This window comes from Balaenoptera physalus, assembly GCF_965194825.1.
Source record: "Balaenoptera physalus genome assembly, chromosome: 14".
Classification (NCBI taxonomy): domain Eukaryota; kingdom Metazoa; phylum Chordata; class Mammalia; order Artiodactyla; family Balaenopteridae; genus Balaenoptera; species Balaenoptera physalus.
The window spans coordinates 31,899,392-32,035,352 of NC_138893.1; the positions used below are offsets into that span (position 1 = coordinate 31,899,392).

At 43.9% G+C, this 135,961-nt stretch overlaps 2 protein-coding genes and 1 pseudogene across 13 annotated transcripts; all 3 read right to left on the reverse strand.

The window, feature by feature from the left end:
* Positions 1-6,889: 6,889 nt before the first annotated feature.
* PLEKHA1 (pleckstrin homology domain containing A1) lies at positions 6,890-64,885 on the reverse strand. 11 transcript variants are annotated; one of them, XM_082425030.1, is made up of 13 exons: positions 63,661-63,967; positions 49,362-49,522; positions 37,363-37,419; positions 35,085-35,130; positions 28,828-28,925; positions 22,848-22,973; positions 18,005-18,148; positions 16,379-16,447; positions 12,483-12,547; positions 11,793-11,856; positions 10,028-10,117; positions 8,712-8,782; positions 6,890-7,410 (listed from the first exon to the last, which is right to left on the reverse strand). In XM_082425030.1, exons 2-13 carry the CDS (start codon positions 49,500-49,502, stop codon positions 7,200-7,202), a joined length of 1,182 nt encoding a protein of 393 aa, XP_082281156.1. In that variant the 5' UTR covers positions 49,503-49,522; positions 63,661-63,967; the 3' UTR covers positions 6,890-7,199. The 11 variants fall into 11 exon arrangements, with proteins under 11 accessions (XP_082281156.1, XP_082281157.1, XP_082281152.1 ...); XM_082425031.1 differs by having other exon boundaries at positions 8,742-8,782; positions 63,661-63,963; XM_082425028.1 differs by lacking the exon at positions 6,890-7,410 and adding an exon at positions 7,465-7,486 and having other exon boundaries at positions 63,661-63,966.
* A 1,304-nt stretch (positions 64,886-66,189) lies between these two features.
* On the reverse strand, positions 66,190-78,014 carry LOC309642819 (large ribosomal subunit protein uL22 pseudogene; annotated as a pseudogene). Its single transcript has one exon. The product of its transcript is annotated as a large ribosomal subunit protein uL22 pseudogene (transcript).
* Positions 78,015-91,878: 13,864 nt separating this feature from the next.
* BTBD16 (BTB domain containing 16) lies at positions 91,879-135,020 on the reverse strand. The gene is made up of 14 exons (XM_082424791.1): positions 134,867-135,020; positions 128,675-128,748; positions 126,594-126,737; positions 123,186-123,275; positions 122,001-122,115; positions 117,109-117,178; positions 116,186-116,316; positions 108,847-108,966; positions 98,922-99,013; positions 97,969-98,051; positions 96,248-96,325; positions 95,020-95,118; positions 93,122-93,310; positions 91,879-92,024 (listed from the first exon to the last, which is right to left on the reverse strand). The coding sequence occupies exons 1-14, from the start codon at positions 134,917-134,919 to the stop codon at positions 91,956-91,958; spliced, it is 1,407 nt and encodes a 468-aa protein (XP_082280917.1). The 5' UTR covers positions 134,920-135,020; the 3' UTR covers positions 91,879-91,955.
* Positions 135,021-135,961: the final 941 nt, after the last annotated feature.

The window sequence follows — 135,961 nt, forward strand, 5'->3', positions numbered from 1 at the left end:
AGCACCACTTTATTCTGGTGCCCATGTTTGCGTTTGTAATCACCTTGGTGCCAAGTAAAAATCAAATGATATCACAACTTGCCATATAAACAAAGTGTTCATGTTAGCTCGAGTTGAAGACAAAGTGAGTTCTCACACTGTGTGTTTTTCTCAGCTCCATGCAAATACATTTGAAAACTTAGAATGTATACTTTTCTAGGAATATAATTTATTAAAACTGATTCCAGGGACTTCCCGAGTGGTGCAGTGGTTAAGAATCCTCCTGCCAATGCACGGGACACAGGTTCAAGCCCTGGTCCGGGAAGATCCCACATGCCACGGAGTAACTAAGGCCATGCGCCACAACTACTGAGCCCACACACCACAACTACTGAAGCCCATGCACCTAGAGCCCGTGCTCTGCAACAAGAGAAGCCACCGCAATGAGAAGCCCACGCACCGCAACGAAGAGTAGCCCCCACTCGCTGCAACTAGAGAGAAAGCCCACGCGCAGCAACGAAGACCCAACGCAGTCAAAAATAAATAAATGAATAAATAAATATATACATACGTAAATAAGTAAATAATTTTTAAAAATTAAAAAAAAAAACTGAGTCCAGAAAAGATAGAAAACCTAAGTGCATCAATTTTCATAGAGGACATGAGGAAGCTGTCAAATGTAGCCCCGCAATACAGGTCCAACAGGTTTCACAGGGAAAGTTCACCAACTCTTTAGAGGAATAATTCCAAGTCTTTTTCAGCTGTTCCAATACAGCTTAAAAGAAGAAAATCTTCCAAGTTCTTTCCACAAAGCTAGGTATAACACCACAAAGTCTACAAAGACTAGATCCACACAGAAGAAAAATACAAACCAGTGTCACTTGTATTTATGCAAAAACACCCAAATAAAGTTATAGCAAACAGAATCAAGCAGTACATTTTGAAATAATGCATCCTGACCAAATGGTACTTATTCCTGAAATGTAATGATAGATATTAGGAAATGGATTAATGTTATTCACCAAATTAATTGATCTAAGGAGGGAAACAAGATTATTTCCATAGATATTGAAGATATTTGATAAAATTCAACTACCCTTCTTCATTTAAAAAAAACTCAATAAAATATGAATAGTTGAATACTTCTTTAATCTGATAAAATATTCCCACCTCAGCCCAAAAGCCAGCACCATGCCCTTCAATGGGAACCACTAGAGGCCTTTCCACTAAAGTCAGGAGCATGACAAAAATGACTGCAATTGCCTGTTATTTAAGATGGTAATTCATGACCACAGAGCTCAAGTGGGCTCTCAGTGTTGCCAGGATGTCCTCTATTTCTGTAGTCCGTTCCTTTTCCACAGTCCGAGACAATTCACACCTTCTACTCTCTCCTCAATCAAACCTCTAATACCGTCTTCCCCATTTCACCGTTGAGGATTGTTTCCTAAGCTGCTGAGACTGAGGCAAGCAGAATTTCAGAGACTCCTTCCTTCCACATGCACCTACTTACTCTGTCCTCCCACCACAGAAGAACACCGACACATTGAATAAAGCCAAGCTCTCTATTGGTGCGCTAGATTCCATCTCATCTCCTCCAGGACTTGGTTCCAACAAGTCTCCCCACCTCCTACATCATCAATCCTCCTTTTGCTATCGGGTCATCCCATCAACGAAAGGCCACTATTTCTTCTATCTTAAAAAAACAAAAAAATCTTGACTCCGCTTTGGCTACCAGCAACCATCCCATTTCTCTGCTCCTGTTACAGCAAAACTCACAATAGTTCTGTTTGGTCCACTCCACCAAAACTGCTCCTATTAAGATTTCCAATGGCCTCCACACTGCCAAACCCAACAGTCGTTTCTCAGTCGGCCTCTTACTAGACCTGTGAGCATCATTTGACACATCTGAGCCCCTCCTCCTTGACTCATTTTCTGCCCTTGGCTTCCAATTGACTTGTAGTCACAACTTCTCATTTTCCACTGCCAGTTCCTCTTCTGAGCTCTTAATGTGGGAGCTCCCTGTCCATTCCTTGGTCCTCTTTTCTCCTTTCTTCACCTCTCTAATCCAGCCTCATAGCTTTGAATAGCACCTAGTATGTTGAAGGCTCCCCAATTTTTATCTCCAATAAAGATTTCTCTCAATTCCAAATTTGTATATCCAACTGCCTTCCTGACCTTTCTCCTTGGTATCTAACAGGCATCTCAAACCATCACACTCAATACTGCAATCGCAACCTTTGCCCTCAAACCTGCTTTACCTGCAACCTTTGCCACCTCAGCTCAAGGGCTCTCTGTTCTTCCAGTTGTCCAGGCCAAAAAACTTGCCGTTATCCTTAAAGCATCACTTCCCTTCACTAGCCATTTCTAATCCATTAGGAAATCTTCCACTTTGGAAATACAGACAGGCAAAAGGAGAGTGAGAAGAAAGGATAACACGAGTGATAACATGAACCTTGACAAGGAGCACGGTGCATATGAAAGTCACAAAGGAAAAGATGTCACTGGGACCAATGGTCTCTACTTGGAAATAATAAGGTTCCACAGGGAAGAGATTAAGTCCACATCGTGAAGGTACCAAAGCCAGACAAAAGTGAGTTTTGATGTGGTTAAGTTCCTAAATCATGGAAAGTTCCCCACATTTCCCACCGACTCATTCTCTCCTGCCCCAACGCCAACCAATGCTGAAGAAAACCAGTATGACAGGTAAAAAGTACTGTCATTTCGAAGGGAGAAAGAGGCAATGAACCTTCAAGAGAACAATTTAAATTTTATGCACGAATTTGGATACTTCAAATTCCAAATCATTTCCAAATTTATTGTCACGTCACATAGTTTTTACTTATAAGGCCCTTTTTCTCTTCTGGGACCTTTCCCAATCCCCTCCATCACTGTGCTTCTCCTATTACCCACTCCACCATTACCATCTCAGTCTCTGGATGTGTAGTTTTCCATGACTGACTTGATCACATATTACACGTCATAGTTCTTTTAGCAAACTCCTTGTGGGCGTCATCTTTTTCTTAGGTTTCCTGTGCACGGCACATTGTACACTGAAGACACCCGTTTGACCCAAGACCTCATCAGAAGGTCAAAAGTTTCTTCACATGGAAAAACACCTCACTCTTACCCTATACCCAGTGGCTATAACCAGTTTCTGCAACTCCTTCCAATGCCAGAATCTGGCACCCTAAAATAAAGCTATTTTAAAATCCTTATTCTGATAACCTTATTAATTTACATGTCAAACGTCAGGGCTAAAAATCTCTCAGGGAGGTTGTGATCAGGATATTTATCTACTATCGATTCTCGAATGTTAAATTTAAATGCATGTATAAAGAATCTATCATTTAAAATATTATGGTTCTGAAAAATATTGAAAATAGATTGAATGGAAATTCAACTCATTTAGTAATTTGGAGATAGTACAATATAAACAAAGAATGATTTTCAAGACTTCTACTGAGGCAGCAGTACCATAATGGTTAAGAGCCCAGACCTTGGAATAAAAAAGATTGGATTGTAAACCTAGTGTGATTTTAGACAAGTGACTTTTATTTCCAAACCTGTAAAGTGGGAGGTAAATGTGATTATAAAAGGGCCACAATGAGAGACCCTTGTGATGATGGAATTGTTGTTTCCTGACCATATCGGTATCAATATCCTGGTTATATTATTTCACTATAGTTTTTCAATGTTATCATTGGGTAAAACTGAGTAAAGGGTATACAAGAGCCCTGTATTATTTCTTACAATTACACGGGAATCTACAGTTATCTCCAAATAAAAGGTTTATTAAAGAAGTCATTCACAAATGTTGATTTAAGTTTTATATTAATTTCCAAACTATCCTAGGCAATTACATATCTTCTCTAATTTTCTGTGAGTGAAATAAAGTGAGATTTCAAAATTAACAATGATGTAACCAGAAGATGGCACTATTACTTCATGAATATAACATAGTAAGGCACTATTCACGTTATGTCATAAAAATAAAACGCTAGGATTTTGTCAGTCAAAATTGTAAATGTTAACTCCAATTCAGCACTATTTTCAATACATGTCTTATGTGAGGTTTGACAAAAATACAATTTTCGTTAAGTCATTAAAAAATAAACAACATATACAAATAACCAATTCTGGATCTGCTTAACAGGGAAGTTTGCAAATGGAAAATACGAACCCATCTAAGTGTATTTTTCGCTGCGTCATATGTGGACTGTCAAACCTCCCATGACAAGGAAGATTCTTACCAAGTCTGGGACTAAGCTGGTATGTCATTCCATTTTTATACAAACATTTCCTGCCTCACCAACTGTTAGAACTTCTGATAGAGACACAGCACTACTTTAACTAGAAGTAAAAAAATGGCTGAGAAAGGGATTTTTTTTTTTTTGGTGAAAGCAACAAAGTTTACAACTTCCACATTTTTTTAAAAACATAAAAACATTTAAAATACTTTTCAGGGAAAGAAAATTAAGTTGCACCAGTTAATAAAAACTACCAAGACAGATATCCTTTACCCAGTTGCATTATTACTAGATGCTGGATACACAGCAAGTGTGAACTATTTGTTACTAATAGTGGGTTTGCAAGAAGTAGCCTGTAATACTTAACAGGGCATTTTTATGAGTGCAGGTCTACAGCTCACCTGGGGATCAGTATGTCCTCTGCACTCATCCTTAGTCGTGTCACACCGATCTAACCAATAACCAAACACCGCAAAAGCAGCCTGGACGATTCAAACGATGCTTTGAAGCCAGCATAACTGATCTTGCTTCTGAGAACATGCTTTCTAATTAAGCAAAATAAGCTCTTTTCCCCCAAAAGACTCATGTTTCCTTGTGCAATTTCATATCAAGTTACACCCTTCCAAGTCTACCAAATAATGTCTGTCCTTAAATTCAAGTCAATTAACCAAACACATTTTGTACTTGTTCTATTTACTTGTTCACACAAGAACTGAACCAGACCAAATGAGAAATAAGTTAGAATTAATTTTGAGCAGTTTATTCTCAAGTCATTACAGTGTTCAACCAGTTTGATGTATAAAGATATCAGACATAAAAGTAAACAATGGGAAGCACACATATATTCTCATTCTGAAAGAAGACATGTTATATATACAGAAAAAAATGCAGCAAATATTAAGGTATTCAAAGTAATTCTTTGACAATTCAGATGGGACATATTTACAGGAAAAGTATAAGTTTTAAAATAATTAAATAATTTTCATAGAATTATAAAAGTATTGAGATAAATATTAGGAGACTCTGACAATCACAAGGCCATTTCCCTATGCTATTCTATACAAGGGTAGTTCTACAAAAAGTCCCAAAATAGAGCTAATATTTTGCCACTATGGAATATATCAAATTACCAATACCAAAATATTAAAATGAACATGCAATGTAGAAGCTGTACCAAAGAAAACAGCATTAGGCTCCTGAAATAGCCAACTGTCTACACAAGATTTCTTAGGTGTGTTCATGAAAAAAGAGCTTTCTAAAAGAGCTGCTGTAATGGATATATCTGCAGAGAAAGTGATAACTACTTAAAACCTTTTCATTCTATCATTCTCAAATGTAGCTGCAAAAAAGGAAAAACCTAAATATAACTTCTAAAAATATTAGCTTATGAATAAAAATGTTGAGTGGTGCATTCTTGATGCATTCGGATTTTTAAAGTGATGCTATGATAATTCTAGTATAATAGATGGTAACCTCTGGACCCCACCACTGTAATAAGAAATCCACCCTCCCCTCTCTTTCTCAAACAAGAAGTCATCTTAGAAAATGAAAAGGAGAAACAGTTGACATTTATGAATTCAAAACGAAACAGTACTGTAATATGGCAAAATATCATAAAAATAGCAGCATGTGAAATTCAAGACTATTTTCTTAAAGCAAATGTTTAAGACTGAACCGTAAAAACAGTACTTGGTCAAACTGGTCTATTACTCAACACCTGAAACTAATGATATTTTAGAGAGGTGCTTATATTTATGATATCCCCATGATTAAATGTAAAGTCAAATATGTGTTTTAAAACATATTGCACAGATAGTAGAACAACAACATTCTGGTATCTCTAACACAAAATGGTATGTTATTTAGCACATTAACCTATGCTACTGAAAATTAATTTTATCCTAATTGTTTAAAACCAATCATGTAGGAGTTTTGAGCACATTAATCTCAAAATATTCCTAAACAAGATGAAAAAACACAGGCACTTGAATACAGGTTATTAGTGACAAAACACAGAGGTTACAATCGCATGACTAAGGGCAGTATGTCTTTACACATAAACTTGAGGTCTTTCACTGATCCAAATATAGAAATAAGAACTATTTTACAAAACTCTGACAAGAAAATCAGATCTCCAAGAAATTTCATATCTAATAATTTTCACTGAATAAAGCAATGACTGCTGCACGTCTTGATTAAGCTTTTACAAATAAATGTCCGAGATAGGCTGTCTGAATTATAATTCTCCCCTTTTCCCCACCCCAGTACAACACACGGCCCTCACTAACAGTCCAATAATATCCTCTATGCAAAACTCACCGCTCACCTTGAGATCCAGAGCATCAAAAATGGCTATCATTTCAACACTGTCCACACTGTACTATAAATTTTACAGCACCACAGACGTCATGAGTTTAGATATTTTTGTCTGGCAATATTTCATTCAATAATATTAACTGGTAAGAATGTGTAGAGATTGAACATTTAATTGGAAGTCACTGTAGCATTTTTAAAACAAAATAATTAATAAGCATTTTTCATCTTTTAAATTGTGAAACATTTAAATTGTCAAATTCACTTGGAAAAAATATCACACACACACTTTTATCATCCCAATGAGAACAAAGCTTCAGACAGCTGATACTGAGATACTTAGGGCTTTCTTCTTTTTCTTTTTTTTTTTTTAAAGAAACTGCATTTAGTTTGGCCATGCCCTAGCTTCTTGGCTTACCAGCTTATAAAGAGAACACCGATGAGGCAGTACACTATACGCATTAAAGCCCCTTTCCCCTTTATCATCTTTGGCGAGAAGCCTCTTGAAAGGACACTGAGGGCAGATGAGGCGGGTCAGGCTCCACGTGCTTCCGTCTCACACATCACTGACTGGAAGGCTTGCGTCATCCAAGTCCACGGGGTCACAATCTTGTTCCTGAGGGCCATTTTTACTTCGAGGTTTTAGCAGAGCTTGTTCAGTCACTTTGGTAGCTGGTTCTCTTGGAGAGACAGTCTGGACCTTGAAGTTCCCTGGCTTGACCTTGGCAAGAGATTCGTAAAATCCTCGCTTCTCCATGGTAAAGCTTGAGACCAGAGAGTCGCTGCGAGAGGCTGTGGGTCGCGGGGTGGCTGCTGTGGCGCTGGCAGAGAGGAGCGCGTGTCTGGGTTCGGAAGGACAGCGGGAACGCTCCTGCAAAGAGGGGTGCTGGTCAGACACGGGCAATCATTAACGGCAAGGCTAGTAACTCAGTGTGAGACTTTATTCTCTGAAAAACAAACAGAGCGAAACACACACACACAGAGCAGAAGCATGAGCCATGCAGCATACAGGCGCAAGTTCCTCCCCAAAGCAATGCATTTTTAGGAGTGAGGGTAGAGCGAGGACAGCCAGCAGCCATTCCCACTAAGAAACCAGCTCTGCCACCAAAGCCAAACTCGGGAGCTCTGGCACTGTGAAGACTCAGTCAGCCTAAACGGGAATGCAGTGTGCCAACTGCAACTGAACTGTGTTTAACAGGGGGCCTACCAGCTTTACCATTTTATTTAACAGTTTATTCTCAATAAACACTAGGAATTATCCCACACATTTTAGAAAGATTAAAAAATGAAAATGCAGAATATAAAAATAAAAGGCCATTATCTCTTTAATAAGCAGAACTCAACATTTTTCAAACTTATTATTTTGTCTGGCAGCCTCACGAACTTAAGTTTTTGGTTCCCTGAATTTCACTGCAACCAATAATATCATAGTCTTTCCACTTCTTATTTAATTGCATTTATTTATTTTTGCATATGGCATACATTCATATGGCTTAAGATGTTAAAGGCAGGGAAGGGTACATATTTAAGCATTTATTAAAACTGTGGTGAAATAATTTCAGTTGTGAATATTAATTTCAATACGCTTCTAACTAAATCAAATCTGAAGATAGCCTGAAATATGACCATTCCAAATGCATTGCCATATAGTTCCTAATATATTGTGTTCACTTGTGACATTAGTGGCTCTGAAAACAAAGTGCTACAAACCACTAAAACACTCTAGATTCCCATTAGATGGCTAAATTTCACCTGAGATTTAATATACCATGCACACTATACTAATGTAGAGTTTATCCAATGCATGTGCACCCGTGAGTTTGAGCAAACTGTTAGCACAAAGGTGCATTTTAAGTGGTGTAGTATAAAAAATTTCAAAATACACGAAATACAGAAATTGAAACTCTTGTGGCAATTCAGTAAATTAAGCTTTAGTAGATATGACTTTTTAAATTAGTAAAGTTGTCTTTTTTTTCATTATTTATTTATTTTTTAATATCTGTATCCAACCTGATGACTGTAGTGAAATAGTTTGCGTTAGTGCTGACACAGTCAGTTATGATAACTGCAGAAGGCAGTTTGGTTAACTCAACTTTCCAGAATCAGTTGTTAAGTAGTGAGTAAGTCCGGGCCCTGTAGTAAGAAGGCACGTTTGCGTGAGAGCCCACATACGTGCTGCATTCCCCAGTTCTGGACGTATACCTCTGTATACAAGGATTCGACAGCCTTCTGGCCTGCCGCATCTGGAACACAGTGCAAAGCTAAGATTAGAGTTAACCTGTACTGGAGGGGGGGAAGAGAAAGTTCCGCTGATAGTTACAGCTTAGAGAGTCCAATCTGCCCCCACCACAAAGCACAAAACACAAACGCCCTTCTCCAACTTTTCCTCTTCCCAACAGACATTGTTTTTGCAGAGAGTCTCATACTTGACTGCTGAAAAGGTCACATAAAACACAGGCAGTTACAAAATTAACACCTATGAAAATAATTTCTGAGACATTCCAAACAGGATATAAGAAGGATAACTTTAAAAGTGAGAAAAATGGATTTGTATTTACTGATCTCGAGTCATTTCTAACAAGAAACGATTAAAAGACGATATTACTGCAATAGTAGGAATGCAGGAAAATACTGGAAGTGCAGATTATCAGCATCAGTGAGTCTAGATAATAGCGGCTGTCATGCTCCACATTAGACCGCCTTCTGCAGACCAATGTGCTGCATTTCAAGACGCTTGAAGGTTTTTCATTCCTTAGTAGAATTTGTATTTTCAGATCAGAGATCAGTGACCAAAGTATTCCAAAGCTAAATCTTATTCCTATGATGAACTTGTACATGACAAATTAAAAAGTAAAGACATTTTCCTTACTATCTGAGAATGTTTAGCTGTTTTAATTTTATTATTATACTACCAAAAAGATAATTAAGATAGTAAAAAGCAGCCTTTTAAATTAACCTAGTAAAAAATGAGAATGAAATGGAATATACTGACTGAGAACACTAGATTATATTTAAGGTTCAAGCTGCTCAACTGTCTTACAGCACTATTAAGGCAAAAAACCTAAACTGAAATTATAGGAAGTAAAAAGGAAATTGAGACCTTCACAAAATTGTGTAATGCTACAACTAAAGGTGCCTTACATGATTAGGCCAAATACCATACTAAGAATTGGTAAAATTATACCAAATCTGGACCTACTGACAAGTAAGAACTCCTAAAACAAAACAAGGAAATGTTCATTCTTTAGTTGCCCTGCTTGTGCATTTAAGACAATACAATGCACAGAAAGTTATATATACATAACACTACAGGAAGCATTAAATTAGAAATGCATTATTTTTTTGCAAGTCCAATTGGTATGAAAGTCAACATGCAGATAAATCTCAAAACAGAAAGAAACTGAAAGGATTAGGGGGAGAGGAAGAAAAATAACTTGACAGGATCAGGGGACCCAAGGGAGTATCACCCCAGAGAACAGGAAACATACAGAAGACGCTGATCTGCCAGGTCCCCGCTGTGCTACAATGGCACCAGAGACTGCTTTAATCCAACTGTGCATCTCTTCAGGGCTATCAGCCTAAGGGGAAGGAAGGATTCATTCAATTTTTCCTCAAAATCAGCTCCTATGTCTATAAATCCAATGTATTCATTTTGGTAATTAACAGTGTCAACAACAAAATCATTCTAAGGCAATGGTTTCCAAAAACTTTTAGAAATCACTTTTTTAAACCAGGTTTTGCTGGGTAACTTACAGAGATGTAAGTTGGGCATGTAATGTTTTAAGATGAGACACATCAAAAAGTGTCAATATGAATAATTCTGGAGAGAAAACAAGAAGAGGAAGAAGTTAAAGAAAGACCTTCTCATTTCTACTGCTATATTGTCTGAATTTTCAAGATGAATATTTATGTAATTGTGCAGTTAAAAAAACCACGGTGACATCATTTTATATGTTATTTTCCTAAAAATAATTTCTAACAGTGCCCTAAGTCGTCATATTCCAAAGCATCATCTTCCTTGATAGGACCATGACTTCCAATGTGAATTAAAAACCTTACTATGACTTTAATCCAATTAAACAAGGCCCTCAGAGGGGTGGAGAGGTACTGCCCTTTACTTCTGGATTCTACTATCTAGTAGTTTAAAATTTTTAAAGATACAAGTAATATTTTTGAACCAATGATATTAACAAAGAGTTTTTAAAAGGAAAAACTCGAAGTAGGCAAAGATAGAGTATACTTTCATTCACTACAAACAGGAGCACCAGTCTAGAAGTCAATTTGGCAAAATAAAGAGGTTTAAAAAAGTTCATGCTCTGATAGTTATACTTGATCTAGAAACTCGATCTAGTATTGTAAAGAAGTAAGAAATTCAGGCAAATTTATGCACAAAATGTTCACTACCACATTAAATCACAGTAAATGTACAAAAACTCTGTAAATGAGTGATCAGTAACAGTACAGTAGAGAAAGTTTAATTGTGAAACATTCATATAAGAGAGCATAGTTCTAAAAGGTTTTCAGAGAATTTTTGATGTAGAAAATAATGACTATAATATAGTAAACAAATAGGATATAACACTATATTGATATCATATAATCCCATTTGTTATAAAAAGATATGCTCTAATAAAGGAAAAAAAAAGAAAAAAATGGTTGCCTGAATGTGGAATTCTATATGTTTTATAAAACACTTTTTTCTTCATATTTCTCTGTATTTTCTAAAGTTTCTGCAATAAGCATATGTAATAACTTTTATAAAACAAAACCAAATGTTCTTTTAAAAAACTTCTAATCTAAATAAACGTGTTAAGTAAAAAGTGTATTTTAAACTTAAACATAGGATACTATATACCATTAGTGAAATGATAAGATACACTGTGCACTTTTATTATGGATATTTGAGCCCCCCTTCTTATAAAATTACCAAAAGGTGATATAATTAAAATTCCAAAATATGTGCAAAAATAATCCAAATTGAAAGTACACACTTAGCATCTAACTTAAATAGCATTTCCCTTCCTCCAAATAAAACTTAATTCCATTTGACTTACAGCAAAGAATACCCCTATTTGCTGAACATACGACCTGCCAATAATGTTATATATAACATTTTTTATTAAATTGGCAATTATAGTTGTCATATTTTTTGCTTATTTTTATGAGCAACACACATTTATTTATGTTTATTTCACCTCTAAAATTATTAATTTCTTGTTAGGAGGATCTATAATCTCCAAAGAAGTATCCTACCTGCACATAGAAAGTTCGAGACGATGTTACAATTTCAAAGAGGTTGTCTCTCATCATTATGTCACTGTTAACAAAAAAAATTTTCCAATTGTACTTAAATAGCAGTTGTTTGATAGTTTTCCTTTCACTTGTTTACCCAGTACCAAATATGTGTCAATGAGAAAATAAATATTAGAGATAAAATACTGATTTAATTGAGAAATACTAAGTGATCGTTTTCTAATTTATTTTTGCATTAAATTTTACATATTTTATATAGTTGTATGTACTTTTAGAAAGGTTCATAAAACAACTTTAAAATTCAAAGTTTTCAACTGTGAAGAAATCAGTTTGCTCAAAGAAACAATGGCACAGTTAACATTCTTATAAAGCTCTATTCTGCAGCAACCCTGAAATACTAGAATTAATAATACATCAAAAAAAAAATACATCAATTTGTCAAATATGATAGCTGTTCACATTAAATTTTGTCCTTTCCATTAATAAGCTTAAGAACTGTTTCCTAATTTGTAGTTTTCAAACAAAAAAAATCTCAATACTCTATTTAATCTGAAGGTTTTGAAAGTTTTAGCATAACCCACTAGCAATAACACAGAAAAATATCATCTGTAAGTACATCAATTAAACTAAGGAACTATATATCGTGTAATAATAAGTTGTGCCAGGCACCAAGTCAGAGGTGGTGCTTACCTTTGCTTACATTCCTGGACTTTATGAACCTCTTTAAGTGGTATTACACGGAGAGGTTCCTTTTCCTGTCAAAAAAAGCAAATAAACAGATACATGACATATATTCTTAAAATCCTTTTAAGCATTAGTTGTTTTATTTAGAGGTCTATGCAAAAATCATGCTTCTTTCCTGAAGCACATCTAAGACATAAGTCTACCTTCTTGAACCATCCAGCATCAGAATAGCTCAAATACTATAACCTGATACACACTGTGATCTGAAACAAGGAAACTGGCATATAACCCATGTTCACATTATTTATGTGCTAAATGACAGTGTAGCTTATTAAAAACCATTAACCATCAGACTTTTCCTCGATGAACCCCTATATACCCAGTAAGTGGAGTACTTCCTATTTTGGAATGTTATTTTCATACAGAGGGTACCAGAGTAGTGAATACCCAGCTTCTCTGAGTTAAATTTGTCATTTTAGGAATATCACTTTTATATGAATACATCATTTTAACAAGCACAATTTATTAAACATTTACTAAGTGCCAGGACATCTGCTATGTTTTAAATGTGTTATCTCACTTTCCACAACCCTGGAAAACATGCACTATTACTCACCTGAGGAAACAGGATTAGACATATTAAGTACCTCACCTAAGGTTACAAAACTAGATATAAGATTCACATATAAGATATAACTAGCTTCCTAGTTAGCACAGTACTTACGGTAAACATTTCATGAAATACTATATACTGTATTTCACTGAAAACGACACCATGAGTTTAAGACATACCATTATTTTATGCAGTACTAAGAAAATAATTAAACCATGGCTGAGCACTTTTTTAAAACCAAAATCTTTTTTTTAAGTTTTAGAAAACAACTCATTTTAAGGTAACCTCTAGGACGGCCTCTTCGCTCTGCTTGGGCTCCGACTGCCCACACGGGGCTACGCTGGACACTCCTGCTCCTGCACCACTACCATGGACACCTACACTGATTTGCCTCGCCTAAAAAATTAACATCTGAATTGTTTGGAACTGATGGGAGGAAAAGAGGGAAAACAGGGTGACGAAGGATCCCCCCAATTTTTAAGGTTCTTTACATATTACAGATATTAATGTTTTATCTGTGATACATGTTATTAAATATTTTCTCCAGTTTTTCTTGTCTGCTGAAATCTTTTATACCTACTGAAAGAAACTTTTAAATTCTTATCTTTCAGAGAAACATACAAAAATATTTACAGATGAAATGATATGCCTAATATTTGCTTCAAAACAGGAAGGGGGAAGTAGGTGGTGGTACAGAAGAAACAAAACTAGTCATGCGTTGATAATTATGAGATCTGGGTGATGGCTATATAGGGGTTCAGAATACTATTCTATTTACTTTATGTTCAAACTTTTCCATGATCAAAAGGTTTTGTAAAAGAGCCCTTTTATACTTTAAACATCAACTTTTATCATATATTATCCTTGAGCATATATAAAAATATATAGGCAAAATAAATGGGTTAAGGTTTTTTAAAACCTCACATTCAGATCCCAGCTCACTTTCTGACTAGGAACCATCAATGTCAGTGTTTTTCACTCCATACTATTCTCTGGGCCAGAAAGAGCACTGGTGATAATACAGCATTTCCTAAGAATCTCCCACTGTGTCCCTGAGATTTTCTTCCAACTGCCAGCAGCACCCTTTTCTGCAGGTTTTGATGCTGGTGTCTTCTGATCTTACCCAAAGGTGCTGTGCACACACAGGCAATGACAACTACAGCACAGCTGCTGCCTGGCTCCCTCACCTTCAGCAACTCTAAGAGACCTGAAGATTTCAGAAATGTTAAAATGGGGGGAGGGGATGTGCATCTTAGTAACTGATAAAGGTCAATAATTATATTTAAAGTGTTCAGGACTTCCCTGGTGGCGCAGTGGTTAAGAATCCGCCTGCCAATGCAGGGGACACGGGTTCGAGCCCTGGTCCGGGAAGATTCCACATACTGCAGAGCAACTAAGCCCGTGCACCACAACTACTGAGCCTGTGCTCTAGAGCCCGCGAGCCACAACTACTGAGCCCATGTGCCACAACTACTGAAGCCCGTGCACCTAGAGCCCGTGCTCCACAACAAGAGAAGCCACTGCAATGAGAAGCCCGTGTGCCGCAATGAAGAGTAACCCTTGCTCGCCACAACTAGAGAAAGCCCGCGCGCAGCAACAAAGACACAATGCAGCCAAAAATAAATAAATAAATTAATTAAAGTGTTCAGCTTTATCTGTGTTTGCTAAATACTTAACATATTCCTGAACACACATAATATAATTTCCCTACCTCCTATGATAGGTTCAAGTATTCTTTCATCTCAAACTTTACAGCATAATATCCACATGCAGGTTTTCAAATTATAGTAAATATTTCTGTAATAGCTCTTGTCTCATTATAACTACTGCAGATGGCGAGGGGACATGTCAATTTCTCTGGTAAAACTGAACTCCTGAAGGCCAGAACATCACTGACGGCCCTCTTATTCTCAGCTCCCAGGGCACCAGGGCCGTGGAGAGCTCAGTGAATGTCTGGTGCAGGAAGGACTCCTCCCAAGAGGACTGGCATTAACTGAAAGCAACGAATCAACCTGCCAACCAAGCACAAGGGTAGCTTCTGAGACACCACGGCTGGTACTTTTTGAACCAAGAAACTACTGCTTCCAACTGAGGCTCTTAGGTTTTGAAGTCTAAGAAAGGGTCCCATGCTAAAATGGCTATTCTTGTTATGCTATGTCATTTTTTTATTCATTCAAAAACACTTATTGATTATTTTCTAAGTACCAGGTGCTGTGTTCATGAAAGGGTACAAAAGAGAATCTTTGCTCTCAAGAAGCTCATGCAATTAACTGGTAAAGACAAGTATGCAAACAATTACAAAACACAGTGGGAAGTATTATGACAGAAGTGGGCATCAGGTTCCATGTATGTAAAGAGAAGCCACTAAATTCAGAGTCCAAAAGCTTTCCAGAAGAACAGACACCTGAGATGAATCTTAAAATATTCCCTTCCTATTCTCCAGTGCTCTGTTGTCCAATAGAGTAGCCACTAGCTATGTGTAACTATTTGAATTTATATTAATGAATACTAAATACAACCGGTTTTAATTTTAAAATTAAATACGGTCAGGTTCCTCAGTCACACTAGCCATATTTCCAGTGCTCAACAGCCGCATGTAACCAGTAGACCTGGCCAACGCAGATAATGGAACATTTCCATCAGTGCAGAGTACAGCTGGACAGTGCTGTTCTGGTACCGTCCTTCAAATACAATGTATGGTTCCCCCCTCAAATGTCCCATAAAAAGAAGAGGTAGAATCGCACTCAATTTATCCAACAATCTATTGCAGAACTCAGGTCACATGACAAGAGTATTTTAAATAAGGATGTTACTCAAACAAGTGAAAGACGGACCTTCAATCTTTGATTCTACCTTCAGATAGGACAAAAATATCTTATATGAAGAAACTTAAAAGTCAATCTGAAATAGGAAAAGAAAATATCAAGAGAGGGCAGGGAAGAGAAGGCAGAAATACAGAGGGTCAAATGTTGACTTTCAGAGACTTAATTCTTTCTACCACCTCCTCCAATGCCCATTTAGAGGAAATCTGTACACTAAGGGGTTCTGATATTTTTAATTCTTTCAAGGTAGAATGCCTTTGAAGATACACTCTTTTTATTTAAGATGTATTTAGCAAAAATACCATTAACCAAAAGCATCACAACAAAATAAACTGAACTGTATATACCTCTCAAAACCAGAATTTAATTATTTTAAAAATAGAAAACAGGACAAGAAATTATATAATCACCACAGCGTAACACTCGTAAAACATTTTTAAAGCAACATTTATGACACAGCAACATACCAGTTCAGATTTGAAGTAGCCTATTGTGTTTTCATCCAATTGAAAATATCTTCTCTTCCAGTTTTTCATCTATCAGAGATGAACACAGATATAAAACTTCTGTTTCTAAGAATGTCAAATGTTAGTAACAACTTAATTATTCTGATATGAACCCAAAATCAGAAATGTCAAGCACTGGAAAACCTTACTACCCTCCCTTAGTGAGGAGATACAGGAAATTTCATCTCTTTTGCTACTCAGGCCTTGAACTCCTAATTCAACTCTGGTGGCTGGCTTTCAGCTCTTACTGTATGATTTTATAACACGGTCTTATATTTTTCATGCTCTAAAAGTTAAAAAAAAAAAAAAAAGCACTTCCCCATCCCCCACAAAGTAAATGCTACCAAGAGTTCAACAGCAAGCACAGGAAACGTTATTAAACCACATCAAACTTCTCATCTGTAAAATGTATGAATCCTTCTATAGGTACTTTGTAATACTAAGAACGAAAGCAACACATATTTAATAAAGTGAATCTGCTTTGTACAAATATTTTCTGTCAGTGAAGTATAGTTTTTGTGAAAGTACTTCAATATCTCTAAGGGTTAGTTAGTATTTTGGATTTAAGAGTAAAACAAAAAGAAAGGAATGTCTCTTTAAAAGCCCTAATTAACACTCGACCTGATGAGAATTCTGATTTTACCCGTAGACATGCTAGAATGAAAAACCTTCAGCCCTTACCTTCATTTCCCTTAGCCTAAAGAAGATCAAACAATTAGAGCTGAAAGAACCTTCCTCTGGTTGACCTAAGCTAATTAGACTTGCCAGGAGTGATGTGAGGTCAAGCAGAACTGCCAGTAGACATTTAAGTACTTCTTTACTCACAGAAATTTTTAAAATTTATTTTTAAACTTTGAAGTTTATTTTCTCATGAAAGTCTATAGATTTGGTTCACATTTTAGAAAGGTATTCTGGATTCATAAATACTGGTAAATTTACTTGCTCTTCCCATAATTCATCATTATGGATCTGGTTGTGTGAGAATATCTGGGCCAAGACGTAATAGCTCTTACTAAGGACCAGGTGCCATGCTAAGTGCTTTCTATTTACATCTTTCAAAAAAAACCTCTGGATGGTAGGTTTTACAATATAATTTTCCATAAAAAGAAACTGAGAGCCTGAGAGGTTAAGTAAGTAGCCCAAAGTCTCAGTGTTTTCAACTGGGGTCGGCCCAACCCTGTATCAAGTAAGTGATCCTTCCACACCCTGCTCCCCTGGTCTCCCCTTTCCTGCCAATCTCCCTACTAAAGCTCCCTTTCCCTGACTCATTCCCAAGGGGGTAAAAAAATCAACAGAGAAACTTTCTGGAATAAATTTAAGCTGTTAGGAAGCTCATTTAAAATTGAAGGTTAGTGGTAATAAGCATTAACTTATCCAGCCACCCACAGACCAAGAAAATAACAGCACTGACTTTTGAACACAGAATAACCCGTATTCTATCCGATGACTCCTGGTCAGTAAGCTGGTCTTTCACTTTGGATCTGTCACAAAACAAAGCAAACCCTAACCCTAACCCTAACCCATGTTGAGAGTTTGCTAATATGTACTCATTTTTCATTACTTCACATATTTTGTTAAACTACTCACCACTGCTCCTTGTTTTACACAATATCCAGCTTTGATAACTGCACTATCTGAAGACGGTTTAGGAGTAAAGTAAGGAAGATGGCTTTGTGACCGCTTCAAATTATTTCTGTCAATACTTTCACCACCTTCATTTACTTCTTCTTTCTAAAATGAAGCAAAATAAAGATATTCTTTTTTTGCTTGTTTACCTTCAAAGCATACTTGTAGTTCACGGTGTCATTCTAGTAGAAAAATCTTAAAATCTATCTTAGTTCAGTTAGAAACACGGATCTTGGAGTAAAGAGTTTTCTAATTAATTTGAGATACTTAATCATAACTTTCAATACCACTGATTAAACCACAGATTTCTATTTCTCTTTTTCTGCAAAAGTCCTGCCACCAGTGTTTTTTGGTTTTTGTTTTGCTGGGGGAGGTGTTGGATGGGGGGGTATAACTTTTAATTTTGAAATAATTATAAAGATTCACAGAAAGTTGTAAAAAACAATGTACAGGAGGTCCTATGTACCCTTCAACCGGTTTCCCCCAACAGGGAAACTGTATAACTATAGCACATTATCAAAACTGACACTGAAACGTTTTGCAGACCTTATTCATATCTCACCCGTTTTACATGCATTCATTTGTCTCTGTATATATCATTCTATGCAATTTTATTGCCAGATCTGTGTAACCACCACCAGCGCCAATGTACAGAGTGTTCACGATAGGCTTCCCTGGGCTACCCCTTTAGAGCTTCTATCCCCAGTTCCTTGGCAGCCGCTAATTTGTTCTCCATCTTTATTATTTTGACATTTAGAGAGTTTAATATAAATGGAATCATACAGTACGTGAGCTTCTGAGATGGTCTTTTTTCACTCTGCATTCACTCTGGAGATTCATCAGGTTGGTCCTTGTACCAACCGTTTGACCCTTCTCATTGAGAGTAGCATTCACGGTTTGGACGTACCGCTGGCTAATTCACCCACTTAAATGGCACTTGGGTTGTTACCACATTTGGGCTATTAGGAATAAAGCTGCTGTGAACATTCACACTGTTTCTGTGTGAACATTCACGCTGTTTCCGTGTGAACATAAGTCTTCATTTCTTTAGGATAAATGTCTAGGAGTGCAAATCCTAGGTTAATATACTGATTGCAAGTTTACTTTTATAAAAAACTGCTAAATTCTTTTCAGAGTGGCTGTACAATTTTACATTCCCACCAGTTATGTATGAGTGATTCAGTTTCTCCTCATCTTTGTCAGCATTTGTGTTATCATTAATTTTTAGTTGAGTCATTCTGATAGGTACATGGTGGTATCTCATTGTGGTCTTAATTTGCATTTCCTTACTGGCTAATGATGGTGAACATCCTTCCTAGCACTTATTTGCCACCTGTGTACCTTTTATCTTTTGATGAAATCTCTGTTCATGAATTTTGCCCATTTTCTAATTGGACTGTTTGGTATTTTTACTATTGAGTTTTGATAGTTCTTTGTACATTCTAGATACAAGTGCTTTGTTGTATATGCGGTTTTGCAAATATTTTCTCCCAGCATGGTGCTTTTCTTTTAATCCTCAACAGACAAAACATTTTTAATTTTGATAAGGTTCAATTTATCAATTTTTTCCTTTTATATAGATTGTGCTTTTGATGTCAAGTCTAAAAACTCTTCACCTAGTCCTAGATCCTCAAGATTTTCTCCTTTGTTATTTTCTGAAAGTTTTGCAGTTTTAATTTTTTTTTTAATAGTTAAGTGCAGTGCTTTTAAAAAACTAACTATACTCAGGTTTTCATGTTCCCCAAAGCATTAGCTTCCTGTTTATTTATAACGTACAACACAGGTGATAATCTATTCTACAAATCAACCAAAGGTGTATTTTCAAGAACTCCTAAATCTCGAGAGAAAAACTAAGTACTCAAGTCATATCTTAGGGAATTTTCAATCTGTTCTACATTTAGACAGGTCAACAGCACTAATTATGTACTTAACTTTGTAATCCTAGCACTTAATCTGCTAAACCAATAGTTACTGAATAAATTAATCATGCAAATGAGATGTCACTTTGTTAATGTTATCTGAATGCTTTTATAATGAGTAAATACTACTTTAAATAAACTATATTGTAAAATGATAAAGCAATATAATTCTTTGGGATCTTTTTAATATTGCACCTGCCATACACTCTTAGAACCTACTGAATAATCGATACCAAAATTAAAACACAAATCTTAATTCTATACAAAATTAAGACAGCCACAGATACAAACAACTACAATATCTTAATACAACTAAAGACAAATTCTCTTAGCTCTTCTATCAACACAAGACATAATACAGGTGAAAGCAGCTTAGTCTAGCTCTATCTTAACCAAAAGTCTTACAGGTTAAAATCATCACTTTTTTAAAAAAGTAAATACACGCACACACAAATTCCTAGTTTATTTTTTATCCAACTTTGGTGAAAAATGTAACCTCCCATTAGGGAAGGGAATTTTTGCTCATTAATACATATATCCTCCGCCTAGCATAAAGAAAGCACTCAATAATTAATTAACTAATAAGTCTTCTAAGTACAAAAAGGCACACAGGTAATGAAAATGCCTAACATTGGCAATATCAATTAATTGCCTTAAAATTCTTAGTTTCTCAACTGCTAGTAATTTAATTTGCATTACAAACTCATTCACTTAATAGCAACCCAAGAAATTTAAGTGCATACAAGTTTTAATTTCATCAAAAACTTTAAAATAAATTTATATTTTCCATAATACCCAAGAGTAAGAATTAACTCAGCATACCGGTACTTTGGGGATAGAACTGACTCAAAATTCCAGTCCTCTGTTTAGTTCATCTAGGCCAGGTTGTAGAAAAACAGGTTTAAAAAATTACACGTATTTACAAACACTTTGACTTGGCAATTTTCTCTCCAGGAGTTTATCCTTTAAAAAATATTATCTATGGCTCTAAAGTTTATGCTACAAGCATGTTCATCAAAGCATTTACGAGATAATGGAAAATATCTCGTTGCCCCCACCTGCCCCACCCTTCCTGGCACAGAGCTCCTAAAATCCTTGCAATTTCCTAAGTGACAAGAGCACTAGAAGCATCTTTTGTTCTAATATTTGGTCTTTGACCCTGCTTCCTGACAAAGAGTTCATAAATCCCTTGGAACTTCCTAGGTGACAGCATGTCTTTTGTTCTAATAAGGTGACTCTTGGTGGACTCCTGAATGGGGGATGGTCACCAAATAGACCAAGTCATGATTAAAGGCTTGGAATTTTCAGCCCCATTCCCTACTCTCTAGAGAGGGGAGAGGGGCTGGAAACAGAGTGGATGAACAATCATGCCTACGTGATGACGCCTCCATAAAAATCCCTACAATATGGAATTCAGAAAGCTTCTGCGTTAGTGAATTCATGGAGGTACTGGGAGAGCGGTGCACCCAAGGAAGGCATGGAAGCTCCACACCCCGTCCCACATACCTTGCCCTACACACCTCTTCTATCTGGATGTTCATCTGTATCCTTTATCATATCCTTTTACAATAAACAGGTATACAGTAATTAAACTGTTTTCCTAAGTTCTGTGAGCTGCTTTAGCAAACTAATTGAACCCAATACGGGGGCCACAGGAACCTCGAATTTCTAGCCCATCAGTCAGAAGCACAGGCGACAACGTGGACTTACGACTGACACTGAAGGGGGTGGAGGGGCAGTCTTGGGGGACTGAGCCCTTCACCTGTGGGATCCAGATAGGCAGTGTCAGAATTGAGTTAAACTGTCGGACACCCAGCTGGTGTCACAGCATTGCTTGTGTAGGGGAAAAAACCCACTCATCTCGTGTCAGAAGTGTTGTGAGTGTAGCAGTGTGAGAGTACAGGAGAAACACAGGAGGAAGAGTGAGTTTTTCCTACTTATGTTAGGGGAGCCACTGACCAAAACCGCCCACCTTGGCCAGGCACGATAGTAACCACTTGCATGAGTTATCTTACAACAGGAGGTCCTGGTATGGAACATAGAACTAACAAGCTACCACCAACCAGAAGAATTCGGGAAATGTCAAAAGGAGAGAGGAGACGCCAGTCCGTATACCCTACCAACCTCCCAGAATCCTTCTCACTGGAATTCATCTTGGCTGAGCGATGCGCACACCACCAGGAAGAACCCTGAGTCAGAGTGATTGGCCAGAGACAACCCCGAAACTAACCCCATCACCATAAAACCCGAGACTGTGAGCCACATGGCAGAGCAGTTCTCCTGGGTTCCCTTACCCTGCCGCTCTCCGCCTGGGCGCCCCCTCCCAATAAAGTTTCTTGCTTTGTCAGCATGTGTGTCTCCTCAGACAATTCATTTCTGGGTGTTAGACAAGAGTCTACTCTTGGGCCCTGGAAGGGGTCCCCCTTGTCCCCCTTCCTACAACACTTACATTGTTTGTAAAAGAAAAAAGGAAAGACAAAGGAAAAAGAACTCTGTCCAACAACAGAGGGTTTGTAATTTATAATAAATTCATGGCAAAACTACTACACAGTCATGAAAAATGACATGAAATAATTTTTGATGACTTGGAAAATGTTTGAGACGTAAGTGAAAAAAGCTGTTTACAAAGTATCCCCATTTCTAGGGGCAAAAGTACACAGAAGAAAGGCTCAGAAGAAAACATGAAAAGTGTTGAATGTTGTTTATCTATGCTTTCCAGATATTTTACAATAAAAACATACTTCTGAAATAAGAAATAAATATAAAATTTTTGTATTAATTATTGCATTAATTCAGTAAAGATGTACTGTTTGACTTTTGATAGCAATACAAAAATCAATATGCAGTAGTTAAACCATCACACGATAGAAGAATTAATTTATTACCTGAGTTGGGGTAATAATGGGCACACCACCAACAATGTCAGTTCTGTAAGACACTTGCTTCTTCCCACATTCACCTTGGCGACTTGGGTTATCAGAATGAGGTTGTGAGTCTGACTGCTTTGGTACCTAAAATAATAAGTCAATGAATCATTTTGCAACAAGCATTATATATGAGACCCTTTTTATCACAGAATTTCCAACTGATCAATTTATATATAATTGGCATATATAAAAATTATTTTTAGTATATGTATATACCCCTTTAAGTTCTCATACTAATTTTTCTTTTACAGTATTACTTTATGACACAGCCATCATTTACTGAGTGCTTACTTGGGCAGGTACTATTTCATATATTTTCCCATTTAACCCTCCTGTCAACCCTATGCATAGGGGGAGCATTGCCACCGTAGCAGTAAGAAAACAGGCTCAGGGGCATTAGGGAACATAATTTTTTTTTTTATCAATTAATTTGGTTGCTCTGGGTCTTGGTTGCAGCAGGTGGGCTCCTTAGTTGCGACTTGCCGGCTCTTTAGTTGCAGCACATGGGCTCCTTAGTTGCAGCACGTGGGCTCCTTAGTTGTGGCATGCGAACTCTTATTTGTGGCATGCACGTGGGATCTAATTCCCTGACCAGGGATTGAACCCAGGCCCCCTGCATTGGGAGTACAGAGTGTCATCCACTGTGTCACCAGGGAAGTCCCAGGAACATTAAGTTTAGATCCTGGCTGTTCCACGTTCTAGCTAAGTTTGTGTAACTCTCTTCTACACTTAACCACTATACTACATCCCTAGTTTATCAGAGCACTTGACATTGCATTACATCTCTGTTACCTTTCCCTTTCCTCCATTCCTGCCCAAGATTTTGCAACATCCCGAGGACAGGGGATCCTGTCCCTTTAGATGCTTCCCCTAATGACTCTCTCCCCAGGCCTTAGGCCAACCCTCCTCCCTCTCCCCATATTTAAACTACAATACCAGTCGTGGGCAGAAACAAAAGAAAGGGGGGCTTCCCTCGTGGCACAGGGTTAAGAATCCGCCTGCCAATGCAGGGGACATGGGTTTGAGCCCTTGTCCGGGAAGATCCCACGTGCCGCAGAGCGACTAAGGCCGTGCACCACAACTACTGAGCCTGTACGCCTAGAGCCCGTGCTCTGCAACAAGAGAAGCCACCGCAATGAGAAGCCCGCGCACCACAACTAAGAGTAGCCCCCACTCACTGCAACTAGAGAAAGCCCATGTGCAGCAATGAAGACACAACGCAACCAAAAACAAATAAATAAAAATTTAAAAAAATTTTTTAAGTTTAAAAAAAAAAGTAACAAAAGAAAGAAGGAAACAAGAAAGGCAGAGAAGAGAAATGAATTCTGGAGGGGAAAGCCTGAATTCTTCTAAGAGTTTTTTTCTAAGAGGTTGCTCATTTTGGAGTGCTTTTTAAAGGCAATATGATAATGGACAGAATTTTACTTGACGAGATTTGCAAAAATACTTAAGAATGAAAGGGCTATAAAGTTCACTGCACCCAGAAACAATTTGCTAAGGAAGTCCCAGTGTTTTCTAATGAACAGTATCATGTATTTCAATTATTTTGACAATGTGGCCAAGTTATCCTTAAGAACAGAAAATAGCATTAAAAGAATTTGAAACCAGAGACAGAATTATCTATTCAACTTATGTATTAGCTGAAATGTGCTGTTAAAAGGTGACCCATATAAAAAGTGGCTATTCCCTCTCAAGAAGTTGAGGATTTAATCATACACGAGAATATCCTAAAAAATACCTTTAATATCACCCTAAAAATATACTAAAATTTACATTGGTTTTTCCATTTTTCTTCTAGAAATGACAGTATATTAAAAATCCTTGCCTATGCTGTTAAACCTACTGCTTCTGATTTGTCCTTATAATAAAATAAAATGCTAAGTATAGCGTAATTCCAATGCTACAGTTCAACAATTAACTTAGAATTGCATTTTATAATAAAAATTATCTAAATTGTAAACATTTTATTCCCTAAGAACAAGAAAAATATATGCAAAATACCCATGAATATAGTAACTCCTTTAAAAATTCTGAATGAAAAGTTAGTCTCAATACAGTCATTAAAATAAACATATTTTCAGGACCAAAAAAGCCAGTCAGGCAACTGTTTAATGAGAATCAGAAAAGTGACCTCCCTAGAAATATAGCAAATGTCAAAGGCACTGAACATGCTTGGTTTCATTGCCTATTGTCTTTTTTCCCTCTCCCTTGCTTCCCTATCCTTTATTGTTCTGGTTGTTGTTTTGTGAGAGATTTGAATGTATTTTTGGCAAGCATTTGCACATGATCCTAACAGTAGGAAATTCTAATAGCAGAAAAAGAAAAGGTAAAGATGACTAGAGAATAGATGAACAAAATGGAGAATAATGGCAGGGCTTAAAGACTGAAACCTAAAACATTCAAGAACAAACTCTTGGGTGTTAGGATCTTTCTGAGGGCTCTACCCATGACCTGCAGGCTGAAAACCACAATTATAAGGCCTTATACTTTGGGCCACATACTTCTGTTAAGACTAAAGTCCTGTATTCAGCTTATTCTGTCTACTCCCAGTTGTCAATTTAAAAAAAAGTGTAGAATTTTGGCCATAATTTTAAAACATTAATTTTTAGATTAAAATCTAATATTGAGGGCTTCCCTAGTGGCACAGTGATTAAGAATCCACCTGCCAATGCAGGGGTCACAGGTTCGAGCCCTGGTACAGGAAGATCCCACATGCCCTGGAGTAGTTAAGTCCCTGTGCCACAGCTACTGAGCCTGCGCTCTAGAGCCATGAGCTACAACTACTGAGCCTGCGAGCCACAACTACTGAAGCCTGCGTGCCTAGAGCCCGTGCTCTGCAACAAGAGAAGCCACCGCAATGAGGAGCCCGTGCACCGCAACGAAGAGTGGCCCCCCACTCGCCACAACTAGAGAAAGCCCACACGCAGCAACGAAGACCCAACGCAGCCAAAAATAAATAAAATAAATAAGTTTATAAAAAAAAAAAAAAAAAGATTTGATTTTCCAAACTCTAGTCATCAATACTTCCTTCAGGGTTCGTTCCTCTACTATTGTTCTTTCTCTCTTTTTTTTAAATAGGGGGAAAATTTTTTAATGGTAGCCACCAACACACACTCACAAAGACTTCATGAAAGTAAGGAAAGCCATAAACTATGGTGTTGGATGATGGTCCATTAAGACGGCAAGGTACTATAATTAGTAAGTAGATAAATAATCACCATTCCCTTACCCACTGCCCTCTAATGACCTCTATTCTGAAACCACATACCTCCAAAATCTAATTTTGGATTTCCAAAACTTTTGAGTTTATATATTACATTGTACTCAGCAGACTACTAAATTACTTAGGTTCACCAAAATGTCATTTGGAGTGACTCCACAGAAAGGTAAACTGCACATATATTAAAATGTAAACTTGAAATATTCAAAGAAATCTACATGTAAATCACCAGCAATTTCCATAGTAAAGTATGACAAATTAAAGATTCTGCACTTAAATGTGTAAAATGCATATGCAATTAAAACTGGTAAGATTTTTTAAAGAATAAAGTTAAAAATGTATCGTACTAAAGTAAAGCATGGGAAATTCTTTCATTGCTATTCTATGAGTTAATGTGTATCTATATAAAACTGATTTTTAGTAAGTGCTATCAATTCTATACTCACTTTAATATAGTTATAATCACTTTGTTAACTGGCTACGGATTTCTATATCTTAAATTTATATTTTCTAAATGTGAATTATAAAAACACAAATATCAACAGATTTATCTTAAAAACTATAAAAATTTCAACATGTAACAGCTGCAAGACCACAAAAGCTATTTAAAAGTCCACACACTTTGAAACATTACCCAATTCCTAATCAGTTTCTCTTGCATTTGAATAAGCCTAAAGTGTCACTTGTGTTAAGATGGTTTCATACCATTAATAAATTAGATACAGCAATTCAAGAGCCTCCCAATGGTAAAAAGCCTGAGACCATTCACTACTTTTTCTCTTAAAGCTCTAAGAAACCAGTGCTGCTTATCATTGCAAATGTAAAAAAACAGATTAATTCAGTAAAGCTACTACATATTGTCGTTCTAAAGAAATTTTCCAAATAGGGAATATTTATTTATTAAGAGTCAAAAACAATCAGTTAGAACCTTTTAAGAAAATGTACTTCTGAATCAGTTTAAAAAACTGCTTTCCTGAAACGGCATGAACCTAAAATAACTGCTGCCCCACGTACAGATGAGACGCAGCGCGTGGCCGTTTTCTGTCATGTGGTAACAAGCTGTTCTGGTGCAAGATAAAAAATCGACTTAACTCTGAGAACAGCTTTAATTATATTAACTCTTTATTGTGCTGTGTTATAAATACGGAATCATTTATTTGAATGGAAACGAACATATGCTGACTGTCAGGGCATATGTTTTTAAAGAGTAAGTCATTTAGGGTCAGTAAATAACCTCATTTTAGTAAAAATACACTTCAATTTACACAAATCTCACACCGGACCTCCTTGCCCACACTTCCCATGCGGGCCTGCTGTGTGTGTTTTCTCCACTAGTGTGTGAAGAGGAGAAAGGGAAGGAGAGGCTTCATGAGGGAACAGTTCTTGCCTACTTGCTCATCGGCAGCAGTAGTAAACTCTCCCCAAAGTTTGTTTTCTGCTTTAGGGTCAAAGAGTAAGGAAGGAGGCTCTTTTTTTCAGGAAGCAGTGAGGTGCTGCACTTCTGGGTTAGGTTCCAGAGTCAAGCAGATGGGGTGGCTCATGGCTCCACAACTTACCAGCCATTTAACCCATAAAAGTTACTCAATCCTTCTAAGTCTCACTTTTCCAGATACTTTATGTAGAACCTTCAGTGCAAGGCCTGGCACACTATAAATAATCAAAACATATTAATTTCATCAGAAAACCAAGAAGAGAAGCCCAGGTTGGAAGCAGGAAGCTACAGCACAGGAGAAAAGTGCCCGGGAACTGGAGGGAAAAAAGCGATGCCTGAGACAAACCCCTCAAGGACCACGCAGGCAGGACCCTCTGGTTGCCACAGCTCTCCAGATCAGTCCCTATCCCCATGTCATTTCTAAGCCCTTCGCCTGCCTTGTCCTGCTCCTATCTTCAACTCCTACCTACCTAACGCCAGTCCCAGTCACGGCTTAGAGGAGAGACGGAATGCCACTCCTATTCCCTGGGTAGGCGGCAGGAAGTCTCTTAATCTTCCCTGGGGGCAAAAACATATCCTCAGGGTAAAACTCTACATGCATTTTCCCCTAGAAACACTACTGTAAACAGTGGTTAAAATCTACAGTAAGGGACTTCCCTGGTGGTCCAGTGGTAAAGAATCTGCCTTCCAATGCAGGGGACACAGGTTCGATCCCTGGTCGGGGAACTAAGGTCCCACATGACGCGGGTTAACTAAGCCCAAGCGCCACAACTACTGAACTTGCGCGCCTCAACCAGAGAGCCTGCATGCCGCAAACTACAGAGCCCTCGTGCTCTGGAACCCTCACGCCACAACTAGAGAGAAAAAACCCTCACGCCACAATTAGATAGAAGCCCATGCGCTGCAAGGAAAGATCCCGCATGCCTAAATGAAGATCCGGTGTGCTGCAACTAAGACCTGACGCAGCCAAAAATAAATTTTTTTTTAAAGTTAAAAAAAATAATAATAAAAGTATCATAAATAATTTTTTTAAAAAATCTACAGTAATATAGACCCTTATTAGGTACACAATGGGTTAAAAAGGCATCTATGGGCTGATTTTAAGGGCCAATAGTTACCATGTACAAGAATATGCATTCACATTATAACCTGTCTTTTAAACAAACTTTGAGTAACTCTGGGACAAACTGTTGGTAAGCTGAAGACACTCAGTTGGTATCTTTACAAACTGTAAAGATCACATCCACACATTAAAATTTTTTCACACAAAAAGTACAAATACTTACTGTAATTTTTATAGCTTTGTTCAACACATTTACCCATTCTACTAGGTCCTGCTGATCATTGGCTTGTAGGAAATATTTCCTCATCCCTGCATTCATAACTGTTGAGAGACAAAACAAACTACAACACATGAAATTTTGCACTTGTTACCTCTAAATTTATGTCTGCAGCAGCTGAAAAACCTTGCTAGCTTCAGTATTGTGACTCTCTGGAATTTGACAAAATGTTAGAGCATATATGATACTGCTTTTATCACTCAATAACATAGGTAAAACTCTCATTTTTAATGGCCACGTTTTTCAGTAACTGTAAAAATACCACAATATATTTAGCCAATCTTCTATCGATGGACATTTAGGCTATTTCTGATTTTTGAAACTATATAAAATATCCCAATGAAACATATACATATACTTCTCCACACTTGGGATAGCATTAGCATAGGATAAATTTCTTAACATAGGCTTATTGGGTCAAAGAAAATTCACATTTAACATTTTTATAGATGTTAGTAAACTGTCTTCTCCAAAGGCTGAATCCATTTACATTCCTACCAGTAGTGTATCCAAAGGCCTATCTTGTCTAACAGTCCTCACCAGTACCTCTTGTTTTCAGCCCCAAGGCTCTGTGACATGACTGCCTAGACTTCCTTGCAAGCAGGGGCCATGTTGCCATGTTCTGCCGATGGGAGCTCCTGGCGGGAGACCGGAAGGTGGGAGGGAGGTGGCGGAGGGGACTCCCATGCAGCGTCCTGCCCTTGCTGGTCTCCCTCCAGCAGCAGCCAACACACAACAGCCACTGCTGCAGGCTCTTCTGGTGCTCGCTCCCTCCATCAGCCTTGCAGTCCCCTCACAAAGTCCTAGGAGCTGCTAAGACCATCTCTTCCCTTTCCTCTCTCCAGCCCTGGGCTCCCTCCCTCCATCAGCCTTGCAGTCCCCTCACAAAGTCCTAGGATCTGCTAAGACCATCTCTTCCCTTTCCTCTCTCCAGCCCTGGGCTCCCTCCCTCCATCAGCCTTGCAGTCCCCTCACAAAGTCCTAGGAGCTGCTAAGACCACCTCTTCCCTTTCCTATCTCCAGCCCTGGGGATGGCAGCTACTTCATGCAGGTTCTAATTTGTGGGTTACTTCAGCATTCCCTTTGTGCTCCTTCAGCCTTTCAACATCTGGTTATCCAATTCCCTGTAACAAATGCCCTGGGTTTGAAATGCCAAGTGTGGCGTGTTTTCCTGACTCTTTGTCAACCTAACTGGTGAAAACGTATACCTTGTTTAAATATGAATTTCTCTGATTGCTGAGACAAATTAGTTTTATATGTTTATTGGCCACCTGCATCTGTTTTGTGAGCTGTTTATTTTCTTTACCCATATTTCTCCCGAGTTGTTCATTTATTTTTTACTGATTTATAAGAACTTTTGTATTAATCCTTTCTGTTTTATCTCAAGTACTTTTCCCAGTCTATCATTTGTGTTTTCACTTAGTTCATGGTATCTCTGATCAATCAGAACCAGTCTATCAATCTTTTTCTTTTCCTTTTCCTTTAATGATTCTAGCTTTCACATCATATTAAGAAAGTCTCTCCAACTCAAGATTATAAAAATAAACAGCTTTATTTTTCCAGCACTTATGCATTTTATGTTTATAACCTTAATACATTTGAAACTTTTTATGCAATTTAATTTACATATAATCCTTTAGTGACTACCGACTTCTATAAAGCAAAGCACACTTGCATACAGTTGTTGACAAACTACTAGTCAATGTTCAAATTAAAGCTTATTAATTATACATCACACGATTTATTTTTAAAAACAAACATTATTCTAGGAGCTAAGGCATCTGAATAGCTACAGTGTTGCAATTTTTTTTTGGAAATATACAAATAACTTCCAAAAGTCTCCATCAAAATTTTAAATGGTATACTAACACTCAGTTGAATGTGACTAAGGGAAGGGAGTAATGAAAACCCTCAAGGGAAAAAAGCTTATTTCTCAAATACACAAGATTATGAAATTGAGACTGAGACCAAGACACTAAACAAGAGCTTCCTTGTATTGATATGAGAGTCTTATCTTGTGAAGTGCTATAAATCAATTAGTTTGGACCTAAAGAAATTTAACACACTATAAATCTGTTCTTTTATCACTTACTAGAGATTGGAGAAATTATAAATGTCATAAATATAAATTAAGATAAATTAGTAACTCACTAGGCTATTATATATGTCAATATATAGCTTCTGTTTTTAATTTCTAACAATCAGTAAAGCATCCTTTCATAATCTTTTTCCAGCTCAGGCTGAAGCTGAGCTCTCCTCATAACAGCTATTTTCCCCCTCAATGTTGTTTTGGGCAGCTACCTAGAACATCTCAAGACTTTAAAAATCTAAGCTCTTGGTAAAACACTACACCTGCTATAAAGTGCTTAATACACATATTTTTGAATAAATGACATTTATATAAGGATCTCTCTGAAGGGAAAGAAGAGAGGCAAATATACCTCTAAAAAGACTCTCAGCACACTTTGCAGTCTGAATAAAACATCATGTGCTTTAAGCATTATTTCATGGGAGGAAGAGGCACAGCGATACGATAGGGGGGAAAATCAGAGCCTGGAGTTGGCAGACCTGACTAGCTCATGCACCTACTAGCAATACCATCTTGTAAAATGAATTTAATCTCTGACTCTTGTTCTCCTCATCTATGAAGTGGAATGCCACCCATCCCTTCCTTGGGGGGGTGGAGGTGATCTGTGTAAAAAAACTAGCACAGTGCCTGGGATAGAACAGATATTCTTGTTCACCATCTTCATCACCTTCATCATCATCATCATCACCATCATCAACACTTGGAGGTTTCCAAGTAAAGAAGTATTGTGGAAAATGTAAAGCAAATTACTAAAAACTGATATTAGCAATGCTGGGAGAACAGTGGACAGGGAAAGGAAGGAAAAAACTTTTAATAATAATAATAATAATAAACTGTATGAAACCTGTAAGTTTCCACGCTTTTAAAGCAAGGGTTTCATTGTGTGTAATGAATGCATAGCAGAGGCTTGTGTGCTTACTATCTTTTCACTTAAGTACTCCCTTATTTCAAGTCTTTACCATCAAAGTGAATGTACCAAATGGATAAAACCTGAAGCATAAACATTAGCTTGACTCCAAACAAAAATCATTTCACAACCTAGGATCAACTGGTTACGGTTCAAATATGGTTATGGATCAAATGGTTATGAGACGTTTTATTATATTTCTTTGCCAATTTTCTCCCGTTTTCTCTATCTCTACTCTTTCTCTATCCTTTCCTTCTCTATTAGTCAGACGTTGGCTTTCTTAATGGAAACTCTAATTTAATTTTCTTATTTCTCTCCTACTATCTACCTTTGTTTTATTTTTAGCTTTCTTTGACTTTTTCTTCGGAGTTTTGCATTGTCTCATGTTCTTTTTCCTATTTGACAGTTCTTCCTTCTCAAATGTCATGCAATCCTGGGCTGGCCAAGACCAGGACTGCATTTTGGTACCATATTTAAAAACAAGGTAACAAAAAACAGACTGGAAGCTCTCTTGAATGTATGCAGGGTTTCTGACTGGTGGGCTTGGCTGTACAGCAAGCTCCTCTGGTAGAAATGCCCAGCTGTCAGTACCTAGGGCTCTCTTCTCTGGGGTGTTCAGATTCTTGCCCCACCTCCACCTGGCTGCCCGGTGCTCTGGGCCTGGACACAGGAAAGAGTTGCATTCAGTGTGCAGACTTTTTCATTTAATCCTCCCATTTTCCATTTCATGCCTCATCCCCCCCTTCTCTGAGACTACTGTCCCCACGCACACAGCCTCACCGATTCTATTTCTGGAGGTACTACACATGCCGTTCCTTGCTGGGATGGGGGAAGGGTGGCTGCCTGCCGGAGCCAGACACAGGCAGGGACCAGAGGTTGCTTCTACATGGACACTCAAACAAAGTCCCTGTGTTGGGTCCCTCCTCCCTGCTGCTTCCCCAGACCAGAGCCAACACCTAATCTATCCAGAGCTGGCGTGGGGGCAGGACGTGGAAATAGCTACCTTCCACTGGTCTCTTCTACTCTGTTAAGTCATTTACTCCTCCTCCATCCACTTTCCATCTTTATACACTGTGGATTATAGAAATCTGCTAGTTTCAGCAAAGATGATTTGGATGTTTCTTGTTCTCACTGTTTGGGGGCAATCTGAGAGGAAACAGGGAAGGAAAGTCTTTATGTTGCCATTTTGAATGGAAGCTGTAGTTCCATTTTAGAAGCCAGTGCCTCTCTCTGAAGGCAAATATTTTATGAATCTTTACTCCCTCTAATAGTAAAGGACCAATAAACTGTTGGCAGACCAATAAATAACTAATGTTAATCTCTGGTTTCAACTAAAATCACTCATTCTAAATACCCCAATAACTGAATATCAAATCTTTTACTGTATATTGCTAGCCCTTCAAACTGTATGTTTGAGATTTTACATTAAAGACTTGTCAAGAGTACACACATGATACACTCTAAAATATAAAGTTCTCTCTCGCTTGACTTGCCCCCAGTAGCCTTCCATTCAACAAGGTTCTGAGGCACTTTCCTATTTAGCACCCAAAAATTATAAATTTGTAATAAATACATGACTTTTTATTAGTTTCTTAGTGGTGATAAAAGCATTATAGAGGATTCTCTGAACAGATATACTACATCCTGCTCATATCACATTTTTCTTACTGGATATATATGATTGCCATCGGATGCTACCCCTAACATACTGCCTACAGAAGAAACCTGCCCTTTTCAAGCAAAAGAAAACAAAGAAATTTAACATCAATTCTACCCCAGGAAGTATCTTTTTTACTTTAATGTAAAATAGTCCCTATTGATGTCAGCTGGAAACTCTTAATTTTCATCCCTTTCATCACTAATGTCCACTAACATACTCTCTAACAGCATATCGATTCTCCCAGCTTCAAGTACACCCACTATTTTAACAGATTCTAAAGTTCTCCATTCTTGATCTTCAAGTTCCATCCAGTCCTCAATTACTGTCACCAGAATATTTCCATTTGGACGTTTCCCCACCATTCAAACACCTTACCGAACATTTCACCCTATCTAACCTGCTCTCCTGGATCCCTCATTTCTTTCCTTGAAGCAAACCTACCTGACACCTCTCTCTTCCCTTCAACTCCCACATATCCAGTCACCGAGTCCTTGTGCTTTTCCTTTTGATGTTCTTCATCCCTCCTCTTTCCCCCTAATGCAGGCTCTATGTTAGGAACAGCAGTTCAAAAGCCACTTAACTAATGTACTTGCATCAAGCTCTCCTATCTATACAAAAAAAAAAAAAACCTCCTTCACCTTATATCTACTTTCTAGATGCTCGCTAATTTCTCTTCTCTCGCTTTCCAGAAAATAAAACAAAAAAAATCGCTTGTCAACACATTACACCCCGACTCCTGTCTTTTTACTTTTCAGTCTCTCACCATTCTCTCCAGCTTTACTGAGTGTTCAGTTCTCTGCACACACCTTGTTCTTCTCCCCTGCACGCCTCTGTCCAGTGGTCCTCCCATCTTTTCTCCCCAGTGATAAAGGATGATCAGGTTAGTCTCATCCAGTGTGGCTCCCTTCACTCCCAAGATCCCCAAAAAGGATCTGAAGCTCTTCCTTGAATAGACCGTACATCGCTTTATCTACCGCCTGTGATAAATGCAATGATAACTCCCTGGTACTGTATCTGTCTGTGAGACAGCCAGCCTGTGAGATTCTTAAGGGCAGCAATTGCTTCTTATTACCTCATAGCCCCATGGCAAGCACAGTGCATATACCAGACATTCATTAAATGTTCACTGAGCACTTAATCAAATACCCTCAACTACCCCTACCCCCAAACTGTAAGCTCCTCATTACTCATAAGCTGCAAACTAAATCCTTTCTATTATTTAAGTATTGAATATCAAATAATATCAGGTAGAGCGTTTAAAATTAATCTCGCTGGATGTGATCACTATAAATGTCTAGATAATGATTACACATGGGCTGAGTGGGAGGAGGTTGTGACTGGGATGGGACACAGGAAAGGGGCTTCAGGGGTTGGGGAGCAGTTTTATTTCTTCACCAGATGATAGTTTCAAGGGAATTTGCCTTAGAATAATTCATTACCCTATAGGATTGTGTTGTGTGGTTTTCTGTGACTGTTTTTTCTTACAATATGATGAAATTATATTAGTCTAACTTAAAATAACTAACGTATAAAATATGGCTACTCACCAAAACAGAACTCAGCCTTTGGCCTTAGCTTAGTTGCATCGCTAACCTAACAAGAAAGAGAGATGAATCACTCACTTCTTCATGTGCTACTATAACCAACCTTAAACACTATGTGAATTCCACATGTATGATTTCCCAGTAATCATACACATTTAGCACACAGATCTAAAATTAAACTTTAAGGCAACTGAAAAAGAACTGTAAATTAAATTTAGAATATGGGTCCCAACTTTAAGATGTTTAAAACAAATGATACTTCCATGCTCTCTTTGAACAAAATTGTTTTTTCTTCAAAGGTAGTGCAAAGAAATTGAAAATAAACCATTAAGTTTTATGTCACACATACACATATTTTTGGTTTAATGTAATTTTCAAAATACCCTCAATGAATACTCCACAGAAACTATGAATTCTTCCCAAATTGCATATTTCTAAATTAGCTGTGAACTGCATGAGGAAATGGCAGTGGGTAAGGGGGAGATTGTATATTTAATAAAGTCCAAAACTCCAGAAGGCATTAACCTGCAATGAGGAAATCCAAATGGCACTGGATCCCCACTTGTACATTAAAATACCCTAGGATAATGGGGCCGCCCTTTACTAAAAGCAGCACGTGGTTCCGTTTAGAAGGTGAAGCAACTAGTTGCACCTGGTTGCTGCTGGCCCTTTAAATAAAGTAGCTCACATGGAAGCCCATTCATGACTGTTGCCATGCTGTTGCCCAGTGTTAGAACTTACAACTGCAGCATCTGTTCTGATGGAACAGAAGGAATTCTAAGTCTGGGGTTCCTGACTGATCTCAACTACAAATTGAGCACTGAGTCACAATGAAATTTGTTCCAGGAATAAATTCTGGGGAAAAAGTGGCATGTCTAAAGTAGAGTACAAGCTGTACAATTCAAACTTCAGTAAGTTGTGGGACAGAGATGAAACCTAACAGAACTACACAGGGAAGGTTATATTTTAAAAAGGAAGCAATGGAGGAGGGGAATGCAGCTGGCCAGTCAGTCTGCCTTCTTTGCTGAGTTAATACCTTAATTTTTAAAAAGACCAGGCAACAAGCAATTGCAAAGATACAGGCACATGGGCAATTTCTACCTCAACTGCCTATTCCAATAAAACAGGCCTTTCCACATCACTTCATTAAGAGTCAAAGATCCCTGGCAGCATATTTACATTGTAGTATACCTTTACTGTAGGCAATCAAGTAAAGGGGGAGGTGGGGGCCGGAATTATCTACAATTTATTCTACAATGGAATTCTACACTTGCTTCCTAATGATAGTCTCTATAGAATTTAGGCTGTAAGATACCCTGAAGTATTACTAAATGTCTTAAATTTACAGGAACACTTGAGATATACTTCAGCAATATTTGTCTTTTGCAAATTTACATAATATGGCTTTAACATAAAATGGTTCTCTTTAAATATGTAATTTTTTTGGTCAGTGAGAATGAATAGCTCTATTATGATGCTGATAACAAAGCTTTTTATTTATCAAAATATCTTTCTTTTAAATAGAGGCACACTTGTAAATTGTTCTTCTGTTGAAGACCTTTGCTAACAAATCTCAGTGTATGCATAATAGTATGTATATGCATATTAATCATACTGAGTTGCTACTTTTCATATCTCATCTTAAGTCATCATCGAGCTTATTACTTTGTGTAAAACAAAAGTAGTTCCTCAGCATCTATCTCAGTTCCCAAAACACTAAGAAAAGACAATAAGAGGGAAAAAACTACCTAACACCAAATCTAAATTTCTGAAAAGAAAAACAGTATTGCAAAAATTCCAGAAAAATCAACAAACAAGAAAACAAGCTAGTAGAGACAAAGTCAAATGAGGGAAAAAAACCCATCTTTTATCATGAAGATGGTTCATATTTTCCTCAGAGTAAAACATAAAGGAACAAACAAAGGTAATGAGATTAAAAATTACAGTTTAAATAAATACAGACTTAGAAAAATCTTCTCCAGATTTCCCAAAGACAGAACCTAATTGTTAACAGATGAATCTCCCCTTCTGACGTTCATATAGCTGATCATAAAAGTTAATGTTAACTTTTCAATTTGCCACATCCTGTAATTTAACTCCATATTCTTCCTAATTTTATCAAAGAACTTCCTAAACATAGTAATCAGGTACTGTTTTCAATGTAATATGAACCAGAACATCATCTTAAATGACAAAGAGAGGAGATGGCTCCTTTTATTCACACTCTCATTCTAAGGGATTTTAATTCATGCATGAATGTAAGACAATACAGAGAGACTACCTTTGAAATGTAGGTAAGTTTAATGGCTCCAACACGTGATGATCCAGAAGGCAGGTTCTATAAACAGATTATTAATATATAATTATTATCCAACATTACAAATTTATTTCATATAAAATGTTCTACACACACTAAAAAAGTTAAGAAATCAGATTTTTTTAAATGTCACACTTTACAAATTAACTTTTCAGTTCAAGTATTTACTAAGTCTGAAATCAAGTGGACAACATGGATAACAAAACTGAACTTAGTCTGTTCCACCACAATGCATTTTATAACTAAAAGGCTATTTTGTTAGCACTGCATCTAAACTTTTCTTTTTCATAAACAAGATCAGATTTTGTTCCAGAAAGCAATGGGGAAAAATATTTAGACATAAAACAAACACAAATGTAAGAAATTTCAAGAGTATACATGTTACTTTGTTTTATTAAAATTTTTAAATCAAATGTATCTCTTGAAAAAGACTGAATTTTCCCTCATTTAAATTATATTAGTATTTATTACGCCATAACTAATCTACATTTATATCATTTTTCCAAAAAATTATTGATACTTTTAAAACCATATTCAGGGAATGTATATATTGGCACTTTCATAAAAAATATTTTTATTCTTCCCTTAACAAGTTTAGGATGTAGTTTGTGTCTTAAAAGAGCTAAGGGTAAAATTAAGAAGAAGGAGAATCATTTCATGCTGAGGCTATCAGGAAAGACTCAGTGAAAGAATGAAAGGCTTTTAAGCTGGACTTTATTAAAGAAAAATTCTGAAACACAAAAAGCAGGAGAGAGAATACTCCAGGCAGAGGAAACAGATGAGCTACAGCAAGCAGATGAGAATGGCCAGAAGCTCTGTACTGAAATGGGAAAAAGGCTGTGTTGGGCCATAATATAGAGTCATATAGGGCTGAAGAAAGAAACAGCAGTTTAGGAACTTCAACTAAGAACCTAATTATAGAGGACATAAATAAGAAACAAAAGTAGCAAGGAATTTATACTGTTAAGAATTTGAAAACATTAAAGAAAGAAGGCTTTGTGAGCAGTTCTGTAATCAAACTGTGTTTTAATTAATATATCTCTTTTTTTCCTATGTTTTTTTAAATTAATTAATTTATTTATTTATTTTTGGCTGTGTTGGGTCTTCGTCTCTGTGCGAGGGCTTTCTCTAGTTGTGGCAAGCGGGGGCCACTCTTCATCGCAGTGCGCAGGCCTCTCACTATCGCGGCCTCTCTTGTTGCGGAGCACAGGCTCCAGACGAGCAGGCTCAGTAGTTGTGGCTCACGGGCCCAGTTGCTCTGCGGCATGTGGCATCTTCCCAGACCAGGGCTCGAACCCGTGTCCCCTGCATTGGCAGGCAGATTCTCAACCACTGTGCCACCAGGGAAGCCCTAATTAATATATCTTACAACAAACTGGATGGATTATATAAAGGCGGAAGATGGAGGTGGGAAAATCAGATAAAAGAATCTGGAAAAAAGTAATAAATATAAACGTAAAGACTGATAGATTTCAAAAGTAAAAGTAAAACAATCTTGATTTTGAAAGTTTCCTCCACTGTAGATTAAGAATCAACCTTCTGGGACCTTCAAGATGGCAGAGGAGTAAGACGTGGAGATCACCTTCCGCCCCACAAATACATCAAAAATACATCTATAGGTGGAACAACAACTACAGAATACCAACTGAATGCTAGCAGAAGACCTCAGACTTCCCAAAAGGCAAGAAACTCCCCACATACCTGGGTAGAGTAAAAGAAAAAAGAAAAAACAGAGACAGAAGAATAGGGATGGGACCTGCACCTCTGGGAAGGAGCTGTGAAGGAGGAAAAGTTTCCACACATTAGGAAGTCCCTTCACTGGCAGAGATGGGGGTGGGAGGGGGGTGGGCAGGGGGGAAGCTTCAGAGCCACGGAGGAGAGCACAGCAACAGGGGTGTAGAGGGCAAAGCGGAGAGATTCCCGCACAGAGGATCAGTGCCGACCAGCACTCACCAGCCCGAGAGGCTTGTCTGCTCACCCGCCGGGGCAGGTCGGGGCTGGGAGCTGAGGCTCGGGCTTCGGAGGTCAGATCCCAGAGAGAGGACTGGGGTTGGCTGTGTGAACATAGCCTGAAGGGGGCTAGTGTGCCACAGCTAGCCGGGAGGGAGTCCGGGAAAAAGTCTGGACCTGCCTAAGAGGCACGAGACCACTGTTTCAGGGTGTGCGAGGAGAGGGGAATCCTTCCCTGTCTGCCCACAGAAGGCAGAGCACCGCCTTAACGAGCTCCAGAGACGGGCGCGAGCCACGGCCATCAGCTCAGACCCCCGAGACGGGCGTGAAACGCTAATGCTGCTGCTGCAGCCCCAGGAACCCTGTGTGCAAGCACAGGTCACTATCCACACCCACGCTCAGGAGCCTTTGCAGCCCGCCACTGCCAGAGTCCCAAGATCCAGGGACAACTTCCCTGGGAGAACACACAGCGCGCCTGAGGCTGTTGCAACGTCATGCCAGCCTCTGCCGCCGCAGGCTCGTCCCATGTTCCAACTGTAACTACCGTACCCCTCCTTCCCCCTGGCCTGAATGAGCCAGAGCCCCCTAATCAGCTGCTGCTTTAACCCCGTCCTGTCTGGGTAGGAATAGAAGGCTGAGGGCAACCTACACGCAGAGGTGGGGACAAAACCAAAGCTGAACCTCAGGAGCTGTGCGAACAAAGAAGAAAAAGAGAAATTTCTCCGTGCAGCCTCAGGAGCAGCGGATTAAATCCCCACAATCAACCTGAGGCACCCTGCATCTGTGGAATACCTGAATAGACAACAAATCAAGCCAAAATTGAGGCAGTGGACTTTGGAAGCAACTGTAGACTTGGGGTTTGAGGTCTACGACTGACTTGTTTCTGATTTTTACGTTTATCTTAGTATAGTTTTTAGTGTTTATTATCATTGGTGGATTTGTTTATTGGTTTGGTTGCTCTCTTTTTTTTTATTACTTTTATATTTTAATAATTTTTTTTAATTTTAATTATTTTATTTATTTATTTACTTACTTTTTTTCTCCCTTTTCTTCTGAGCCGTGTGGCTGACACAGTCTTGGTGCTCTGGCCTGGTGTCAGGCCTGAGCCTCTGAGGCGGCAGAGCCAAGTTCAGGACATTGGACCACCAGAGACCTCCCGGCCCCATGTAATATCAATCAGCGAGAGCTCTCCCAGAGATCTCCATCTCAACGCTAAAACCCAGCTCCACCCAACGGCCAGCAAGCTCCAGTGCTGGACACCCCATGCCAAACAACCAGCAAGCCAGGAACACAACCCCACCCATTAGCAGAAAGGCTGCCTAAAATCATACTAAGTTCACAGACACCCCAAAACACACCATTGGACGTAGCCCTGCCCACCAGAAAGTCAAGATCCAGCCCCACCCACCAGAACATAGGTACCAGTCCCCTCCACCAGGAAGCCTACACAACCCTGAACCAACCTTACCCACTGGGGGCAGACACTAAAAACAACGGGAACTATGAACCTGCAGCCTGTGAAAAGGAGACCTCAAACACAGTAAGTTAAGCAAAATAAGAAGGCAGAGAAATACACAGCAGATGAAGGAGCAAGATAAAAACCCACCAGACCAAACAAATGAAGATGAAATAGGCAGTCTACCCGGAAAAGATTTCAGAATAATGATAGTGAAGATGATCCAAAACCTTGGAAATAGAATGGAGAAATTCAAGAAACGTTTAAGAAGGACCTAGAAGAACTAAAGAGCAAACAAACAATGATGAACAACACAATAAATGAAATTAAAAATTCTCTAGAAGGAATCAATAGCAGAATAACTGAGGCAGAAGAACGGATAAGTGACCTGGAAGATAAAATAGTGGAAATAACTACCACAGAGCAGAATAAAGAAAAAAGAATGAAAAGAATGAGGACAGTCTCAGAGACCTCTGGGACAACACTAAATGCACCAACATTTGAATTATAGGGGTCCCAGAAGAAGAAGAGAAAAAGAAAGGGTCTGAGAAAATATTTGAAGACATTATAGTTGTAAACTTCCTTAACATGGGAAAGGAAACAGTCAATCAAGTCCAGGAAGCGCAGAGAGTCCCATACAGGATAAATCCAAGGAGAAACACACCAAGACACATATTAATCAAACTATCAAAAATTAAATACAAAGAAAAAATATTAAAAGCAGCAAGGGAAAAGCAACAAATAACATACAAGGGAACCCCATAAGGTTAACAGCTGATCTTTCAGCAGAAACTCTGCAAGCCAGAAGGGAGCGGCAGGACATATTTAAAGCGATGAAAGCGAAAAACCTACAACCAAGATTACTCGACCCAGCAAGGATCTCATTCAGATTTGACGGAGAAATTAAAACCTTTACAGACAAGCAAAAGTTAAGGGACTTCAGCACCACCAAACCAGCTTTACAACAAATGCTAAAGGAACTTCTCTAGACAGGAAACACAAGAGAAGGTAAACACCTACAAAAACAAACCCAAAACAATTGAGAAAATGGTAATAGGAACATACAAATCGATAATTACCTTAAATGTAAATGGATTAAATGCTCCAACCAAAAGACATAGACTGGCTGAATGGATACGAAAACAAGACCCGTATATACCCTGTCTACCAGAGACCCACTTCAGACCTAGGGACACATACAGACTGAAAGTGAGGGGATGGAAAAAGGTATTCCATGCAAATGGAAATCAAAAGAAAGCTGGAGTAGCAATTCTCATATCAGACAAAATAGACTTTAAAATAAAGATAATTACAAGAGACAAAGAAGGACACTACATAATGATCAAGGGATCAATCCAAGAAGAAGATATAACAACTGTAAATATTTATGCACCCAACATAGGAGCACCTCAATACATAAGGCAAATGCTAACAGCCATAAAAGGGGAAATCAACAGTAACACAACAGTAGGGGACTTTAATACCGTACTTTCACCAATGGACAGATCATCCAAAATGAAAATAAATAAGGAAACACAGGCTTTAAATGACACATTAGACAAGATGGACTTAATTGATATTTATAGGACATTCCATCCAAAAACAACAGAACACACTTTCTTCTCAAGTGCTCATGGAACATTCTCCAGGATAGAGCATATCTTGGGTCACAAATCAAGCCTTGGTAAATTTAAGAAAATTGAAATCATATCAAGTATCTTTTCCGACCACAACGCTATGAGACTACATATCAATCACAGGGAAAAAAACTGTAAAAAATACAAACACATGGAGGCTAAACAATACACTACTAAATAACCAAGAGATCATGGAAGAAATCAAAGAGGAAATCAAAAAATACCTAGAAACAAATGACAATGAAAACATGACGACCCAAAACCTATGGGATGCAGCAAAAGCAGTTCTAAGAGGGAAGTTTACAGCAATACAATCCTACCTCAAGAAACAAGAAACATCTCCAGTAAACAACCTAACCTTACACCTAAAGCAATTAGAGAAAGAAGAACAACCCCCCCCCCAAAGTTAGCAGAAGGAAAGAAATCATAAAGATCAGATCAGAAATAAATGAAAAAAATGAAGGAAACAATAGCAAGGATCAATAAAACTAAAAGCTGGTTCTTTAAGAAGATAAACAAAATTGAAACCAGTAGCCAGACTCATCAAGAAAAAAAGGGAGAAGACTCAAATCAACAGAATTAGAAATGAAAAAGGAGAAGTAACAACTGATGCTGCAGAAATACAAAGAATCATGAGAGATTACTACAAACAACTATATATGCCCATAAATCAGACAACCTGGAAGAAATGGACAGATTCTTAGAAAAGCACAACCTTCCAAGACTGAACCAGGAAGACATAGAAAATATAAACAGACCAGTCACAAGCACTGAAATTGAAACTGTGATTAAAAATCTTCCAACAAACAAAAAGCCCAGGACCAGATGGCTTCACAGGCGAATTCTAGCAAACAGAGAACAGCCAACACCTATCCTTCTCAAACTCTTCCAAAATATAGCAGAGGGAGGAACACTCCCAAACTCACTCTGCGAGGCCACCATCACCCTGATAGTAAAACCAGACAAAGATGTCACAAAAAAAGAAAACTACAGACCAATACCACTGATGAACATAGATGCAAAAATCCTCAACAAAACACTAGAAAAGAGAATCCAACAGCACATTAAAAGGATCATACACCATGATCAAGTGGGGTTTATCCCAGGAATGCAAGAACTCTTCAGTATACACAAATCAATCAATGTGATACACCATATTAACAAACTGAAGGATAAAAACCATATGATCATCTCAATAGATGCAGAAAAAGCTTTCGACAAAATTCAACACCCATTTATGATAAAAACCCTCCAGAAAGTAGGCACAGAGGGAACTTACCTCAACATAATAAAGGCCATATGTGACAAACCCACAGCCAACGTCATTCTCAATGGTGAAAAACTGAAACCATTTCCTCTAAAATCAGGAACAAGACAAGGATGCCCACCCTCACCACTATTATTCAACAAAGTTTTGGAAGTTTTAGCCACAGTAATCAGAAAAGAAAAATAAATAAAAGGAACCCAAATCGGAAAAGAAGAAGTAAAGCTGTCACTGTTTGCAGATGACATGATACTATACATAGAGAATCCTAAAGATGCTACCAGAAAACTACCAGAGCTAATCAATGAATTTGGCAAAGTAGCAGGACACAAAATTAATGCACAGAAATCTCTTGCATTCCTATATACTAATGATGAAAAATCTGAAAGAGAAATTAAGGAAACACTCTCATTTACCACTGCAACAAAAAGAATAAAATACCTAGGAATAAACCTACCTAAGGAGACAAAAGACCTGTATGCAGAAAACTATAAGAAACTGATGAAAGAAATTAAAGATGATACAAACAGATGGAGAGATATACCAAGTTCTTGGATTGGAAGAATCGACATTGTGAAAATGACTATACTACCCAAAGCAATCTACAGATTCAATGCAATCCCTATCAAACTACCAATGGCATTTTTCACGGAACTAGAACAAAAAATCGCACAATTTGTATGGAAACACAAAAGACCCCGAATAGCCAAAGCAATCTTGAGAAAGAAAAATGGAGCTGGAGGCATCAGGCTCCCTGACTTCAGACTATACTACAAAACTACAGTAATCAAGACAGTATGGTACTGGCACAAAAACAGAAATATATATCAATGGAACAGGATCGAAAGCCCAGAGATAAACCCACGCACATATGGTCACCTTATCTTTGATAAAGGAGGCAAGAGTATACAATGGAGAAAAGGCAGCCTCTTCAATAAGTGGTGCTGGGAAAACTGGACAGCTACATGTAAAAGAATGAAATTAGAACACTCCCTCACACCATACACAAAAATAAACTCAAAATGGATTAAAGACCTAAATATAAGGCCAGACACTATAAAACCCTTAGAGGGTAACGTAGGCAGAACACTCTATGACATAAATCACAGCAAGATATTTTTTGATCCACCTCCTAGAGTAATGGAAATAAAAACAAAAATAAACAAATGGGACCTAATGAAACTTAAAAGCTTTTGCATAGCAAAGGAAACCATAAACAAGACAAAAAGACAACCCTCAGAATGGGAGAAAATATTTGCAAATGAAGCAAATGACAAAGGATTAATCTCCAAAATATACAAGCAGCACATGCAGCTCAATATCAAAAAAAACAAACAACCCAATCTAAAAATGGGCAGGAGACCTAAATACACATTTCTACAAAGAAGATATGCAGATTGCCAACAAACACATGAAGGATGTTCAGCATCACTAATCATTAGAGAAATGCAAATCAAAACTACAATGAGGTATCACCTCACACCGGCAGAATGGCCATTATCAAAAAATCTACAAACAATAAGTGCTGGAGAGGGTGTGGAGAAAAGGGAACCCTCCTCTGGAGCCCACGCACCACAGCTAGAGAGAAGCCCAGATGTGGCAACAAAAGATCCCGCATGCCGCATCTAAGACCCCAATGCAGCCACATAAATAAATAAATATTAAAAAAAAAATCTATGGGCTTGTTCTCAGGAATGATTAGGAGGTACCTTTCTCAAACCTCTGTAAGCTTAGCAGAAACAGTTAATTCTATGGAAACCTAGACATTTAAAAGACTTAGGATTCCCAAACATGAACTGATTGTTGTTTACAGGGACAGGTCTTTTCAAAACCTGTAGTTTCTATGTAAACTACAACTCTATTACGTTCTGCTTTAAACTACAGACTATGTACAAGCTTCCAAATTTAAATCTACATAAATATGTATATAAAATAAAATTATAATTTTTAATGTATACCTTTAATTGGTTGTGTTTTTATATAAAATGTTTTATGTTTAAGGTTTTTTTTTAAATTTTGGATAAGAAAATGAAATGTTAAAATATCTTCAAGATCTCCTAACCACTACCAAAGTGATTTTTTTTCAAACACTGCTATCCTTCCATTCAAAATCATTATTTTTCTTTTAAGTCCTCCATAAGTCTATTATTTGAACTAGCTGAATACAGCTCTAATCCCGTGTGTGAGGAAGAGAAATGAGCAACTATGTCATCACTGCATGACATAAAGGGTCACAGATTAAATAGTGGCACAGTACAAAGAAATATAAGTAGCTGGGAGATAAAATGATATTCAAAATACCTAGTTTCTACGAACTGGTATGATTACTGCCAAGTTCAACCAGAAAAAATGTGGGTTTCAAAATTTGTTACTTGACAATGAACAAGAAATAATAAACCAATATGACATTTGAGATAAAAAGGGAAAGAAACCATTTGTTCTCATGAGTTCCTGTACTCATTTTGCCAAAATACCCTTTCAAGTTTTCTCAAATTCACTTCCTAATAAAGCTACTTAGTCATTAATTCTCCACCGCTTCTCATTCCCTCAACAAAATACAGAAAGCCCTGGGACTTCCCTGGTGGCGCAGTGGTTAAGAATCCACCTGCCAATGCAGGGGACACGGGTTTGAGCCCTGGTCCGGGAAGATCCCACATGCCGCTGAGCAACTAAGCCTGTGCGCCACAACTACTGAGCCTGTGCTCTAGAGCCCGCGAGCCACAACTACTGAGCCCATGTGCCACAACTACTGAAGCCTGAGCGCCTAGAGCCCATGCTCCACAGCAAGAGAAGCCACCGCAATGAGAAGCCCACTCACCGCAACAAAGAGTAGCCCCTGCCCGCCGCAACTAGAGAAAGCCTGGGTGCAGCAACGAAGACCCAACACAGCCAAAAATAAATTAAAAATAAATAAATAAATAAATTTATTTTAAAAAAAAAAACAACACAGAAAGCCCCAAATTGATCCCTAGTAATACACTACAATGGATTTTTAAACCAATGGTTAGTGGTAAAGAAAGCAGTGATCAGAGGAAGAACGGCTCCCTAAGGACAGGTGAGCCAAACTAATTTCTTTCATTATCAGGGTTACTATGATCAGTAAAGCAGTGTTACAGCACGTAACATAGCAACCAGATTGAATCATATGAAACTGCCATTTTTTAGTAGATCAAAATGGTGGTATATTGGCAATTTCATGTGGTTCAACCACAATAATCTTATCAAGACATTTTACTAAAGTTTTCATGAAGAGATGTCCCTTAATACATTTTAAAGTGACACAAAGGTGGTATTGATGGCTAATACACTGGACAGTAGAATGCAGACTGTAAAAGATTCTTGTCAGTTGGAATGAAGAGATAAAATTATTAAGAACTGAATAAAAAGACAGATTTAAAATGCTATACTACATTTAAAAACACTAATGGGCTAATTACACCACAGAAATCTGGCTTTAAAAGAGTTCATGTGAAAAAGATCTAGCTGAGTCCAAACTTTAACATATACCCTCCCTGCTATAGCCAACGTGAACTATTTTCCAAATACACTACAGGGTTTCTTACTTTGATTTCTTGCCCATGCTATTCTTTGAGCACCAGAATACCCACTTCTCCACCTCTTGGCCAAAATCATACCCATTCTTCTAGATCAATTTCAAATGTTACCACCTCTGTCAAGACTTTCACTCCCTCTGCTAGCTATAATCACACCTTCCCTCTGAAATCCAAGTTTATGGTTCCTTCAGTGTAATAAACATATTCTATTTTGTACTTTTCTTCTTTTTAGCTCTAAGTGGGAAGTACTGACAAAAGGAGAAATTCTAAGGAGACGACTATTATATATAAAGACAGAAAAACAATCAAGGAGTTGTAAATAAAATTCAGGAGAAACTATATACAAGTCAGCCAGATCTTAAGAAGACAAATGAGGGAGAGCTCACAGGCAGGACTGAGCAATGGTTTGCATGGGGGAGGAAAACCGAAACTGGAATCTAATAAACTGTAATCAGAGGGAGTCAAGGGGGGCTAAGTTACTTTCCACCTTGGGAAAAGGAGTTTGGGAAGGGATTGTGCCACAGATAAAGGGATGGGTAGTAAAAGGGAGGAACTGGATTTATGTTTTAAAAAGAAGAAAAAGAAGGTAAACATGAACTTTTGATTTCTGCTGACTTGTTGCTTCTCCCAGTGACTCTGGTCAAGTAAATAAAGGTATTAATCATGCAGTTGCATGGACAGGTTACTATCACCCAAGAAAGCTGGTCACACCCAGAGATAAGGGAGTAAAATAGGGTGTCAATAAGCTCAATAAGGATAAGGAGAGAGAAAAGACAGTTCCTAGCAAAGAAAGTCTCATACAAAGTCAGCACTCAAATAATATAAACTGAATTAAAATACAAATTCTCTTCCAAAATTTGAAAGGCTGCATGTGGATCAAGGACTAAATTTATAGAGAATCAGAGGGCAAAAGTAGGTCAATAAGTAGAAGATCCAAGGAGAGGATGAGGGGATGTTTGCTTCCTGACTGGACTTGCTTTTCACAAAGTCCTGCTGGGGGTTACTCAGTACCCTGTGGCCTTCAAGGGTATTGCCAACTGATTACTTTTTCAACTGTCTAGTATTTATCCTAGTTGTTTTTTTTCCTTTTTTATTTTATTTAATTTTTTTACTGAAATACGGTTGATTTACAATGTTGTGTTAATTTCCGCTGCATACTTATTATGCCATATACACACATATACATACACATTCTTTTTTATATTCTTTTCCATTATGGTTTATCTCAGGATATTGAATATAGTTCCTTACAACTCAAATTCTATATGAACAAATATAAATGCATTAGCATATATTTATTTTGTCTAACCTAAAATCAGTATTGGGGAGAAAAGAATACCAGACCAGTTGTTAGGGGATCTGGTTCCTGCTCTGTGAAACAGAATGGAACCTCCTACCAGTCCCTGCTCCTCCTCAACTTTTCATTCCTCACCTGCACAGGTCGTCCACTAGACCAAATCAGCTTAGAAGTTTGCTAGGGACTCATCTCTTGCTTTGCACATGCTTCCTTGCAACATACTTCTCAATTTGAATAAAGAGTTTCACAGGTAGAGAAAATTTAAAACTACTCAACAGATAATCTCTAATCCAAGGCCACTCACAGATCTTAAAACTGGGATTCTAATTTTTAATATATGACATTTACCTCCAATAATTTGCAAAGCAACAATAAAATCAAATTCACGAGTGGCCAACACTCAAGTCTGACACTACAAGATAAAAGGACTATACATGTGCAAGAGTGTCAACTCGTTTAAGTAGTTTATTTACCAAAAGATAGTAGTCTCTATCTTAGAGACAGTATCTTAAATTTAAACGATTCAAAAATTTTCTACCAGAGTTAAGAGTTGTCCCTCCCAAGGAAGGGAAAACATAAATACATGCATAAATTTTTATCAAATAAACTGAGTTTCATCTTCTGAAATTTATTTAACACAGTAGGCGCTGGGGGTACAGGGCAAGGAGAATACAGTCAGTAGAAATAAATCTAAACATATTTTGTTTAGAAGACAAATCCTAACACCTCCATAGTATATCAAATACTTTCGTAATTAAAACTCTTGTATGCTGTTGAAGAGGTAACCCTTTGGATTGTTACAAACCTGTGGATTATCCATGTACCATACAAAACTATCTTCTCTGGTATCCAGTATGAAGTACCTCCGAAGAAACTTCCCACTGTTTTCATTTTCTTCAATGTCTAGAAAACCACAAATGCGATTCTGACGATCCACATAAGGCATTTCTGTGCTTGAACATTACACTGTAAAATAAAAACATTAACAGTAAGTACTTCTCAGTGGACCTCAAGCATAAAATGTGCTGTGGTATGGTTTACTCAACAAAGAGCCTACTTTCCAACATGAGGTGGGGGCTGGTTAATGTGAATACATAAATTATGGGCAAAAATCACTTGAAATGAAGCTTATTGTGAGTGGTTACCAAATGCAGCTGTACAGAACTGAGGCGGACGAAGGACAGCTATTCATGTCAGCTGAATAACTGACTTAACTTCTCACTGTGAGTAGGCATCATCATCCCCATTTCACGGGTAAGAAATGTAACACTGAGAAGGGCAAGTGCCTTTCCAAGACTAGTGAACTAGCAGGTAATGAATCAAAACATGAACCCAGATTCTTGGACTCCAGAGCTTATATCTTAATGTTTACATCATCCTGTCACTCTGAAACCCTTGGTATTATTAAAACCAAAATGAATCAAAACAAAGTAAGCTAACATCATGAAAAGAGAGATAAGCAGGTATTATGTGCCCCCGAATGGAAGACACAAACATCACCAATAAAGAGCATATAACAAAAAAAAAAAAAAAGGTTTATCTCAATCTGATCAAGTTTCTAGATTTCCCTAAGTCCAGCTTCCAGTTCACAGGAAACAAAGAACACAGAAGAACATATTAAACTTCACCACAGGTATTCAATCAGCAAAAGTGGACCGTGGGAAACATCAGGACCAAAAGCCCAGTTTCTTCAGCAAATAAATTACTACAGGAAAAAAAAAAAAGGAGAGAGAGAGAAAGAGAAGTCACAGATTAAAGGAGACTTCAGAGGCATATCATATTCTGATTCTGAAGGACTGAAATTTTTGTTATGTTCATTAAAGTTAAAAACCATGGCTTGGATAAAAAGCAGTGTTTCCATCCATTTTTCTCTAAAAACTGTAGATATGTGATTCCCTCCTGATGCGATGCAAATCTGCAGACTATTCCTACTCCAAAGGTACTTCTACAGCCAGCGCCAACATCTTTCGGCAGGTTGAATTATTTACGTAACTATTTTTTCGTTTAACTCACAGTGAAAATTCAATTAGAATACACCCTGATATACTGCTTATCTAAATCACTACTCTGTATGCAGCCAGAGAAATGGTGAAACACGCCAAAAAGTTTTCTTTAATTAATTAATTTATTTATTTATTTATTTTTGGCTGCATTGGTTCTTCATTGCTGCACATGGGCTTTCTCTAATTGCAGCATGCAGGGGCCGCTCTTCATTGCGGTGCGCAGGCTTCTCACTGCGGTGGCTTCTCATTGCAGAGCACGGCTCTACGTGCGTGAGCTTCAGTAGTTGTGGCATGCAGGCTCAGTAGTTGTGGCTCGTGGGCTCTAGAGCACAGGCTCAGTAGTTGTGGTGCACAGGCTTAGCTCCGCGGAATGTGGGATCTTCCCGCACCAGGGATCGAACCCATGTCCCCTGCATTCGCAGGTGGATTCTTAACCACTGCACCACCAAGAAAGTCCCCCAAAAAGTTTTAAACAAAATTATAAATTAAGTTTGTACATGTGTGTTATTACAGATCTGGCACTTGGAGATAATTTTTTAATGAACTTACCCAAAGTTCTAAAAAATTTCTAAAATGTAATCAAAACTTGGAAAAGTAATACACTATACTAACACATACGGCAGGTAAAAACTGTCAACTTGTGTGGTATGCCAAAAGGAAAGACACAGGCCAAAGGAATAGAATTGAGAGCCCAGAGACAAACCCATACATCTATGGCTAACTGACTTTCAACGACAGTGCCAACATCATGCAATAGGGAAAGAATAGTCTCTTTAACAAACGGTAATGGGACAACTGGAGAGCCACGTGCTGAAGAATTAAACTGGACCACTATCTTACACCATATACAAAAAGTAACTCAAAATGAATTAATCTTAATATAAGAGCTAGAACTATAAAACTTCAAGAAAACGTAGAGGAAAATCTTCATGGCCATGGAGTTGGCAATGAATTCTTAGATGTGACACTGAAAAGCACAAACAACAAAAGAAAAAATAAGACAAATTGGACTTCATAAAAATTAAAAACTTTTTTGCATCAAAGGACATCAAGAAAATGAAACAACAACCTACAGAATGGGAGGAAATATTTGCAAATAAGGGTCTAATATCCAGAATATACAAATAACTCCTACAACTCAACAATGAAAAAACAAACCCAATTAAAAAATGGACAAAGGACTTGAAAAGACATTTCTCAAAGAAGATAAAACAAATGGCCAACCAGAACACAAAAAGTTGCCCAGTATTATTTGTCATTAGGGAAATGTAATCCAAAACCACAGTGAGATACCACTTCACACTCACCTGGATGGATATAATTAAGAGAGGAAAATAATAAGTATAGGCAAGGATGTGTAGAAATTGGAACTCACCCACATTGCTAGTGGGAATGTAAAATGGTACAACAGCTGTGTAAAACAGTTTGGTGGTTCTTCAAAAGTTAAACATAGAATTACCATATGACTCAGCATGTCCACTCCTAGGTATATATCCAAAAGAACTGAAAACAGGTACTCAAACGCTTACACATGAACGTTCATAGCAGCACTATTCACAATAGCCAAAAACTGTAAACAACCCATACGTCCATCAACAGGTAAATGTACATACATACAATGGAATATTACCCAGATACAGAAAGGAATGAACTACTGATACAATATATCCAATCAAAATTCCAAGATATTTTATAAAAACTGACAAGGTGGTTCTATTATATATACTGAAATGCAAATAACCTAGAAAAGCTAAAAGCTAAATCTATTCCTAAAGAACAGACTGACATTACTTGATTTCAAGACTTACAACAGAGCTACAGCAATAAAGATAGTGTAGGATTGGTGAAAAGATATAATAAATCAATGGAACAGAACAGCATCCAGAAACAGACCCATACATATACTGTTAATTTTCAACAAAGATGTCAAAGCAATTCCAAATATAGTCTTTCAACAAATGGTGCTGGAAAAATTAACTATGCATGTGGAAAAAAATTAACTTGAAATGGATCAGAAACCTAATGTACAGTTAAGCTTCTGGAAAAAAAAATATATATATATACACACACACATATATATATACTGATATATTCTTTTAAAGACATTTATATATACATATAAATAAAGTCTTCATGACTTTAGGGGTAGACAAAGATTTCTTAGATAAGACACAAAGAGCCTAAACCATATAATGGTTGATATAATGGACTTAATCAAAATTAAAAACTGCTCTTTGAAAGACACCAATAAGAAATCAAAAGATGAGCCACAGAACAGGAGAAAATATTCAGTATACATGTATCTATCAAATAACTGATATCCAAAAATAGGCAAGGAATTATTACAATTCAATAAGACAAACAACCAAATAGGAAAATAGGCAAAAAAATTTGAACAGACAAGTCAACAAAGAAGATATAGTTTTTTAAAAATAATAAAAAAGAAAGAAAAAGGAAGACATACAAAAAATAAATAAGCACATAAAGATGCTCATCATTAGTCAGGAAGATGATACAAATAAAAACTGTGAGATATCACTACATACCTACTAGAATGGCTAAAACAAAAACAAACAAATAAAACCCTGACAATACCAAATGCTGGCAAGGATGTGAAACAAATGACCACTCTCTCATATTGCTGGTGGGAATGCAAAACGGCACAGTAACTTGGGAAGACAGTTTGGCAGTTTCTTAGAAAGTTAAACGTACCCTTAACAATATGACCCAGCAATGCCACTCCTAGGTATTTATCCAAGTGAATTGAAAACTTATGTTTATACATAACCTATATGCAAATGTTTAAAGCAACATTATTCATAATTGGCAAAAAGCAGAAACAAACCAAATGTCCTTTAACTGGTAAATGAAGAAACTGTGGTACATCCAATACAATGGAATACTACTTAGCAAGATAAAGGAACAAAGTATTGATACACACAATATGGGTATTTTGTTAAGTGAAAAAAGCCAGACCAAACGGCTATAGGGACAGAGAACAGATCAGTGAGAGGGACTGACTTCAAAGGGTAATTTATGGAGTGATGGAACTGTTCTGTATCTTGATTGTAATCGGATACACAACTATGCATTTATCAAAAATAGGCTCAAATACCACACAGAGTAAGCTGTATTGCATACAAATTTAAAAAAAACAAAAACAAAAACACAGTGATAAAAAACAGATCAGAGTTGCTAGGGCTTGCGATAGAAGAACAAGAGAGAACAACAACAAAAGAGAGAAAGAACAAGAGAGAAATTTTTTTTGGCAACATAGCTATTGCATATCCTGATTGTGGTAGAGCTTATATAATTACATGTATCTGTCAAAACTCATAGAACTATACACTAAAAGAGATAAAATTTACTGTATGTAAAATTATACCTCAATAATGCCAAATTTCTTTTAAAAAAGATGCCATATATACTCACCAGAATGGCTAAAATTAAAACAGATTGACAACACCAAATGTTATCAAAGGTGTGGTGCCTCCAGAATTTATGTACTGTTGATGGGAATGTAAGATGGTACAATCACTATGGGAAAAGTTCTGGCAATAAAACCAAACATACACCTACCCTATGACCCAGCCATTCTATTCCTAAGTATTTACTCAAGAGAAATGAAAACATATATTCATGCAAAGACTAATTCACAACTATTAGTAGCAGCTTTATTCATAATAGCTACAAACTAGAAACAACCCAAATGTCCTTTATCAAAAGGTGAATAGATAAATAAAATGTAGTATGTTTATACAATGGAATAGCAGTCTACAATATAAAGGAACTCCTACTGCATGCAACAATATGGCCAAAACTCATCAAATTGTAAACTTTAAATGGATACAGTTTATTGTATGTAATTTAAACTCGAAAAAGTTTTAAAAATCCAGCAGAATAAAAAATTCATTAATAAATTTGACTACAAATAACTTTTTTTTTTTTAAATTTAAGCAAATTAGTTGTTGTTTTTTTTTTAATTTATTTATTTTTATGGCTGTGTTGGGTCTTCGTCCCTGTGCAAGGGCTTTCTCCAGTTGCGGCAAGTGGGGGCCACTCCTCATCGCGGCGCGCGGGCCTCTCACTATCGCGGCCTCTCTTGTTGTGGAGCACAGGCTCCAGACGCGCAGGCTCAGCAATTGTGGCTCACGGGCCCAGCTGCTCCGCGGCACATGGGATCTTCCCAGACCAGGGCTCGAACCCGTGTCCCCTGCATTGGCAGGCAGACTCCCAACCACTGCGCCACCAGGGAAGCCCCTACAAATAACTTTTTAAAAAATATTTTGCATGGCAAATCCTGATCAGCAAGTCAAAACCAGTAGAAAATACTTGCAGCTTATATTACAAAGGGTTAATCTCCCTAACATTTAAAGAGTCTGCAAAAAATGTCAAGGGAAATATATCAAAAACTTCAATAGAAAAGTGGGCAAAAGACATGAACATTCTACAGAAAAAGACATAAAAATGACCCTCAAACATACTGAGACACTCAACTTCACTCATGATAAGAAAATCCCAAAATGACATATGATACAGTAGGCACTGCTACCGACACCACAAAAAAAAAAGACAACCAGATTTCATGTGTCTCCTTGTGGAATTTATACCATCTATAAAACATTTATGGAAAAAAAAATGTACAAATACCTGAATCTAGATCTAACTACCAATTTATAGGAAATAGAGAAGACAGAGAAAGAACACATTAAACTATATCACAGGGATTCAAATAGCAAAATTCAAACTATAATTAGTTTCTCAGGACAAACAACATGGCTTCTTCAGAAATAAATTCCAAGGGAGCAGGGAGAAAGGAACTGGAGGAAGAACGTATAAGTTAACAGACCTGAAAAGACATAATCACAACATGTGGGCCTTATTTAAATCTTGTTAACAACAACACTGAGTTATCTAAGGAAACTGAAAATTTGAATACTGCCTCATGATATTAAGGAAACAGATATATATTTTTTCAGCGTGGTGATGGTATTGCGGTTATGTTACTAAGAAAATGAATCCTCATCATTTAGAGGTATTTATTCATACAGAGGCAAAACATTATCTGAATACTCTGGAAGGAGGGCTGGATGAAGGAGGGATGGCCTGGGTGGGCAGTTGTCGGGGCTAGATGATGGGTACTGTAGTTATACAATCCTGTCTACTTCTGTGGAAGTTCACAATTCTTCATTACAAAAAGAAAGGTTAATAAGAACTTCTTTTCATGAGAAAAGTTCAAAAAAAGTCTATACTACACAGAGATACCATTTCTCATCTAGGAGACTGGCAAAAATTCAAAAATTTGACAACCTACAATACTAGTAAGGCTGTAAGAAAACAGTAACTCTCTTTTTTTTTTTTTTTTTTTAAAGAATCAGATTTTGCTTTTTTTTTTTTTTTTAATTTTATTTATTTATTTATTTATTTTATTTTTGGCTGTGTTGGGTCTTCGTTGCTGCGCGCGGGCTTTCTCTAGTTGCGGTGAGCGGGGGCTACTTTTCATTGCGGTGCGCGGGCTTCTCATTGCAGTGGCTTCTCTCATTGTGGAGCACGGGCTCTAGGCACGTGGGCTTCAGTAGTTGCGGCACGCAGGCTCAGTAGTTGTGGCTCACGGGCTCTAGAGCACAGGCTCAGTAGTTGTGGCACACGAGCTTAGTTGCTCCACAGCACGTGGGATCCTCCCGGACCAGGGATCGAACCCGTGTCCCCTGCATTGGCAGGCGGATTCTCAACCACTGCGCCACTGGGGAAGCCCCAGTAACTCTCTTATACTGCTGGTGGGAATGCAGAATGGTAAGACCCTACTGAGATGAATCTGGCACTATTTAACATGTGCATTTACCCTATGACCAGCAATCCTACTTGCTACTGTAATTCTGAAACAACTTTATGTAAATGATAGTACTTCAGGTGCATCATAGGACAATGTAAACATACTGATGCTATGATTATATTTAAAGTAAAATAAAACAAATTTTGTTATTAGGAACCTAGATTTTCACAGTAAGGGAAAAAACGTACAAATACAAAACAAAAGGAAAAATTCTGTACAATGCATCTGAATTAGAGTTAGTATGAACTCATGATCTTTGAAAATATGATAGTAATAGAAAATCATCACTTTGCAATTCCAATATAATCACTGATTTAAGCAAGAGTCTTCAATGAATACTAATACCACTAGAAAACAGGTTGTTAGGAAACAGAATATTCAGTCTCAAAATTTCACCCCAGTGTTCTCACCAATTACAAAGAGGAAAATGTACGTATATGTATCTTCACAGCGGTGACATCTTACAGCCCCCACCTTTACCAAATGATTTAGCATCTAATGAATCTAGAAGCCAGGGACTAACGGATATCACTTCTCTCTAAATAGACCACACACTATATGATTCCACTGATCTGAAATATCCAGAATGAGCAAATCTATGAACACAGAAAGTAGATTAGTAGTTGCCTAGGAGTATGGGGGATGGGAGGGAATGAAGAGTTGCCTAGAGATGGGAGGGTACAGGGTTTCTCTTTAAGGTGATAAAAATACTCTAAAACTGACTGTGATAACAGTTGCACAGTTCTGCAAATATATTAAAAACCACTAAATTGCACACTTTGAGTGAATTATTCCTCAACCAAGCTGTTTAAAAAAAAAAAAAAGAATTATAATTGTTTTTTATCTTTCATTCCAGAGCACATCAGAAACCTTAAAAAACATTTCCTCTCCCAGACCTCTGAATGTTGTAGTGTCCCAGGGGATGGTCCACGGACCTCTTCTCTATTTACACTCAGTCTCTTGGTGAGCTCACTCATTCACATAGGTCTAAATACTGCTATCTCCAGCCCTGGACACTCTGCTGGACTCCAGACTCATGTATACAACTGCCAACTCTACGGATCTACTTACTTACCTAACAGGCCTCTCACACTTAGCAAACTGAGCCCAGATATACCCCCTCAGCAATCTGTTCCCCTCTGTCCTTCCCATCTCAGTAAACAGTCACTCCCTTCTTCCAGCTGTTCAGGCAAAATCTGGAGTCACACTTGATCAAGACTTCTTTCTCTCATTCCATGTCCAGTCCACAAGCAAATCCTACTGGCTCCGCCTTCTAAATATATCCAGAATCCCACCATTTGCATTGCTGCCACTCTGGTCCAAGCCACCATCACCTCTTAGCCGGATTATTGCAAGGGCTTCCCTGCCCCCTTCACTCCATTTTCAATACAGCTGTCAGAGTGATCTCATTAAAACATACGTTCGAGTGTTTATTCAATAGTTGCCAAGCAAATATTTAAAATTAATTTAATCCTTATAACAACAATTTTACAGATGAGAAAACCAAAGCACAGAAGATTTTACAAATAACTTGTCCAAGGTCACATGATTAGGAAGTGGCAGAGCCAGGATCCAAACCAGGGGAATCTGGCCCTAAAGCCCATGCTCTCCAGCGCTATAAAACGTCACTCTGCTCAAATCTCTTCAACTTTGGCTGCTTATTAAAATTACCTGGGAGTTTTCTGAAAATCCTGATGCCTAGATTAGAGCATCCAGACCAATTAAATCAGAAACTCTGGAGATGGTGTCTAAGCATCAGTACATTTTTAAAGCTCCCCCAATAATTCCCACATTCAGCCAAGGTTAAGAACCACTGTTTTAATGCAATCCCATCTCATTCAAAGTAAAAACCAAAGCTCTTACAAAGACATACAGGCTTCACCTACCCCCCACCCCAACCTGTCCCAGTTCCCCCGCTTGATTACTCATCTAGCCACTGACGCCAACTACACTAGACAAGCTCCCCACTCGGAGCCTTTTAACTCAAATGTCACTTTCTCAGGGAAGCCTTCTTGACGTCCCATCTAAAACTGCAAATGCTCCAAACTGTCCTGCCACTTCCCATCTCCCTTCCCCACTTCATTTTTCTCCTTAGTATTTATTGCTAACAAACAATATCATTTACTTATTTACCTATTTCTTGTCTGTTTCCCCACACTGGAATGTAGGCTCCATGAGAGCAGGGATTTTTTTTCTATTTACTATTGTTTCTCCAATGCCTAAGACAGTGGCTGGAACATGGAAGGGACTCAGTAACAATTTGTTGAATGAAAAATTAAGGGACCCATAATTATTGCATCAAATATTAATGTTTAAGTTTCCAGACAGAAAGCCGCTTTTGCCTCATCTGATGAGAAATCGCCTAGCAAACGATTTAATCGACTGGTTTGCTTAGATGATGGAAGGAAAAAGGTTCAATACTATATTTCTGTTTGGATTTATACTTTCAGTAAAGCTAGTATGAGGTAAGAACAGATAAAACTGTGTAATTAAAACCTCCACAAAATCTATCCTTCAGCTTTACTTGTGCTCTAAGGGGGCAGTTAGATCATACAAACATTCATAAATTAACACACACAGTTAACACTTCATCAGTCAGGAACCATGAAGTAAGTCAAAAAAATAAAAACAAAACAAAAATCAAAAAGAGACAAAAGAAAAAGAAAAATTAAATTCTGCACAGTGAGACTTCATTAGGCCCACAGGACTTCACTACTGAAGTCCTGATTAGACGCTGAATGAGACTAGTCTTGTCCCAAAATTGTCAACAAACACAAAGCTTAAGATATACAGACATCAAGGATCAAACATCTGTGGAGTCTGGCCCCAACACCCCACACACACCTCAGGGCTAGGGTACTCTAACCAATGTCTTACCGTCATTCCACTCTACACGAGCAGCTGACAGAAGAGAGGGGAAAAAACGACAAGTATTCCAAGTGTTCAGGGAGAAGGAAGGTGATGGTCACCCAAAAGCAGTGGTAGGGGGCCCCAAGAGAATCATTCACCAAGATCAGAAGTGCCTACAAGAAGGAGAAATTGTCACCTCTTTCTCCAGTTCAATGTCTGCTTATGAAGCAGACTGAGTGACTGACCCTGTGCCTATTTGAGCAAGGGGGACAAAGAGAATTGATGAGAAATGGCAGGGCACAGAAAGGGAGCAGACTTAAGCAGGCTGCAGGCCACCATTTGACAGCAAAAGGAAGTAACTTCCCAGTGGATTAAGTGTAAATTACAGAAGGTAGCTGGACTTGAGCTGTTTTGCTGTTATCAAAAAATCTGGCTGCAGAGAGAAACCCACCTTACCCCCAAACATTCATAGGAACCAGCAAGTAGACTGAGAGGACAGAAATGAGGAGGAGGGAGTGTAGGCTGGTAAAGGTTTACCCACAGCAAATTTCATATCCAGGGACTGCGCAGTGGGGAGTCTCCCTGCAAGATCTCACCAAAAATTCCAGTTTGGAAGCCTACCACTAGACATTAATGGCTCGCCACTGTTAATCAAGAAAAGGCTTTAATAACAACAGGTAAGAAATAGTTGCCTCTTCTAACTAGTCTCTGTTCAAATACATCCACAAAGAGGGAAAAGAAAGAGGTATCCAGGGAGCATACCACAATCCCTCCCCACTCCAAGTGCTTCAGGGAATAAGTGGCCAGATACTGGGTTAAAGGAGGAGTGGAGCTTTAATAGGAGATTGAAGGTTTAAACTGAAATAGATTAGACTGGAGCTTTTAATCGCTGTAAATGATAGAAAAGCTACCATTTGCCCATGAAATCATGAGGAAGCAGGGAGAGGGAAGATCCAACAAAGCATAGTTGAAAGCAGTCAATGTTGAAAAATATAACTGTCTTAAGTTTGTTCTCACCAAGCTCAGACTGCTCAATAACCTGACGACATACGGAACAGCATTACTGCCCTCAGTAATGAGAGGAACACCTGATGTGGAAATTCCCATGGGGGATTTACTGTACCCAGCAAGATGCTACATTACAAGTCCTCTGAGACCACTTCCAGTTCTAAGTGCCTGTGATTGTCCTTTCTTCAAGAAGAGGTTAAACTGAATCCAGAATCCAGATTTCAAGGGTTAAACTATTAAAGGCTAGGCTACCCGAAGGAGTAAACCCACAACTTTCTGAAGAATAAAATTATCAGACTGATAAGTCTGATAAGGGTTCCATGTAGGAAAAAGTATTTAAGACTTCAATATTTTTAAGACTCTAAAGACTTAAGTGTTAAAAAAATATCCTAAATGACTTTGATTTTTCTTTTACATTCAACAGAAATTCCAGTTCAAAGAATGTTTATGATTTAAAATCCTCAAAATACCATCTTCCTGAATCAAAGCAATTCAACTAATCAGAGGCTTACCAAAATAAACAGCAAGCACATGTTTGCTTAAATATCTTCTAGGAATTACAAACTCACGTGTTCTTTATCATACAGCAACTACTGGGAAAAAATATCACTCAGAGTTCAAATGGTTTAATGTCACTCATTAAGCGTAACAAAATCCTATTGCTGCAATAAATACCAACAATTTTTATTTTTAAATTTAAAAAATTCCATACATTTATGTTTCTAAAAATAATTAAGCATTGCAGACAAGCATCTAAAGCTACCGAAAGTTTCTACCCTAAGAACTCTTTTCTGATACCCGTCAATAAATTTCCAAATGCTAGGTACTTACAAATGATCAAAAGAATTAAAATTAAATGTTAATATTTATCTCCTAATAAAGCCATTTTATTGTGTCATTGCAGATCTAAATGAGAGAATCACCTTGAAATTTAAAATCAAATTTTAATATTATCAAAAGCAAAACGCTCAAGCATGTGAAAAAGTAATAAAGCTGAGGTAGTTACTGCTATAGAATTTGAAATTTTCTGTCTAATAAAGGCAGAGTGTGAGTAACTACTGTCACATCTGAATAATTAACTACATTTTATTCAGAAAACTATTTGTCTTCCTCATTCTTAAATGACAGTTATTTAAACAAGAACAATTATTTAACATCAAACAGTACTTCAATGTCAAAGCCCGACTTAAATTATGCTAATAAATTACTTCATGGATTTCATTCTGGATTACAAATTATCATCAGTAGAAGTAACTGTGGGTTTTGCAGTAGGAATGTAAGAACTTTCAGGCTTAAATAAAAGTCTTTTTTTTAAAGCTGCATTAAATGTTTTTTGAGAAAAAGCCCTATAAAAATATAAAATGTTTCCATCTTTCCCAAGTTATTCTCCTAGGAGTTTTCAATATCACAACCTATATATTAACAACCAACATGTGAGTACTGCCCACAGTGACTTTTTAAAGAAAATAACTCTGTGCTATTCTTAATGTCCTTAAACAATTCTAAAACAGTCCTTCCGGCTTATGAACTCATGGCAGTTTCCTAACAATTGTATACTTATCCTGTTTTACTGTCTCTCCTAGTCTATGACAAACTCACATTTACACACCACCTCTTTCCTATTTTGCTACATTGCTAAAACTAGGGGGGAGGGGGATACAAACCTGCTACTTCCCCCCCTTTCTCAAAAGCAACAATAAAAATACTAATTAACAAGATAAAATGAGGTATGAAGCAGTTTCAATACATATAAATCACATATCCTTAACGTCACCAAGTTATCCTCTGCTTACCACAAAGGACAAATGCATGGCCATATCCTTTGATACAGGTACACTCTTCAAGAGAATCCTGTCAATGGATACACTGCAGGGTTTACAGCGCTATAAAATAAATTAACTATTAACTCAAATTCTGCTAAGCTTAAATACTCTTGTTTAAATACATAAATATTCTAAAATGTAATTTCCCCCGGGAAGACATGGCCAAGTTAAGGATTTAAACTAACTCTACCTGGGGAAATATCTTTTGCCACAAATGTGTTAATATGAAATTTTGAGTATGAAAAGCAATAGGCTTTTTAGTCAGAATGAACCTTACTATTTTTTAAATAACAATTCTTCAAGTTCTTCTGTGAAAAAACATTTAGTTTTACAAAATGATTTTTTCAAGTTTTTCTCTGAATCATATAAAGCTTACCCCAATTTTGCTGTAGAGAGTTTCAATGGCATTAAACTAACATAGAAAGTGTGTAAGTTGAGTGCCTGGGGGGAAATAAAGTAGACAGATCAGTAGTTCTTGGATAAAAGACTATGGTATAAACCGCATAGTGCGCTATTGGTTCCAGTCGTTAAGCACACAGGAAATAAGATTTTCTAGTTAAAAAAACGAGTTGACAAACGGAAACGACTCCGTTACAGCAAAGAAAATCTTATCAAAACCAACAACGATCAATCATAAAATAAGAAAACAAGCATTATAGGATTGTAAGGTGAAATCGGAGGGGGAAAAAAATGGCCCAAATTGCCTGACTATATCTTCTATAAGCTCCTCTTGGACCTGCCCCCAACAGAGCGATCGAGTTTCATTACTTAGGTGCCCAGCCGGGGGCAAATGCTCTGCTGTTGGGCACAGCATAACTAGAATTCTACCAAAGGCAGTAAACACGACTTTCATTATGACAACACTTTCCCCTCTGATGGACTATCCAGGAGAGTCAATAGAAAGCATATGAAATAAACCACAAACCACTCAACACAGTCCCAAAGCGGTGAGACTGGCAGCTGGCCTCTAAGCTTAAAGACCTGGGTTCTGGTCGCCTCCTTGGTCCTACCTGCGTGACCCTGGACAAGTCACTTCCAACTTTCGCACTGGTCACTGCACCATTAAGGTGCGAGGGTAAAGCACTCATACTGCAGGATGCTAGGGCACAGGGCGGAGTGGACTTCTGACTCGGCGAGTCCTAAAGTGAAAGCGCATTAAAATAATACAAGACGATGCCCTAGGCAGCTGAGCCCCCGTGAGCTCAGCCCTGAAGTCGAGCCATTCGACAGGCGTCGCCCGCCGGGAATCCCCCGACAGCTGGCCGGCCGCGCGTCCGGGAGGAGGGCGCGACGGTACTTTTTAGCAGAGCCACCGCACGGCTCCTCGGCGACGGCGACCGCCGCCGGGCTCCCCACCCTCCTCGGCCGGACGCCGCCGAGGACCGAGGTCAGGAAAACAATAAAGGAAGGAGCCGCGGGAAGACGCCGCCGCCGCCCCCTCCCGCCACCCAGAACTCGGCGCGCGCAGGTGAGCCGGCCCCGCGGCCTCTACCAGGTGCAGCCGCGCGGGCCGACCCGCCAGGAGAGAGGCCTCGGGGGCGCAGCCCGGAACCCCGCGACCCCCACCACCCGCGGGCCCGCACTTACCAGCGCCCGCCGGTCCCTCGAGCCTCCCAGCTCGCTTCAGCCGGCGCCGCGCTCCCGGAGCCCGGCCCCGCTCACCCCGCCCCGGCGCGGCCGCGCTCCTCACGCCGAACTTCACGGCGGCCCTCGCCCCGGAGCACCGGCGCCGCCGCGGCCCCTGGTCCCACAGGCACCGAGCTGCCGGGAGCGGCGCCCACGACGGCCCACCCGCGCACTGCGCACGCGTGCCCGCGCTACCTCAGCCCCCAGACGGCGGCAGAGATTCCAGAGCGGGCACTCCCAACCCGAGGAGACTACAAGTCCCGGCAGGCCCCGCGCGGTTCAGGAGGCGTGGCGGGCCGGGTTAGGGGGCGTCTTCCTGGTTCAGGGGCGGCGACCTCGGGCGCGTCTGGGGGAACCGCGCGCGGAGCGCTGGGCCCTTGCGCTGCGGTGCATCCTGGGATTCGTAGTTTTCGAGGACCACGGGGCTTGGCTCGGGGTTGGAACTCGGGGTTCTCTTGTGTCACCGCCTAGAACTTCCAGGCACAGGGATCTTTAAAAATAGCCTTCATTCGTTTGCAGATAATTTGTTTGCAAGCTGTCCCATAATCAGTCCAGGAAGTATAAATTCACAGGCTGCTGTGTGACCTGGGGAAAAACGCTCTACAGCTCTTCGCGCCAATTCTTCTAACAATTTCTCTCTCCCTAGAACTGTATCTGCACCTCCTACTTAATAGGACACGAGGCTTAGAGAAACTTAAAGAATGATTAGTCGGTATTTCGATTAGTCGAAAGGCTGGAACATAAATATGTATTATCATGAATATTTATTCATAAATATTTAACCTGTTTGTTGAGCACGTACCATGCCAAATTCCGTTAAGAGGCACTAGACACACACTTGAGAACAAGATAGATGCAGTCCTGACCTCATGGAGTCTGCAGTCTGTAGTGGGAGCTAGTCCTTAAACTAGCAAGATAAATACAGATTTTAATGCAATGGAGAAACTAAGCAAGTTAAAGAGATAGTGGGGGAGGAGGGGCTCTTTAGAGAGGGTCGTCAGGGAAGGCAGTCTGACGAAGTGATTTTTGAGCTGAAGCCTGAAAAAAAGAATCATTCAGGTATGCAAAGAGCTGGGAAAGGACTATATGCCACGAGTTGGACAGTGCATGGCGCACACTAGGCTCGCAATAAATATTTGTTCCGTTTGTGTCCTTCTTCCTTTCATTCTCCAACAAAATCTTTAGGAACACCTTTCAGAACATCCTTCCTATGCAAAGATGTACAGGAGACAAATCAATGTCCAGCAGCAGGACAGGCTGTACGTGTGCAGCAGGACAGGCTGTACATGTACAGCCGCTAGGACAGAAAACACAAGGTAAATGCCTACGAGCCTGGCGACATGGCTGGAACCTTGACTACTTAACCCCTTCTTTATTTGTGAACTGGTCAAAAGTCTCAGCACTCAGGCTGGCCTCCTGACTCGCTTCTGTTTATGAGGTAGAGAATCGGATTTGGAGTTTGCCTCCATTAGGATTCTAAAGGAAGCTTAGATATTATCTCATCAAAATCAGAGGTGGAGTGAAAAGCAGCCCTAGACTTACCTGTGGACACTTACCTTTGTGACCTTAGGCAGAGGGTGACACTTTACCTTTCTGATGCTCAGTGACCTCAACCGCTCACCTTACAAAATGTTCTCAGATTCTGATAAGCTGATAGAGAGGAAAACGCTCTCCAGCCTGCGTGGAATGCTCCCGCCCTGGCTCTTTCAGACTGCTTGTCTTCAACATTTCCAGGATGATTGTTCTGTTATCTTTTGAGAAACCTTAGCTGTGTAGCCCTGCTGACAACTGTCTTCCCGAGGCCTCATTTCCTCATCTTTACAATGCTTGAAAGGATTTGGCCTCATCATAGTTTATAAACTGGCCAGAGCTGTTTCCTTTTGTCCACACAGTGGGTTTTATTTTTAACTGAATGTGAGGCTAACAGTTAAAAATAGGGAGATTTCACATAAAAACCCAGGTGTCACCTGCCTGATCTCTCTGGATATTTGAGCTTGTTGTCCCTGGCTAGGGGGCCTAGAAGGGTCTCCAGCTCCAGAACCCTAGAAGATTCTAGATGGGATATTTGGGACATATTTAAACTTAAAAAAAAAATTCCTTGTTTATCTGAAATTCAAATTCAAACTTAACGTCTTGTATTTGATCTGAAAACCCTAGCTCAGAGATCAGACCACTGAAGCAGAGAGCTCTCACTCCCTCCAGATGGGACCCAGAGGGAATCTTTCTCCTGAGTGTTATTATCATTAGACATTACTGACTGAGTGGTTTTAAATTATTCCTTTGCTCTTTTTGCCTAACAAGCCCCAAAGGTTGTTTGACATTGACAGTCACGTTTACAGACAATGAGGAAAGCCAGAGAAGTGACCCAAGTTGCCCAAGGACACACAGCAAGGTAAGGGCTACTTTGAGGTTGCAGTGTAACCAGAACCTGTTAGCATCCCTCTGTGTGGAGGGCTCTGGATCGCCAATAAACACAGTGAGAAAACCAACCAACCAAACAAACAAACAGAAACAGGAAAAAGAAAAAACCAACAGAACAAAGCAAAAAAACACTCTCTGCTTTTCCTCTGGTCTTTTTTTGGATGGAGAAGTGTATTACATAACAGTGCTTTCAGTGTTATTTAAAAAAAAAAAAAAGTATGTGGAATATTCCCTTATTGAGATTACAGTCTGGGAGCAAACCAAGAACATTCAGGACCCACAGACAGCATTGAGGAATGCTGGACTATTCCATGGATACTTGTCATCTGAAGAAAAGGGAGAGGGGGACTCTGAATTCAAGAATCTGCAGTTTACCTTTAAAACATCCTTGTCACCGTCATTATCCTGCCTTGCATGTGCAAAGCACTTGTATGTTTCCAGCAAAAATATTTATTGAGCCCCTTCTGTATGCTTACATGCTGGGCCCTGGATCCTCCAGACAGGCATTCGCCCCTCTGACGACACAAATTAGAACAGTGAGGTCAGGAGAATGATCCAAAGTCACAGAAAGGGACTGAGCACTTGACTTTCCCACCCCTCACAGGCACTTCCTAGCTCCTTCCCTGCTCTATTTTTTCTGCTTTATTTTTTGTCCTTAGCAATGATCACGTTCCCACACATTATATATTTTACTTATTTATCTTGTTTATTCTCTGCGTGTCGCACTAGAATGTAACGTCCACACCCACAGGGATTTTATCTGTTTTGTATCCTCAGTGCCTAGAACAGAAATATTTGTTGAATGATGGATGCCACCAGCCCCCTTTATGAACAGAGTCAGAATCAGAAGTCAACAGAAGGAGCAACTCCAGCAGTAAACTCCTGTTTTTACTAGAAATCAGAACGCAGAGAGAACAAGAATCAAACATGAATCAAACATTCTCTGAACCCAGATTTCTTCCTTTCTTATTCCCTCCAGAAACTGGGTAGCAGAGAGTTAAAGACAGCTCTTTCTTATTTTTCAGTGTAAAAATGAAACTCACACCCTGGGAAGGGAGTTGGTGGGGTTGCTTTTGAGGTTAAGGAGTCAGAAGAGTGGCCCTCCCATGTACCTGGCCTTAGCCAAGCCATAGGAAGGGTGATTCTCAGTCATCACCCAGGATGGGGTGGGATTAGGTGACCTGCCCAGAATACAGATCAGGTGACTGATTCTCCTTCTGGGGCTAATTCTTGTGTCCCAGGGTTGGAACACAATCCTCCTTCAGGGAGGAGCTCTGAGGGACCGTCCATATGCCATGCTTACTGAGGTACAAGAACAGGATTTCCAAAAGATCAGCAACCAATCTCGAATTCCAGGCTCACAGAGGAAAAAAAATCGAGGGTCAGGGGAGATGATTGCCTCCAAGACCTTTAGAGAGCAGGACCACCTGCCCTAGGTGCACTTTCCTGCCTCAGGATGAACAGGCAACAAAAAAGGGAACCCGGCACTGAATATCGCCTGATACCGCAAGACCCCTATAGGTCCCCGGCAACCCATGTGATCTCTGGGGTCTGGTGAGGTTCCAGCCCCATCAGACACCCCAGTTAGGTCATACATTAATTATCCTGACTACATGTGGCAGGTCTGGGATTCTGGGAAGCCCTAAAATTGTGGCGCACACAATGCCTGGATCTTCCAAGCACGTGGACTCTTGCTCCAGTGTGGCGAGAAAACTTGAAAAGGAAGATTTTCTGAAGCCAGGGTGCATGTCCAGGGCCACAGCCGGGTAGCTAATTGCCATACTGAAGTGGGGAACATTCAAGAGGGTGAAGGGCTCTTTCCAGACAAGGCTGGGGGAGGATCTGGGAATGAGTCCATCTTGGGCTCTGGGAATTCCTCCTCAGACCCCGGCAACTCACCTGTCTAATGCTAGCCAAGCTCCTCCTCAAGTCAGAGGCCAGTGGTTTCTCTCATCCGTCTTGCCGTTTGTCAGAAGTGTTTGTTTACATTCGACAAGAACCAGTGCCTCAAGTGTTCGGGAAGGCTGACGTGTGCCGTGCTGTGACCCCCAGGGGAAGGGAAGCAGAGGTCACAGCTTCCACCAGCTGACACTATGGACACAAGCAAAAAGCCTGGTCTCCGGAGTCCATCTGAGCTGACTAGCCATGACCTTGGGCTTGTTACCTTATTTCTCTGAGCCTCAACATTTCCTCATCTGTAAAATGGAGTTGATAACAATTCCTACTTCACAGCCTCTGCATACGTCTTAAATGAAATAATGCACGTAAAGCTCTTAGCCAAGTGCCTGGCACACATTACTGGCTCCATCAATCGTACCTTGTTTAGCCCAATTCCTGAGCCCACCTGAGCAAGGTGGATGACACCTTCAGAGTCTCTCACCTGGGCAGTGGGTATGCTGTGGACCGCCCACATATCTGGATGACCAGGACAGAAGTACTCACTGTGGTCTAGGACCTTGGGAAATTTGATATGGCTGGGGAGCAGGGCCATGTGGATATGGCGCTGGGGAATAAGAAGGGCCTGATTTGGAAGGACCCAGGATGCCAGTCTTGGGGGAATGTGATGACTGATTTTATGTTTCAACTTGACTGGGTTAAGGGATGCCCAAATAGCTGGTAAAACATTATTTCTGGGTGTGTTGATGAAGGTGTCTCTGGAAGAGATCAACATTTGGATCAGTAGACAGAGTAAAGAAGATCACCCTCTCCAATATGGGTGGGCACCATCCAATCCGTTTAAGGCCTGAGTAGAATGGAAAGGCAGGGGTAGGGTGAATTCACTCTCTCTACTTGAGCCGAGACATCCATCTTCTCCTGCCCTCAAATATTGGAGCCCTGATTCTCAGGCCTTTGGACTCATTCTGAATTACACCACTGGTTTCCTGGCTCTCCAGCTTGTAGACAGCAGGTAATGGGAGACTTCTCTATAACTATGCAAGACATTTCCAATAATAAACATCCTACCATAACTCTATCTATCTACCCATCTCCTATTTGTCTTTTTCTCTGGAGATCCCTAATACAGGGGGACTTCAATTTGCTTTCCCAAGTATCCCCCCACCCCCTTCTCCTGGCCACAAAAATACATAAATATAATTAGATTACAGCAGGATTGTGATGACTTCTTCATCATTTTCAATCATCTTCGCTCCTTCAGAAACATTTCACTTTCACCTGGAACCACCCCCCCGGCCCCTCCCCCATCCGCAGACCTAACAGCAGGGCAACTCTAAAAATAGCTTGCCTTCCAGACCCCCTGGCACGTAAATACATCTTTGTTCTCGGCTGGCATTTAATAACTGTACTTTATGGTGAAACAAAAGCTGTAATCAGAGTCCAACAATGGAAGCTGCAGCCAGCGCTGAACAATACTCAGAATTCCCATGGTGATCCCCGCCCCCAATCCGCAGCTGTGAGAACCAGAAGTCTCAAGCATGAATTCCATTCACAATTATTTGCCTGGTCCTAGTCCCACTGCGGCTTATTCGAATCAACAGCTTTCCTGCCTCCTCAGCGGGGGTTTCGGGGCTTTCGAGAAGCTGAAAAGGGATGCCAAGCTTGAGCCCCTGCCAAGAGCAGCCCGCGCAGGTGAGCACGAGGGGGCTGGCCCTGAGAAGTCTGCACGGTCGCTCGGTGACAGGGCCAGACTGCCCCGAGGCTGGAGGCTTCAGCAGCTGTCTCAGTACCAGCAATTCATGCAAGACTTCCTTCAGATAAAAGAGAGCTTTGCACTGATTTTCTCATCCAGCACTGCAGTCTGTGCATTCCAGGATAAGCCCAGCAGCTGGCTTCTCCTGCCAGGTTCAAGTCCTAGAACCTCAGAGAGAGAAGGTCTTTAAGAGGGACTATTCCAGTGGGTCTCAAGCCTTGTTGCATGTTAGGATCATTGGGAGTGCTTTAATAAAATTCTTAGGACAAGACCCCATCCCAGACCAATTGAATCAGAATCTCAGGCAATGAGGAATTGACCTCAGTATTATTTATTTCTTTTTTCTTTTGTTTTGTTTTGAAGTATAACTTAAATATAGTGTTATGGGCTGAATGTGTCCCCCCCAAAATTATATGTTGAAGCCCCCATTCCCAATGTGACTATATTTGGAGATAGGGTTTTTACGGAGGTAATTAAGATTAAATGAGGTCATAGAAGTGGGGCCCTGATCCAATAGCATTAGTGTCCATACAAGAAGAGACACCAGAGATCCCACCTCCCCAAAATGTGAAGACTCAGCACAGAGGTGGCCATCTGCAAGTCAGGTAGAGAGCCATCACTAGGAATGGAATCAGCCAGCACCTTGATCTTGGACTTCCAGCCTCCAGAACTGAGAGAAATCAATTTCTGTTTAAGCCACCCAGTCTGTGCGGTATTTTGTTACAGCAGCTGGAGCTGACTAAGACACATAGTAAAGTCTACAGCTCTTAAATATAAAGGCCAATAAGCTGTGTAAGCACGATCCACATCAAGATACATTTCTCACACCCCAAAAGTCTTCCTGTGCCAGCCAGAGGTAACCACTGCTTGATTTCTATCACCATAGATTAGTTTTGCCTGTTCTTGAATTTCATGTAATTGTAATTACACACCATATTGTATACTCTTTGGGGTCTAACTTCTTCTGCTCAACAATGTGTTTGTTTTTGTGTTTGAGATTTATCTATGTCATTGGGTGTTGTAACAATTTGTTCTTTTATTGCTGTGTAACATTTCATTTTGCGAATAAAGCACAATTTATCTATTCTATAGGTGGCCATTTTGGTTGTTTCCCCTCCTATTTCTTTTTCCATGTTGCTCCCTGTGCCCAGAGTGGCTTTTCCCTCCAGCTCCATTCGGCCCCCTGATCTCTTACAAATAAAACCTGCCTACCACTAAGACCCCAGTCGAAACTCATGGTCTCTTAGAATCTTTCTGACCTTTCATAGAGAAATGACCCTCTCTCCTCTGTGACCCCACTGCTCCCCAGGTTGAAATTATAGGGGCATCTCTGTCAAGGGACCATGATTTCCTCAAGTGCAGGGACCATGTCTTAATTATCTCTATAGTCTCAGCACAGTGCCCTGGAGATAGGAGGGGTTCAAGAAATAATGGCTGACATAACACTGTAAATTAATTAATTAATTAATTTTAAATTAAGTTAATTTAAGAAAGAAAGAAAGAAGGCAGAAAGAAAGAGTGGCTGGTTTCTGGGAGGCAGGCCCCCTACCAGGGACGGTGGGGACACCTGGGGCAGATCTGGCTTTGGGAAGGGAGGCCCGCAGAAACTAAGCAGGTTCCAGGCCTAGAAATGGCCCAGAGACCACGAAAGACACCTGACAGGAAGTCCAGTGGGACAGACTGGGTATGAGCACAGCATGCAGCTGCCCAGGGCTCACACCCAGTAGCGGCCCCAGTGTCCTAATTCCAAGCCCCAGGCTTAGCTCTGGATGCTGAGCCCCACGCGGCACCTGTGGAGATGGGCTCAGGAGGCTGGGAGAATGGAGCCCTTAGGCAGGGTATCAGTGGGCCCAGCCAGCTCCAAGGGACTGGGAGCTCCTAAGTCCTGACATGGCCCGGAGCTCTGTCTTAAGAACTGCCACATGGCCCTTGATCCCTCATGATTGCCACTCCCCTTCCAGTGGGACATTTGGAGTTACCCAGGAAGCTGGGTTAGAGGAGCTGGGTTAGTGGGATTCATTGGATTTGCTGCTGCAGGATTCCTTTTTCTGATTTCTCTCTTGTCCTTCATTTAAGTCACTTACATAAGGCCACCAATACAGTTCTCAATCCAGTATGGCAACTCAACAGCACTACTTAGAAAGCTCAGCCTCTGAATTAACAGCTCTTCGACAATTCATGCTTTTTGTCACAGAAAGATGATTAGCATTGTTTAGAAAACCTGCTTTCACAAAGGCTTAAATGATTGCATGTCTTAAAATGATTAGCTCACTAATGGTTTATAATTTTATGTCCTTCACATGTCTGTGATCTAAGTTTTTGACCCACGATTTTGTTGCAAAGGGATGCTGTTGGTGCCAGACAGACCTGAGTTCAAATCTACCACTTGCTGGCTGTGTAACTGAGCCACTCAATTGCATGTTCTGAGCTTCAGTTTCCTGTTTGCCAAATGATCCCTCTGCTGTGTAGCGGTTGTGAGGATGGGGCTTAGTACATGGCAGGTGCTCAATAACAGCTACCATGATGGTGTCCACCTGGCCATTGAAGAAGGCTCACGCCCCTCCCCTCCTCAGCCCCAACCCTGGATTCATCATCTTTATTTCCTAACAACAAACAAGCTTTGCTCTGGAAGCTTTCCTGGTTATCCTGAAATGCCCTCCCCCATTTCACTCTCCTGCCCACATGCTGCCCGCCAGACTGTTTGTTTTGGATGCAGGAGGCCAGCCAGGGAGTGGCAGGCCTGCCCATGCAGTTCCTTGAAACCAAAGTTGCTCCCTGAGTCATTGCTGGGAGAAGCCAGTACATCCAAGCACCTACACAGGCATGTCAGAGGTAGGATACCCTGTGGGTGCACAGGCAGAGTTACGGGGGACAGAGGGCCTATAAGCCAAGCACATGGTGTAGGCTTTATCTTGGGAGATTCGGAGAAGGGGCATTGAAAGTTTTTAAATAAGAAAGGGACATGATCAGATTTGTGGGTTAGAAAAGTCCTCCGAACTCTTCGATGAGCCTTTCTGGAAGGGAAAACCCCACCTATATTCTAGCATCTTCTTCCTTTGCCCAGTACAGGTTTTCTGCTCTAGCCAACCCCCTACACAGACTCTCTGCACCTCTGCCCCATTGGAGTGCGCTCCACATGGCAACGTTTTCCCTGTACTTCAAGGCCTGGCTTGGTTCTTCCGCCTCCAGAAATCCTTTCCTGCCCCTCAGCACATGTTCACTGCTCCCTTCCCAGAACCCAGGGTTCTTTCCCACACACCCAGCAGCCAGAGCCACTCAGAACTTGCTACTCTATGTGGCTAATTCTTGGTGCACACAATGCTGTGGAAAGAACAAAACTTTGCAGTCAGAAAATCCAAGTTCAAGTTCAGATTCTGTCCTTAGCAGTTTGTGATCTTCAGCCTCTCACTCAGCTTCTCTGAGCCACACTTTGCTCATTTGCTCGATAGGCATCTCCCAGGACTGGGGTAAATATCAAAAGAATGTAAAAGCACTCTGGAAACAGTGATTTAAAAAGTAAATAAATAAATAAAATGATCTTTATTCCTAGATAACATGATTGTCTGTCCAGAAAATCCAAAGAAATCTACAAAAAAAGCTAGTAGAATGAGTTTACGGTGGCAGAATACAAGAGCAATACCCAAAACCAATTTTATTTCTATATATTAGCAAGTGAGAGAAGCCAGACCCACACGCAAGAAAAACATAAAGAGGAAAAGAACATTACTCTCCCATGAAAATTCCCTGGTGGTCCAGTGGTTAGGACTCCACACTTTCACTGCTGAGGGCACAGGTTCAATTCTTGGTTGGGGAACTAAGATCCCATAAGCCGCGCAGAGCAGCCAAGACAAAACAAACAAACAAACAAAACACTAGTCTCCCTCCAAAAAACATACTCCATGATTCCTGTTCTACTGTATAAACTGTAGAAAATGCAAATGAATTTATAGTTACAGAGAAATCAGAGGATGGAAAGGTAAAGAGGGGCAAGAGGAGGGATTACACAGTTTGGGGGGCAATTAAAATGTTTACTATTGTGATTGTGTTGTTGTGTAAACAGTGATGTTAAACAAAAAGGGGAAAAGGCATGGGCTGGAGAGCCAGGGAGACCTGGGGTGGGACCTTGGCTCTGTCTCCCACTGGTTGACTGTCTCTAGGCAGGCCATCCAGTGTCTCTGGGCTAACTAATTTTTCTCCTCTGTAGGTGGGAAGCTTAGTACTTGCCTCCGGGATTAATGTGAGGATCAAATATGTCAAGAGGTCGGCACCTTGCCGGGCACATAGTAGCCTGGCGATGGATGTTAGTGCCCTGCCCTCCTCACTGCCAAGCAACAGTGCTTTGGACATGGGAGTACGGATATGTGTGCTGATTGCCCGGCTGATTTAATTACTGACCAACCAAATAAAGGGATGGATGTATTGGTGGATAGATGGGTGGGTAGATGGATAGATGAGTGGACTGGGAGACAAATATCTAACTGAATCAACAAATAAACCCATGAGTGGATGACCAAATGGATAGCTGAAAAAATCAAGGAGCAAACGAATGCCTGAATGAATGAATAACGAATGGAGTGAGCACATCACTAAATGAGTGACAAGAGGGACATGGCAGTAAATGACTGTTCTCCTTCAGCCCAGAGGCCCACGCTCCCCTCGGCCTTTGTGCTGTGAGTAAGGCATCAGTTACCTTGCAGGCTCTCTCTTAGTGGCAGGCAGATGCCCCTGCCAGGTAACCAGGGTAACCTGGTGCCTGAAGAGGAGCAGCATTTGGCTCCTTGGAAATCCCATCTCGGCCTACCTTGGCAACAAGGACAAACGTTCTGGGACTGCACAGACTGGAGACAGTGCCCCCTCTGAGCGGCCAGTGGCCAAGCTCAGGCCAGGTGCTTGCCCACTTGGGCTGGGGTGGTGTCCTTGGTGGTCACCGATCTCCTGCTGAGGAAGGGGGGCGTCACTTGTTCCACTAGAGAATATGTAATGGCCTGAGCAAGCTAGGGAGGTGGGTTAGACTCCCAGGAAGGGGGGATCTGCAGAGAGCTGGGGCGTGGCCCCATCCTGCTGATGGTGAGCTTGTGGGCCAGGAGACGGCTCCATCAGTCACAGCATCGCCCTTGGGGCGAGGAGCAAAGACCCATCTGCGAAGGCACCCTGACTGAGGGCCATTCACGGCGCGGGCCTCCTTCTTATAACCTCACTGGGAGGCAGCTGGGCAGTGCTTTCCTCTCCGTCAACTCATTTATAGATAAAGAGGCCCAGATAGGAGAAAAGGCTTGCCCAGGGTGCGAGAGAAACAGCAGAGAATGAAAAAAATTCCCATCTCTCGATACCTCCACCCTTCTCTACGGGCTTCAGGGGACTCAGTTACAAAGGGGGAGGATGACACCCTCTGGCCACCCCAAAGAGGTTGCTTTTTGCTGCTGTTCCTCTAAAACTGTACTGAATCTGTTGCCTGGGTCACTCCCCCAACTAGCTGAGAGCAATCTGTCTCTGAAGTCTCAGGTCACTTTGTTCAAGTCCCTCTTTCCTCCTCCCTGACTTGCAGTTGTTTAAGTCCTGTCTTCTCTGTGCTGCTGGGCGTGAGCACTTCAGTGGAGAGCACAGCCTCTTCCCCCTCCCCTATCCTCCCCCCACACCTGGCACGTGTAACACGGTCTGCGGTAGCCACCAAAGGTTCCACAGCAAGTTAGGGAAAGAGCTGGGTGGCCCCGAGATATGCAGCCCAACAAGACATAGTCCCTTTTGTCAGGAGGTGAAAACAGAAGACTTCTAGAAACAACAGTGTCTTAACCCAAAAGTACAGATTTCTTTTTTTTTTTTTTTTACTTTTATTTGCATTTATTTTTTGCAGCATTTATTCCCAGGCCATAAGTTTTTGTTTCTTCAGTTTCTTCTGGGATATTTTTTTCTTCTGGGCAACCTCCACTTCTGGTTTAGGAACAATCTGTTCTTTTTCAGTAAGGAGCATCTCAATGTGGCAGAGACAGCTCATGTATGGGTTGATCCGACCATGAGCTCTGTAAGTCCTGCGCCACATCTTGGGGGCTTTGTTCACCTGGATGTGCTCAATGACCAGAGAATCTACATCTAAGCCCTGAAGTTCAGCATTACTCTCTGCATTTTTGAGCATGTGCAGTAAAAAATTCAGCACTCTTTTTGGGCCACCGACCCTGCGTCCAGCCCCACTGTCTGGCCTGGGCACACCTACCAACTCCACCATTGTAACAACAGAATGGCACACATTGCTTCTTTAAAGTGACATCCTTCAGATACTTGGTGGCTTTTTGGATATGCATACCCTTAATGGCCTGGGCAGTTTCACGAGTGTTCTTAAAGTGAACACGAAGATTTGAACCTCTTGACTTGCATGATTTTGTGGGGTTTTCTAGGTCAAGTGAGTAGCGAACCATTTTTAGAGGTCACCTCAGGCCACTTACCGGAAAAAGCCAGATTTCTAAAGGTGGGCTTCTAGGCAGTTGGATGGGCCTGGGGACAGATAATTAGGCCACAGGCTCTTTTCAGAGGTTTCATCACATAGTCATTACTAACTCCGTCCAGGCATAATTCTCCCTCAAGTGTATCACTTTCCATTTGTCTTAGGACAGACATGCTCTTTTCTGTGCTCTATTGGCTTTTCATTCAGGAAGAGAGGGCAAAAATATCCTTTAATTTACCAAAATTGCTTTTTAAATGCATCAGCCAACTCAGGACTATCGGGAAGATAATGGTTCTTTCCCCTCATAATGATGGAGTAAATTTCAGCCAAAATGAATTTAAACATTGTTCGTGGGCTATAGTTTTTTATTAATTTCATCAATCATGAGTAAGCCATTGACCTTCCACAGCTCCAAGCTGTTCTTAGAGCGTCTCTTGCCTTGTTCAAAGCCAGCCTCAAACACAGTTTTCAGCTGGATAACAAGAGGTGGGTCTTTTTCTCCAGCAGGGCAGTGGCTGAGAGCTCTGGAGTCTGACAGTCCCAGGCTCATGTCCTGGCTCTGCTGCTTCTTGGCTCTGTGACTTAGAGATTGCTCTGTGCCTCTCTCCTTCCCTTATTTGTCAAGTGAAGATAAAGATGTTATCTGGAACTTTGCAGGGTTGTTTAAAGATTAAATGAAATGATGTATGTGAGGCACTTATCAAGGGGTCTGTCACATAGTAAACTCAATGAATCTTAGTTATTGTTATTATTCTAATACAAACACGGCATTATTTTTATTTTGTTGTCACTAGGTCTCATGGTGTATCTCTCCATCCTTTATCCCTTTATCAAGCCTTTATCTCTTATGGTTTGGCTACTCCCTCCCCACATCTTCCAGTGGTGGTTGGGTTGCTACCGAGGGCAGGAGAACCAGGCAATGTTCCCTGTTGCATAGAATAGGAGGTGCAGCTGGAAGATGGGCTATGGGCACTGCCAGTGGGCTAAATGGGTGTCCAGCATATCCTGGTGCGTGTGCTTGGAGCTCAATTCCACAGGCGCCCAGTGAGGCCAGGTGCACCCAGCTCGGAGATTCTGCAGGAGAATCCTCCAGTCCCAAGCTTCTCCAACTACTAAGTACATCACTTCCCACCAAGGATCCGAGGTGGTATGTTGGGATACAGGAAAAGCACACGATAAATGTGGTTGCTTTCCCAGAACACTGATGACTCTTAAAAGCTGGGGGGACAAACATAATTATTAATATTAAAACAAAGGGGCAAAAATGATGGCCTGGAGGGCAGAATGATGATGACTTTTGAAGATATTAACCTGGAGGATTTCAACAACACTGTATGCACATGGGACACTGGCCTCTGTCGTACATCAGGGTAAGGTCCACGAAAGGCCAGTCCGTGAAGCCTCTGCTGGGGCAGGGGGATGAGTTCCAGAAGCGTGGCTCTCCTCCATGCCATCAGGCCAATTCCAGGTCAAGGGGGCACCAGATGACTTTTGATGGGTTGGACCTCATCGCAGCCAGCTAAAGCCATCCCGCCTCGGGAGCAAACCTTGCTGAAGCACATAAGCCTTGGTGGGAAGGATGGTTCTGGAGATGGGAGAGCGTGAACGTCCCACAGAGCATGCCCACAGCATTACTTTTGTTAACAGTCTGCGTTAACAGCCCTCCATGTGATCCTGATACGTGCACTCTCAAGTTAGAGAACAACTGCTCGAAGAGAGGTTTCTTGTGTGACCCGATTCTTGCTCTGTTTCAAGGCGCAGAGGTTATCTTTGACTCTGTGGAGCCCTAAGCCAGGGGATCTTTTCCCCTGATCTAGAAGATAGCATGATGCAGTGGGTAAAGGTGCTTGGAAGCCAGGCAGTCGGCGTTCAAATCCCAGCTCCTCCTGTGCAGGGCACTCCGGCTCCTTGAGGCTGGATCTCTGATCTGTAAAGTGACATGATGACAATGGAAATAACCTAATTGGGTAATGGGGATAAGCCCTTAGCACTGTGCCTTCCACATGGTAAACACTCAAGTCATCCTAACTATCAATAGACATTTTGGAAATTAAGGTTTATGCCCACTGGGTTTTCTTACAAAAGCAGCCACGACTTTGGGGCCAGTCTTCATCCTGAGCCTCAGAGCAAATGTGGTTATGAAGACTCTTCTTAGGTGAGCCAGCTTCCCTGCCAGGACTTGGGCAGAGGACATGCCCACACTCACAGTCTTTGAACCAAACCCACCTCCAATTTTCCCCTCTAAGCATGAGTGGCGGCTTTCTCCCTTTCTTGGCAGTCCTAGACAATCAAACCCAACAAAGCCACCTCTGTCTCCTGCCAGGGAGATGGCAGCCCTGGTGACCCTCTGTTTGTTGGAGAACATTCCCTTGGCCCTTGAGCAAGCCCAGAGCGAATAGTAAACCACCTGCACTGCCTTTCTTTTCCCTTTGTCTACTGAGAAAGTCTTTGGCTATAGATTCATATACCAAAGAATAAAAAGCACTTTCAGGATTCGTACCTTAAATAAACAAGCTGTTCAGTAATCTGTACCCTGCACTCCAAGTGTGCAGACATTTATTACCCACCCTCAGTGGGGTATGTGCAGAAACCGAGAGCATTTAGAAACATGTATGGCATGTTAATGTTGTTGGACATGTAAATACATGGCACTGAGGTTGTATCTTATGAGTCTTTGTTTTTCTAGGCACCCATTTTTCATTGTGTATTCTAGAAGTGTCAGTCCCACATGGACTGAGGGAAAAAATAAAATGGGTTCCCACTGCAGGCAAGCATTGCCTCTGAAGGTCTCCGAGAGGCTCAGATCAAGAACGTTTGGCATTTTGACGACTGGCTCCCAACTTCCAGAAGGAGATGACCTTGTATAAAAAAAGGGGTTCTCAGGCTCGCTCCCTTGCCCCTGGCCTCTCGTGGCACCACAAATTTTGAAATTCTAGAATAGCTCAGAATGCCCTGTTCTGAGAATGGTGTTCAGAGGAAAACTCATAGTGATGCTAAGACCCTTTGGTGAGATCTTCCTAAACACCGAGTGACCAGGAGGAACTTTCCAGAGTCTCCTTAACATTTGACTAGAGGAGCCAGCCAAGCTTGAGAAGAGAGAACAGGCAGGGTGGTGGTGAGGACAGAAAGATGCCACCCGTGATAGTGCTACAAAACAAGGCCGCGGAGGAGGTGGGGAGAGAAAGACCCTGAAGGAGATACACTTCCCTCTCCCGCCCCGGTCTCTCCAGCCCCTCAGGGAAGAGGCAACTGTAGTGTGGCAGGAGTACCAGGTCGACTCTTGCAGAGCTTTCCGCTGACCCTGGCTCAGGTCATCCTGATGGAAAATCACTTCCTGGGCTTCCTGTGCCTTTTCCACTTGGCTAGTTTCTGAGATTTTCCAGCCCACTGAGCAGTGGATTTAGATGTGCAACGAGAAGAAAATATGAGAGAGTGATGGGGCAGAGAGAGCCTGGAGGGATTCAGGAAAGCCACCCTGGGGGTGACCCGGAGCTGAGACCTGAGAAGTAGAGGCCAGCTGTGTGAGGACCCGGGGAAGAATGTTCTAGGCAGAGAACAGAAAGTGCAAGGGCTCAGAGCAGGGATTCAATGTTCAAGCAGCAGGAAGAAGCATGGGGTGGTGGGAGGTGTGGGGAGCAGGTGAGGGCATAACGTGAATCCACCAGGATGGTGAAGCGGGCCCCCCAGGATTGCGGCGGCCAAGGCAAGGAGTTGAGATCGCATTCATCGTATTCGATAAGGGTTACCAGATAAAATATAGGACACCCAGTTAAATTTGAATTTCAGATAAGTTTTATACTAAACAATTATTCATGTGTTATCTGGAATTCAAATTTAACTGGCATCCTGTATTTTTATTTGGGAAATGTATTTCCAAGTCCTATTTGAAAGGCAGTAGAGGGTTTTAAAGCAATGGAATGACAATCTGATCCAATCTATAGCCTAGTTGGGTTGTTGGACCTGCCATGTGGATTGTGGGCTGTGGTGGGGCAGGAGGAGAAGTAGGAATTGCAGGTAGGGAGGGAGAAGAGGCTGCCTGAGCAGGCGCCTTGACCCAAGGAACGCAGGTGAGGTGAGTGTACGCTCACACGGAAGAGGCCCGAGGCCACCCACTTGGGGTTTGTTGACTGAATAATTAAGCAGAGGGGACCCCAATCCTTAGTCCAGCCCCTGGCTGGCAGGGCGCCCTTGCCATCAGCTGCAGTGCTCCTGGATTAATAAAACTGTCCGAGACACCTGGAGCATGAGAAGCCTTGTGACATCCAGCATCCCGCTCTGCCACCGTGGTGGATGTTTCTCCAAGTGGACTCAGAATGCGTGTGGCCAAGAGGAGGAGGAATTCCCAGAGACTCATACATGAGTTCCAGGGAATAAGCTACGTTATGAAATGTTAGGTGTGGCCACACTTGTGCAGGGAGTGGAGGGGTGGCCGTGAACCAGGTCAGTGGATCTTCCAGGGAACAGGTGTCCCGGAGAGAAACTTTGATGGGTGACAGGAAGGCCAGACAGTAGCCTGAGGGTCCCAAGGCCTCATCAGCGGCGCCATCACACGCTGTCCAAATGTCAAGAGCTGGTGTTCACCACCCCCGCAGGGCTCACTTCATTATTTCTTTGAAGTAGTTTCAGGGGAACTTTGTGTCTTCTGGCTCAAACCTCTTAGTGATGCCTGCTGCCCGCAAGGCCCCAAGGGGGACGTTTCTCCACTGCCACCTGGACAGTCACCCAGGTCGAGGTTGAGATCAGCCAGCGGTCTTGAGCTGCAGGCTTCAGGGTACAGGACATGCCAGGCAGTGTCTCCTGCACTGCAGCCAGGCCATGGTGCGTCTAGAAATGGGGCCAATGCTCCCTACTTCCTCTGTGTCCTGCCTTGCCGCTGGGCCTCAGAGCAGCACAGCGGGTCCCCATGAGGCTCTCTCCAGAGCCTATCCCCACTGGCCTGAGGCTCAAATCTGGTGACCAGGCCGGGTCAGGCAGCAGATGTGCTCCAGCCGCACAGACGCTCACAGCCCTCCTCGGAGGCACGTTCCCTCCCCCAAATAAGCTCATGCAAATAGACACCTGCAGGCCGCCACCCTGCTGGCTTATCAGCCACACCCACCGACTTTGGCCTCACCTGCTCTGGCGATATTACAGCAAATCCTTCCATTTGTGGAGGGCTTTATATTTACACATCATCCTATATTCATTTCCTGTGGCTGCTGTAATAAATTACCACAATCTCAGTGACATAAAACAACACACATTTATCCTCTTACAGTTATGACGGCCAGTGTCACTGGGGTAAAGTCAAGGTGTCAGCAGGGCTGATTCTTCCCGAGGGCTCTAGGGAAGAATCTGTCCCTCACCTCCTCTACCTTCTAGAGGCTGCTGGCATTCCCTGGCTTGTGGCCGCATCACTCCAATCCTGCTTCCACAGTCTCCTCACCTTCCACCTCTCCGACCTGCTGCCTCCCTCTTATAAAGACCCCGATGCCTACTTCAGACCCACCTGGATAATCCAGGATAACCTCACCAGCTCAAAATCCTTCATTTAATCACACCTGCGAAGTTCCTTTTGCCGTGTAAGGTAACATTCAGAGGTTCTGGGGATTAGGACATGGATATCTTTGAGCCATTATTCTGCCTACCACATACCCCCATTCATCATATCATCTCTTCTTCGCAGTGGCTCTGGGAGGATGAAAAACTGAGGCTCAGAAAGGTTAGGTGAGTTGCTGAAAGTCACACAGCTAGAAAGTTGTAGGAAAGGGGAGGTGGAATCCAGGTCTTTGTGATTCTAACTGAGTTTAACAGATTATATCGTCGCATAAGAGGAAAACAAGGCACTTCAACATGAAAGAGGTCTTCGGCTTTTCCCTCTGAGATTTCTGCTGCTCATTGTGCCCGGGCAGGCCTTTGTCCCTCCTTCTTTTTTCAGGGGTTAAGAGTTGAGTGTCTGTCTGAGCACAAAGGGAACACCTGCAGCCTGTCCTAGTTCAGGGAGTGACCCACATTTGAAGAAAGAGCTCAGCAAGCCACAGCTGGGTCTCTGGTCTTCATGGCAGTTCGAGGGTTTCTCGCACGCACGCTCACATGTGGTTTGGTAAATGATTTTCTCAATTAACCCATGAGTTAATAAGCTTCCTGTTACTTAAGGAGATGTCCCAGACCCCAGGGACCTTCAGCCTTGATTCAACGGCCAGGAGAAGGGGGAAAAATGGTGACTCATCTCTTAGGTACTGAACCAGCAGAAAAAAAAGACTCCGGGGCAATATTATTTTGTTTTAAGTAAGGCATTATAGATTCAATATTTAGTTGGTGTTAGAGGGGGGACAGCAAGTATTATTCACTCCTTGGGTATCTCAAGGGCGCATAAAGGAACAGTTGCACCTGCCTGCCAGGAAACATGCTCAGGCCACAGTAAGACACTGGGTGACTCATGCAGAGCTTGCTGGGGAAGCCAAGCAGTTGGCCATTGCTGTTCAGTGATGCAGAGATAAAGAGAAGTTAATCACTGTGTTCGAGACTCGCTGAGCCCTTTCTGGTGTTCTGGGTGGACACATGACAGCTCCCCTGCCGCCAGCTGCCATCCCATCCCACGCCCATGGAGCCTGGCTTCCTGCCGGTTTTGTGTGACGCTGGGCCTGATGGGTCCCTCTCCTTAAGGGAGTTCAGGAGCCTATCAGGCCCCTTTGTTCGGGTGAGAAATGGGTCAGGGGAAGATGTCTCTGGGTGGCCAAGAAACCAGGAAATCTTGTTCAGTGACATAAATGTTGAAGCTATCTTTGCTTTAAGTCACATCAGCTCCGAGAATGGACTGACCTGCCTCTCACACGTGCCTGGCAGGAAGTGACTGGGACAGAGAAGCAGGGAAGCTCCTCACTGCTGGCAGGAAGAAAAACTGCAGCATCCACTTAAGAGAGCGATTTTATGTGATCGAACCGAAGTTGCACATGCCCTTGGACCCACCAATTTCATATTAAAATATATTTAAAATATGCATATCTTAAGGGGATCACACATGCTTTTAGAATTTTTGTTTTTCCAATTATTGGTATATTCTGGAAATCTTGCCACTAGAATGCTTCAACAATAACTTCTCCATGATTGCATAGTGTACAGTATTCTAATTCCTACTGTTGGACAGCTAAGATCATGCTGATGTTTTGCACTATAAACAATGCTGCAGGGCTTCCCTGGTGGCGCAGTGGTTGCGAGTCTGCCTGCCGGTGCGGGGGACACGGGTTCGAGCCCTGATCTGGGAAGATTCCACATGCCACGGAGCAACTAAGCCCGTGCGCCACAACTACTGAGCCCGAGTGCTGCAACTACTGAAGCCCGCACGCCTAGAGCCCGTGCTCCGCAACAAGAGAAGCCACCGCAATGAGAAGCCCGTGTACCGCAACGAAGAGTAGCCTCCACTCGCCACAACTAGAGAAAGCCAACATGCAGCAATGAAGACCCAACACAGCCAAAAACAAATAAATAGAGTAAATAAATTTAAAAGAAAGAAAAAAACAGCTTTGCTGAGATGTAATTCATGTATCATACAATTCACCCATTTAAGTGTCCAGTTCAATAGTTTTTTAGTGTATTTACAGTTTTGCAACCATCACCATCAGTCAATTTAGAACATTTCCATCATCTCAGACAGAAACCCTGTACCCTTTAGCTGTCACCCTCCCTCTCTCCCCAGCCTCTTCCTCCCTCCAGCCCTAAGCAACCACTAATCTACTTTCTGTCTCTGCATATTTTCCTGTTCTGGACATTTCATATGAAAGGGATCATATAATATGTGGCTTTTTTGTGACTGGCTTCTTTCACTTAACATCATGTTTTCAAGGTTCATCCACCTTATGGCATGTATTGGTACTTCATTCCCTTTTACAGCTGAATAATATTCCATCATATGGATCTACCACATTGTTTTTATCCATTTGTCAGCTGATAGACATTTGGGTTCTTTTCACCTTTTGGCTACTATGAATAGTGAACATTTGTGCCCAAGTTTCTGTATGGACATATGTTTTCATGTGTCTCGGGGATATACTTGGTGGGATTGCTGGATCATATGGCAACTCTATGTTTAATCATTTGAGGAACTGCCAGACTGTTTCCCAAAGTGGCTGTACCATTTCACAGCATATGAGGGTTCCGATTTCTCTACCCAAACCCATTTTAATTCCACTCATGGGAATTCCCTGGTGGTCCAGTGGTTAGGACTCTGCACTTCCATTGCAGGGGGCACGGGTACAATCCCTGGTCGAGGAACTAAGATCCCACAAGCCACGTGGCACAGTGAAAAAAAAAATCTCACTCATACTTCAGGTCTCAGCTTAAGCGCTACTTCCGTGCAGAGAACCCTCCCTGGGCCTCACATGCCCTCCTGGGGTCTAGGTCAGCTTCTTTGCTTCAAGCTTTCAAAGAACTGGGCTTCCTCGCTTCAGGGCGCTCAAGCATTGCTTAGTGCAATGATTCCATCAGCACCTGTCTCTCCCCACGCTGTGGGCTCCGTGAGGGCAGAGGCTGTCTGTGCTGTTCACCTTTGAAGCCCTAACCCATGCCTGGCCCACAGCAGCCAGCCGCCCATGAGAAATCTGTAGAATGAATGAGTCAGGGGCTGAAAGCGCAAAGGGCACGTAACTCATTCAGAGTCACCAAGTGGAGCCATGGGAGCCTTGTGTCCTATGCCACCCTATCCAACATGGTAGCCACCAGCCAAATGTGGCCACCTAACACTTGAAATGTGGCCAATGCCACTGAGAAATTAAGTTGTTGATTTTATTTCACTTTAATAAATTGAAATTTAAATAACTGTCAGTGCAGGTAGGAGTGGGGTAACACTGGTACTCCTGACACAGAGCTGAGTTCTGCTTCCCTGGCATTAGAACCTTCCTTTCCCCCAACATGCTTCTCTCTGCCCCTGAGGAAGTAGCCTTCGCCCAACAGTCCAGGAAAATGTTTGTGTTGACTGCAGGCTGAGCCTCAGGCATGGCCACTGATGCTTCCTTCTCTGGGCCTTGGGGAGGGACTAAAAGACTCAGTACTCTGGAGGGTCTCTAGAAATTGGAAGGTGCCAGTCCTGTTCCGTGGTTGGTACCTTTGCTACCCTGTTCCTTCTACTTGCACTTATGGTGATTTAAATACATTAAGATGAAATAAACTTAAAAACTAAATTTCCTAGTCACACTAGCCACATTTCAGTGCTCAGTGGCTACATGGGGCTAGTGGCCACCATATTGGGCAGGGTGGATAGAGGACATTTCCATCACTGCAGAAAGTTCTACTGGATAGCACTGCCCTAGAGGTTTCCCTACAGAGGCTTCTCTCCTCTCTGTCTCCCCCAGGATACTCTGTCCTCACTGCTTCTCAGCTCTCAAGGCCTCAGATCCTATGGGCCAGCCTCCAACACATCCTACGCCATCCTCCTGTGTGCAAATGGGGCTGGGACTTCCCCCACCCAGTTCCTGGGGAGCCCGTCCTTCTCCCCAGCAGCTTGGCAGGCCCCAGCACATCCCCTTCTCATCTTAGGCTTACAAGAGCAAAAATGTCCTCTCTCATCTGGTACTCTAGTCTCCAGGATACCAAACCCTCTAAAGAAGAGTGAGGAAAAAAGCACGTCTTGCTCTTCCTGATGAACTCATAGGAAAATAAGACAGTTCGTTTCTTCCCCAGGTCCTACTTTTCCTGGTCATAGGCACAAGCCATTCACTTCTGTTCTTCTGCTCTCCTGGAATCAGAGGACTCAATGAATGATTGCAGCTGGGAAGGTCTACCAAGAGTGCCCAGCTCGACCTTTCATTTTGCATAAGGGGAAGAAGGCCCAGAAGAGAAAAAGGACTTGCCCAAGATCACAGAGCATCCATCTTGACCTAATAAATACTGAATGACTCCAAATAACGAGGAGGAACAGAGATAAATTGTATCAACCTCCTACTATGTGTCGGGTGCTTTACCAATCACACATCAACTTATTTAACACCACAGGTCTTATGGCCCACTTCAGATTAGACTCTGAGGTTCAGAGAGGTTAGGTGACTTGCCTAAAGCAACACAGCTAGTAAGGGACAGAGCTAGGACTCAAACCCTTGTCTTGCTACTTCATGACCTAAAAGAGTTGCTGGGCCATCTTTGTTGGAGGGGAGGGTCTGGGGAGGTGAGCCAGATGGTGGGTGATAGGAGAAGCAAACACAGAGAAGGTCATGGACATGGCACATAATATGTTAGGCTGACCGACACTCATGGTCACTGCTTTTGGCCTGGTGACTGTGGACTTTTTAAATTCTAGTCTAAGAAGTTCTCACTTGTAAGGAGGGCTTCTAAGATCATCTTAAGAATTTTTGTCTCAAGACTTCTACTTCCCAGGTTCAGAGATTTTGTGATGTGAACACTGTGGATGTTTGAATGACCACAGTCTCATGTGGGATGTAAAAAAAGTTCACTTTGAACCACTAAGCAAGGAAGACTCTGCAAGATGAGCTTTTAAGTTGCAAATTTCTGCCACTGAAATTCTGGTTCCCACTTTTGAGGCAGACCTCGCCCCCTAGTGGAAAGCGGTGGACTCTGCATTACAGTAAATGGTCCACCCACAGGAGGGTGCCTCCTTAAAGTTCTATATTTCATAATACAGGAAATTTGGTTTTAAAAATAAAATCAGCCAGTGTGGTGAAATAGATTCACAGCTTTGTTGTTGTTATTGGATTTTTTTTTTCACTGGAGAAGAAAGACAGTCGGGTATGTGGGGTACGGTGGAGACCCCTGCTATGGAATCAACATTTTCAGGTCGATCTGAGTTGTTTCTGGGTGTGATCCCAGACCTCCCGCATCAGGACCTCCCCAAAGCCTGGGAGTTAAAGTGCAGGTTCCTGGGTGTCTCCTAGGCTGCAAAGTCAGCCTTCACAGCTGGGGGGCCAGGGGTCCATTTGCACCAGCAACTAGGAGATCCTGGTGAAGATTCAGTCCAAGAGTCCTGGCCCTGGACATGAGCCTGCTCTCAGCTGTTTCAGCTTCACCTGTACCATTTCCCAGCATCCCTCCACCTGCAAGGACACTGCTCATCCTCCACGGCCCATTTACGTGCCACCTCCTCAGTGAGGCCACCCTCGCCCTGTCCCAGCGCCCCCAGCGGAATCAAATGTGATTTCCCACGTGACAGCACCCTGCCCAGCACGGCCCAGCATGCCCAGATGCTCTGCACACAGTTCTGTCAGGCATGTAGTAGGTGTTCAATAAATACTTGGATTAAGCACCTTAAAACTTTTCCCCTCTGGACTTCCCTGGTGGCGCAGTGGTTAAGAATCTGCCTGCCAATGCAGGGGACACGGGTTCAAGCCCTGGTCCGGGAGGATCCCACATGCCGCAGAGCAACAAAGCCCCTGCGCCACAACTACTGAGCCCACGTGCCTAGAGCCCGTGCTCTGCAACAAGAGAAGCCACCGCAATGAGAAGCCAGCGCACCGCAACAAAGAGTAGCCCCTGCTCACCGCAACTAGAGAAAGCCCGCGCACAGCAACGAAGATCCAACACAGCCAAATAAATAAATAAATAAATAAATAAATAAACGTTTCCCCTCTTCTCAGTGGCCTGTGGAGGGAAATGGAAACAGGTGAGCCCTGTGGCCAGGCCTGTGGTGGCCCCGGCTCTGCCACTCTGAGGAACCTGGATGTACAACTGCCTTACTGTCTGAAGCTCAGCTGCCACTCTTTTTTAAAATTTATTTAATTAAATAATTAATTATTTTTGGCTGCGTTGGGTCTTCGTTGCTGCGCGCGGGCTTTCTCTAGTTGCAGCGAGTGGGGGCTACTCTTCATTGTCGTGCTCGGGCTTCTCATTGCGGTGGCTTCTCTTGTTGTGGAGCACGGGCTCTAGGTGCGTGGGCTCAGTAGTTGTGGCACATGGGCTCAGTAGTTGTGGCTCACGGGCTTAGTTGCTCCACGGCATGTGGGATCTTCCTGGACCAGGGCTTGAACCCATGTCCTCTGAACTGGCCGGCGGATTCTTAACCACTGCACCACCAGGGAAGACCTCAGCTGCCACTCCTACTGACGTGGAAAATACACCTACATCACGGGGAGGGGGGGCAGTTGGGAGGATTCAGTGAGAGGGTGGGCGTCAAGTGTAACATCTTTAAACCAGAACTGTCACTCCAGCTCCCTGGGCCTGATTCCCCCCTTACAGTGAGGAGGTAGAAATGACATCACCTCCTGTCCCTGACGCCCTGTGTCCTTCTGCCTCGGGTGCCTCCATTCTCTGGCCCTTGAGGCAGGGGACGCAGCCCAGCCCATCAGGCCCTTACCCCATCCTTTCTGGGGTTGCCTTTCTCCTACATCCCTGCCATTTGGACCCTCACAGTGTGACTGGTCACCTTAGGGAGGCATTTTTGGAATTGCTGCTCTGTGAGTTTTTCCCAATCCTGCAGACTCCAGGAGCTTGACATTGCATATTCCAAATAGCTGAGCCAGGACAGTGGTTTCCCATAGAACGTGGACAGTCGTTCATGTTTCAGCAGCGCTTCCAAACAGCCTCTTCTCTCTTGGACATCTATGGACTTGCTTTTCAGAAGTTTTCCGTTCTTATCCTCCCCGTTATCCCCTAGGACCCTGGTGAAATGCCACGAGGCTGCTCTTTCTCCAGAGCCAGTAAGTCGAGCCGCACGCCGACATCTGCCCAGGGGCTGCTCACCAAGGGGCCGTTACACGAGTCGTGGCCGCAGGGCTCATAGCCCCGAGGGAGGCCGAGGGGCTGCCTTATCCCCTTTTTATAGACAAGGAAGCACAGTTCACAGAGGGGAAATGACAAGTGACTGTTCCGACTTAGCACCATTAGTTTGGAGGCAAGGCAAATTCATCGTCGCCTTCTTCTCCCAAGGCTGTGCTTCTCTGTTAAAAAAAATCATCTCTCTGGAGAGAGAAAAAAAATCAGGTTCTAAGGAAAAACGCATTGCATAATCCCATTTTGAATGGGAGGAAGAAAACTCCAAGTGCATCTAAAGGTAATGCGGGAAGGTCACCTGCCAAACTTCTGAATGATGGGGGTCCCACTGGATTTTATTCTCTTCTTAGAATTTTCTCATTTTTCTTCAACAAGCTTGTTATTATATAGAAGTAACATTTCGTGTTATAAAAGGGGAAACGACCCTGCTTATTTGAAAACAAACTACTGCTCCCTATGAAGACGTGGATGAATCTCTTAAACATGATGTTGAACCAAAGGATGCAGGCATGGAAGAGAGCAGGCTGCATGATTCTCTTCATTAAATATTCAAACTAAATGGCCATTGTAACGAATGTGATAGTCAGATAGCCTTTACCTTCGAGGAACGGTGACTGGGAGGGAGTACCAGGCGGGAGGGGGGCATCTGGGTGGTGATCACACACTTCCTGGTTTTGATCTGGGCACTGGAATATGGGTGTGTTCATCTGTGGTCATTCATCAACCTACGTCATAGATTTTTGGCATTGATTTTGATTTTTTAAGATAGTCCACTAAAATACTATTTATCTTAATGACGGTGCATTTTGACACAAGGAGAGTGTCTCACTTGCCTTGCCCTGTCCCGGCCCTGCAGGGGTGGCAGGTATAATTGAGGCTGTGTTTTCCAACAGCCTATGCACTGGGTCACACCTGCCAACCCCTCAGAACCCTTTATATCAGGGACTTGTCTGGAAAGCTTAAAATACTCCAGGGATTTCAAACAGAATAAATATAATATAGAGAACAGATCACACAGATGAAGGAAGACCTGAGAAGGCAAACAGGAGAATGAGGCAACCCAGAGACCGGCAGGAAGTCTTCACCGCCCTGGAGCCGCAGGGATACACAGATGAGGAGGTGTCACCAGAACAGAAGCAGAAGCAGGGCCATTTGATGGATCTGGAACCGCGGCAGGAGGCTGCCAGGTAGGAGATGGGACAGCAGAGCAGAGCTGGAGCCATAGGGGAGACACAGCCACTGCTGGAAAATGCCCTCTGCAGCCGAGAGGGTGAGAAGTCCCCTGGCTTCTCTCAGTCTCTTATTCTCCAAGCTCCCATCACCACTTCCTGTTGGCTGGGCCTGGCCAGATGCAAGCTAGGGAACAGAACTTGCAGGATGGGGGCTAGGACAGACCCAACTCCCAGTTCCTTTGTCCAACTCTTCCACTGGGTCCCCTTGTCACCTTCCCACCAGCCTTCCTCTCTGCCAGGTCACTCTGCACAGGGCATCAGTCCTCTGCTGGGAAGGAGGCTCCCTTAGCCCATGTCTGATTCTAAGGTGATCATTAGACTAAATTTACCCACCTTGTTGTCTATACAGCATCAGCTGATGCTCCATCGCTTTCCCAAAGACACTGGATAACAGGCTGTGGTGGACACACCCTAAATAATCACACACCTTGTATAATCCTCTCCCCTTGAGTGTGGGTAGAACATATGACTTACTTCTAGCCCCGAGAACATGGCCAAGGTGATGATATGTCACTCCCAAGATTACCTTGCGTTATGCACGGCTCCGTCTTAGCAGACGACAGTGAGAGAGACTCTCCTGCTGGCCTTGAAGGACAAACAGCCATGCTCTGAAATGTCTATAGAGAGCACCATGTGGCAGGGAACTACAGGGGCCCGTAGAACCTGGGTGGTCTCCTCTCAACAGTCAGTAAGCAGTCAGGCCCTCAGTCATACAGCTGCAAGGAAATGAATCTGCCAGCAACCTCATGAGCTTGGACGTGGGTTCTCCCCACTTGTGTCTTCAGATGAGAACACAGCCAGCTGCCACTGGATTGTAGACTTGACCCTGGGCAGGGGACCCAGCAAGGCTGCTTGGACTCCTGACCCACAACAACTGTGAAATAATAAGTATGTGTTGTTTAAGCCACTAAACTTTTGGTACTTTGCTACACTGCAAAAGAAAACTAATCCACACAGTGGGAAAAAAGACTCTCTTGCCTTGCTTTTTCCAAAACCTAAAGTTCCATTTAAAAAGGTGGGACAGTAAATAAGTCACTCCATACCTTATAACTGTTTACTTCCCTTCCTACCTCTTGTTCTGGCTGAGCCAAAACTGCCAGGGACAATGGCAAGGTGTGTTGTTCTGTGTAGCAAGCAGAGATGTTTCACAAAAAGGGGAACCTTGGTGCTTCCAGTTGGAGTATGTTGTCACTGCTGGTGCTCCCATAGGAGGGCTTCCGAGAGTGCATCAAGTTAGGGCTGGACTCAGGGAGCTTTGGGGTCAATGATGGCAATGGACTCATGGCTCTGATACTTTCCATCCTCAAACGATATAAATGGGAGTGCTATGGTCTGAATGTGTCTCCCCAGAATTCGTATGTTGAATTCTAACCCCCAAAGGTAATGTCATTAGGAGGTGGGGCCTTTGGGAGGTGATTAGGTCATGAGGGAGAGGCAGGGCCTTCGTAAAATGGATTAGTACCCTTATTAAAAGAGGCCCCAGAGAGCTCCCTGCCCCCTCCACCATGTGAGGGCACAGCGAGAAGAAGCCGTCTATGACCCAGAAAGCAGGTTCTCATCAGACACCATGTGGAATCTGCTGGCATCTTGATCTTGGACTTCCAGCCTCCAGAACTGTGAGTAACAAATTTCTGTTGTTTATAAGCCCCCCAGTCTGTGGTGTTTTCTTATAGCAGCCCAACAGACCAAGACAGTGGGCCAAAGTTCTGAGACCATTACTAACTCGGAGAGTCAGCTGAATACTTGAGCAGTCCCTTTCATGTCGTTTTATTTCCTTTTACATGGACCAGTGGAAGAAAAAAAATCCCATAGATTCTTCTGAAAACTGTTAAGATAATGAGAAGACAAATGAAAAACTTACATAGATTGGGATGCCCACGGTTTGGATTTTCAAGGCCTAAAAGACGAAACAAAACAAAGCAAACGGGACTTTCAGGATAAACGCAATCATCCTCTAGAAGGGGAAAGAGGAAGGCCTAGCAATTGTATAAGATGCTGGTTCTCAACTCTGGATGTACACTAAGAATCATGTAGGGAAGGTTTTTAAAATAAACCTTAAAAAAATTAAGTATAACTTAAATACAATAAAGTGCCCCAATCTTAAGGATACAGCTTGATGGATTTTCACAAGTAAGCACTCCTGTGTGACCACCACCCTGATCATGATAAAGAACATTTCAGGTACCTCTGAAATCTCCTTCCTATCCCCCCCTGGTCAATATCCCAGCCTCCCCCACTCCCACCTCCACAAGGAAATTGCTATTCTGATTTCTAACATCATAGAGAATAGCTAGAGGAGCTTTAAAAAATACTGATGCCTGGGTCCCACCACGGAATATCTGGTCTTATCTGGGTGGCTCTCAGGCCTGGGGAGTTTGCAAAGGGCCAGGTGATTCTGATGTGCAGCCAGGACTGAGAATTACTCACTGGTTTAAGGTCAAGTCCCATTTCCTGCAGGGCAGCGAGGGCTTAAATTCACAGCCCAAAGAGCTCCTCCCAGCACTGCAGACAGGCTCTCTAGCAATTTCTGCATTGCAGCCGTCAGGAGCCAAGCCAGGTACTAAATCCACCGGGATGCTGCGGTGGCCCACTGAGGCAGATGACCTCAGTTCTCCTTGGACGAGCCAGGGGCGGGTGGGCTGGGCCATGGATTTTGGTGGAAGGTGATGTCCCGGCAAGAAAGGAGGTGTTGGCAGCAAATACGCTCCACCAGACACTCCACCTCCCGCTAAAAGTCCCCTTTGATATTTAGAAAATGATCCTGGTGTGACCCAAATCAGGCAGTCTGGTTTGGCTTATCGTTTTCAGTATGCCCAGATTTCATCCTACAAGGTTTTTCTTTAGCATTATTTGGAGCTGTGAAAATCCTTAAGAAACTGAGCAAATTTCCCCCCGTAGATCACTGGAGCTATAAAATCAGTGATCCCCAAAAAAGTGTGGAGGGGAGAATGAGCAAAAGAGCAATCAAAGAGAAAAGAAAAGGTAAGCACTCACGTGGCTTTTGCAGGACGACTTGACCAACCCAAACTTTTGCTTGATCTGGTTCGTCGTGAACTCTTGCCACTTGCCGTCCACCAGGGTCTGGGCTCTGATCTCGTACGTCACCAAGCGCTCTGCTCTCAGGCTGATGGGGCTGTGCTCATAGACGGAGGAGGCAAATTCCAAGTCGGTGTGCCTTATTCTCTGCAAGGAGGGTGACCCACCTTAGGTGGAACTGAAACCAGGGTGACCCGGAGTTAGCAAAACCTGGTCCCTGGTGCATCGGCCCTCCTGTCTGATGTGTACAGGGCAGAAGCGTTTCCCCATGGCCCCACTTCCTGCATGCAGCTGCTGCTGAATCGGTTGGCATTTGAACCCTCACCATGAGCAAACCACTGGCCGACGGACTGGGGTTTGGCCAACTCAGGAGAACGCCGTGAAGTCAATCTATATTGAATTGGAAGGTCTTCACATCGCTTTGCCAGAGTGTAAAAAACCAACATAGTATTCACATGAGCACTTTGACTCCTGTTGTTACATAATTCATCTCTTCCACCCAGTAAAATCCATTATGTAGGGAAATGCGTGAGTCACTGAAGACCAAGGACTGGCCCAAAGAAGAGATGTGACTCGCTCAAGGACACATAAAGAGGTAGTGGCCAAGCTGGATGAAACCCCAGGTTTCCCATTCATGCATTCATTCATTTATCCACTCATAATACAAACATACCACCCCTACGTTCCTGTACTGTGATTGGCAGTGGCAATAAAAAGATATGGTAATATTAAAGATACGGTTTCTCAAGGAGCTTAAAGTTTTTGAGACTTATAATGAAACCCTAAGTGGAAGGTAGGGGTCTACCATCATAGTTGTCATTATCGTCATCATCATCAGGGCCCTGTTCCAAGCCCTTTGCACTATTTAACACATTTAATACTCACAGCAACCTAGGAAGGTAGGTCTTATTACCTTGTCCATCTTAAAGGTCAGAAAGTGGACTCAGGGAGGTTCCTGGGCTCACCAAGATCAAACGGCTCACCAGGTAGTTTGAATTCAGCCTCTACTCTGAAACCCAGCTCTCCTGCCTCTCCTGAAAGTCCAGCAGGAGCATGGAGATGAAGGTATCTAACTATAAAATAACTTCCCTACTCCTGGCCCTTTAGGCTGTTTTTAGTTTTTGCTATTATGAGGAAGGGTATGAACACTTTAAGGCTCTTGACACATACTGCCAAACTACTTTTTAATACTTTATTAAGTTTATTCCATCCAGGAGCTTGAGTATTTGTTGCATTATATTCTTTCTATTGAGTGTTTATAAAAATGTTGCTGGTTTGATGGATGAATTGTATCTTTGTTTTAATTTGCATTTCTTTGATCACTAATGAAGTTGAAAAATCAAAAAAAAGAAAATAAAAAAAAAAAAAAAAAAATAAGAGATGAAGGTATCCACCTTCCTGACTCTTCCAGCGTCCTGTTCACAGCCTCTGCTTTGCCCCCCTAGAGAAAACCATTGCCTCTGCCTTTATGGGCGCTACGTGTTACTTCCACAGAAGAATGGCCATCTGTAAAGCATCCCCCAGCATGTACAAACTGAAAATGAATTAAGCCCCACATGTGGTTCCAGAGGACTATCATTTAACCTTGGCCTTACCAGTAGAGGCCATACAAACATGAAGACACTCCGTTTTGAGATCCTCATCTATTGAATGGGTTAATAGCAGCAACCTCACAATGTTGGTGCAAAAATCAAATGACATCATGACCATGAGCATGATTAGCACCAGGCTTACAACACATTACAAATGAATTAGTAATTAATGTTTAATCAATTATTATTAATTCAATATGAATTGATTCTGAATCTCAAAGGCTGTTTCAGAGACATATCTCTCCTGTGCTCTGTCCTTCTTACCTGCATATGAAAACTATATGAAGTAGTATCATGTTTGATTCCCTTTATCTCAAAGAAGAATCCATATATGGCAATCACTTTTGAATGTGTTGTATACTCCTAAATGGGGAAAGATAAGCAACAAAGTGACGGGGTAAACATCTTCAAAGTATTCAAAGGCAAGAAGACATAGCAAAACCAATTCTAGCTACAACTACTAAAGTGACTAATTTGTGATTTAAAACACAACAGCAACGTTAGCCTAGGAAACAAAAGAAAAGACAAACTGTAGTGACTTTACAAATCCTTACAGGTTGGCACTCAGTGGCAATACTGTTTGCTCTGCATGCCCCTTAGTGGGGAGAAGAATGAGTTAGGCATATTCTTAGATGACCCGTGGTCTGCAGACCTTTGAAACAAAGCATTTTGCTCCAATCTGATGGGCCTAAGAGACCCGCCATGCCCACGGTATTGCAGGGTGTCCTGGCCACTGCGGTCTGCAATCTGTCCACTTGGGCAGGTCCCTGCAAGCACAGCCCATCCAGGCCTGACCCAGAGGGGAGTCTCTGATGATAGACTCAGGGCCCCAAGCCCGTAAAACACGAATTCTTTTGAGATCACTACTGGGGTGGCTTTAGTGATGTTGGAGGATTGCAGCCATTTCTTGAAGAATTGTACCTATCGAGGGAGTCCAAGACAGAGGGCAGGCACCAGCCGCTCAGGCTCCCCTGGTGACTGAGCGCCCAGAGGCTTTGCAGCCGAGCTCCCTAACTCATTGCCGCTTTGATTCTGGGCTCCGTCTAAAGAGCTGCTCAGAATAGTCGCCCTTGCAACCTTAACTGTGGGCTCAGAGTGGAATCTCTTCTTGAGCAGTTGGCAGCTCACCGTGTTTGTGGGGAAGAGGATGACCAACTCATCTCAGGTTGCCCAGGCCTTTCCTGGTTTTAGAACAGAAAGGTCCTGCATCCCCAGGAAACACCTCCAACCCTGGAAAGCTGGGACAGTTGGTCACCCTCATGGGAGTCGTAGATGTGCCCATCAAGGGACCGAATGGCCTGTCCCAGGGCCCCGTCTTGTGCATTTTACTTCTAAGGGGGTGGCAAGTGTGCAGGAGAGACCCCTGTGATCTCCTCTTCTGCCCCGGCCTTCCTACCACAGGGAGGAAGTGAGCATGGCCCTGGCACAAAGGTCTCTAACCAAGCACGGGACAGGATGGTTCTTCCCCTGGCTCGGGCCCAGCGGTCAGTACCTGGTTAAAGAGCAGCCCGAATCTCACCCCCTGGGTGGTAAGATCTTTCACGTGGGCCATGTCGCCCCCATTCTCCAGCTGAAAGGAAAACACACACCACTTACCAGCAGCCTGATCCCCCAACATCATCTCCACTACATTGATCCCTACAACCCCCATCGTGCTCGAAAGAGTTCTGTCTCTGGAGCCTCCATTCACCCATGAATCCAGGCCACAGCATTTACTGAAAACCTACTAGCCAGGTACCATGCTCAATGCTTTCAGAAGACGCAAAGATGAGAACAAGAAAAATGCCCCAGCATTTTTTTCTTACTTGAGAAATAAAATGTGTACATCAGGAGCCCGATCACAAGGCAGAGAATATTCGTAGCTATAAAGTCAAGAGCAAGTATGGCCCCATAGTGCAGTCTCCACGTGAGGGCGGGGTCGGGGAGGGAGCAAATTTCAGGAGGATGACATTGGTGGCAGGGGGGCAAAGGGAAGGAGGTGCGCAGGGCCAGAAGGACATGAAAAGGGAGGTGGGGGACTTCCTGAGGTGTCCAGCCCCAGCCCCGAGACTGTCCCTCCTCTCTCTGTTGCCCCTTCCATCCTCTGCTCTGTTAGAACACGATTTTGAGTTATGTCCCAGAGAAGCACGGTTCCATGGAGTGGTTATCTACTGCGTACAGGGCACTGAGCCCTGTGCTTTGCACATTACAATAGGTATTTGTTGAGCTGAATTTAATTTTAACCAGTGACTCATAAATCTTCAGAACTCAAACACTGCCCCACTTCATCTCTGAAAATGCATGATTGGAAACACATAAGAAGCACAACAGTTTGCACAGACAATTCACAAAAGGGGAAATGCCACATGGAAAAATATTCATATTTACCAGTAACAAAGGGAATGCATATTAAAAAATGAGATGCCATTGTTCACTTCACAATTGACACAAGTGATCTGAAAGGAAAGTGCTCTGTGTTGCTGAGCTTGTTCAAAGAAAGGCACCTCATTTATCGCTGGGGAAGGAGTCATTTGGTCCAAATTTTGCCAATATGTATCAAGAACAAAAGTGCACATTCCTTTTGGGGCCAGTATTTTCTACTCTTCAGATTCTCCTATAAGAAAATAATTCTAAGTATAGTAAAATAAACCATTACGTGCAAATGCATTCACCATGCAGTCTACTTATATTAGCAATTAGAAACACCATGACTTTTCTACAATAAAGGAAAGGCCAAGTAGCATTGTTTGTAGCCTATCCTCTTGGTGGAAGAGTTTGCAGCCAGTAAAAATGGTGATAAGAAGCACATTTCATTAAGTGTATTTTTTTAAAAAAGACCTGAAGGCAATAAAATGCAATGAGATGTAAGCAATGGTTGTTTTGGGGTGATGGGTCTGAGAGTATGTGTCTTCTTTCAGTTTCTCTGAATTTTGAAAATTTTCAATAATGAGCACATGACATTTGTATCTGTGAGGGGACTCGGTTTGGAGGGCCGTGTGGCCAATTGTCCCCAACTCTCCGGGTCAACAGGGCAGATGTTCTAAACACCTGGGCTCCAAGGAGGGGCCTCCTCTCTCCTCCCCTCCAGGCTTGGCTCTTCCCACTTCCCCTGGGGAAGGATCCAGATACTTCCCGACCTCAGAGGCCCAGAGGTTTCGAATGCAAAACACATCTCCAGAAAAAACAAAGGCACTAAATTTCGATAACTGTTTCCTTGCTGAGCTGGCGACTCACCGCATGATAATGGTTGGCTATAACCCGGACCAGCCAGGATTCAGGGAAGAAGTTAATGTGCCGTAGCTCCTCCAGATCCTTGCCTGGGAAGAAGCACAAGGGGAACATTCTTATGGATTTATTCACAAGAGAACTGCAAAAATCTCATTTATGGAGGGAAAAAGGAGGAAGTTGGGAGCTGAGGACTGGCGGGCATTCCCGGGCCCCAGGAATCGTTAGATGTGTGGAACCCAAGCGGGACGTCCCACGGCCCTTTCCCCCAAAGGGTCCACAGCCCCCGGCCACAATCCTGCCCAAGGAGGGACGGTTGAGATCTGATAAACAGTGTCTTTGGAGTGTCTAGAAGCAATTTGGACAAACTATCTGGGCTCCATCAACCATTTGTGGGTTTTGGAGCTACTCATTCTATCTGGATAACTGGAAATGGCTTTGAAAAAGTTCTCAAATATCCTTTCAGATGCAAAGTTCTCACTGGTGGCCACCTGGGCTGCCCCAAACACACTCCCCAAGAGTTCCCTCTCTTTCCAAGTCACAACTGCCTTGTTCTGGGCCCAGAGCATGAGGAAACTCAAGCCTGGAGCACAGACCCACAGTTTTCTCCCAAACTGCCGAGCAAGCGAGCAACCCAGAGGGGACGCCACTCTAAGAGGCAGGGCACGCGGTTAGATGGCAACACGCAGCCCTGGGCGCTGAGTACACTTTCATAATCGGTAAGCCCCTTCCATCCATCATCATGTTTTACAGAAGCTCTGATTATCCCCATTTTACAGACAAGGAAACTGAGACCGGGCAGCTAACTGACTTTCCTAAAGTCACACACCTTGGAAATGACAAAGCCAGATCTCAGCTGATTCCTTTGGAAATGTCTGGTGGGGCTTCCTCAGGAGTGGCTGAGGGGTGTGGCAGGTCCCCAACAGCCTCCCCTGGATGCACTCCCACGGGCTGGGGCTTACCTTTGGTGATACCGTGCAGACGCAGGCAAAGGAAGAGCGGTATCCAGTTCTGTCCCACATCCCGGTCCAGAAAGCAACACTTCTTGGGGAAGCTTAGCAGAGGTGCAAAGAGAAATAAAAGGCCTTCAGAACACTCCTTTCTGGAATTGGCTGGGGCTCATGAAAGTCATGTCAGAGACTAGCGGTTTCACCAGCCAGGGGTAGATGGCGCCTGGTTCTCTCTGGATGGGTGGGGAGTGTGGAAGCAGAGGGCGGCTGCCCCCCGAGGTTGTAATGAGACAAAGGGTTATATTCCCCTTGCATCTACCACGTAGTAGGTGCCCGACAAATACTCATTAAATGATGATGGGAACGCATAACTGTACAGAGGATTTCAGGATACGTTTTCTCCCTTGAGTCTCACAAACCTCTCAAGGGGCAGACAGGACAAGTATCATCGGCTCCATTTTACAGATGAAAAGACAACGGCTCAGCCAGGACTTGAACCCAGGGTTTCTGATTCCCCCTCTACACATGCTGCCCTTCGAGTAAGTGGCCAGTTTAGGCACTTCAAAAGCACTTTCTAGTAGAATCAAGAAGAAAGAAAGGTCGGATGAGTGGGTAACTCGTTTTAGCAGCTGGTTCCAGGATCAGTTCTGGACAGTGCTAATACTAAACTCTGGTTAATTTCCACACGTGGCTGAGGTCAGGGCTGGGTTGAAATCAGACTCCCCTTGAGAAGACATGTACACAAGGCACACATCCACTCTTGTTTTGAAACAACTTGCTCATAAAATGGTCACTTTTGACAAATGGGGACGACGGGGGATAATTTTTCCAATGACTTTGAAATCACAGTCATTCCCTCAAGTCAGATCCTGTATGAGACCGGCCAAGGGCACTTGTAGAATATTTTTCCATGAATCAAGAGTGATGTCCAAATCACACCCTGTCCCAGCCAGACTGAACACTCCATTGGCCCCGTGTCCCGCCTCTGCTGGGGGTGCCCACCAACCTGCCTGGGGACCATTCGTTCTCACAAGATCTGGGGACTCCTGGGACTCCCCAACTCCTCCTCATGGCAGTGGCCCCAGGAGAGAAGTTTAAGGATGCTGAGGTGTTGTGAGAGGGGAGAGGGGCACGAAGACAAATGAGCGAATTCAAATTCAATGATTATTTATTAGAATCCACTGGGGACCTGTCTCTGGGGGTGGACGGACCAGGCGTAAATAAAGGAGGGTTGATACTTCCAGGAGTGCAGGGCTATTGATCCTGGAACCAGTCCTCCATTACCCAGGGCAGGTGGAGCTGGGCTAGTGTGGGCCGTGCCAGTGCCCTGAGAAACATGGACCTCTTAGCTGGACAAATAACGCTCACTAGACTCCTTTCCCAGACGTGAATGCCTCCTCCTTCCCTGCCTCTCTCTCACCATTTAATGGAAGGATCAGCTAGGTGGCATCATGGCGGGCGCAGGCGTCAAGGAAGAAAGAAGGGGCTGAGGTGGTGCAGAACCCCCAGCCCAGCTGCGTGCTCTGGGGAACGAGCCTGGACCCTCGGCAAGGGCTCCCACAGCCCGGAGTGGCCCCTGAGGAGAGAGAACTTGCTGGAGCTACAGGTTAATACAGTTTCAGCCCAGGAGGGAAAGGACCATCTAGAGGACAGATTTCCCCTCCAGCTCAAAAGCCCCCAGGCGCCAACTCCACAGCTTTGTGGGAAGGATGCTGGGAGAGTAGGAGGGACCCAAGGCCCCTGAGTCTCCCTATGAGAGGCGCTCAGCCAGACGACCATCAGCCAGGACCTCTCCAGACAGACCTCCTCCCAGAGAAGATTCTAAATGAGCTTTGCTGAGACAGGTGATTGGACTTTATGACCCCTTTGGATCACAGGAAGTGGCACTGATGGTGGCTGATTTGGACAGGTCACAAGTCAGCTCATGCATCGTCCAACCATGCTTGGGGTCCCTGAGCTTGGGCCCTGGAGTCAGACAGACCAGGTTCCAGTCCTGGGCCAGCTGGCCGTCAGCCACGTGACCCAGCCTCCCCAAGCCTCCATCTCCTTTTCTGTCCGGGGGCACAATAGCCACATGTGCTTCCCGGGGTAGTCGGGAGAAGTAAAGGTGACAGAGCTTGTGATATGTCGGGCACAGCTGCTGGTCCTAGCGGTACTCCGGGCTTCATGATTGCCACCATTGTCCTCTCACCCCAAGGAGAGTGACCTGAACTTGAGCCGGTCAAGTGCATGGCCGTGTTCTTGCTGGCGTTCATTATTGCTGCCACCCTCTAACTCGCTGGAGCCATGGGCCACCTCAAAGGAAGTAAACGGGGGCCTCAGCTGCTGATTTTCTAAAATCCCAAAGCATCTGAGCAGCGTGGTCCAGCGCCTTGAACCAATGGGCGTAATCCTGCCCCTGGAGCCGGGCGGGTGGGTGGCTGCAGAGCTGGGACGCCGCCCGGGCCTCCCGAGAACAGCCCACGTGTTTCCATCTAACCGCTGCTGGGCCGCGGCACCTGGATTCTCTGGGCCAAGGATGGGCACGCTAACCTGATGTAACATAAAGTGGGGGAAGCTGCCTGCTGCGTCGGGACCTCTTTGCACGGCTGTTTGGCGGACAAAGGCTGGCATGGCTTCCCCGGGCGCTGAGCTCTGTCTCTGCAAAGACTTTGGGTTTAGCTCTATTCTGGGACAAGCTTCAGGCCATGGTGTCTGCCTCCTAAAGTTCATGGGAAACCCTTGGGGCATGACCCCCTTAGGGAGGACAGTTCATAGGTCCTTGATACTGAAAGATACACCCAGGTCGGCTCTGGGTTCCACTTGCAAGACCCTGGGGACAAATCCTCCCTTCTGACCTCCTGAAAGGCGGTACCGGGGACAAGTCTCTGTCAGACTGGCACAGGTTGGCATTTTAGAGCTGCCATCAGCCACGACCTTCTTGCTTCCTCCAGCCTGTCATCTGTCAGAGTCATTTACCCTTTCAGACTCAGAGCCCCATTAGCCCAGCACTTCAAATTTTAGCCTTTTAAATGCACGCTCTAGAATTCTGACACGTGCTACAGCACAGATGAACCTTGAAGACATTGTGCTAAGTGAATTAAGCCAGACACAAAAGGACAAATACTGTATGATTCCACTTATGTAAGGTTCCTAGAAGAGTCAAATTCACAGAGACGGAGGTAGAAAGGTGGTTGCCAGGGGCGGCGGGGACGGGCAGAGGGGAAAGGGGATTCATTGTTTAATTTGTATGGAGTTTCAGTTTAGGAAGATGAACAAGTTCTGGAGATGGATGGTGGTGATTGTTGCACAACAGTGTGAATGTACTTAATGCCCCTGAGCTGTACACATAAAAATGGTGGAAATGGTCATTTTTATGTTATGTATATTTTACCACAATAAAAAAATTAGAGTTAAAAAATTACTTAGTTTCTATGAAAAATATCTGAAAGAATAGTTTATATTTTGAAGTGAAGTTTGAAAAAAATTACACACTTGGGGGAAGGGAACACGGCTTTTTTCAAAAGGTAACTCGGTGTGGAAGACCTGGATGCCTTCTGAAACCCAAGAAGCAGGAAATGGTCCTCTTGGCTCCTGACACCAAAGTGTGGTAAGGAAACAACAATTCTGAATGTCGCTGCCACCACTATCACCTAGCAAATGTCACCGCCATTCAGGACGTCCTGCCAAGTGCTGTGCTGGGCCTTCTCTATGAGTCAGAACGAACCTACGTCAGACCCGACGAGGGGGTATCGTTGACCTCTGCAGCCAGTAAATGGCAGTAGTGGGACTCAGACTCAGGGCCGCTACCTGCTAACACACGCCTCATTTACTGAATGTGTTGTCTGTCTCTGCTTCCTAGATTGTAAACTCTGTGAAGATGGAGATTTTTGTCTGTTTTGTCTACTCTTGTATTCACAGCACCCTTTACAGTGCCTGGTTCTCAGGCAAGTCAGCTTGCAATAATGTTAAGTGAATTAATTGGATGAATGAGCTGGTCCCTGCCAACTCACCAGCCTCAGTCCTACCATCCCATCCCCCTGCTCACCCATACTTCACCTTCTAGGAATGCAGTTCCAGCCCAGTGCATGCGTGGGCAGGCACGCACAGACACACCACACACACACATACATGCACAGACCAGGCTATCCTATGCCAGTTTTCCTATGCTCACGGGGTCCTGTCTGTTGTTACCACGATTATTTGTCAGACCAAGTCCTCTGGGTCATTTGTCGAGACCCAGTCAGTGTCATCTTGACTATGAAGATGAAGATGGTCCTGACCTTTGCCCAAAGGCAGAACTGGGTCTAGAAATTCCGTGTAATGATGATGCTACCTGCCCTTTGCAAGAGCCTCCTGCATCCAGACACTCATATTCCTTGTGTTCCTCCAAAGTCTCCACTCTTACCGTTGAAGAAGACGTCTTGGGGCCACCCAATTTGGGTGAAAAGCCAAGAAGCCACAGGAGGGAAGTGCAAAGGTAGTAAAGAATAGGAATCAATAATATTTAGGGACCTTGAAAAGAGGGAGATTCAGCTTCCAGGGAGCCAAGCTAAGGGGGATGGGAGCACTGCTGGTCAGAGACAGAGAAGAAATGAAAACGGCAAGAAACACAAACACAAAAGAAATATATCAACCTCCCTGCACAGGGCTTGGTGGAGAGATTCTGACAGAGAACAACTGAACCACCCTCATGTCCATGACTCATGGACTACTTCAAAATGAATGTTCTGGTAAAGAGATCAGAGTTGTCACACCAGGGGTGCCCCGTTTCACGATGACTCCGTGGTTATATCTGCAAATGCCATCCATTAATCACAAGAGACACATGGCTGCGTGCCCGCCCTGGCACACAGCATCGCAGTGCATTTCCTTCAGACACCTGTGGGCTGGGACGCTCGGAGTGCAGGGCATGGCTGGGCCGCTCTCCTCGGAGGCGCCCCTCGTTTTATATATGGGAAGGTGGGGCTGGGTTTGTCAGGCCGGTGCTCACCCACACAGCCGGCACATGCTCTTGTTCTCTCTCCGAGAAGCTCAGAGAAGGAATCTGTCCAGTGCACAGGTGGGATCTAGGAAGGCTTCCTGGAGGAGTCCTTGGCCAGCTCCGTAAAAGCTGGGTCAGATTTGGACGGGGCATAGGAGGGAGGAGACTCTGCTTCAGAGGTCAGGGAAATCTAATAGTTGGGATGGTATGGAAACTGGATTCACTGACTGCTTTCAATGACCTCTTTCTGGTGAGGTTGCTGGAATCCACCTTTGCAGTGTCTGAAAGGGACCCATTTAGGGATTAACAAATCAGCTAAGGACTAGAATTACAGGTCATGACTTGCCCTTAACTCAAAGACCTCAAAGTAAAAGGATGTGTCTGAAGATCTAGGAGCCCCAGGTCCACCCAGCTCCACCACCAATTTGCAAAAGGCTCCCAAGTAAGCCCCTTACCATCCCTGCATGGATTTTACAGACACACTGTTGAGTGAAAAAATCCAGACCTTTAAAAGTCTATGCCATAAGATTCTATTTAAAATTCAGAAGGAGCCAAGACATCTCCACAGTAAAAGAAGCCAGGATACCCGTTCACCTTGGTGTGCGAGAGGTAGTGACCGAAATAAGGCACATTAGGGGGCCGGTCAGGTTCTGTTTCTTGGTCTGGGTGCTGGTTACACAGGTGTGTGCACTTTGTGGAAATTCATTGAGCTGTTCACTTAAGGTTTGTGCACTTTGCTGTATGTATTTTATATTTTGATGAAAAATGTACTTTAAAAAAAAGTGCCGGAACTTCCCTGGCAGTCCAGTGGGTAAGACTCCGCCTTCCAATGCAGGGGGTGCAGGTTCGATCCCTGGTCGGAGAGCTAAGATCCCACATGCCTTGAGGCCAAAAAGCAAAACATAAAAAACAGAAGCAACATTGTACCAAATTCAATAAAGACTTTTAAAATGGTCCATATCAAAAAAAAAAACTTTAAAAAAAAGTGGAAAGTTTGCCTGTCTCTGGCTCTTCTCCAACTGATGAATTTTTACAGCCCCCCTGGACTTCTCAGACTGCTAAGTGGAACGAAATGATGACTTCCTCTCTGGACGGATGAAGGCAATGGTTTTGCTTACATTTTTTGTTTTTCTTACAAGGAAATGTTCTGGACAGCCTATTTGTATTTCTAAATTAACCACTGCCAGGAAAACAGTCTGTGGGTGCTGAGGTGTGTGTGTGTGTGTGTGTGTATATACACACATGCATGTTCCCTTTCTGTATTGATGTATTTAGACAACAATGAAAATAAGCTTTGAAGATGTTCTTAAACATGGAGCTAGGCAGAGAAACTGCCCCTTTCACTGTCCATCGGTGCCCCTAGCATAGAGCATATGTTCAATAACTATTTGTTGAATGAATGAAAGAAGAAATCAATGAATAAAAGAACACAGATGAGTAGAAAAGGCTTGGACATATGTCTTTACTTGCAGGTACAGTGGTGCTGAAGGAGTTAACTGTTCAAATACCTTCCCTCCTAGCTCAAGACGTTGCTAAGACGGCTGAGAAAAGGAGTATCTGATCTATTTTACTCAATTGCTGCTCTAAACCCTCCTTTTTGGATGCTGGGCCAGCCAAGGCCACACCCAGAGCTGCAGCTCAGCCTCATTCCTGGCCGGTCTAACATTCCGGCAGCTTGTCGCGCTGCGGCCACATTATGAAAGCACAATCCCATTTTGGAGGTCCCCATATTGTGATGGTCCACTCTGACCTCTGTTGCCCCACCTGGGAGATACCTTATAAACCACTCTGTCATTTCAATTATTTCATCAACAGATGAAACTTTAAAAATTGGGCCAAACAGCCAACTTCCTTGGTTCTCATACCCAAGACTGTGTACTGTCTCCCAGGGTCTGCTCATCTGCCCCACCTTCTAATGCTCCTGGAATGTCCCTGTCAGTGGCTGTGGAAACTTCCTTGACTAGCTGTTCCCTCTGTCTTCACTGAACTGTGGAGCTCAGCTCCTCTGGTGACTCAGTTCCGGCCCGGGCTGACCGTGACTTCCCACACTTCCACCACTTCCACCCCGTCCACCACTGGAGCAGAGGTGCCTTCTTGCAGCCCAAGCCCGCAGGCCAGCAGCTCTGAGGCTCAGCCCCAGGGATCCTCAGGCCAACACAGAGCCTGGGCACCACCGCTGCCCCCTCCCATGTCTAGGGTAGGCATCGCCTAACTATCGAGACATTATTTCTCACTGAGCCTCTAGAAAGCCTTAGAACTCTTCCTAGTCTAGCCCACCAAACAGGCCCTACCCACCAGTAAAAATGGAAACTTGTCTGCCATCCCTCCTATTTCGAGCTGCCGCAGACATGGAGTTCTCTGAATTTGGCATTAGCATGGCAAGACCCATTTCTCAGCTGGGGCAACCCAGCTCTATAGAAATGTTTGATGGAATTTCATCATTCCATAAGCTGTTATATGCTCAGCACGGTGCCAGGTGAGCTGAGGATGCAATAAAGGATCGTAAACCCGTCCTACAAGCTGCTCACGACGTACCCAGGGAGACAGAACGTATGCACCCACCAAGGTGTTCGTAAGGGCCTGGTTGGCAAGGCTCCTGGGGAGGCCCCGCCGTGGATGGACTGAGAAGAGGAGGCAGAGCAGGCTGGGGCCAGGGGAGCCGGGGCAGCACGTGCTGATCCCTCGGCTAAGGAGTCCCTCGGGGACTCAGGGGACAAGCACTTGGGAGGTGGAGGCCATTGACCAGGGAGCACCTTATGGGTGCCACTGTTCTGGGGCAGAAGAGTGAGCTGGGATGGGAGACGAACCACCCGCGATCCTAAAAATGGACCACGGACCTCAAAGTCGGGGGTGAGCCTGGGTGACCACGGAGGGGAAGAGCATCTGAGTTCCAGACCGTCTCATCTTTTCTCCCAAGGGGACACCAAGCCTGCTGGAGGGAGGGAGAGGGAGTGAGGGAAGGAGGGACGCAGGGCAGGACTCAGAGAACACGGCTCCAGGTAGAGGACACCATCCCAGCTGCTCAGGTTGGGCAGCGAGACCATTTGGAGACACACGAATGGTTTCCAACAAGGGAAACCTTGCAGGCTCACGGGCGCTTGGGGAAATGCGTGTGGAGGGCTGAGGTTTGGGGTCAAAATGGAATCAATGTCGATTCAGGAGTAATGCACAAGCTATGATGGTAAGGAACACCCGAGGATGGGAGGAGCCTTGGAGACCCCAGCTCAGGCAGGCCCTGGAAACCCTGCTTTCAGGGCCACACGCCTTCGCTCTCTCACTCCCACTTGTTTCTCTCACAGTAAAAACACAGTTCCAATGAATCACCCACATTCTAGCTCATTTCCTATCTCCCAGTTCTAGACATTTCCAGTAGGAGGGCTAACCTGGTGCCAAACAGCGACTTTTCCTGGTGTGCATGACTCAACAGAAAAAGTGTCTCTTGGGCTATTAAAAGAGTGGGAGAGGGCGGATCTAAGACATTTGGGTTCAAAGCAAATTATATAGAAACTAAGCAAGGACATGTCATTCTGGCAATGAACATTGCTTTCCCCAAATAACGAGACAGGAAAAAGGGGCTCTTTACTTGACATGGTGCACAGATGTTCCAGAAAAGGATTAACCGCTTCAGAACAATGCAAGCGAAAGTTGGCTTAAACAGGTTGAGGTGCTGATGAACATGTGGAAGATGTGTTTATCCGTTAAACTCACATGTGCCAAAGAAAAGGAATCTCTTGACTTCCTTGAATGCACCTTATCTTGCTTGGAAGCCCCCGTCCCTGCTGATATGGGGAACAGAACGTGATCATGAAGGTAAGCCTGCCCGTCTAGGGCGGATCCTCCTGGCACTGTCTTTGGCTACAGGGCCATCACACTCTGCAACCAGCTTGGATGATGCGAGTGTATTTACAAAGTTTTAATAGACGCTGAAGAGACACCAGATGGATTACTGTTTTCACCCTCAACCCCACTCTGTCCCCCAGTCCCAGGCTGCCACAGCTGACATTGCCAGTGGGGTTGAACAGACAGAAAACACAGGCAGAGGAGGACACGGGGAGGGGAAGAAGATGCACTGCCAGGCAATTTTAGAAGTAATCGGCTAACAACAACCCTGAACCTAGAGGCAGCCTCCGGATCTTTCTAGACACCATGCCCAGGGATTCACGACTGAACCAGCTGCAGCGGGCACAAGAGAGGAACCCTCCCTGCCATCCCAGGAATGGGCAGCAAAGCGTCTTGGGATTTGGCAGGTCTGGGCTCAAGTCAGGCTCCGTCCCTTATCACTTGTACGATCTCTGACAAGGTATTCATCTCTACTTCAATTTCCTCATCTGTAAAATGGGGATAATAAAACCAGCCCCTGAGTACTAGGTAGATTAAATGAGATTACACATAGAAAGTGTTTATCAGAATTATTGCATTTAGTAAGCATAATTAAATGGTGCCCATTCTTTTACTGTAATTGTTATTTTTCACTTAAATGTTGAGATATATAACTTTTAGAATTTATAAATTTAGAGATTCTAAGAGACTGGATTAGTGCTATGAAATCTTTGTACATTCAAATGCTTTTTCATTTGTCCAGAAAATTCAGAACGTTATATGCTAACTAGTGAAATATAAATGAGAATGATCTGGGCTGATTTAGGTACATTTTAAGTATGAAATTTTTAAGGCCAGTACGGTATGGTAATTTTCCTGAATAAAAAGCATACCTTTTGCAGCAGGTCTTTTACTGGACACAGAACACGTGCTCAAAGGCACATGACTATCTCATATTATAACACCTATTATTCACTTTTTCAAGTAATCTAGTGGTTCAAAGATATCCCATAATCTTAGATCCCATAAGAAAACTGCATTCTATGCACTCTAAATAATGCTATGAAAAATAATATCACTGATGCTTTCCCCCATGATATTATTAGCAAACAAATGTGTATGTACTATTCATCAATCAACACTAAGTCACATTACCTGCTAAAAAATGAGAGCACAGTTTCGTACATCGGAATTGTCTGAGCTTTGTTGTTTAGTTGCAAGTAGACCCACAAAAGAAGTGTTTTCAGAAGGTGAAGCTCGCTAAAAGTAAACAACCTGGCCAAAATAAAAGATTGAGAAGTAATTTTAGGAACAGCCAAAACCACACTGTGTGTAAAAAACTGAAAAATTAAAAGTGAGTTTAGGAAGGAGGCGATACCACCCTGAGTCTGTAGGTGCACTCACATAGAGAGATTTCGAGTGACTTGCTCAGGGTCACTCAGCTGGTAACCTGCATGGCTGGACCGTGAACCTCAAGTCACCTGTCGCCACCAGAGCCTGTGTTTTCACCCACTGGCTGTGCTGCTGTTAAACAATGGCCATCACTGAATGAGCTCCTACTGGGAGACAGTGTTCCCAAGGCGTTTCCGCACTTTTAAAATTTAATTCCACACAGCAACCCTGCAGTTGGGATATATTCCTTACTTTTATAGATGTGGAAATTGGACTGACCCTACGTTTATTTAAAAATTTAATGTTTTGTTCATCATGGTTTTTTTTTTGCATTAATTCTCACTGTAAAATATTGCATTAAAATACATTTTATCTCAATGACTGAGGTTTTTCGTGCCCCTTAAATTTTGCACCTGAGGTGAGTGCCTCACTGGTCATATTCCAGTCCTGGCCCTGATTGAGGGCTGAAATGTGAATAACTTATCCAAAGTCACATAATTCTGAGGTCAGACCTGGGCAGGGGTCAGTTCTGCCCCAAACTGGCTGTGGAACCTCCTGCAGGCTGCTTACTGGCCCTGCAGCTGCAATACCCTCATCTGTAACATAGTGATTATAGCAGTTGCTCAGAGGATACTGTGACGGCTATGTGAGGTGACACATCATATGATTCTTCTATTGCTGCTGTAACAAATTGCCACAAACCGAGTGGCTTAAAACAACACAAATTTACTATCTTATTGTTCCAGAAGTCTTAAGTATAAAATGGATCTCACTGGGCTAACATCAAGGTGTGGGCAGGGCCGTGCTCCTTCCTGAGGGTCTAGGGGAGAATCATTTCTTTGCCTTTTCCAGCTTCTAGAAGCTGCTGGCATCCCTTGGCTTGTGGCCCCTTCCTTCATCTTTGAGCCAGCGGCACAGCATCTTCAAATCTCTCTCTGGTTCTGACTCTTCCTCCTGCCTCTCCCACATTGAAGAATCCTGTGATTACATTGGGCCCACACGGATTATCCAAGATAACCTCCCCATGCCAAGCTCATTCAATTAGCAACCTTAGTTCCATCTGAGAACTCAATTCCCCTTTGCCGTGCAACCTAACGTATTCGCAGGTTCCAGGGCTTGGGATGTCGACATCTTTGGGGGACCATTATTGAGCTGACCACACACAGAGCAGTGCCTGGGCACAGTAATGGGCTCAGGGGGACAGCAGCTCTGACTCCTGGGTGGCAGGGCTCTGAGTGGCCCGAGAGGTCTGGGTCCTGGCTCCAGAGCCCACACTGTGCCTGCAGCAGCAGGAGACATCTCATCAAGGAAGAAGGGATGAGGAGGAGTGGGGGCTGCTCTCCACGGAATCAGCTCTGTAAAGGATGTTTCCCAAACAGGTCCTCTAAGAGCCACCGATGACTTGGTTCTCTGAGTCATTTCAATCTTTCTTAAACCCATTGATATTTTCTGTCTCTGACCACGGAGATGCACCCTGGCTTCAAAATATATCACAGCCTCTTCAACCACCACTTTAGTGGTCACGGTGGGTGGAAGCCAAGCTAAACCGTGACTCAAAGAGCAATGGGAATGTCACCCTCCCGCCCCTCTCGCTATTTCTGGACACAGTAGAACGGTCTCTTTCCTCTTATTTTTTTTAGGCACCTACAATGAGTGGGCGTTGACTCTGGCCAGACAGTGACCAAATTTGTCACTGTCTGGGCAATAACAGTGAGCCAAGAGGGGAGACATCACAGAACCACTTGGTATGATGTCCCCACGAGGAACTCTTCAACTGCTGGGCTGGGGAGCTACGTGTCTTCTGGTGCAGAACCCACGCTTGAGGTCCTCAAGCCCAGAAGGCTCTTTGAGATCTTACCAAAGAGGAGCTTACCAACACAAGGGGAGTAATTGGGAGCTCCATGAATCAGGACCCTGGCTTTACTTTTATGATGAAGGGTAATTATTGAAATAAAGCCCTCTGTCTTTAGGCCAAGTATTAGTACCCTAAAGTATGAGTTCCTACAGGAAATAATCATGCTGAGGACATTCAAACATATTTTCATTTACCTAAGAGCTCTGATGATCTGAATCAAGACGGAACTCAGAGAGATCCTAAACTTCCCTCCAACACAGGCGAACATCTGGGCTGTTCTACATGTGTTTATTGGGGCTCACAAGTAGCCACTGGGATGTAACTGGTGTAAAAATGCCTTTAACAAGACATTGTCCTCTATTCTTATTGAGAAAACTGTGTATAAACAATAAAGATCTCCTTTTGAACACAGACCATAGAGAAAGCCGTGCCCAAGTGAACAAGAAAATATGAACAAGGATGTCCACTGCAGCTCTGATTGTCATTGCAAAAATGAAGCAAAATAAAACAAAAGGCCATTAGGAAGGGAATGAAAATACTGTTGTCTATTCATTCATCAGAGCCCTGTACAACAATTAAAATTTAAGATGCTAATTAGGTACATACATATCAATACGGCGAGAACACATCACATGTTGTTAGTGAACAAAGTAAGTTGCAGGAAGTCACAATCACTGCAATCACTATGAGAAAGTTGATTTGAAATTTAAACCTTTGCAAAACGAGACTGTGCATTATTTTTGCATGTACATGTATGTAACAAGAATAAAATCTCATGGACTGGATTCACACAAATCCTCCACTTTAGGGAGGGAGGGAGGCCAAGAGGAAGGAAGGGGAATAGGGCTGGGCGGGGGGGTTGGGCGGAGCACACAGCTGACTTCTGCTTTCTTGGTCATGTTTTATTTCTTAACTTACGACAAAATGCTACCATCTGTTCATTTGGGGAGGTGGGTCCAATTGTGTTTTGCATTATCCTCCTACCTTTGTAACTTTTTTTTATAATCAAAAATATGACCTTCCATGTCCTTATTGATCTTGACCATCAGTAAGGAATAAGAAAGCTTGGAGCAGAGCACACCAGTGGGCTGGTAATGACCACGGGCATTGAGGCCACTCAGACCTGGGTTCAATTCCCAACCCTCTTGCTGCGTGGCAGGAGCAATTCTTTCACATCCTATAATCTCCATTCCGCAGGGGAAAACACAAGGAATACCTCCCTGGGTTGCTGTAAGAATTAGACCTGAAAACCCACTCAGCGTGTTCCGTATACCCCAAGTGCTTCATAATTGATAGGTATTGTTGTTATTCGCCAGAGAAGCATTAGCTGCAGGAAATACTGTTTGAGAGGGCTGCCCAGTGGTGTTCCAAATGCCTTGGAGGACACGGTGGCTTTTCTCAGGGAATTCCTGAGACCTCGAGACTCTTTGCATCATAGACAGGAAGCCTGGGGGTGGTGGGACACGTGCCCCCCTGGTTGCAGGGCAGCCTTTCGTGCAGGTAGAACTAGACAGCCCTCTGAGTCCTCCATTCTCCTAAGTCTACAAGGAGCTTGGCTTCCAGAAAAACAGAATTCAGAATGAAGTTTTCATAATATTAGAGTGAGTGAAACAGGGTCACTGAGTGGTGACCTTTAAGGAGAAAACTGACTGAAAACCAGAGGCCCAGGAGGTCAGGGAAACTGTGTGTTTTACCACAGGTCATTTACAAGATGGAAAGAAAAACCCAAAGGAAGATGAAATCAAAGGGACTTCGGATGGGGAAGGTAAATGGCCTTGAAGTTGAAGCACCTGCTGAGACAGATGTTGTTCCTTCCGACAAGGCTTAGAGACCCAAACACCACGCCCACGAGCGAGGGATGCGTCACAGTCTACGCTAAGTGGGAGCTGAGGGACTCTCCATCCCTGACCCTGGGCTGGCCTTTCCACACAGATGCCCTGGGGCCATGTGACTTCCCCGGACAACCCAGCACTCGCTGAGTTCTGTTTGCTGGGAAACCTGGCCTCTGTTACAAATGAGGAGATGGTGCAGCAGTGAGGGTGGGACCTGGACCTTGGAGCCCGGAGCCCTGAGCTCGAGCTTAGCCCTGTCTTTTATCATTGCTCTTATCTTAGGGACAATAATTGTACCTACCGAACAGCACTGTGGGGATTAAAAGGGACAGTGCACACAGCACAGCACACACCCAGACGCGCTCAGTAAAAGTTAATTCAGGGCTTCCCTGGTGGCGCGGTGGTTGAGAGTCTGCCTGCCAATGCAGGGGACGCGGGTTCGAGCCCGGGTCTGGGAAGATCCCACAGGCCGCAGAGCAACTAGGCCCTTGAGCCACAATTACTGAGCCTGCGCATCTGGAGCCTGTGCTCCGCAACAAGAGAGGCCGCGATAGTGAGAGGCCCACGCACCGCGATGAAGGGTGGCCCCCGCTTGCCGCAACTAGAGAAAGCCCTCGCACAGAAACGAAGACCCAACACAGCCATAAATTAATTAATTAATTAATTTTTAAAAAAAGTTAATTCACCCAAAGGTCCTTTCTTAAGCAGGTGTGGTCCGTGGTGTCAGGCCCACCAGCCACTAAGATGAGGAGCCCGAGCCTGGTAAATTTCTAACCATCTCCCCAGGCACTGGGTGTGGCCCAAGGCCCCTCTTTCCATGCCCTCTGTTCCCCTCCTCCCTCCAGCTTCAAGGCAGCTGGACATCAACCAGACGAGGACCGTTCACCTCAGAAGACAAGACGGCAGCATGAGGTCCAGGAGCCCAGGGCCTGGTCCCTCCAGGGCACATGCGCTGACGACATGCCTGAGGCCCCACAGGCTCTCCCCTCCCTCCAGGGAGCCCGGCACTGTCTGTGAAGACAGACAGCTCCTGGGGTGGGGCCAGAGGAGCAGGACCCCGTGTCCACATCAGTCATGTCTCCCCAAACTTGTGAGTCTAGACGCTTGACACGTAATGTTCTTGACCTCTTTTCCTGCCCAGCCAGCCTTTTCTAGGGCGTATCCCATCGCTAACTTTCTGGTTGTGGTCAGACATTCTTTTTCCCTTCCTTGGTTAAATGTTACCAGGGTGAGACAGCTCAGTCTTTCCAAGGGAGGGACAGTGTCATGAGAAGTCTAAGGGCTGTCATGTTTATCTTTTCTTCAAGGGTTGCACAACCTTTGCTCCATGGAGGGTGGGGAGCTTGCACTTGTGGAAAAGCCATGGAGAGCAGGGCAAAATGACCCTGCGAGCCCCCAGCTCCACCTGCCGGGGCCTGGCATTGCTCTTGGGGCCCAAGTTCCTGAGGTCTTCTTAGATAATACAGAGATTAGAGGTCTCCCTCAACACCAGAACCCAGAACGTTGTTCTACCAACCTCATTTCCCTGTAAGTCTGAGGGCATTGCCAACTACTGAGTCAATTCAAACCAACAGGAGAACAAATCTTTCCAAGTCTAATTCTTGGAATCGGAACGCTTTCCACCACACATGCATGAGGAAACATTTATTTCCTAATATACCATTACAATTTTTTGTAGAATTTTGTCTTCATTTTTGTAATTCACCCAAAGGGAATATCATCTTGGTAACTTGGCAGTGGGTATCAAGAACCTTTTAAAAAGTCCCCCAAAGACACAACAATTAAATGCAATACGTGGTCCTAACCTGATCCTGCACTGGAGGAAAAAAGATGCTATAAAGGACAGTGTCAAGTCAATGCATCACATTGTGTAAGGTATCACATCAATGTCAAATTTCCTGAAGTTGTTAACTGCATTGGGATTATATCAGAAAAATTCTCTTTATTAGGAAATATACATTGAAGCATTCAGGGGTAAGGGAACATGATATATGCAACTTGCCCTCAAAGGGTTAAAAAAATGTGTGTTAATAGATACACACAAAGATGCAAATGATAAAGCAAACAGGACAGAGATTGAACAAAGCAGGGTAAAGGGTACTGAGATATTCTTTGTACTTTTCTTGTTACCTAATTTGTTTGAAATTATTTTCAAATAAAATATTTTTTAAAATAGTAGTAAAAACAAAGTCCTTTTGGCTTAGTAATTTCACTTCTAGGAATTCACTGTGGGAAAATAATCTGAGATGAAGATAAACGTACGTTGAAGGATGTCAGGAAGGTACTATTTATATCAGTGAAACACTGGAAATAACCTAAAAGGCCAGGCGCTGGCCAGAGTCTAAGGAAAGCCCTGTGGTTGCCACGTGGGTAGCACAGAGGAGCCGGATTGGCAGAGCCAAAGCCCCCTGGGTTAAAGATGTGATTGGAAGGGGGTCAGGAGCAGACCAAGACCCTGAGTTAGAGGGCCCTGTGCTGGTCCAGATGAGAGACCTGGAAGGTTGGCCTCTGGCTGGTGCCCACGCAGAGGCCCACAGAGATGGGTTGCACTTGTGCGGGAGGATGAAGTGGTCTCCCAGGGGCTTGAGCAGCTCATCAAGGAACACTGGGGGGGGGGTGCAGTAAAGGGCAGGGCACCAAGAGTTGGGTTTTAGCCTTAACTGTCAGTGAGGTCATACCGGCAGTGGAATGTCTGAGTCTAGAACTGTTCAGGGCTGGAGATAGAAATTGATTTCGGGGGCTTCCCTGGTGGTGCAGTGGTTGAGAATCTGCCTGCCAATGCAGGGGACACGGGTTCGAGCCCTGGCCTGGGAAGATCCCACATGCCGCGGAGCAACTAGGCCCTTGAGCCACAATTACTGAGCCTGCGCATCTGGAGCCTGTGCTCCGCAACAAGAGAGGCCGCGATGGTGAGAGGCCCGCGCACTGTGATGAAGAGTGGCCCCCACTTGCCGCAACTAGAGAAAGCTCTCGCACAGAAACAAAGACCCAACACAGCCATAAATAAATAAATAAACAAATAAATAAAAATTAAAAAAAAAAACAAAAAACTGATTTCGGGGTGAGAGCCTTTTCCTTTTTCCCTTTTCTCTGGTTTCCAAATTTTCCACAATGAATGTGTCTTAATATTGACAGAATTTTAAAACATTATTTAGGCAATTAATTAATTACCAGGTGGGTAATGAGACAGCGGGCACCCCGAGGGTCCCTATTCTGATGAATAGCACCCCTCCCCATGCCCGAGCACAGTACCCACGTTTGGGCCGCCCCGAGGCCAGGCTGTCCAGGAGGGAGGGACGTTTGGGACGGAGAAGGCACTGCACACTGGGCATGTCCAGCAGGGGTGTAGGTGCAGGGCCCCCTAACACCTCCCTCTCCCCATCCCAGGGGAAGCTCGCTGGGAGCCAGCTCTGACCTGGGGGACCTCAGCACTTTGTGCAGCAGCTCCTGCGGGATTTTCCGGAGGTGGATCTGTGTCCCCACCAGAGGGACCAAGTTCATCTCCATCCACTTCTCACAGGCCGTGGTGAGCGGCTCTTCCTTGTACTGCGAAGGCAAGAAAAGCGCATGGAGAAAGGAGTCCCTGAACTCTCAGCGCCCTCTGCTGGAAGGCGACGATGCTACACGCGTGCTCTCGGGAAGGCCGTGCTGCAGCCCTGCTCAAACCGCTTCTTCACAACAGAAACTGCAGCAGATAACGTTTTCTGCGTGTTTGCTATGCTCAAGGCACTGCACTAGGTTGATTCAAATCAATCCTCACTGCTACCCTATGAGGTCGGTTCATTATTATTCCTATTTTACCGAGGGAAAAACTGAGGCTCCAAGATTCCTGCTCTTGCCTGAGGTCACACAGCTAGGTAAGTGGTTCACAGGGCTTGCAAGCTGAAATCTCTGAACTGAGGTCTGTGACTGATCACAGACGCTCCCCCCCCCCCCGCCCCCGCCCATCCTGCCCCGCTTGGGTCTCAGTTTTCTCCTCTGATAATGAGAGTGTTAGATTACATCATTTACTGCCAACCCTGACACCCTAACTGAGCCCAGGGGGGACGAATTTCCCTCAACCCCACCAAGAATGTCCTGGAATGTTGTCTGCTGTTTTGGCGAGAAACGCTGGCTTTCCCCTCCCCACCCCCTCACCCCCAGATGAAAGCTTTTCTACCTTTTGGAGTGTTAAAATATTCTTTTAAACATAAAATGATTTTTAAAGATTGTTCACTTGGCACTGCTAGGTTGGTGGCATCAGATTTTTTGGAGCTGGGCCTGGTGCGTGAAATCCCAGAGTCTGGGTGCTCCTGAGGGCCCCCCAGGTGCCACGTGCCCTGTCCAGGTCGCTCTCACCTTGCAGCCAGCCAGGTAGAAGTTCTTGATGGTGCCCGGCGTGAGTCCGTTCATCATCGTGGTCACACACCTGCAGAGAGACAACTGCTGTTCCTGGAGGCCCCCAGGCTGCTTTTAGGGAAGTGGGCAGCCCCAGAGGTTTTCCCTCAACTCTGTGCCGGCAGCAGAGACCTTTCAGGGAAGGGAAGGAAAGGAGCCTTATTTTAGGGATGTGGACATTTGGCTGGAGGACAAGACCGGCCAGGCTTGTTGCAAAAAGTCCTGGGCTGAGGGAGGTGAGGCCTAAGGTCAAATCCTTCTGAAAGAAACAACGTAGCCTTGGCACCAGGGAGAAGTATTACTGTTTAGAGATTAAGCACCTAAAGGTGCCTTACTGAGTTTTAATTTTAGCCAGGGTGACCATTTGCTTGCCCCCCTGCTGGAGGTATCTTCTTCCTGTACAGACCATTGCAGAGCTGTAGAGGGGCTTCCAGACCTGTTCCTCTCTGTACGAGAGTAGATTCAAAAAGCAAGTTTCTGATGAAAATCTCCGTCCTTTTCACGACTAGGCCTCATTTACTTGCTTCACTTACTCATCAAAGATCTATTTACTGAGCAGGTACTATGTGCCAGGCACCCTGCGAGGCCCTTGGGTTACAAAGAACAAAGCCAGTGGGCCCAACACACGTTAAATAAACATTTAGACGTGTAACCACATTATTACAGTTGTGTTAAGGGTTAAAAAATCAAAGAACAAGGTGCCATAGGAATGTGAAAAAGGGGGAATCTGACCTAGTGGGGGGATGATCAGAAAAGTGACATTTAAACCTTGAAGGAGGAGAACAAAGAACTGTTCAGACCAGAAATTGGGAGACCAGCATTCCAAGAAGAGGAAACAGGATGTGCAAAGGCCCTGAGGCAGGGACAGGGGCCGTACTTTGAAGGAACATCAAGGAGATGCGAGATGCAGTGCAGTGAGGGGGAGCAGGACTAGGAGATGAGCTGGGGTGGGCAGGGTGTGTGGTGGGGTGGATATGCTGGGTTAGAGTTTCAGTGACTCACCTGTCACAGCTGAGATTAGTCTCCAGCACAATTTTCTTAAGGCATGTTCATGTCATCAAACAGGGCACCAGAGAATAGCTACTGAGCTCTCATACAGAAGCAAAATCTTGAACTCATTATTACTCAATGGTTATCCTAAACTCAGTTGAGATACATGTTGCTCTTGGACAAAGGCTTAAAGGATATCTGGTAAGTCTTGCACATATTCTAAAATGTATTCTTCAATTAAGCCAGATCAGCAGAGAGCTGAGGAGCTCATTACCACCAACACCCACACCCCTGAAGAATAGCTTTTACTCTGTTGCATTTTGAAGTGAAGACTTTGCCAATATCAAGAAAGAACATTATTAAATTTATCATTGTATTTACTCTGTGGATATAGTTGAGGACATTGATCATCGCATCACTCAATGTCATCTGATGAAGACACCCAGGGTTTTATCTCCCAAGTCATTTTTTGGTTTCTTTGTTTTATCTAATGTCATTGATCAGGTTTCCCTTTTCATATTAGCTGCTCGGGAGCTCACAGTCAAAAGTTATAGAGTGTAGGTTTGGTTATGTAATTTTAGCTTCTCCAGCCTTGTTTTCCTTTCTCCTTTTTCTTTTCTTTTCTTTTTGAACAATTTGTGCCCTGTTATTTTATGTATTCTTTTAAGACACCAAAAACTTTTACTAGAACAAGGCAAGAAATAATGAATGAAAAACAATCTGGTCATGGTTAAGGCACTTTACGCCCCACCCTCCTTGGATCCTAGGATGGCCCCTTTACCACAGTGAGACTGATCATACCCATTATAAGGAATTGTCCTGAGTATTGGAAAAATCTGTGCTGGGTAAACACTAGACTCTGCTGTCATCTCTCAGGTATGCTGGCAGGTGAGATTGCTGAGTCCCGTCAATTCTACATCTTCACCGTCTCCTGGAAGACCTGCCCCCTCCCCTCCCTTCCCACTTCCCCTGCCTAGTTCAGACCCTCCTCTCTCTCACCCGGGCCTCTGCACAGGTCTCCCTGCCCACACCAGCCTCCCGCGTCCCCACCGCATCCTGAAGGTCTCAGCCAAAAACACAGAGGGGCTCTGGTCACTCTCCCCGCCCAAGCTTCAGGCTCTCCTCTGCTGGCAGAACCAGGTAGAACCTGCTCACATGGCCTTTAAGGTCTGCATGACCTGCATTCACCCTAACTTCCCCACCCACCTTTCCCTTCATCTTTCCACACCCCTCCCCAACTCCAGCCACATTGGGTCTTAGTGGCAAGCACGTTCCAGTTTCTATGCTCTCCTCTGCCTGAAGTCCTCTTCTCTCTCACCCTTTGACAACTGGCATCCTTTCAGGCTCAGCTCAAGTGCCACCTCCTCTTGGAAGTCTCCCTGATTGCTTCTCCTCACATGCTCCCTCTGCTTTGATTTCCAGAGGTACCTCCTTCTGCCTGGTACCTCTGCCTCCTCCCAACACTCCCCCCTTGAAACTAGAGACTGCCAGGAAGCAGCCCTCCCAGCATAAATCCATCCCCCGAGTGTCTCCTCTGTGCCAGCCTCTGTGGCTGTTTCTGGAAATACCTGCCATGTACAGACAAAACTCCTCTCCTCCTGGGGCTCCTGGCCTCACTGTGAGCCGAGCTCACCAATCAGCAAGGGAGAAACCAGGTGTGAAAGGGCCTGTGTGCGAGGTTCAGGTCCCACACCTCACCAGGCACAGTGTTCTTTAGGAGCGGGTTTTTGCCAGTAGAGATGCACGGGCAGAATTAGCTGGGTTTGAAGTTGGGATACAGAAATCAGTGCTCCAGGAGGCTGACACCTTCACCTGTGCTCCCCTTCTCACTGGCAGACTCACTGGCTGGGCTTCCCAGACTGGAGGACACAAAGCAAGCGCTGGGGCCACCCGGGCCACTTGCTTCTGGGCTCAGGGAGGGTGGGAATTTTCACTTGCAGAAGGTCTAAGGGCACCAGGCAGTTGCCCACAGATGGAGTTCAGGCCTGCATGGAAGGAAATGCCCTTTCAGCCCTGTGAGCCTGGAGGGACCCGTGACCCTTAGGGAGGTTGTGTGTGTGTGTGTGTGTGTGTGCGTGTGCGTGCAGGCAACAACCAACAACCATGATCCCAGTTGTGCCAAAGCAGACATTGATGCATGAGTCTAACAAACAGCCCCCTGTGTAACCCGCACGCACACACTTCATCCCCTAGAGATGGGTGGCCTCACGTGTGCGTGATTCAGACTCAAGCAGCCATCTGGGTGATTTTGCACTGGCTGGGGGTTCAGCCAAGATGACCTTTGGGATCCCATCCAGCACCTGGATTTGTGATGCTATCAGAGTGACCCGGGGCACTTCTGTTCACGCACGAATGCACGCATGCACACACACACACACACACACACTGAGGCTTGCGCTGCCACACCCCTGCCAACTGTACCAGCCTCTCAAAGGCAGGCGAGACCCAGCCCAGCTGTGTGCCAGACCCGCCTGGCTCCGGCCTCGGATTCCAGCCCCACCACAATTATCTGTAGAATCTCGGGCAGGGCCCATCAGCCCCAGGCGAGCCTAGGTTTGTTCGTCAGTGGAATGATAGGCTTGGCTCAGTATCCAGAGCCCTCCCTGCTCCGGCATTCAAGACAAGGCATGTGAAGGAGGAAGGAAATGAAGCGTCTGCCATTCTTGGTTCCACCCCAGATGAGCCAGGGCTACGGTTCCGGAAGGAAGATGGGGCTTTGAATCTGGGCCTCCCGTAGGGCAGCTGAGGCTCACAGACAGAAGGTGGCCAGATGCCCCACTCCAAGAGGGAAGCTGGCCTTCCAGGTTTGGGGCCAGAGATATCTTCCCGCACGGCACCGGGAAATAGCCGCTCAGAAACGCCTGCGTGCAGAAGCTGTGATTTAGTAGTGATTATCAGTCACAAGGTTATGCGGAGCTGAAGTCATGTGACACACAATGGAAGGGGAGTGGGGATTCTCAGGAAAACCCAGACTTTCCCCCATCACCTGCAGGGTCAAGGCCAGACTCCTTGGTTCTCCCTGAGACTCTACACGACCTGTCCCTGCCTGTGACGGCGGGCCTCCCATCTCTCACAGCCAGCCCCCCCAACCCCATAGTCTGGCCAGGCCGACACACTGGAGTGCCTTTTCAAGACTGGTCCCCCCTGCGTGTCTTCTGTGGCCACGTCCAGGCCTCTGAAAGCCTGCGTCCCTGGGTTCACGGGGCATCTGCATCCCCAACGAGGCTTCGAGATGTTCCAGATCGAGGATCTGGCCCAAGTCATTTCAGGTGCCCCCAGGAATGAGGCACCAACCCCAAAAAAATCTCTGGGATTGAATGTGGCTGTATGGATTCTATAGAAAGTGAGTTGAAACCTGCAAGGTCCCTGGAAGAGATCCTGCCCCTGCCTTTTACAGAGCAGCTGATGTCCTCTCTGGGCTAAGATGGGATGTTCGTTCATTCATTTATTCATTCATTCATTCCCTCAAATGAAGAAACTGAGGCTTAGGGTGGTGAAACAAGCCAGGCAGAGCATCCCTGCCCTAAATCTCCTCTCTGTTGAATTGCATCAGGAATTAGGAACTCGGAAGAGTGAAAGATACCACCTCTGTGTTCAGGACGTGAGTGCAGTAAGCACACATCCCTGAAAAAGCCCAAGAGAAGGGACAAAATATTCTAGAAAAATTAATCCCATCAGTGCTTTTCCATTTGGTTCATTTACCTTCCATAAGCATTCATGGCCGACTCAAACTTGTGTTCTATGCAAAGTAACCCCAGATGTCCCAGCCCACGGAAGAGGGATGCTCCGTGAGATGGTTCAGGGGGGCCCCTTTGGGTCCCACCTGGGGCTGGCCCTGGCCGCGCCTGGCCACGGTTCCTTACCTTTGAAACAGGCTGCGGAACTGAAGAATGTGGGCTCCAGCCAGCACACCCAGCACGTCGTCCACGCTCACCTTTACCTCGCGCAGGTAGAGATTCTTCAGGGCCACGGCGAAGGCTGGGGAGGCAGCATCGAGGGCCAGCCGTCAGCATGGGGCTCTGCAGCCCCGCATCCCTCACGCACAGGTGCCCTCCCTGCTGGATGAGTGTCCCTGAGCTGGGAGTCAGGGATGCATTAGACAAAAGGCAACAGCTCTGACCTGGGCGCAGATGCTGCCTGGGCTCCCAGCCCCACAAAGGAGTTGAGGATGAAGCTAAAGAACATGGAGCTCCTGTGAAAGAATCTTCTGTGAGCCTGTCCTGAGTCTGTGCCTCAGGGGTTCCGTCCTAACCTGGGGTCTGTGACCTGTGCGGGGAGGTGGCCACCCCAAGGTGTGCACAATGCTGTGTGCATGAGGTGTGTTTTGTGTTCTCTGGAGATGACATCATTACAGCAGGTTTTCCTCAGAGTCTGGGGTCTTCAGAAAGGTTAAGGACTCCTGGGACGAGCCAGGATACATTTGCTAGTCCGTGGACCAGCTTATTCCGAGTTCCACCTGATCCCCAATAGCGCTGTAGTGCAGTCCCATGGGCTCTGAGGACAACTGGTGTGGATAATTATTATGCGGATAATTTCCTGACGGCACGTGATAGCACGGTGCGTTAACACCTGTTAATAGGTGTTTCTAGGCAGCCGGGAGGGGATGGGGAGGGGCTGAGCCCAAGGGAGCCCCCTGGGGGAGGTCTCTGCTGCCAGCAGCCAGCCAGGGAGGGGCCCTGGTGGGAAGGGGCGGGTCAGTGCTGCCTACGGACAAGGGTGGGCCTGAGAGCTTCCCTGGGCATCTGAGCCCAGAAAAGCAGTGACATCTTCCCTGGGTCTGTCTGGGTAGCCTGCCTCTTCCTCCCTCCTCTGCATTCCTCTCTCCTCTTTACAAGGACGAGGACCTCTCTTTAGCAGAATGCCCCCTTCTTTCATTTCCCTACATTGTGCCAGCCTCCTTCCCCTCCGCCCTGCGCTGCTCAGCTATTTTTAATAAGGAGGCACTGAACACCGTGTGCCTCCAGTTTGGGGTGTTTTGTTTGTTTTTCAAATCTGAGAGGCAGTTTGTTCAACGACACTCTCAGAATACAAGGACAGGTGCACATTACCAGCTTCGGTGACCAGAGGGTCATTGATCTTCAAGGAAATGATCATCTTCTTTACGGGGCGTTGTTCTTTCATCTTCCCGGGCAGCTGAGCTAGCGAAGGGAACGGGACGAGGGCACACGGGTGTGACAGCCACAGTGACCTGCGCAGGTACAGCGTGAGGCCCCACAACCACTCGCGCAGCCTCGATCTTGGCGTGGATCACGCTGTATCTTGTTCATTTCTGTTTGCTTGTTGGTTTAGTGGATGCATTGTTGAAATGATTGTTTATTTTGAAATAGTTGAGACTCACAAGAAGTTCCAAAAATAGTACAGAGAGTTCCCGTGTCCCCCTGGGCCAGCTTCCCCGATGATTTGACACAGCCACTGTGACCGTCGCGACCAGTACACTGATGCTCACACTGACACAGAGCCCCCTCCCCCTCTCTCTCCCTCCCTCCCTCCCTCCTTCCTCTCATTAGGCTGTGAGCGGCGAGAGGGCCAGGAGTGGGCCTCCATCATCCCTGCGCCCCGAGCACCTAGCTCAGGCCTGGCACCGGGCAGGAGCGCAAGGACCATCAGTGGAAGGATGAGTGCGGGACCCAGGCGTCCTCCCAGCGGCTCCTGAGACTTTGCCCCACGGAGCTCCAGACAAAGGACCCCCGCCACACAGGGCTTCCATGAGGAAGGGAAGGGGCAGCCCGTATCACCGCCAGCCTCCATCCACGATCCACTCAGAGTTACTCTGAAATGTGAGTTACGACACATGGTGCCCTCAGGTCTCCAGCGGCGTCCCACGCCTTTGGCACGAAGCCAGAGCCCCTCCAGCGGCCCCAAGACCCTCCCACTAGTCTCCAGTTCACCAGGTCCCAAACCTGCCTCTTCGTGGTTTGTTGCCCAGGAGATTTGTGGAGCTCCCTCTCTTCCCCATCAGGGGCCCGCCTGACCCTCTGCTTTGGAAGGGAGCTCCACACCACCACCTCCCCCCAGACTGGCTTTATGTTCCCTCCTGGACCAACCACCTGCCAATACACCGAGTATCTGTTGGTTTACGATCGGCCGGGCAGGCACACTGGACGGTGAACCTGCCACCCCACCCCAGGCCCCGCACAGTCTGGCACACCCTGGTGCTCAGTAAGTATTGGCCCAATCGATGGAAGAATGGATTCCATGGCCAGTGAGCTCAGGGTGCCAGGTCACGCAAGTGACATGAGTCAGGAGCCCAAAGTATGTCACAATTTGCAGCTACAAAGAATGCAGAAAAAAGAGAACAAAGGGTCCACTTCCCTCAGGCAAACAAGGCCATCGAGGCTTCCCTCACCACATTCTCGGCACCTGGCTCTGTTCAGGCTCTCATTCGGCCAGTGTTTATTGAGCACCTACTAAGTGCCAGGCCCTGTTCCTGGCTCTGGCTCACTTTGCTCCCCTGGATCTCTGCAGCCTCCCCTCTGCCCCGCTCCACTCTGTCAGCCACCCCCACTGGGCGCAGTAAACAAGAGGATGCTGGCAAGTGCCTGACACGTAGCGGGTGTTCAGGAGGCGTCGTTAGCATCACTATGTATCACACGATTTCTCATGCTTTATCGCCACTTCAGGCGGGCTCGTCTGTCCCCCACCCCCCGACATCAAGTTCCTAGCACAATGCCTGGCACAAGTTAAGTACTGAACATCTCTTGAAGGGAGGAAGGAATATTATCAGCTAGGTCAGAGTACGTGGAAGACAGTTTCTGTAAGTAAAACTTCACAATCTGATAGGAAAGTGCTAATTTGATCATACGCTTCTGAGGTGCCCCCAAACCAGAGTGGTTTGTTTTTAGTAAAAGAGGGTCGTTTGCTTTTGGATCCTCCTAGAGAATAAACACATGCTGCTATGGTACAGCCGATCCTGGACTCTGGGTGGAATGAACATGAACGTGAGTGGCTGGGACAGCCCCGTGTGGCCAGCACAGGGTCGCTCCAGGGGAGCTGTGTGTCCTCAGCAGCCACCACTCCAGGGCTTGGTCAGAAACTTCCTCTGCTGCTAACCCCAGGAGAATGATGCTTATGTTCTCAGGAACAGAAAAGCAATAACTGTGAGATGCGTAGAGAAACCATCATCGAAGGCACATGAAGGGCTGGGACTGTACCCACTGAAAGCCTTGGAGACACGAGTCCCAGGGTCTGACGCAGTTGGTGGTGCCTGCAGGGGAGACCCCGGGAAGCTGTGACAGCCCAGGCACTGAGGTTTCATCCCTGCACGTGACCTGATGTCCCCCAGCCGGGCCCAGCCTCTAGCAGGGGGCTTGGATTAGAGCAGCTGTTTTAGTAGGGCCAAATCTAAGTGGGACCATTCTAGACTTACTAAAAACATGACAACTCCATTTTTCCCTTCCATATTCTCTTGATTTTCATTGTACTCAGTGTCTGGACCCCAGTGGCCTTTCACTGGTTGCCCAGGAAGAGCTGTGATCTGGGCACAGGGACCATGGGAGAAAGAGCTCAGTCCCACGACTGAAGACACTGGGACAAAGGCTCAGGAAGATCATAAGTGTGAAGCCTGTTACAGTTCTGTGGGGATGCCACAGCCTGCTCTTGGCTCCCAGCTCGGCCGGGAAAGGCTGAGTCAGAGGCTCTGTGGCCGGGAAGATGCCGGCAGACAGCCAGGCTCTCTCTTCCGACCGGGGGCTCCGGCAGCCCGTCTGGCTCCAGAGTATCAGAGCTTTACTGCCACGTCCTGGAAATGCAATCCCATCCTGACTGGCATGCCGGCTGCTTGGGAGACCTTGAATTTTCCATGGCACCTGCTTATGAGTTGTCTGGAGACAATGCCAATCTATATGACCTGAGAAGAAGTTGGCAAGGCTGCAGGAGAGGAACTTATGGGACAGATAAGGGGCAGCTGGGGATTATTAGGATCCAAAAAAGAGAAAAAGAGAGAAAGATGTGACCTGAATACTTTTGGGTATGAGGTGGCGTTAAGAAAAGAGAAAGAAAAACTGAAATTGATGTACACTTGTAAACCTCCCACCAGCAGACTTAGAGCCAAACAAGCCACAGATGTCAGAACTATGCCTTCTTTCTAGAAAGCCCATCAGAAGACTCAACACAACCCACTTTCTCTTCTCAAAGAAGTAGGGAGGGCCTCCATCATAGCTGGTGGACAAGAATGGGTTATTATGAGAACAGAACTGACATTTACTGACTACTCACTATGTGCCAGGCGTTGTTCTAGAACTTCACACCTGTTACCTCCTCCACAATGAAACACAATAAGAACCATTATCCCATTTTATAGCCGAGGAGACTGAGGTTAATCCTGTAATGAGATCACACCATGAGCCTTGCTCTTAACTGCCAGAGTGACCGTGGTCCCCAAACAGATAACCAAATGCCAAGCTGGGGTCTCTCTAACCAGAGAGCCCTTGAGGGTCCTGCTCTGGGTGAGAACGTACCTGGCAGAAGCTTCTCCAGCTCCTTCTCAGGGTTTGCGTTGCCCCGGGCCAGGGCCATCATGTAAAGCTTGGTCAAGGTCCCGGACTGAAAAAGCTGGGGCTGATGGAGTTCCCATCTGAAGCCAAGGCATTCGAGAATCACACCTGAGGAGAGGAAAGGATGCTGAGCAAACAGTTTAACGACACCCCGACCTGAAGATGCTTTCACTCTTTCTCCCACGTACTCCCCGTCCATCCCGTTATCGAGCAAACGAGTGGGCAGGCGGCTTCGCTAGGCCTTTCAGGAACAAAGTGCCAGCCACAGGGAGCTTCCTGGCTCCCAAGCGGATACGACTGGCACAAGGTAACTTAGAGAGCGGTAAACGTCCACCAGAGCTGCCGACCAACAGAGGCACGCAAGCTGCCCTCCAACTTGAGGACTGGAAAAAGCTTCGTGGGGCAGGGACGCTGGCTGTGACACTCTTGGAGGGGGCCTCACCTTGCCTCCCCCATTGCAGTGTTTCCCAGCCTCGGCACTGTTCGTATTTGGAGCCAGATAATTCTCTGTGGAGGGGTCTGTCCTGTGCTGTAGGATGTTTAGCAGCATACCTGGCCTCTGCCCACTGGATGCCAGTATCACCCGCCCCACCCAGGAGTTGTGACAGCCCAAAATGTCTCCAGACATTGCCAAATGTCCTCTGGGGGGCAAAACTGCTACCTGGTCCCCTGTTGAAAATACTGGGCTGTTAGTGTCTAATTATTGCCCACCTGAATGGCTTAGAAAAAACCCCATCACCAGGGAGCAGAGATCTCATCAGCATTACTTTTCTCGAGGGAATGGAGATCATCAGAAAGCCCAGCTCACAGGCATGAAACGGGATTACAGTGTGAGGAGGGTTCCTTGCAAACTGTAAAGGGCTTTATGCTGGGGAGTCTCACCCGGGGTGGCGTAGATGGTAAGAAAAAAAGAAGAGACTTGAATAGGAAGGTAGATGGAGGATCCAAGGATGCCTGGCCAGGTGAGACATGGGAGGCTATGGGCAAGGGGGGCTCTGCAGGCTGGACCCCTGAATTAGCACAGAGCTGGGGGGAAGGGAGCCATGCTCGGGGTGATTCCCCCCAAACCCTAAATCCCAGCGCCGGACAGGACCTTGAGCTTCACTAACCCCATCTACGTATTTCTTGGCTTTGCTATTATTTTGACTGCATGACTTTGGGTACCTGTTTCCTCTCCTGTTATTATTATTGTTATTCACCAACTTTATGATATCGTTTGATGCTGGGAGTTGAGAACCTGGGTTTTCATCTCAAATCTCCGGTCACCTCAGGTGACAGTCTGGCTATGCCTGATGAAAAGGAATCTTGCCCCATAATGGTGATTTTAGGCAAGGGCAGAATTGTGGATAAAGTGTGTCCCCCGCGCCCCCTTCCGCTTTCAGAAGGGCAATGCAGGGCAGACATCACAACCAATCTGGAACTCTTTCTCCTGAGCCCAGAGGCGGCCTCACACTACTTCTCACTCCCCGCTCCCACCATCAACCAGAGTTGACGGGCGAGAAGAAATCGATTAGCCTCTGCCGGGGAAGGAGGCTGGCTCTGACCTCAGACAGTCACACCGTGGGGTGGGGTTTATCCAAAAAAGCGCCATCAAGAAGCTGACCTGTCCAGGCTCGGTGAGCCTTTCCCAGATGGACAGACGCCGTCTGACTCCTCATCCTACCTCAGATAAGTCTTCTTGGACAAGTGCAGATGTGGACATCCAAGTCATGACTGATTAAAGCCCAGAGGGACACAGAACAGCTGCCCCGGGCTTGATGGGCTTCTGCTTAGTCTTCCAATCCAAAGCCTATTTATTAACCTCGGCAGGTCTGTATTTATCATGGCCATTAGCATATGAAAATGTGTTTGCCAAGCAGTTTCATTCATTGTGCATTTGGGAAATATTTACAGTCACCTATTACACGTGGGACATTGTGCAGTGGGCAGGAACAGAATTTACAGACTAGTGGCCAGGCCTCTGGTTTGGTTTCCTTCCATAAAGACCATAAGCTACCCCTGAGGTCAGCAACATTCTGACGAATCCATTGGTGACAAGAACTCACCTGCCTCCCCGCTTTGGATGGCCTTGTTCTTCAAATTCTCAGGGAAATTTTTCTGAATTTGTGAAATGCATAACCTCAAGAAAAAATACAAACAAAAAATCCAGGTGTTAATACTGACATTTTTCTTCATCTGCAACATGTATGATTCCAGTGTAAGCATCCCTAAAGCATAAATGAATCAGTCTTATCATATCTCTCCCTTTGGGACAGTTTCCTCAGGTCACTATGTGTCTGCCAATATGACAAACTGTAAGCTCTGTCTGATGACCGGCTCAAAACATTAATTCCGGTTTTCAGTTTGCGGGTAGATCTTACCAAGGAGGTATTTGAGGCTACATCTGGCTGCCTAAATGACACCTCTTTGGGTGAGTGTCTAAAACAGTGCCTAGCATATAGTAGGTGCTCAATAAATAACTGCTGGAGAAAGGGAGAGAGAGTCCTGGCATGTCTGGAAAGTTAACTCAGCAAAACTTCTGGTTAGGGTCATGCATGCCCCAGTCTCAGTGTGCCCACAATCTAAACACAGAATCTACTCTGAGGGAGTTCCCTGGTGGTCTAGTGGCTAGGAGTCTGGGCTTTCACTGCCGTGGCCCTGGGTTCAATCCCTGGTCAGGGAACTGAGATCCTGCAAGCCCTGCAGTGTGGCCAAAAAAAAAAAAAAGAATCTACCTTGAACTGAGCCCCAATCCTCTGCCAGGAAATGGCATCACCAGCCTCCAGTTGCCCAGGCCAGCATCCTGAATGTTGTCTCACCTGATCTCTTGCCCAGATCTAATGAAATGCCTTTTGAATTCATCCATCTCTCCTTGGGTGAATCCTTGCCCTTATTGCTATGATCTTCATCCAAGCCACCATTTTCTGCCCCCAGTCACTGCCAGTCTCCGGGCCTCCATGTGGTCCCCTCTGATGCACACCCCACAATGCAGCCTGAGGAGCCACCTGAAATGCAAATCTGGTCTTGCCTCTCTCCTGCGGAGAATCCTTCCTTGTCTCCCCATTGCTCCCGGGGGAAAGCCAACCTCCTTCACATGGCTAGCAGGCTTCTGCCTGTCTCTGCAATCTCATCCCTTTACACTCCCTGCTCCAGCCCTTTTCAACAGCCTGAACCCATCACCTCTTGCTTCCAGTCTCTTGGACACACAGCTCCCTCACCTTTTCACTGGATGAGCTCCTACTCATCCTTCCAGATAAGCTTAGTTGTTGTTTCCTCTGGGGAGGCTGGGCTGGCGGCCCTCCCCAGCCCGCCCTCGGATTACCCATTAGAACTCCTTCCACAGGGTCTTCTGGTCACCTGCTTCCTCACGTGCCCTCTGCGCCAGGCTCTGCATCCCACAGAGTCGGCGTTTATTTACCCCGGCAGCCCTAGCACAGCCATCATGCAAGTGCTCGATAAATATCAATGCTTGGATGATGACAAAGATAAGACGCTTTTCCATAAACACTATATTCATCCTGCTAAGTAAGGAAATGAAACAAAACTGGAGTCACGTATTCACAGCTTGAAGACAGTCATCCCAAGAAAGCCAACCAGCCAAGGGGCACTTGACCACACCAGCCACTGTCACATTTGCCATGCTGTTTCCAGTGATGCCAGAAATCCTCATGGGCCAGGGTGTATGCAGGAGGGCTTGGGTCGGAGAGCCTGTGTCCAGAATAATATTGACCACATGCTGCCCTTTCCAAGCAGAGATGGTGATTACAAGTGACTCAGCCTCAGGAAGGTGGTTGGCGCTTGAGTTGTTTATCCCACAGGAGCAGTGGGCCTGACCCAAGCCAGACTCAATCCCCCTGGTGGCTTGGGTCACACATCTGGGAAGAGCTGGCTAAGGTCAGGAGTTCAGACTGTGACCTCAAAATGGAACGACAGACTTTGTCCTGTCGGGGCAATAGCCATGACCTCAACTACCCTCACAAACCTCACTGTCATCGGTTGAGCCAGGGGATGCCGGGCAACGAAAAGTAACCACATTGCCTCCTCCTGGTGTATTGGCTGCTTGCCAAGATATACCATGTATCCTGTGGACTCTGTAGCTCCCAAAGCTGAGGCTCATTTCAGGACCATCGGAAAAGCTAATGGAACACATGGTATCTGTGAGTTGTCCTCTTCACCCTGTGGGACCAAGTGGCCTGGGATAAAGTGGGGATGCTGGGAACATGCCGTTAGTCTGGGGCTCACTACCTTGACGGGGAAACAGAGGGTAAAAGGGAAAGTCTACAAGTTTCTCATGGACATATGGACTTCCTGCGCCAGACCATCCAAAGGGCTTTTGACTTGATACCTTCAACATGCAAAACTCCAATTTGGTTTACCGGGAAGAGTCACGCAGACCTTGGGCCTGCCTCTGGGTCTTGGTGCTTTCCTCTGTAGGAGGGAAATGAGGACCACGTGGCAGTCACTGGGGGAGTAAAGGAGCTAGTGCTCGGGACGCCTGGCACTGAGCAGGCACTCTGGTCTCCTATCAGCTCTACACCCTGGATCATGGGTCTCTGGTCCCAGCTCTCCTGAAACTGCTCTCTGATAAAAGTCTAGGGGTCCCTTCTTTGCATCCTTGCCTCTTAGCATGACCTCCTTCCAACCTCAGAGTGGACTTGGCATTGCAGTCAGAATGGGAAAAAACATGAGGCAGGGTCACCTTTTCCTAGTGCCCAAGCCCCCTAGATCAGCGGTCCCCAGCCTTTTTGGCACCAGGGGCCGGTTTCGTGGAAGACAATTTTTCCATGGACCAGGGCTGGGGGGATGGTTTCAGGATGATCCAAGTGCATTAAATTTATTGTGCACTTTATTTCTATTATTATTACATTGTAATATATAATGAAATAATTATACAATCCACCATAATGCAGAATCAGTGGGAGCCCTGAGCTTGTTTTCCTGCAACTAGATGGTCCCACCTGGGGGTGATGGGAGACAGTGACACCTGAAGTGTGTTGCTTATGTCCAGTCTACTCCGTAAGATGCAGCTTGTCACTTGCCACTCACTGATAGGGTTTTGATGTGTCTGCAAGCCATTGATTTATGATGGTCTCTGTGCAGTCAAACCTCTCTGCTAATGATAATCTGTATCTGCAGCTGCTCCCCAGCGCTAGCGTCACTGCCTCAGCTCCACCTCAGATCATCAGGCATTAGATTCTCATAAGGAGCGTGCAACCTAGATCCCTCGCACACGCAGTTCACAGTAGGGTTCACGCTCCTATGAGAATCTAATGCCGCCGCTGATCTGATGGGAGGCGGAGCTCAGGCCGTAATGCGAGTGATGGGGAGCGGCTGTAATTACAGATGAAGCTTTGCTCGCTCACCCGCAGCTCACCTCCTTCTGTGCAGCCCGGTTCCTAACAGGCCATGGACCGGTGGCCTGGGGGGTGGGGACCTCTGCCCTAGAGCCTCCTTCCTCAGCCACATTCCTCCATCCTGGATCTTTGGGTTCATATGTTAGCTGTGTCCACACGTACCAGAGAACTCCAGGGACACTGAATGACACATGTTAATTGGGTGTTTATTTGCCAGATACTGTTCTAAGCTCTCAATGAATTATGTCATATAATTCTCATGGCAACTCTGTAAGACAGCATCCCCAATTTACAGATAAAGAAACTAAGGCACGAAAAGGTTAGGTTGTTTGCAAGGAGGTTAGCATTTCCTCATCACTCAGGCCCCTTCTCCCCGTACTCCACACCCCAGTCCCAGTGGAAAGAAGCACGGCGAAGACCAGGAACCTGAGGTTCCTGTATAGCATCTCTGAGTTATGGAGCCAAAAGCTCACTGAGTCATGGAAACACACAGACACAACCAGAAGTACTGGCCAGCTGGGCAGAACCTGGGGCACTGACGTATGAGAAGCACAATTACATATCTGAAATAAATGGGAAGCTCAGAGCTAGTTAACTCAGCTTTCCACGGCCAGTGACGCTTTACAGAACTAGTAAAATATAGATGGGTCCAGCTCCCATCAAAGTCAACAGCGCTCCCAAGTGGAAGAAGCAACAATAACAGCGTCAACGGCAGGAACAGGCTTACTGGTTGAGCAGCCAGAGAGCTATGGGGAAGGTGCCCGTGTGTGTGTCGCAGGTACAATTCCAGACACCCCACACCCCTACCATCGACCTTGTTAGCTGACAAGTCTGAAAGTACAGAAGGGTTACCAGGAATAAGCCCTTTATTTTATTACCTAAATTAAATAAAACTTTTGTTATGCCTTCCAAGTTTATGTTTCTCACAATCACATGGAATAAATCCCCATTGTGAAAATAAAGAAAATCAAATTCTGTGTTTATTAAAGAAAATCAGCTCCTCCCACACTGTAGTAGACTGCACCCATGGCCCCAATTACATACCCTTGTTCTGCAGGACTCCAAAGTTTCTCCCAACAGAGTTGGCGTGTATTTCCTGCCCCTTGACTTTGACTTTGGCCATGTGACTTGCCTTGATTGCCCTCTGCCCTCTGCCGTCACCAAGACAAGGACGTGCCCAGGCTAGCCCACTGTCTCAGGAAGAGGACGAGAGGTTTGTGGAGCAGCCAACCTGCCCAGATGAGCTGAGCCTGGGTCCGCTGACCGCTGGTACACGAGTGATCAGCCTGTCCTGAGTGCCTCCCTGCCCTCAGCCTGCCTCCCGACCCCCAGCTTCCCAGCATCACCAAGGAGAGAGGCAGATCTGCAAAGCTTCTCCTGGGAAGAGAGTGCCCAGACCAGTCCCTGCATCTGCTGTGTTTGAGGCAAGGTGTTTTGATTTGGAGAAAGTGCTAAGAGGCAGAGTGACATATGGAGTCATTGGCTGGCACAGCACAGGGCTGACACTCCCCCAAATGAAACCACCAGGATCAATAACTAAGACTGCTGCTTACGCTATAAAGATAATAGCTCTGTTTATTGAGCATCTACTATTTGCCAGGAACAGCACTGATCTTTTTTTAATGTACTGTCTGATTGAAGGTCATTCTTCAGGGGAGATGCTATTGTCACCATTTCACAGATGAGGAAACTGAGGCCCAGAGGGATTAAGCCACTGGCTGAAGGTCACAGAACTAGTAAATGGAGGAGAAGGAATTCCAACCCTGTCAAACAGACTACGTTTAATGGCCCAAAAGCCCAGCACCAATGGCCATCACCCCTCAGGCCACCACCCCCAGCCTAGCTCAGCGATTCTGCAAACCAAGTCCTGAAGACGTCTGCCCCTGCAGCCCAGCCTCCCTCCTCAGGCTTCTGGATCAGTTTGCCTATATCCCCAGGCCCAGCTCCTGCGCCTGCTTGCCCGGCCTGGCCCTGGTGCTAAGGAGCACAACGAACTCTAAGACTTCTTCAGGGCTCTAACCAAACAAAATATAAAATAAATTCAAAATTGTTTAAGGCTATGAGTAACCAATGCCAAAAACTGCAACTCACAGCAATCAATTTTTTCTAAGCTGGGGTCATCAGAGAATTTAGAGACCAAACCCAGATGGGTTTTGGTTTATTCACATGTGTGTGGTGTAGTCATCGGTGGGGTGGGAGGCAACCGAGCAGGGCTGGCCGGTGGGCCTGGGAAGGGAAGATGTGGCTCCTCGCTCAGCAAACGTGGAGCCAGGAGCTCTCCCGTGCCAGGTGCTGCCCAGGGCACAGCCCACACTCAGGTAGATGCTCAGGTAGGTCAGACGGAGTGCTCATAGGCAGATGTGCCAGTGCACGGAGGCAATAGCATTCAGGCAGATCCAAATGGCCAGGGAAGTGAAGTGTTCCTTCTGCAGTGGGATCCAGCTCTGTGTTCCCAGGAGAGGCAAATAAAATCTCATAACCCGAAGAAGGGATGCTCTAAGCCAGCGGCTCGGAACACTTTGCGGGTGAGCGGAAGCCTGCTTCTCCCCTTGCTGGGTGGACATGCGCGTTCGTGGGAGGCGTTCAAACTCTGAGCTGGACCGTCTCACTTTGTTTGTCAACAAATCAGTTGATAAACTTAGAATCCTGTTAGGGTCCAAAGTTCCCAGTACAAAGGAAAATCTAGAAAAAAAATTCTCAGTCTCTCTGGACTTTAATCACCACCCACAGACATTCTCAGAGGAAGCTGTCACCCTGGATCCTGTCCATCCCTAAGGGATGGTCCCAAAGGCAGCCTTCCTTGCAAATACCCAGGACAGCCCACCTGCCCAATCAGAGTTGCCCAACCATGGGGCACTTCCCAGAAGGGTGGCTCTCCCTGCCATGGGCCTTTGGTCTTCCTACCTGTCTGGGTTCTTCAGAACTTCATCAAAGTCTACGTTGACAGCCTTGCACATCTGGGAAAGCGCCAGCAGGTCCCCCACAAAAGGCTTTCTGGGGAAACGCCACCGGTTGGTTGAGCCAACGATCCGGCGTTCCAGCTGGGGTTTGTGCTGCTTGGGCAGCAAAGAAAGAACATCTTTTTTTAACCACTCATAAATACCAGGTTTTCCAAATTGTACAGCAGAAAGGAAATCAAGACAAATTTTTAAAGGCTGGTTAATTTTCAAAGATGGCCAATATTTCTCCAGAGCCTTCTTCTCAAGGCAAATATATTGTATTCAGGAGACTGAGGACTTCAAGCCACAAATTTGGAATTTAGCACCTGGGACAGGAGGTGCCAGAGGCGAAATGTCAGGGAGAAAGATACCAAACTGAGGAGATTTGGGGCAGGGACTGTTTTTTTTTTTTAATTGCAGTAAAATACACAAAACATAAAACTCACCATGTAATCCATTTTGTAGGTACAATTAGTAGCACTTAGTACATTTACAGTGTTGTACAACCATTACAACTATCTAGTTCAGAACATTTTCATTACTCCAAAAGAAAACTGTCGACTCATTAAGCCGTCACTCCCAATTTCCCCCTTCCCCACTTCCTGGAAACCACTCATCTGCGTTCTGTCTCTATGGATTTGCCTATTCTGGAAATTTTATATAAATGGAATCCTACAATAGTGGCCTTTTATGTCTGGCTTCTTTCACTTTGCATGTTTTCAAGGTTCATCCACGTTGTAGCATGTGTCAGAATTTCATTCCTTTTTAGGGCTGAATGACATTCCATTGTGGGGAGAGACCACCTTTTGTTTATCCATTCACCAGTTGATAGCTATTTGGGTTGTTACAACCTTTTGGCTACTGTGAATAGTGCTGCTATGAATATTCGTGTATGAGTTTCTGTTTGAACACCTGTTTTCAGTTCTTTTGGTATAAACCCAGGACTGGAACAGCTGGGTCACTGGGCGGGGACTTTTCCTTAGACATTTTCTTAAGGTCCTGGGCTTCCGCAATTTCCTTAAGGGAGCAGTACAATACCCAGCATGGATGTAAACCTCAG

Bases quoted from the DNA above. Each gene is read 5' to 3' on its own strand.
- PLEKHA1 (XM_082425026.1), bottom strand. From the start codon at position 49,502: ATGCCTTATGTGGATCGTCAGAATCGCATTTGTGGTTTTCTAGACATT. The intron at 11,857-12,482 runs GTAAGCACCACC...TTTTGTTAACAG, and splicing joins GTCCAGGAATGTAAGCAAAG to TGACATAATGATGAGAGACA. The intron at 7,411-10,027 runs GTATGTTTCCTG...CCCTCTTTGCAG, and splicing joins CTGGCAGATCAGCGTCTTCT to GAGCGTTCCCGCTGTCCTTC.
- BTBD16 (XM_082424791.1), bottom strand. From the start codon at position 134,919: ATGTGCAAGGCTGTCAACGTAGACTTTGATGAAGTTCTGAAGAACCCA. The intron at 99,014-108,846 runs GTAATGTGACTT...ACCTCTGCTAAG, and splicing joins GTGCTCTCATTTTTTAGCAG to CTTCCCCAAGAAGTGTTGCT. The intron at 93,311-95,019 runs GTAAGAAGGACA...CCCTCCTTGCAG, and splicing joins CATATAGTTTTCATATGCAG to AGAATAAGGCACACCGACTT.